Consider the following 144179-nt stretch of genomic DNA (forward strand, 5'->3'; position numbering starts at 1 on the left):
TACCCTTAAAGTTGAGGGTGGAATCACGATTTTAACATGTTAAATGCCACTGTCAAGCTCTGACAGCAGCATTTAACACGAGCACGTCATAAATCCCGCCAATCGGCGCCCCATCACATGATCGCAGTGCGACGATGGGTTGGCGTGACAACTTGGGGTCTGCAGAAGACCACCGTGCTTGTCACTACACATATCCAGGCCGAAGCCTTGCTCCGCGCAGCAGAAGGGATCGGATGATTACAGCTTCAAGTCTACTATGGTGACTGCTAGAGCAAAAAGGTAAAAATCACCCCCCTTTTGTGCCATTCAAAATAAAACAATATAAAAAAAAAAAACACGTTTGTTATAACTTATTGCCCGATCTATCAAAATATAAAATAAATTAACCAAATCTGAAAACGGTGTAATGAGAAAAAAAAAATCAAAACACCAGAATTATGGTACGTTTTGTTTTTTTCTTTTAAAACATTGTATCTACCTCAAAATGGTATCAATAAAAATGTCAGCTCAGCACACAAAATAATACCTCACCCAGCCCCAGATCCCCAAAAATGGAGACGCTTCAGGTCTTGGAAAAATGCGACTTTTTTTTTTATTTATTTTTTATTTATTTATTTTTACAAACTTTGTATTTTTTTTTTTCACCACATAAATAAAAAAAAAGAACCTAGACATGTTTGGAGTCTGTGACCTCGTAACAACCTGGAGAATCATAATGGCAGGTCAGTTTTCGTAATTAGTGAACATGGTAAAAAAAAATTTAAAAAAAATTACACTTTTTTTTTTGCAATTTCACCGCACTTGGAATTTTTTTCTCCGTTTTCTAGCACACGATACAGTAAAACAAATGATGTCTTTCAAAAGTGCAACTTGTCCCGCAAAAAAAAAAAGCCCTCACATGGCCATATTGTGGCAAAAATAAAAAAAAGTTATGGCTCTGTGAAGAAAGGGGGCAAAAATGGAAACCGCAAAAATGGAAAATACCAAGGTGTTGAAGGGGTTAACAAGCCTTGCCTCATAACTTAGGATGAAAGCCAACCCAGAATATCAATTTGCAGACACGTTTTGGGGGGCTGCCCCTCCTCAGAGCAAAGCATGAGATCTGATTCGGCTGTACGAGAGGCCTCCGACTGTGGTATAAGGATTAATGTCTCTCCTTATAGTGAGTGACATGCCAGTGTAAGGAGACTCATAGGCCATGCATTGCTCCTCAAAGAAATTAAATATGCAAATTGTCTCTTAGGCTTTTATCCCAAGTAATATGGCAAGGCTCGTTAAAGGGTCAATACTAACTTTTAGGATTGCTACTTCCAATAGGTGGCACTAGAGTGCTAGTCCTTTTCTTCCCTGAAGAGGCAATTTGCATGTGTGTTACTAAAAAAAAAAAAAATCAGTGTTTGTATGCAAATGAGGCTGAAGTGCTTTGGAAGTGTGGAAGCACTTGACAAGTTCCTGGCTTTCAAAGCCTGAAGCAGTTAAAAGAAGTTGAAAAAGACGTAACATAAGTAAAGAAAGCTGTTTTTACATTTCTGTTCATAATGTTTTTTTACAACATTCCAATGTACAATCCGCGTACTAGAGATGCCACGTGCACAACACTAAGGGTATGTGCACACAATGTCTTTATCATTATGCCTGGAACCCACCGCAAAAAAAATAAACATAATACAAAGTTACGGAAAAAACGACCATTGCTGTGCGCACACTCAGTCTTATCGCTTTACTTGAGGCTATGTGCACACGCTGCGGATTTTGCTGCAGTTTTCCATGAGTTTACAGCACCATGTAAACCTATGGAAAACAAAATCCGCAGTGCACATGCTGCGGAAGGAAACGCAGTGGTTTATATTCCGCAGCATGTCAATTCTTTTGTGCGGATGCCGCAGCGGTTTACACCTGCTCCTCAATAGGAGTCCGCAGGTGTAAATCCGCAGGTGGAATCCGCACAAAAACCGTGGTAAATCTGGGGTAGTTCCACAGTGCGGTTTTCATGCAGATTTACCAAAATCAGTGCGGAAAAATCTGCACACAATTCTGCAACGTGCGCACATAGCCTAAAGGGGCTTTCTGAAAGTTTATAAAATAGACTACCAGTGCACTTGTGGTTGGAGATGGGGGGGAATGGTCAGTACAGAGATTTTTACGTTATTTTATCCACTGACAGTCTTTTAAAATAAAATCTGAGCTCTCCCGATTCTGCTGCTGTTTTGCATTCTGCGCCGAGGCGCTCCATTGCAGAGATATTCACATTTGTTTATTTTGGAGCGCACTATGTGAAATCTCTGTTTGTACTCCAACTGGGCGTTTCTTCAGTCTTCACCTTTCCCTCCTAGACCCACCAATCACAGCTGATCTAGTATCAGACGCTGCCGAGCTGTGATTGCAATGTCTGAGAAAGAGGGGTGAAAGTGCGCACCCCCAGAGAAGAAATGCTCGTTTGGTCTGCAAGCAGAGATTTCACATAGTGAGAATAATTAAGGCAAATGGATGGGACAAATCCTTTAACCAGCCGTGTCCAGCCAGGAAAGGCTTCAAAATAAGTGTAAGTGCCGCGGCACGGGAGGGGCCACGCTGTAAGTGCCGCGGCACGGGAGGGGCCACGCTGTAAGTGCCGCGGCACGGGAGGGGCCACGCTGTAAGTGCTGCGGCACGGGAGGGGCCACGCTGTAAGTGCCGCGGCACGGGAGGGGCCACGCTGTGCATGTTTTGCCCGCTGTGCATGGCAGGAGGCACTCTATGGCGAACACTTTGGGGGCACTGCATGCACAGGCACTTGCTTTTAACACTTTGGCATGTAACCAGCAACGGATATAAGGCTCTTACTCGCCGCGTCATAAAGATGTGCTGCAGCAGCCGTGTCCCCGGGGGACGGCACATGAAGCGAGCCCAGCAGCCTACATACAGCACATACACAGCTGTATAGACGTCTGACTGTGGGAGGCGTGGCTTGTATGTTCATGGGCGTGGCTAACAGCAGTCACATCTCATTGGCCCCGCACTTCACCTTCTCTCAGGTGCCGGCAGCTGCTCAGGTCACATGTCTGCGCCACTATCACTGTGAGACCACCGTGACATCCCGCGGCCCCCTACCTTCTCCAGAGGCGTCACCGGCCGCCTCCTCCCACCAATCATTCCCCAGATCATCGGCCATCTCTCGCCCAGCTCCGCGCTCAAATCCGACAACTTGGATGTCACCAAACACTTCACGTTCCACTCAGATCCACGTGTGTAGCTGTGGGCGGGGCAAGCGTTCCAAGCCTCGATCTAGAGGCAAGCCACGCCCTTCCTCTGCTGATTTGTTACCAAGGAGTTTTTTTTTGTTTTTTTTTAAACAATTATCTTTATTAACTTGTCAAGAGAAGACACAGGAACGAAACACTAATAAATGGTAATGGCCACAGATGACAATCACAAGATCAGTAATATTATACACATACTGATGATGTCACAATTATATTAAATTAGTTATAAATAGATTACTTTATTAATCCCTTAAAGGGAATTTCTGCTTTCAGAAAAATCCCTGGCGCCAGTTTGTTTTATAAAAAAGCAAACAAACCGTACTTTACTTACCCTCCCCGGGTCCAGCAATGAGTCTTCAATAGTCTAATATATTTTTGCAGCGCTGGTGTCACATCAACAGCGCTGCAGCCGATCAGTGAGCTCAGCAGCTGCGCTCGATTTGACCGCTTGTTTCCAACTATCGTCAAGAATAAACTGGCAATCACGCTGCACATGAGCAACTGAGCATGCTGATATAATACATATATATATATATATATATATACTAGATGGTGGCCCGATTCTAACGCATCGGGTATTCTAGAATATGTAGGTATGTATATAGGAGCCACATAGTATATAGGAGCCATGTAGTATATAGCAGACACGGAGTATATAACACAGCCACGTAGTATATAACACAGCCCACGTAGTATATAGCACAGCCCACGTAGTATATAACACAGCCACGTAGTATATAACACAGGCCACGCACTATATAACACAGCCACATGTATAACACAGCCCAGCAATATATAACACAGCCCATGCAGTATATAACACAGCCCACGCAGTATATAACACAGCCCACGCAGTATATAACACAGCCCACGTAGTCTATAACACAGGCCACGTAGTATAGAACACAGCCACGTAGTATATAACACTGCCCACGCAGTATATAACACAGCCCACGTAGTATATAACACAGCCCACGCAGTATATAACACAGCCCACGTAGTCTATAACACAGGCCACGTAGTATATAACACAGCCACGTAGTATATAACACTGCCCACGCAGTATTTAGCACAGCCACGTATATAACACAGCCCACGTAATATATAACACAGCCCACATAATATATAACCCAGCCCATGCAGTATATAACACAGCCCACGCAGTATATAACACTGCCCTTAAAGTATATAACACTGTCCACGTAGTATATAGCAGCCACGCAGTATATAACACAGCCACGTAGTATATAACACAGCCCATGTAATATATAACAGCCCACGCAGTATATAACACAGCCCACGCAGTATATAACACTACCCATGCAGTATATAACACAGCCCACATAATATATAGCACAGCCCACATAATATATAACACAGCCCACGTAATATATAACACAGCCCACGTAGTATATAGCACAGCCCACGCAGTATATAACAGCCCATGCAGTATATAACAGCCCACGTAGTATATAGCAGTGTGGGCACCATATCCCTGTTAAAAAAAATAGTTAAAATAAAAAATAGTTACATACTCACCCGCTGGCATCCAGCGAAGCTGTCCCGATGCGCGCGCAGCTGCCACGCAGAATATAACATAGGCCATGCAGTATATAATACAGGCCACACAGTATATAACAGAGCCCACATAATATATAACACAGCCCACATAATATATAACACAGCCCACGAAATATATAACACAGCCCACGTAGTATATAGCACAGCCCATGCAGTATATAACATAGGCCACGCAGTATATAGCATAGCCCACGCAGTATATAACACAGCCCACGCAGTATATAACACTGCCCATGAAGTATATAACACTGTCCACGTAGTATATAGCAGCCACGCAGTATATAACAGCCCACGTAATATATAGCACAGCCCACGCAGTATATCACACAGCCCACATAGTATATAACAGAGCCCACGCAGTATATAACACTAGCCATGCAGTATATAACACAGGCCATGCAGTATATAGCAGCCACGCAGTATATAACACAGCCCACGTAGTATATAGCAGTGTGGGCACCATATCCCTGTTAAAAAAATAATTAAAATAAAAAATAGTTATATACTCACCCGCCAGCATCCAGCGAAGCTGTCCCGATGCGCGCGCCGCTGCCACCAGCTTCCGTTCCCAGCGATGTATTGCGAAATTACCCAGATGACTTATGCGGTCCGCGCATCGGCGGACGACGGAAGGTGAGAATAGCAGGTTTTTTGTTTTTTTATTATTTTTAACATTAGATCTTTTTACTATTGATGCTGAATAGGTCACATTTAGATTTATATTACACAGTACTCAGTACACAGTTGCCAGGGTTGGCCTTGGACTTGGGCAGGGCTGCCAATCGGAGATTCAGGGCCTCATAATGGCAAAATTTGGGGGCCCTCTTGAGACTCCGCCCCTCGAACCTTCCACAGTTCCATTCTTGGAAAAACTCTAATTCTGTTCCACGTCCTCACTAATCACACATTAACAGGTTCCATCACATACAGAGCCATCAGCTTTTTTAGACAAAAGATTTTTTAAGCCACCACCACGACAAGGTAGACTCTTTTGGCCGAGCCCAACTCTACTCTAACTTATTAAATATTTTTTAAATATCCAATACTCTTTTTAGGTATATTTTTATTTATAAGGGAATGAGTCACATACAGTTTTTCAAAATGATCAATAATACCACATACAAGGGATAAATACTGTCACATCATCACCAAACCACGTATTTCCAACACTGTACCATGACCGAATCACATATTACCACCACATAGTGGCCAAATAATAACACATACAAGGAACAAATACCGCCACATCATGGCCGAACCACATATTACCACCACATAGTGACCAAATAATACCACATACAAGGAACAAATACCGCCACCCCATGGCCGAACCATATAGTACCACCACATAGTGACCGAATAATATCACATACAAGGCACAAGTAAAGACACCATGACCAAACCAAATATTACCATCACATAGTAACCAAATAATACCACATTTAAAACCCCTTCACGGCATGCGCCGTACATGTACTGTGCATGTCATGTCTTCCCGCTTGATGTGGGCTCCGGCGCTGAGCCCACATCTTTCTAGGCACATGTCAGCTGTTTTGAACAGCTGACATGTGCTTCTAACAGCCACGGGTGGAATCGCGATCCACCCGCAGCTGATAACCTGTTAAATGCCGCTGTCAATCTCTTACCGCGGCATTTAACTCACGCTTACCACAAGTTTGCCGGAAATACCGCCCATCGGTGACCCCTGTCACGTGATTGCGGGTCACCGATGGGTTGGCATGACAACCAGAGGTCTCCAGCAGACCTCTATGGTTGTCAAAGCTGGATTGCTATGAGAGCCGCCCGGTGGTCGGCGCTCATAGCAAGTGAGCAATTTTGCTACATAGGGGCGATCTGATCATCACCTGTATGTAGAAGAGCCGATCAGAAAACTGCAGCTTCTAGTCCCCATGGAGACTATTGAAGCATGCCAAAAGTTAAAAAAAAAAAAAAAAAAAAAAATATATATATATATATATATATATATATATATATATAAAAATATACTGTATATATTTATAAAAGTCTAAATCACCCCCTTTTGCCCCATTCAAAATAAAATACAAAAAAATCAAGCCTACACATATTTGATATTGCCGAGTTCAGAATTGCCGGATCTATCAAGCTATAGAAATAATTATTCCGCTCGGTAAACGGTGTAGCGAAAAAAAACAAAACAGAATTAAGTTTTTTTGGTCGCCGCAACATTGCATTAAAATGCAATAACAAGTGATCAAAAGATTGTGAACACACCAAAACGGTATAATTAAAACATCAGCTCGGCACGCAAAAAAATAAGCCTTTACTCGGCCCCAGATCCTGAAAAACGGAGACACTATGGGTTTCGGAAAATGACGCAATTTTTTTGTTTTTACAAACTTTGGATTTTTTTTACCACTTAAATACAAAAGAACCTAGACATGTTTGGTGTCTATTAACTCGTAGCGACCTGGAGAATCATAATGACAGATCAAGTACTTGAAAAAAGAAAAAGTAGAGCTGCACAGCCATATATCTGTGCATCCATAATGCATACGTGGTGTGCTAGAGGAGCCCGTCTTCAGACCGGAGGTGCTCGCATGAAGAAAAGTGGTGAATCCATAACAATGAAATAGAAAATGCGGCAGCACTCACCGATCTTGTGTGATCCAAATCCTTTATTCAAGATAATTAAAACAGCAACAGTTTCTATTTCATTATAATGACAGATCAGTTTTAGCATTTGGTGAATATGGTAAAAAAAAAATCCAAAAACAATTGTAGAATTGCACTTTTTCCCGTTTTCGAGTACACTATATAGTAAAACCAATGGTGTCGTTCAAAAGTACAAATCGTCCCACAAAAAACAAGCCCTCACATGGCCATACTGACAGAAAAAAAAGGGGGGAAGAAGGTGAGCGAAAAACAGAAACGCAAAAACAAAAAAGGGCTCCATCGTGAAGGGAAGGCACAAATATCTCCACACCATGACCAGAGCACATATTACCACCACATAGTGACCGAATACTATGCTGATAAAAAAACATCACAATACTGATATTACCATAAGTGCCATTATACACAGGAGCTCTGTATATAGTGTCAGTCTACAGGTAATACAGGGATCTCCGGGGTCATTGTACACAGGAGCTCTGTATATAGTGTCAGTGTACAGGAAATACAGGGATCTTCGGGGTCATTGTACACAGGAGCTCTGTATATAGTGTCAGTGTACAGGTAATATAGGGATCTCCGGGGTCATTGTACCACAGGAGCTTTGTATATAGTGTACAGGTAATATAGTGATCACCAGTGACCTCCCTTCATGATTTGCAGTCCCCCTTCCCACCCACTTCATCATTTACTGTACCCCACCCTATCACTTCATCATTTGCAGCTCCACCTTCCCCCACACCCATTTAATTAATTTTATAAAGAAAAGTCCAGAGAAGGCAGAGGGAACTGGAGCTGCGCAGGTATCCTGGTTAGACAGAGGTGGAGCTCCAAAAAAGCTCCCAACACTGAGGTGTGCACCAGAGCGCACAGCACTTTAGTGCACGATGGGGCACAGTGAGCAGAAGCATAAGAGGCAGGGCCCTGGCCCCCTTTCTATACTGCTGCTCACCAGGTCCCATACAGCAGTAAGGGCAGTAATGCCCTGATGGCGGCCCTGAACTGGAGTAACCAACTCCAGGGCCCCATTTTCATCTACATGCACATCCTCAATGACAAATTTATATAACAATGAGTAAGATGCTGTCTTTGTCTGTACATAGTAAATCAAATATATTGTGCCAAGTACTGCTCATATAAGAGGGTGAGGGCCCACCTGTTGTGGATTCTGTTTTTGGGCTCCCTCTGGTGGTTACAGATGGTACTGGGTGACTTGTGTTCTCTGCGGTCTCTGGTGTCCACCTGTTCTATCAGGATATGGGAGTTTCCTATTTAACCTGGCTTTCTTGTCATTTCCTCGCCGGCTATCAATGTAATCAGTGTGTCTTGTTACCTCTGCTTCCCGCTTCTGTATTCTTCAGGACAAGCTAAGTTTTTGATTTTCCTGTTCCACGTTTTGCTTAATTTTTGTCTTAGTCCAGCTTGCAGATATGTGATTCCTTTTTGCTGGTTGCTCTAGTGGGCTGATATTACTCCTCATGTTCCATGAGTTGGAACATGAGTTCAAGTAATTTCAGGATGTTTTTTTGTAGGGTTTTTCGCTGACCGCGCAGTTCACTTTTGTATCCTCTGCTATCTAGCTTTAGCGGGCCTCATTTTGCTGAATCTGTTTTCATAACTACGTATGTGCTTTCCTCTCATTTCACCGTCATTACATGTGGGGGGCTGCTATTTCTGTGGGGTGTTTCTCTGGAGGCAAGAGAGGTCTGTGTTTCTTCTAATAGGGAAAGTTAGTTCTTCGGCTGGCGCGAGACGTCTAGAATCATCGTAGGCACGTTCCCTGGCTACAGCTAGTTGTGTGTTTAGGTTCAGGATCGCGGTCAGCTCAGTTTCCATCACCCTAGAGCTTGTTTTGTTTTTTGTGCTTGTCCTTTTGTGATCCCCTGCCATTGGGATCACGACAGTATAGCCGGCCAAAAAGTGGTAATCGTATTGGCTGAAGTAGGAGGAAAAGTAGTCTGAGGAAGTTTTTTTTTTTTTTTTCTCCCCTCAGAGTTTGCTGCATAGCCTTAATTGCAGCCTGGCTGCGTCTTACCTCCTCTTAATCCTTGAATGGCTCTGACCTCAGCTGTTTATCATGGACGTCCAGAGTTTGGCTTCCAGCCTGAATAATCTTGCTGCTAAGGTTCAAAATATACAAGATTTTGTTGTACATGCTCCTATGTCTGAACCTAGAATTCCTATCCCAGAGTTTTTTTCTGGAGATAGATCTAGTTTTCTGAATTTTAGGAACAATTGCAAGTTGTTTCTTTCTTTGAAATCTCGCTCTTCTGGAGACCCTGCTCAGCAAGTCAAGATTGTTATATCTTTCCTGCGGTGTGACCCTCAGAATTGGGCATTTGCATTGGCACCAGGGGATCCTGCGTTGCTCAATGTGGATGCGTTTTTTCTGGCATTGGGTTTGCTCTATGAGGAACCTAACCTAGAGATTCAGGCTGAAAAAGCTTTATTGGCTCTCTCTCAGGGGCAAGATGAAGCAGAAATATATTGTCAGAAATTTCGGAAATGGTCGGTGCTTACTCAGTGGAATGAGTGCACCCTGGCTGCAAGATTCAGAGATGGCCTTTCTGAGGCCATTAAAGATGTCATGGTGGGGTTCCCTGCGCCTACAGGTCTGAATGAGTCTATGACTATGGCTATTCAGATTGATCGGCGTTTACGGGAGCGCAAACCTGTGCACCATTTGGCGGTGTCTTCTGAACAGGCACCTGAGACAATGCAATGTGATAGAATTCAGTCCAGAAGAGAACGGCAAAACTATAGGCGGAAAAATGGGTTGTGTTTTTATTGTGGTGATTCAGCTCATGTTATATCAGCATGCTCTAAACGCACAAAAAAGGTTGATAAGTCTGTTGCCATTAGTACTTTACAGTCTAAGTTCATTCTGTCTGTGACTCTGATTTGTTCATTATCAGCCATTTCCGTCGATGCCTATGTGGATTCAGGCGCTGCCCTGAGTCTTATGGATTGGTCATTTGCCAACCGCTGTGGGTTTAGTCTGGAGCCTCTGGAAGTCCCTATTCCTTTGAAAGGAATTGACTCTACACCTTTGGCTATGAATAAACCTCAGTACTGGACACAAGTGACCATGCGTATGACTCCCGTTCATCAGGAGGTGATTCGCTTCCTGGTACTGTATAATTTACATGATGTCTTAGTGCTTGGTCTGCCATGGTTACAAACTCATAACCCAGTCTTGGACTGGAAAACGATGTCTGTGTTAAGCTGGGGATGTCAGGGGGTTCATGATGATGCACCTCCGATTTCTATCGCTTCATCTACTCCTTCTGAGGTTCCGGTATTTTTGTCTGATTATCGGGATGTTTTTGAGGAGCCTAAGCTCAATTTGCTTCCTCCTCACAGGGATTGCGATTGTGCTATAGATTTGATTCCTGGCAGTAAATTTCCTAAAGGTCGTTTGTTCAATCTGTCAGTGCCAGAGCATACTGCTATGCGGGGTTATGTTAAGGAGTCCTTGGAAAAGGGACATATCCGTCCATCTTCGTCCCCTTTGGGAGCAGGTTTTTTTTTGTGGCCAAAAAAGATGGTTCCTTGAGGCCTTGTATAGATTACCGTCTTTTGAATAAGATTACAGTTAAATATCAGTATCCTTTGCCATTGTTGACTGATTTGTTCGCTCGCATTAAGGGGGCTAAATGGTTCACTAAGATTGATCTTCGGGGTGCGTATAATCTTGTGCGGATAAAGCAGGGTGATGAGTGGAAAACCGCATTTAATACGCCTGAGGGCCATTTTGAGTATTTGGTGATGCCTTTTGGACTTTCTAATGCTCCTTCTGTCTTCCAGTCCTTTATGCACGATATTTTCCGTGAATATCTGGATAAATTTATGATTGTGTATTTGGATGACGTTTTGGTTTTTTCGGATGACTGGGAGTCCCATGTTCAGCAGGTCAGGAAGGTGTTTCAGGTCCTGCGGGCCAATTCTTTGTTTGTAAAAGGTTCAAAGTGTCTCTTTGGAGTCCAGAAGATTTCTTTTTTGGGGTATATTTTTTCCCCTTCTACTATTGAGATGGATCCCGTCAAGGTTCAGGCTATTTGTGACTGGACGCAGCCTACATCTCTACAGAAGTTCTTGGGCTTTGCTAATTTTTATCGTCGTTTCATAACTAATTTTTCTAGTGTTGTTAAGCCTTTGACGGATTTGACTAAGAAGGGTGCTGATGTTGCTGATTGGTCTCCTGCGGCTGTGGAGGCCTTTCAGGAACTTAAGCGCCGGTTTTCTTCTGCTCCTGTGTTGCGTCAGCCAGATGTTTCGCTTCCTTTTCAGGTTGAGGTTGATGCTTCCGAGATTGGAGCGGGGGCGGTTTTGTCACAGAGAAGCTCCGATTGCTCAGTGATGAAGCCATGTGCGTTCTTTTCTAGAAAGTTTTCGCCCACTGAGCGGAATTATGATGTTGGTAATCAGGAGCTTTTGGCCATGAAGTGGGCATTTGAGGAGTGGCGTCATTGGCTTGAGGGTGCTAGACATCGTGTGGTGGTCTTGACTGATCACAAAAATCTGATTTACCTTGAGTCTGCCAAGCGTCTGAATCCTAGACAGGCTCGTTGGTCACTGTTTTTCTCCCGTTTCGATTTTGTGGTTTCATACCTGCCAGGTTCAAAGAATGTGAAGGCGGATGCTCTTTCTAGGAGTTTTGTGCCTGACTCCCCTGGAAATTCTGAGCCCACTGGTATCCTTAGGGATGGGGTGATTTTGTCGGCTGTCTCCCCAGACTTGCGACGTGCTTTGCAGGAGTTTCAGGCGGATAAACCTGATTGTTGTCCGCCTGAAAGACTGTTTGTTCCGGATAATTGGACCAGTAGAGTCATCTCCGAGGTCCATTCTTCTGCGTTGGCAGGTCATCCTGGAATATTTGGTACTAGAGACTTGGTGGCCAGGTCTTTTTGGTGGCCTTCCTTGTCGAGGGATGTGCGTTCTTTTGTGCAGTCTTGTGAAGTTTGCGCTCGGGCTAAGCCTTGCTGTTCTCGGGCCAGTGGATTGTTGTCACCTTTGCCTATTCCGAAGAGGCCTTGGACGCACATTTCCATGGACTTTATTTCAGATCTCCCTGTCTCTCAAAAAATGTCCGTCATCTGGGTTGTGTGTGACCGCTTTTCTAAGATGGTTCATCTGGTACCCTTGCCTAAGTTGCCTTCCTCCTCTGAGTTGGTCCCTCTGTTTTTTCAGAACGTGGTTCGTTTGCATGGGATTCCGGAGAACATCGTTTCTGACAGGGGATCCCAGTTTGTGTCTAGATTTTGGCGGATGTTCTGTGCTAAGATGGGCATTGATTTGTCCTTTTCGTCTGCATTCCATCCTCAGACGATTGGCCAGACGGAACGAACTAATCAGACCTTGGAAACTTATTTAAGGTGTTTTGTTTCTGCTGATCAAGATGACTGGGTTACCTTTTTGCCGCTTGCCGAATTTGCCCTTAATAATCGGGCTAGTTCTGCTACCTTGGTTTCTCCTTTCTTTTGTAATTCGGGGTTTCATCCTCGTTTTTCCTCTGGTCAGGTGGAGCCTTCTGATTGTCCTGGAGTAGACATGGTGGTGGATAGGTTGCATCAGATTTGGAGTCATGTGGTGGACAATTTGAAGTTGTCCCAGGAGAGGGCTCAGCAGTTTGCTAATCGCCGTCGCCGCGTGGGTCCTCGACTTCGTGTTGGGGACTTGGTGTGGTTGTCTTCTCGTTTTGTTCCTATGAAGGTCTCTTCTCCTAAGTTCAAGCCTCGGTTCATCGGTCCCTATAGGATCTTGGAAATTCTTAACCCTGTGTCGTTTCGTTTGGATCTCCCGGCATCGTTTGCTATTCATAATGTGTTCCATCGGTCGTTGTTGCGGAAGTATGAGGTACCTGTTGTTCCTTCGCTTGAGCCTCCTGCTCCGGTGCTGGTGGAGGGAGAATTGGAGTATGTTGTGGAGAAGATCTTGGATTCTCGTGTTTCCAGACGGAAACTCCAATATTTGGTCAAGTGGAAGGGTTATGGTCAGGAGGATAATTCTTGGGTGGTTGCCTCTGATGTTCATGCTGCTGATTTGGTCCGTGCATTTCATAGGGCTCATCCTGGTCGCCCTGGTGGTTCTCGTGAGGGTTCGGTGACCCCTCCTCAAGGGGGGGGGTACTGTTGTGGATTCTGTGTTTGGGCTCCCTCTGGTGGTTACAGATGGTACTGGGTGACTTGTGTTCTCTGCGGTCTCTGGTGTCCACCTGTTCTATCAGGATATGGGAGTTTCCTATTTAACCTGGCTTTCTTGTAATTTCCTCGCCGGCTATCAATGTAATCAGTGTGTCTTGTTACCTCTGCTTCCCGCTTCTGTATTCTTCAGGACAAGCTAAGTTTTTGATTTTCCTGTTCCACGTTTTGCTTAATTTTTGTCTTAGTCCAGCTTGCAGATATGTGATTCCTTTTTGCTGGTTGCTCTAGTGGGCTGATATTACTCCTCATGTTCCATGAGTTGGAACATGAGTTCAAGTAATTTCAGGATGGTTTTTTGTAGGGTTTTTCGCTGACCGCGCAGTTCACTTTTGTATCCTCTGCTATCTAGCTTTAGCGGGCCTCATTTTGCTGAATCTGTTTTCATAACTACGTATGTGCTTTCCTCTTATTTCACCGTCATTACATGTGGGGGGCTGCTATTTCTGTGGGGTGTTTCTCTGGAGGCAAGAGAGGTCTGTGTTTCTTCTAATAGGGAAAGTTAGTTCTTCGGCTGGCGCGAGACGTCTAGAATCATCGTAGGCACGTTCCCTGGCTACAGCTAGTTGTGTGTTTAGGTTCAGGATCGCGGTCAGCTCAGTTTCCATCACCCTAGAGCTTGTTTTGTTTTTTGTGCTTGTCCTTTTGTGATCCCCTGCCATTGGGATCATGACACCCACCGTAGAATTCTCATGTTCTTCCGTGGGCCAGTCCAATTCTGATAGCTACAATCATTTACATGGATTCTGGTTAATCCTATATAAAGTTTTGCTGATCTAGTAGGATTTTCCTGGCATTTTCTTAGTTGCATTTTACAGCAAAAGCCACAGTCCGTAAACAGCTTACAACACAGCAAAGGGATCTCATTGTTGAAAGTTATTAGTCAGGAGAAGGGTACACAAAAACCGCATTAGATACACCATGGAGCACTTTGAAGACGGTCTTCAAGAAGTGGCTTCGATTTGACACAACAGTGACATTACCTAGACGTCTTTCAAAAATTTATAAAAAGACAAGAAGAAAATTGTTCCAGAAAGCTGCCAACATGCTTATATCAACACTAGATGGTGGCCCAATTCTAACGCATTGGGTATTCGAGAATATGCATGTCCACGTAGTATATAGCACAGCCACGTAGTATATTGCCCAGCCACGTAGTATATTGCCTAGCCACGTAGTATATTGCCAAGCCACGTAGTATATTGCCCAGTCACGTAGTATATTGCCCTGCCACGTAGTATATTTCCCAGTAACGTAGTATATTGCCCAGTGACGTAGTATATTGCCCAGCCATGTAGTATATTGCCCAGTCACGTAGTATATTGCCCAGTCACGTAGTATATTGCACAGCCCACGTAGTATATAGCACAGCCCATGTAGTATATTGCACAGCCCATGTAGTATATTGCCCAGCCACGTTGCACAGCCCACGTAGTATATTGCACAGCCCATGTAGTATATAACACAGCCCACGTAGTATATAGCAATGTGGGCATCATATCCCTGTTAAAAAAAATAATTAAAATAAAAAATAGTTATATACTCACCTTCCGGAGCCCCCGGATCCAAGCGAAGCGGTTACCGACGCTCCTCGCGCGCTCCGGTCTCAAGAGTACATTGCGGTCTCGCGAGATGATGACGTAGCGGTCTCGTGAGACCGCTACATCATCATCTCGCGAGATCGCAGCATGGAGCGGTCACTGGAGCGTCGCGAGCGGGAAAGGCCTGTTGTGGATCCGAGGGGCCAGCGGACGGTGAGTATATAACAATTTTTTTTATTATTATTATTTTTAACATTAGATCTTTTTACTATTGATGCCGCATAGGCAGCATCAATAGTAAAACGTTGGTCACACAGGGTTAATAGCAGCGTTAACCGAGTGCGTTACACCGCGGCATAGCGCGGTCGGCTAATGCTGCCATTAACCCTGTGTGAGCGCTGACTGGAGGGGATTATGGAGTGGGCACTGACTGCGGGGAGGAAGGAGCGGCCATGGTGCCGCCGGACTGAGCTCGTCGCTGATTGGTCGTGGCTGTTTTGCCACGACCAATCAGCGACTTGAATTTCCATGACAGACAGAGGCCGCGACCAATGAATATCCATGACAGACAGAAGGACAGACAGAAGTGACCCTTAGACAATTATATAGTAGATTACCAAACCGAAAAAAGATGATCAAGGGTCAGATTTCAAAAAGATCTATACAAATTTTATTAACAAAGTATTAATATTACATAACACCAAACTGGGGAAGAAGGTGAAATACAGCGACATATTCACATAGTGTAATACATAGTGAGTGACGCCGTCGCCTGGAAACACAGCTTACTTAGGTAATATAGACATAGGGTAATCCCCTTAATAGACCGCTACCAGCCGCAGCTCACATGCCATAATTGGCCATTTGTCACATAGTACAATATCATCCGGTCACTGCTAGCTGGTGCAGGGACAAGCACCATGCCCCTATAAATTTATCTCTCCGTACATTAAGTGGCACCACCACAGAACCCTCTGAATGGGAAAAAGACCGTGCCAGGCGTCCGCCCCAATTGGGCCAGTCCAATTCTGATAGCTACATGGATTCTGGTTAATCCTATGTAAAGTTTTGCTGATCTAGTAGGATTTTCCTGGCATTTTCTTAGTTGCATTTTACAGCAAAAGCCACAGTCCGTAAACAGCTTGCAACACAGCAAAGGGATCTCATTGTTGAAAGTTATCAGTCAGGAGAAGGGTACAAAAAAGCCGCATTAGATACACCATGGAGCACTTTGAAGATGGTCTTCAAGAAGTGGCTTCGATTTGACACAACAGTGACATTACCTAGACGTCTCTCAAAAATGTATAAAAAGACAAGAAGAAAATTATTACAGAAAGCTGCCAACATGCTTATATCAACGTTAATAGAGCTGCAGGCATTTCTGGCAAGTACTGGGTATGTACTGCATGTGATTTCAATCTCCGGCATTCTTCACATGTCTGGTGTGTGAGGCAGGGTGGCAAGACGGAAGCCTTTTCTTACAAAGAAAAACATCGAAACCCAACTATGTTTTATCAAACATTTCAAAATTCTGTATGAGCATTCTAATTGAATGGAAGGGGCTCCTTTCAGGACCCTCAACTGTTGGTCAAAGCAAAACCCAAGAACAAAACAAAATGAGCATATACGCTATAGTAAGAAAATAGTAATAGTACATGTAATAACATAAGGTACTTAGTTAACAATATTTTGATTAAAAAGCATAAAAGCCATCCCACCACGACAAGGTGTACCCATTGGGACGGTCCTTTCCTGCGTCTAAAACCTTGCCTTGTGTCAGCTGATCGCAGTGTGAATAAGGGCAGCGCAGGACAGAGGCCCAAATGTCCATCCACCTGTCCGTAAGAAGCTATATAAATGAGATACCTAGCTCTGAAGGATGGGGGGCACACTACAAAATCTAGCTAGGTATTTCATCTGCATAGCTTCCCATGGATGGGTGTCTGAACATTCGGGCCCGTGCCCTGCTCTGCCCTTACACTGATGTCATGTGACAAATGGTAAGGTTCTAATACTACAGACAGGTTAGGACCCTCCCGATGGGTCCCCTTGTCACCGTGGGATGGCTTTTACTCTTTTTGATCAAAACAGTGTTAACTACGAACCCTATGTTGTTTCCATGTACTATTACTATTTACTTGCTACAGGCAGGGCCGGCGTTTGGCACAGGCAGACCAGGCAGTCGCCTGGGGCCCCCACCTAGAAAGGGGGCCCCCTGCCTCTGCAGCCCCTGTATGAAGTGCCCAGAGGGTGTACAGCAGTGAAGCAGCAGTCCCAGAACGTGTCTCCCAAATTCCCCCTGAGACCCCCTCAGTGTTGTGATTTACTCATTTGGTCCTGGAGCTCTGTGCTGACTGCTGTAGGATCAGGTTTCACAGTCACATACAGCAGGGATCAGCATGGGGTCTGACCAGTCACTAAATCATTGTTTGTAATCTGATAGGGCGATGTCCTGTCACTACTGTCTGGATGACACAAGACAGGAATATTGTCTGCTGAATCAGGGCATTTATTATATAGAAATAAATGAATTCCCACGTGAAATAATAAGGATAAACCATACACATATATAGTACAGGTGTGCATAGGAATCAGCGTTTTTGGTGCATTTTTTTTTCCAGCCAAAGACTGCTCTCTTGGCAGTAAAAACACTGCTTTCAAAACACCCATTTTTTAGGGTATGTGCAGAGGATCCGGAGATGGCAGCCCTTTGGATGCAGCGGACATGTGCTGCGTCCAAAGTGCTGCCATCTTTTGAACACAAGTGATTCCGCGTGTGTTCATTGAACCGTGTGGAATCCCTGCGTACTATACATTGCAGGAGTGAGATTTCTCTTGCGGAGACTCGCGTCTGCGCAAGATAAATTGACATGCTGGGGTCTGGAGAGACGCAGTTGTGAAATGCAGTCAACGGAAAATAAAAGGGTGTGCAGGAGATTTCTGAAAATCGCAGTTTTTGCTTGTGTTGTAAACTGCTGTAAACTTATTATTTGCAGAAGAAAAAGCTGCAAAAATTCTGCCTATGAACATGGCCAAAAGCTGCTTTTCAAAGTGCCAGCAGTGACCCTGCATACAGCTAGTAGTGGCAGACCCATTGGCCGATATAAGGCCCCTAAATATGGGGGCCACAGTGCATTGTTATCATTTGGGGCCCCCACTTTAAATTTTTGCCTAGGGCCCCACTTTGTCTAAAACCGGCCCTGGCTACAGGTTCTTTTTTTTAATTGTTTTTTTCTGTGAAATGGCCACATTGTGAAGATGCTCATACACATTGCATGTACACCAGGGTATATTAAGGAAACAGAACATCTGTTCATTACAAGGACAGACGATAGCATGATTTGACCGGCAGAGGCGCTGCAAGGAAACTGATCACTTACTGTGGGACTCCCTTACAGATTACAGCTGATTGACAGGGATACCAACAGTCCGGCATCTTGCTATTAGCTTATCATGGGGGATCCTCCAGATAAATATGATTTGTGCTCTATATGTTATTCGTTATGGTCTTGTTACGACACCTTTCTTTAAAAAAGGTTTCGTCAGGGATAGAAAAAAAAATAAAGACATAAATTCTCATCATAAATGCATTCCTAAACACCCAATTGGCAAATCAAACTCTTTTTGAGTATGGAGGCAATCACTTTAGTACATTAAAATGGCCGCCTTCCTGTTATACTGACAGAAACCAGTCTAGAAAGTTAATAGGATGGGGGGCTGTGATCATGTGCACTAGGAAGCACCTCCAACCCCTTTATATGGATCCTACAAAAAAGCAAGCACCCAACCAAGAACTGATAAAGACGAATATATATGATTTAATTAACACATATGTGGACTTGTTAAAAAGCAGTAGAGGCACACAAGGGCAATGATGCCTCTTCATGGTATTGCCCATATGGTCCCCAGACCAATCTCTGTCTATCATTGCATCCAAGGCCAAAGCGGCACTCATTACTGAAGAGGACAGACCTTCATTCCAGCCTGCATTGCCATCTTGTTCTGCACCATAAGGGTATGTGTCCACGTTCAGGATTGCATCAGGATTTGGTCAGGATTTTATGTCAGTATTTGTAAGCCAAAACCAGGAGTGGGTGATAATTACAGAAGTGGTGACGTGTTTCTATTATACTTTTCCTCTAATTGTTCCACTCCTGGTTTTGGCTTACAAATACTGACATAAAATCCTGACCAAATCCTGATGCAATCCTGAACGTGGACACATACCCTAATAGTCGGTGGTGTGAGCTCAGTGAAGAGGCCATCATGAGGGAACATCACACCGGTCCTACTCCCAGGAATATAGTGTAAGGTGACATAATGTACCATAGCTGGGACACGATCAGCTTCTCATTACATTGCTTTGGTGGTGAAAACAACCATTTCTCCCAGGACACATTTTGCTAGAACTACTGTGAACAGCCTGTGTGACCTAAATGTGCTACCATGGCTGCAGCATCTCCGGACTCTTCTCAAATTGAGCACCTTTGAGACTTCATTGGTCGGCAATTGCAAAGAAAGCTGCCAGCAGCTCCAGTGCATTCAGCGTTACAGAGCATTGCTCAGGCAACCATATATAACCACAATGATAGTAGACAACGTGTGTAAGTGCAAGGATTCAATGTGTGGTGTTCATGCTCGATACGGAATAAATTGAGATGTTTTGAAAAAAGTGTCCCATCTTTTCACCATTTACAGATCAGTAACTTGTCTGTTGATCCTGTGATTTCCAGAACTCAATGATTTTTCCATCTTGGTGTTGCAATTTCAATCTTGAGGAGCAATTTTATATATATATATATATATGTATATATATATATATATATATATATATATATATATATATATAGTAGGCAACAGATGCAGCATAGGAATGAAAATGATATATATATATACAGTATATATATATATATATATACATATATATATCTATATATACACTTCTCAAAAAAATAAAGGCAACACAAAGGGAACCTGTCAGCAGGATTGTGCACAGCAACCTACACACAATGTCAGGTCAGTGCCGTTATACTGATTACAATGATACCTGATGATGAAATCCGTCTTGTGGTTCTTGTTTAATCTTTATTTGCAGTTTTGAGTTAATGATATGCTCGTGCTTCGGGGCGGCCTGTGGAGGGGTCTTCATGTGGTGCTCTGATTAGGTATTCATAATGCAGACTGCTGACAGGTCACTGATCCCTCACTGACCTACCCTCTATTTTACATAATTAATATTATATATATTGGGGGGAAAAATCACCTTCTGCAGGCAGGCGGTGGCCCTGCAGAGTGATTGCATGTATAATGTGTATTTAGTTAATTTATTTGATGATATACATAAATTCATTTAAAAAATAATCAGTATCAAAATGGGGCCGTATAGCCGATAGATGCTACTTCGCAGGAGTGGCCGGCGCCATCATTGATTGTGGATACTTCCCATTAGACCTTGGAAATCAAGGTCCCAGAGTCTGGAGGAAGAGTGGAGAGGCCACAATCCAAGCTGCTTGAGGTCTAGTGTGAAGTTTCCACAATCAGTGATGGTTTGGGGAGCCATGTCATCTGCTGGTGTAGATCCATTGTGTTTTATCAAGACCAAAGTCAGCGCAGCCGTCTACCAGGAACTTTTAGAGCACTTCATGCTTCCTTCTGCCAACAATCTTTTTGGAGATGGAAATTTCATTCTCCAGCAGGACTTGGCACCTGTCCACACTGCCAAAAGCGCCAATACCTGGTTTACAAACAACAGTATCACTGTACTTGATTGGCAGCAAACTCGCCTGACCTTAAACCCATAGAGAATCTATGTGGTATTGTCAAGAAGAAGATGAGAGACACCAGACCCAACAATGCAGACGAGCTGAAGGCTGCTATCAAAGCAACCTGGGCTTCCATAACCCCTCAGCAGTGCCACAGGCTGATCACCTCCATGCCACGCCGCATTGATGCAGTAATTGATGCAAAAGGAGCCCCGACCAAGAACTGAGTGCATTTACTGAACATACATTTCATTAGTCCAAGATTTCGGATTTTAAAATAATTTTTCAAGCTGGTGTTATAAAGTATTCTAATTTGCTGAGATAATAACTTTTGGGTTTTCATTGGCTGTAAGCCATAATCATCAACATTAACAGAAATAAACACCTGAAATAGATCACTCTGCTTGTAATGACTCTATATGAGTGTCACTTTTTGTATTGAAGAACTGAAATAAATTAACTTTTTGATGATATTGTAATTTTGTGAGACTCCCCTTTATATATAAACATACAGTACTGTGCAAAAGTGTTAGGCAGGTTTGGAAAAAGTGCTGTAAGGTAAGAATGCCTTAACTAATAGAAGTGAACCAATACGCAAAGAGAAAAGAATACGCTGATAGGGAGATCACCAAACAATTACAAAATATGGCTTTTATTAGAAAAGTGCACACAGAAAAACAGTACAATAAAACCACTTAAAAAACACATACATGAAAACAATGCCCTGTAGATAGTAAGAACTCCCCCTCCTCCCCCCATCCAAACTGAACACTCCCGCTGATCTGGCAAAAGTTACAACCCAGGAAGGTATACATGCAGGTGCTGAGTGCATAAACACTAAACAAAAGCTCCTATCCCCAATATGCAGTAATCTAACATGAAGCGGTCAAACACATACCACCTGAGAGTCCGACGGACTAGAGAAATGTAAATAACCCTATCTAACACTGATAGTGTAATGTCTGCTACCTGCACACATAAATAATGAACAGTGAGCACGACCAATGTCTAAATCAGAGCAAGTGGGAGACAAAATAAGAGATACAGAGGGTATATACGTTACACAGGTGCTGCAGAGCCGCAGGCAGCCAGGAGGTGTGACGGAGCTGAAGCCAGGGTGTCAGTCAGGAGAGAGGAGGGGGGCCGAAGCCCAACGCGTATCGCTACACACAGGTAGCTTCGTCAGGGGCAGAAAGAGTATACCTGAGGCACAATTCAAAGATCTATATATAGCCCCAATTATATACCGGAGTGAAGGGATTCAGAACAGCTGTGAGAGCTCCAGAGTTCCCCGAGGTCCAAATGCTAGGAGTATGTGCGCGCACCTTAATGCGCAGGTGCCAACCAGTGATACCGATGGATCAGGTGCGCCCTCCTTAATGAGAGAGCCAGAGAACAAATGCGCATACTCCCGATATAAACATGTTGCTATGGCCACCAGAAAAATTTGACGAAAGTATGGTGGAACATTAGAAGCCTGGAAGAATACAAAAAAATGGGTATTATACCACGGGGCCTGCGAGTTCAGATTTTCCCTTCTTGGGAAGCCACGGCCCATTTTCAGAGCACATGGGAAACAGGCCTAGCCAAGTGTTCCACCATACTAATCGATATGCTCATTGAGCATGACCAATCCCTTCTTATTCAGATCAAGGAGGAGATTAAGAGATGTGAGATTAGACTTGGTGACTTCAATAAAGACGCAGAGGTCACCCCTTTCCAGCTTCAGGTGAAAACGGTGATCGATAAGTTTGAAAAGGAAATTATTCAGAGGAAAAGAGATAAATTCCAGCGGGATAAGATGGACTATAATAAGGGGCGTGCCTATAAATGGATTCATTGAGGGAACAGACGTTATGTCCCTAGGGATATTCAACAGGCAACCATACCTTTGGTAGGGGACGATATCTCATCTAGTGATTTTTTATCCTCCGACCCCAGCGACGTGGAAGGCGCTGTCGGAGGGGGAGGAGGAAGAGGAGACACATACAACAGGAAGAGTCGTCCACGGAGAAATTGGTCACCCACATTCAAGAGGACAACCCGTTACAACAAGAGATGATAATTGATCCAGCAAACAGTTTTGACGGTGATTTACAGATCATTAACCTTTCAAATTATGAATTGTCTCACGTGGAGAGAAGAGTCCTTTCCAAAGGCTTATCCTTCTCACCTATGAACAAACTGAACAAATTTATTTTAATTAAGGATTTGTATTTGTTTTGCCGCCAACTAACATTCAAACTGCTGTACCATCAACCTTCTCTTTTAGATTCTTTTTCTGGTGGTGATAGACAAGTTTTCTCAGATCTGCTTGAATTACTACATGAAAATGAGGGTGTGGTCACGGGGCACCACTTCTCCAGGCGTCTGCCCTCACAGGCTACTCCATCGTTTTCCCTCTTCCCGGCTGTTCAAATATTTTTTGACAAGGTATGCTCTGATATTAAGAAATTGAATCCATTCAGACACAACAATTTCAGTAGAGAAGAAGGGCCCTTGAGAACTTAAAAAACAATAAAGACTTTGTAATACGTGAGGCCGACAAAGGCGGCAATGTCGTGCTGTGGCCTCATGATTTGTACACTGGCGAGGTATTACGTCAACTTCAGAGGTCTGATTGTTATGCTATGTTACCTTCTGACCCCACTGCTTTCTTTAAGGATAAAATCGATCAGCTCATCAACGGGGCTCGTCAGATGAACATCTTGACAAAAAAGGAGGCAGATTTTCTCATCACCCCTTCGCCTATCATCCCTACATTCTACGCTCTTCCTAAAGTGCACAAGTCGCTCACTGCACCACCAGGTAGGCCCATTGTCTCCGGAATTGGCAGTCTCTTTGAACGTCCCTGCATCTATGTGGACCACTATTTACAACCGTTGGTCCTGTCTCTGGACTCATACATTAGAGACTCGTCCCATCTTATACAGCTCCTTGAGATTGTTCACCTGCCACCTGGTACTTTTTTGGTGAGTCTGGATGTAGAATCACTCTATACCAGTATTACACATCAACTGGGCATGCAAGCTGTAAGGTACTTCCTGGCTAAGAACAGCAAGAGAGATATAAGTCATGATAGTTTTCTTTTGGAACTCTTATACTTTATCTTGGACAAAAACTATTTTGTCTTCGACAGGAAGTACTACAGACAAACCTCAGGTACAGCTATGGGGGCTAGATGTGCACCATCGTATGCGAATTTATTTCTTGGATGGTGGGAGGAGCAAACTGTCTTTAAACATACGGCCTTTCCCAAAACGACAATGTGGCGTCGCTATATTGACGATGTCATCTTTTTCTGGACGGGGTCACTTGAGGAGTGCAGGCAATTTATTGGAGACCTAAATTGTAACACCTTTAACATCAGACTTACATCTGTCATTTCAGAGACAATGCTTGACTTTTTGGATCTGAAATTAGCCATCAAGGATTCCCGTATTGTGTGTAGTCATTTCAGGAAGACAGCCGCCACTAATAGCCTTTTACACTACGACAGCTTCCATCCAGGTCATCTCAAAAATGGTATCCCGAGGGGCCAATTCCTTCGCCTCAGGAGAAATTGTAGCTCCAATTTGGATTTCGAATCACAGGCGACGGATTTGTCCAACCGTTTTAAAAATAGGAGCTACCCTCGGAGAATTATTTCCCAAGCCTACCAACGTGCCCGCGGCACGGAGAGACAAAGTCTGCTAACTAAGAAGGTACGTGAACCTCTCTCTTCGCTACCATTAATAACTACTTTTAACAACCAGTGGTCAGACATTCGGGATATTCTTTCTAACAATTGGGCTATCCTTGCAAATGACAAGAAGATTCTCCCTTTTATTTCTACATCTCCTAATATGGTAGCAAGAAGAGCTAGGAATTTAAGGGACAATTTGTGCCGCAGTCATTACCAACGACCCACTGTGAGTTTGAATCGGGGTACAAAGGTCTATGGTACATATCCATGTGGCCACTGCAGTGTGTGCCAATTCATGATTGCACAGGACGGCTATTCAATTTCGACCTTATCATTTCAGATTCGTCCAAGAGAATTTTTTACGTGCAGGTCACGGAATGTTGTCTATGCAATATTTTGCGGCTGCCCTAAAATCTATGTGGGTCAGACTACCCAAGAATTGCGGAAGAGAACGCAGAAGCACCTGTCTAATATTTCTACAGCATCCAGGGACCGAGAGAAGAACAAAATGCTCACTTCAGTGGCCTCGCACTTCTTGGACATCCATGGGGGGAAGACATCTACTTTCAAAGTTATGGGCCTACAGACTGTCCACATGAATATTAGGGGGGGGCAACGTTACACAGGCTCTTCTTCGATGCGAGTCCAAGTGGATTTTCGAACTTCAAAGCCAATCCCCCTGTGGGCTCAACGAGGACTTATTATTTACAGGCTTTTACAAACAGCTTTAAACTTCAATTTTTTTTTGTATTTTTTTTTGTATTCTGTATATTGTGCGTTTGCGCCTGCATTTATCTGTAATATGCCTTCTGTGTCCGGTGTAATTTTGTGGACATGACAACTAATTTCCTTTTGGAACATGTGCGGTTTGTGCCTGGTTTTTCACATTAATGAATTTCAACGTTGACGCCTGCGCGTTCCTTGGCTACTATTTTCATCGTTCAGGTTAATATCGTAGGATTGGTGGCTTGGAAAATGTTTTTTACGCATGGGGTGGTTTCGGTGTCACATCTTGTTTTGCTGGCCCACTGTGGGTGTTATGGCGATTCGTGTACGCCGATAATGGGTATAGCTGCATGAATGTACATTCTGTTAATATATATGCGTCTATAGCCGGCGGCATTGCTAATTAGCGCCCGCGCACTATGTGGCGCGTACATCTTAGTTTTACTGCGTGTTAGCGCTTGCACTGCTGTCTATATCTGCGATCTATAATTTTTTTTATTTATTTTTTATTTATTTATTTATTTTTTGCCGGCTCAGCTCTAAGGCCAGGGTTATTTGCCTTTATTCGCAGAATATGCTTGGCTTATATGTGTGCAACTGAACGTTCAGTCTTGCCTCTTGGCGCCGATGTACTGGCGTCTCGGGCAATATTATCATTGTTTATATTTATATTTCCATCCTGCGACTGGGCGCTCTACAGGCGCATGCGCATCTCTATGTTACTTTGTTTGGCCGGCCGGCCGGCTTTTTCTGGTGGCCATAGCAACATGTTTATATCGGGAGTATGCGCATTTGTTCTCTGGCTCTCTCATTAAGGAGGGCGCACCTGATCCATCGGCATCACTGGTTGGCACCTGCGCATTAAGGTGCGCGCACATACTCCTAGCATTTGGACCTCGGGGAACTCTGGAGCTCTCACAGCTGTTCTGAATCCCTTCACTCCGGTATATAATTGGGGCTATATATAGATCTTTGAATTGTGCCTCAGGTATACTCTTTCTGCCCCTGACGAAGCTACCTGTGTGTAGCGATACGCGTTGGGCTTCGGCCCCCCTCCTCTCTCCTGACTGACACCCTGGCTTCAGCTCCGTCACACCTCCTGGCTGCCTGCAGCTCTGCAGCACCTGTGTAACGTATATACCCTCTGTATCTCTTATTTTGTCTCCCACTTGCTCTGATTTAGACATTGGCCGTGCTGACTGTTCATTATTTATGTGTGCAGGTAGCAGACATTACACTATCAGTGTTAGATAGGGTTATTTACATTTCTCTAGTCCGTCGGACTCTCAGGTGGTATGTGTTTGACCGCTTCATGTTAGATTACTGCATATTGGGGATAGGAGCTTTAGGTTAGTGTTTATGCACTCAGCACCTGCATGTATACCTTCCTGGGTTGTAACTTTTGCCAGATCAGCGGGAGTGTTCAGTTTGGATGGGGGGAGGAGGGGGATTTCTTACTATCTACAGGGCATTGTTTTCATGTATGTGTTTTTTAAGTGGTTTTATTGTACTGTTTTTCTGTGTGCACTTTTCTAATAAAAGCCATATTTTGTAATTGTTTGGTGATCTCCCTATCAGCGTATTCTTTTCTCTTTGCGTATTGGTTTACTGTTTTTGTACGCTGTGGGATCGATCCCATTGTCTATATTTTTATATTTCTATGGTGCCCTCCATACTATTCATATATATTAACTAATAGAAGTGTTAATAGTTTAATTTTATCAATTAGCAAAATACATAGTGAATGAACAAAAGAGAAATCTAAACCGAATTAATATTTTCTTTCAAAACGGCATCGGTTCTTCTAGGTGCGCTTATACGCAGTGTTTGAAGGGTCCCGGCAGGGAGGTTGAGGGGTCCAGTTATCACTGGGGATTTTCTGCTGGTTTGGCACCGTGGGGCTCTGCCAATGCGACATTGCTCCCGCCATTTGTTTCACCCAAATTCGCCTCCTTTCCCCCTGGGCCCGGCCAAACAGCAGTTTTGACCACGTACTGGATATTGCCTTGTTCTGAAGAAGAATTAACATTTGTTCCATTCCCGCCGGTTACACCACGTGAAAATGAAAAATTGGGGTTTAAAGCAATAATTTAGTGGAAAAAATGACATTTTTCATTCCACTTTGCTGTAATTCCTGTGAAGCACCTGAAGGATGAAATAAGTTCCTGACCAGAATAATTTGGAGGGTGTACTTATTAAAATGGTGTCACTCTTGGGGGGTTTCTGACACACAGGCCCTCAAAGTCACGTCAAAACTTAATAGGTTCATAAAAACAAACGGAAAAATTTCTGCTAAATTTTCCACGTTTCTAGCACCCTAACACAATAACAGGCTGAAACATGTGATAAAACGTAGGGGAAATAGTGTTTATAACCCCAGAGGCGCTGGGGATGGGAAAACATGTCACCACATAAAGTCACATCGGTCAGCACTGACACAGTAGGCTAGAACACGAAAGGGTTAAATGAATGCAAAAGAAAAATGAGCAACCACAGGTAATGAGAGAGCTGCTGGCTCTGGTGCTATAGCGGGTCCTCCACTGCAGCGTTCTGTCACCCCAGAACTCAGCATGAACATGGACCCTGCGAGGACCCGTACAGCAGCCACGACTGCGCGCGTTCATGACAATATACGGCTCCTCTCCAGCCGGCATGTACCGTATTTCATATAATAGTTCCTCACTCCCATCTCTGGTCTTCTTCTTTTCGCTGCTTTACGGCTGAGTGACGTGGAACGTCAACACTGAAACATGGCTGAGCCCGGGGAGTCGTCTCCGTTGTCTTCTCCTTCCCCACCACTGTCCTCCCCAGGAGACGAGGAGGAGACGGACACCTGGTGAGCCTGCAGCTTCTGTGTGAATGCTTCCAGGGTCGGATACCGGGAGGAGGGTGCGGGGACTGCTGAGCGCCTGTCATGGGACCCGGACGTGAGAACTGGGAAATCCCGGAGTGTGAGACTGCGGGGACCGGGCAGGACGGAGACGTGTCAGCCAGACGCAGGGCGGGAGGTGATGGCAGAGCTGGCATTGCGTGTCCCCCCCCCCGAGCCTGGAGAGCTGGCATCGCGAGTCCCTCCTGAGCCTGGAGAGCTGGCATCACGTGTTCCTCCCCCCCCCCCCCGAGCCTGGGGAGCTGGTGTTGCGTGTCCCCCCCCGAGCCCGGAGAGCTGCATTGCGTGTCCCCCCCCGAGCCTGGAGAGCTGGTATCGCGCGTCCCCCCCCCCCCCCCGAGTCTGGATAGCTGGCATTGCGTGTCCCCCCCGGAGCCTGGAGAGCTGGCATTGCGTGTCCCCCTCGAGCCTGGAGAGTTGGCATTGCGTGTTCCCTCCGAGCCTGGAGAGCTGGCATTGCGTGTCCCCCCCCGAGCCTGGAGAGCTGGCATCACGTGTTCCTCCCCCCCCGAGCCTGGGGAGCTGGTGTTGCGTGTCCCCCCCCCGAGCCCGGAGAGCTGCATTGCGTGTCCCCCCCCGAGCCTGGAGAGCTGGTATCGCGCGTCCCCCCCCCCCCCCCCGAGTCTGGATAGCTGGCATTGCGTGTCCCCCCCGGAGCCTGGAGAGCTGGCATTGCGTGTCCCCCTCGAGCCTGGAGAGTTGGCATTGCGTGTTCCCTCCGAGCCTGGAGAGCTGGCATTGCGTGTCCCCCCCGAGCCTGGAGAGCTGGCGTCGCGAGTCCCTCCTGAGCCTGGAGAGCTGGCATCACGTGTTCCCCCCCCCCCCCCGAGCCTGGGGAGCTGTTGTCGCGTGTCCCCCCCGAGCCCGGAGAGCTGCATTGCGTGTCCCCCCCCCTTCCCGCCTGGAGAGCTGGCATTGCGTGTCCTCCCCGCCTGGATAGCTGGTATCGCGTTTCCCCCCCTCCCCCCCGAGCCTGGAGAGTTGGCGTCACGTGTCCCCCCTGAGCCTGGAGGGCTGGCGTCACGTGTCTCCCCCCCCCCCCCCTGAGCCTGGAGAGCTGGCGTCGCGTGTCCCCCCTGAGCCTGGAGAGCTGGCGTCACGTGTCCCCCCTGAGCCTGGAGGGCTGGCGTCACGTGTCCCCCCCCCCCGAGCCTGGAGAGCTGGCGTCACGTGTCACCCCCCCGAGCCTGGAGAGCTGGCGTCACGTGTCCCCCATACCCCCCCCCCCCCGAGCCTGGAGAGCTGGCGTCACGTGTCCCCCCTGAGCCTGGAGGGCTGGCGTCACGTGTCCCCCCCCCCCGAGCCTGGAGAGCTGGCGTCACGTGTCACCCCCCCGAGCCTGGAGAGCTGGCGTCACGTGTCCCCCATACCCCCCCCCCCCCCGAGCCTGGAGAGCTGGCGTCACATGTCCCCCCAAGCCTGGAGAGCTGGCATCGCATGTCCCCCCCCCCCCAGAGCCTGCAGAGCTGGCATCACGTGTCCCCAACCCCCCCGAGCCTGCGGACGTGGCGTCACGTGTCGTTTCCCCCCCCCCGAGCCTGGTGAGCTGACGTCGCGTCCCCCCCAAGCCTGGTGAGCTTGCGTCACGTGTCAACCCCCCCCCCTTCCCCCCCCCCCGAGCCTGGAGAGCTGGCGTCACGTGTGTCCCCCCGAGCCTGGAGAGCTGGCGTCGCGTCCTCCCCCGAACCTCCCCCCCCCCCCCCCCCAAGCCTGGTGAGCTGGCATCGCGTCCCCCCCCCCAAGCCTGGTGAGCTGGCATCGCGTCCCCCCCCCCAAGCCTGGTGAGCTGGCATCGCGTGTCCCCAACCCCTCCCCAAGCCTGGAGAGCTGGCGTCACATGTCCCCCCCTATGAGCCTGGTGAGCTGGAGTCGTGTACCCCCCCCCCCCCCGAGCCTGGAGAGCTGGCGTCACGTGTCCCCCCCCCCCCCGAGCCTGGAGAGCTGGCGTCGCGTCCCCCTCCCAAGCCTGGTGAGCTGGCGTCGTGTCCAAAGCCCCCCCCCCCCCCCCCAAGCCTGGTGAGCTGGCGTCACGTGTCCCCCCCCCCCCGAGCCTGGAGAGCTGGCGTCGTGTCCCCCCCCCCCCCAAGCCTGGAGAGCTGGCGTCACATCCCCCCCCCCACCGCCCCTGAGCCTGGTGAGCTGGTGTCGTGTCCCGCCCAACCCCCCCGCCCCCCGAGCCTGGTGAGGTGGCGTCGCGTGTCCACCCCTCCCCTATGAGCCTTGAGAGCTGGTGTCGCGTGTCCCCCTCCCCCCCCCCCCCCCCCCCCCAGGATCCTGTAGAGCTGGGGTTGCGTGTGTACCCCCAGATCCTATAGAGCTGGGGTTACATGCACTGGTCAGACGCGGCCCTGCTGTATACACGTGTGCTGTATATTATGTACTGGTGACATTTGGCTGCAGGTTGTATAAGTTTCAGCTGCTGACGTAACTGCTGACAGCTTCACCTTTGATCAGTGCTTGGTTCCGCCGCCGCTCATTAGTGATTGTGCTAATTGTTAATCATTATCTGAGCACAGATTTCCTGTGGTTATATTACAGGTAGTGGGGTAATACCGCCCTCATACTCTGCTATGGGCCTATACTGCGCCTCCACTCTCCATTTCTTTGAGATACAACATTGATGTAAGAGCCGATGTGAGAGGAGGTGGTGCCTACGTGGTGCCGCTCAGAGGCAGAACCATCTCATGGATGTAAGAGCTGATGTGAGAGGAGGTGGTGCCGGCGTGGTGCCGCTCAGAGGCAGAACCGTCTCATGGATGTAAGAGCTGATGTGAGAGGAGGTGGTGCCGGCGTGGTGCCGCTCAGAGGCAGAACCGTCTCATGGATGTAAGAGCTGATGTGAGAGGAGGTGGTGCCGCTCAGAGGCAGAACCGTCTCATGGATGTAAGAGCTGATGTGAGAGGAGGTGGTGCCGCTCAGAGGCAGAACCGTCTCATGGATGTAAGAGCTGATGTGAGAGGAGGTGGTGCCGCTCAGAGGCAGAACCGTCTCATGGATGTAAGAGCTGATGTGAGAGGAGGTGGTGCCGGCGTGGTGCCGCTCAGAGGCAGAACCGTCTCATGGATGTAAGAGCCGATGTGAGAGGAGGTGGTGCCGGCGTGGTGCCGCTCAGAGGCAGAACCGTCTCATGGATGTAAGAGCCGATGTGAGAGGAGGTGGTGCCGCTCAGAGGCAGAACCGTCTCATGGATGTAAGAGCCGATGTGAGAGGAGGTGGTGCCGGCGTGGTGCTGCTCAGAGGCAGAACCGTCTCATGGATGTAAGAGCCGATGTGAGAGGAGGTGGTGCCGGTGTGGTGCCGCTCAGAGGCAGAACCGTCTCATGGATGTAAGAGCCGATGTGAGAGGAGGTGGTGCCGGTGTGGTGCCGCTCAGAGGCAGAACCGTCTCATGGATGTAAGAGCTGATGTGAGAGGAGGTGGTGCCGGTGTGGTGCCGCTCAGAGGCAGAACCGTCTCATGGATGTAAGAGCTGATGTGAGAGGAGGTGGTGCCGGTGTGGTGCCGCTCAGAGGCAGAACCGTCTCATGGATGTAAGAGCTGATGTGAGAAGAGGTGGTGCCGGTGTGGTGCCGCTCAGAGGCAGAACCGTCTCATGGATGTAAGAGCTGATGTGAGAGGAGGTGGTGCCGGTGTGGTGCCGCTCAGAGGCAGAACCGTCTCATGGATGTAAGAGCTGATGTGAGAAGAGGTGGTGCCGGTGTGGTGCCGCTCAGAGGCAGAACCGTCTCATGGATGTAAGAGCCGATGTGAGAGGAGGTGGTGCCGGCGTGGTGCCGCTCAGAGGCAGAACCGTCTCATGGATGTAAGAGCCGATGTGAGAGGAGGTGGTGCCGCTCAGAGGCAGAACCGTCTCGTGGATGTAAGAGCCGATGTGAGAGGAGGTGGTGCCAGCATGGTGCTGCTCAGAGGCAGAACCGTCTCATGGATGTAAGAGCCGATGTGAGAGGAGGTGGTGCCGGTGTGGTGCCGCTCAGAGGCAGAACCGTCTCATGGATGTAAGAGCCGATGTGAGAGGAGGTGGTGCCGCTCAGAGGCAGAACCGTCTCATGGATGTAAGAGCCGATGTGAGAGGAGGTGGTGCCAGCATGGTGCTGCTCAGAGGCAGAACCGTCTCATGGATGTAAGAGCTGATGTGAGAGGAGGTGGTGCCGCTCAGAGGCAGAACCGTCTCATGGATGTAAGAGCCGATGTGAGAGGAGGTGGTGCCGCTCAGAGGCAGAACCGTCTCATGGATGTAAGAGCCGATGTGAGAGGAGGTGGTGCCAGCATGGTGCTGCTCAGAGGCAGAACCGTCTCATGGATGTAAGAGCTGATGTGAGAGGAGGTGGTGCCGCTCAGAGGCAGAACCGTCTCATGGATGTAAGAGCCGATGTGAGAGGAGGTGGTGCCGCTCAGAGGCAGAACCGTCTCATGGATGTAAGAGCCGATGTGAGAGGAGGTGGTGCCAGCATGGTGCTGCTCAGAGGCAGAACCGTCTCATGGATGTAAGAGCTGATGTGAGAGGAGGTGGTGCCGCTCACAGGCAGAACCGTCTCATCGATGTGAGAGGAGGTGGTGCCACCCAGAGGCAGAACCGTCTCATGGATGTGCCTTCTGCTAGAGTTCCTCCAATATGTTCGGAATCGGTCGCCGAGTCTGAATTTGCCATGTTGGTGCCGAATTTATGTTTGATGATCGGTTCCAAACATATTTGTTCATTTCTCCTCCCAATGATGTTCGGCGATTATTGGAACCGATTTTTGAAAAATTCGCTCCACTCTCCCTGCACCATGTGCTCCGGGCATCTCTGCTGTCTGGCTGTGACCTTTCTGTCTCTGGCGTGTACAGTGTGTATATGGAAGAGGCTTTCATTCTGAGGCTCACGATGTAAACAGAAGGGAGAGGTGTACACGGATATATACGTGGAGCTATAGAGGAGGCCGGTCATGGGTGATGCAGGCGTCCCCAGCCGGTCTGTGGCTGTAATACAGCGTATGGTCAGGGTGTGACTAGGGCTGGTCTGCGGTACCAGACACGGCGTCATCGGCTTGACTTGTCCAACGCTTCCCTGGTCTTCGTCGTCAGACTGCAGCGCACGTGACCTCCGCAGTCATCACTGGGCCCAGCAACGATGCCAAGGTAGTTTGCATAAGATCTCTAGGCGCAGACATTGTCACCGCTGCAGCCTGTCCCCATAGACCTAGGAATGGCGGAGGGCTGGCATTGAGCAGCGGTCCAAGGAAAAAAGGGTCACAGTCACCTGCCGCCGTTCCAGGAGTGGATCATGGATATGTGTCCTCACCAGACGGACGACCAGCAGAAAAAAACAGAAGGGAAATTCCAGCTCAAGTTAAAAGGTTTTCATTTATTCATATCAAAAAAGTTAGGTTAAAAAATAATTTTCCATCAGTAGCATCATGCGACAGAATCCATCACTCCATGATACAGGAGACGGGCTGTGCATCACATAGAGAACATAGAGCAACGCGTTTTGAACGCAACTCAGGCGTTCTATGGCCGCTCTGACAGATGGGGGCGTAGATCTGTTCGCTGTGAACTTCCGAAAGCCCCTGTCATAAGCTCAGTATCGGATCCCCATGGGATTGTCTAGGATTGGACTTATCCAATGGATATGTCCCCAAGAGATTGGTGGGGTCAAATACCCAGCACCCCCACCGATCAGCGGAAATTCACGCTGGCATTGGGTGGCTATATGTGATGTAGGGCAGAACACGCCGTCCCCGCACATCACCTAGTGGCCACTGCTGCGTACTGCAGGTAATCTCCCATTCATATGTGGATTTCTGCTGAGTGGTGGGCTGCCAGGTGTGGGACGGATAAGTCATCAATTTTCAACTCCAGGATGACCCCTTTAGGGCTCGCTCACGCCAGCGTATAAATTAGCGCAATCCGATAAAAAAGGTGTTGCCATTGGACTAATGAGGCAGTGCAGATCAGCGTATGTCACCCCGAAATCAAATGGGTGCATGAATAAAATCAGATGCCATGTGCAGCCACGTTATAGCATCGGAAATGTATTTAACGGATTGTAATTCTGTAAGATGGAAACTAAATGATTAATAACTGCTGAGTAACAAAAAGTATTGTACAAGGCTGACAAGTGCTAAATCCTGCCACCTTTCTGGGTGAATATCGGGGCGCTCGTGTGACCCCAGCATTGATGGGTGTCTGTACTCGGACTTTAGCTCTTGGCATTATTCCTTATAGTCATAAAGATGAAGGATTAGCAATATCTAGCGGCCACTAACGGTTTTTGGCCTGGAAGGTGCCCGAGGCTCGGGGGTTACTGCTTACGTTGCAGACCCTGTGGGTGTATGTCTGATTGTCGGAGACAATATAGGTGTTTAGGGAGAAGTCACGGTGTCTGACGACTAGTTGTTAGGAGACACTGGCTGATGCCTGCGAGCAGCAGCATGTGGCTGTATGACTGAGCTCCAGGCGCAGGTGTATGTGTGACCCAGAGTCCGGGCTATTGTGTGCAGTGTGGGGCATCCAGTGTACAGATGGAAACCGAGACATTGTGTTTTGAGGAAATGACGAGGAGACGTCATGGGATTTATTTTTCAGAAAGAGAAGCTCTTTAGTCATGTGCTGGGGGATTGTGAAGAAGGGACACCGCGACCCAGACGGGGGAGGAGATGTTAGAAGTCCGGCTCGGCCTATAAACTAGTCATGGCGAAATGGCCAGTACAGGGTTAATCTGCTGAGCCATCACCTGTCATTGCAGGAAGTGACAGGTGACACAAACACCTCCGATACCTGTATATCAAGGGTCACCACAAAGAAAGGAACGTGTCCTCTCCATCATGTTTACAAGCCGGTGTCAACGCCAGAAATAATCTATGGACTTGTGAATTCACTGGGAATGTCTGCTGTAGCCTAAAGCTGGATGTTGGCAACATATACAAATAAATATATATGTATGTACATTGCTATAATAACACCTGCAGGAAAAGTTTTGGAGATCTCAGGATGGAAACACATGTTACTGATCTGCAAATAATTGAAAATGGAAACAATGCTTTCAAAATATCTCAATTTATTCAGCATTGAGTATGAATGTGTAGAATTCCCAGGACTTATATCCTTGGCAGCTACCAGTGAAGTTATTAATGGTTGTCTGAGGCACAGAACGTACTTGGGCAAATCATCAAGATCCTCTGCTGGCAGCTCCCTAACTGATGACCAGTGACTTTCCAGATGACCTCGTTGGGGGCGACAAGTCCGGAGATGCTGCAGCTGTGGTAACACGTTTAGGCCACGCTGACTGCTCACAGTGGCACCAACAACATGAGGCCTGGCAGAATTGATGCCATCTTGAAGCAAAGGGCGGTCACACCAAACATTGATAGGATTTAGATTTCTCTTTTGTTCATTCACTTTGCATTTTTATTAATTGATAAGAATAAACTGACACTTATTTCTTAACCCCTTCCCGACCTGTGACACAGTGTATGCGTCATGAAAGTCGGTGCCAATCCGACCTGTGACGCATATGCTGTGTCACAGAATGATCGCGTCCCTGCAGGCCGGGTGAAAGGGTTAACTCCAATTTCACCCGGCCTGCAGGGACAGGGGGAGTGGTAGTTTAGCCCAGGGGGGGTGGCTTCACCCCCCCGTGGCTACGATCGCTCTGATTGGCAGTTTCACTTTCAACAGCCAATCAGAGCGATTTGTAATATTTCACCTATTAAAACTGGTGAAATATTACAATCCAGCCATGGCCGATGCTGCAATATCATCGGCCATGGCTGGAAACACTGGTCTGCCCCCCCCCCCCCCACCCCACCGATCTGTCCGGTACACAGCTCCGCTCCCCTCCTGTCCGCTCCCCCCGTACTCTTGTCCGCTCACCCCCGTGCTCCAACCACCCACCCCCGTGCTCCAACCACCCCCCCCCCTGCACTCCGATCCACCCCCCCTGCACTCCGATCCACCCCCCTGCGCTCCGATCCACCCCCCCGTGCTCCGATCCACCCCCCCATGCTCCGATCCATACCCCCCCCGTGCTCCCCCCTACCGCATCATACTTACCGAGCCTCCCGTGGTCCGTCCGTCTTCTTTCCTGGGCGCCGCCATCTTCCAAAATGGCGGGCGCATGCGCCGAATCAGATTCGTTTCAAGTGCACTTTGATCACTGTGACCTATCACAGTGATCAAAATAAATAAAATACTAAATGACCCCCCCCCCCCCTTTGTCACCCCCATAGGTAGGGACAATAATAAAATAAAGAAATTTTTTTTTTCTTCCACTAAGGTTGGGGTAAGAACTAGGGTTAGGTTTATAGTTAGGGTTTCGGTATGTGCACACGTATTCTGGTCCTCTGCGGATTTTTCCGCAGCGGATTTGATAAATCCGCAGTGCTAAACCGCTGCGGATTTACCGCGGTTTTTCTGCGCATTTCGCTGCGGTTTTACAACTGCAGTTTACTATTGGAGCAGTTGTAAAACCGCTGCTGAATCCGCAGACAGAAGTGACATGCTGCAGAATGTAAACCGCTGCGTTTCCGTGCAGTTTTTCTGCAGCATGTGTACAGCGATTTTTGTTTCCCATAGGTTTACATTGAACTGTAAACTCATGGGAAACTGCTGCGGATCCGCAGCGTTTTCCGTAGTGTGTGCACATACCTTTAGAATTAGGCCATGTGCACATGGTGCGGATTGGCCGCTGCGGATTCGCAGCAGTGTTCCATCAGGTGTACAGTACCATGTAAACATATGAAAAACCAAATCCGCTGTGCCCATGATGCGGAAAATACCGCGCGGAAACGCTGTGTTGTATTTTCCGCAGTATGTCAATTCTTTGTGCGGATTCCGCAGCGTTTTACACCTGTTCCTCAATAGGAATCCGCAGGTGAAATCCGCACAAAAAACACTGGAAATCCGCGGTAAATCCGCAGGTAAAATGCAGTGCCTTTTACCTGCAGATTTTTAAAAAATGGTGCTGAAAAATCTCACACGAATCCGCAACATGGGCACATAGCCTTAGGGTTAGGGTTGTGGTTAGGGTTAGGGGTGTGTTGGGGTTAGGGTTGTGGTTAGGGGTGTGATTAGGGTTATGGCTACAGTTGGGATTAGGGTTAGGGGTGTGTTGGGGTTAGTGTTGGAGGTAGAATTGAGGGGTTACCACTGTTTAGGCACATCAGGGGTCTCCAAACGCAACATGGCGCCACCATTGATTCCAGCCAATCTTGTATTCAAAAAGTCAAATGGTGCTCCCTCACTTCCGAGCCCCGACGTGCGCCCAAACAGTGGTTTACCCCCACATATGGGGTACCAGCATACTCAGGACAAACTGCACAACAATTATTGGGGTCCAATTTCTCCTGTTACCTTTGTGAAAATAAAAAATTGCTTGCTAAAACATCATTTTTGAGGAAAGAAAAATGATTTTTTATTTTCACGGCTCTGCGTTGTAAACGTCTGTGAAGCACTTGGGAGTTCAAAGTGCTCACCACATATCTAGATAAGTTCCTTGGGGGGTCTAGTTTCCAAAATGGGGTCACTTGTGGGGGGTTTCTACTGTTTAGCTACATAAGGGTCTCTGCAAACGCAACGTGACGCCCACAGAGCATTCCATCAAAGTCTGCATTTCAAAACGTCACTACTTCACTTCCGAGCCCCGGCATGTGCCCAAACAGTGTTTTACCCCCACATATGGGGTATCACCGTACTCGGGAGAAACTGGACAACAACTATTGGGGCCAAATTTCTCCTGTTACCCTTGGGAAAATTTAAAAATTCTGGGCTAAAAAATTATTTTTGAGGAAAGAAAATGTATTTATTATTTTCACTGCTCTGCGTTATAAACTTCTGTGAAGCTCTTGGGGGTTCAAAGTGCTCAACACACATCTAGATTAGTTCCTTTGGGGGTCTAGTTTCCAAAATGGGGTCATTTGTGGGGATCTGCAATGTTTAGGCACACAGGGGCTCTCCAAACGCGACATGGTGTCCGCTAATGATTGGAGCTAATTTTCCATTTAAAAAGCCAAATGGCGCGCCTTCCCTTCCGAGCCCTGCCATGCGCCCAAACAGTGGTTTACCCCCACATATGGTGTATCAGCGTACTCAGGACAAACTGGACAACAAAATTTGGGTTCCAATTTCTCCTATTACCCTTGGCAAAATAGGAAATTCCAGGCTAAGAAATAATTTTTGAGGAAAGAAAAATTATTTTTTATTTTCATGGCTCTGCGTTATAAACTTCTGTGAAGCACCTGGGGGTTTAAAGTGCTCAATATGCATCTAGATAAGTTCCTTGGGGGGTCTAGTTTCTAAAAATGGAGTCATTTGTGGGGGAGCTCCAATGTTTAGGCACACAGGGGCTCTCCAAACGTGACATGGTGTCCGCTAACAATTGGAGCTAATTTTCCATTCAAAAAGTCAAATGGCGCGCCTTCCCTTCCGAGCCCTGCCGTGTGCCCAAACAGTGGTTTACCCCCACATATGAGGTATCGGCGTACTCGGGAGAAATTGCCCAACAAATTTTAGGATCCATTTTATCCTATTGCCCATGTGAAAATGAAAAAATTGAGGGGAAAATAATTTTTTTGTGAAAAAAAAGTACTTTTTCATTTTTACGGATCAATTTGTGAAGCACCTGAGGGTTTAAAGTGCTCACTAGGCATCTAGATAAGTTCCTTGGGGGGTCCAGTTTCCAAAATGGGGTCACTTGTGGGGGAGCTCCAATGTTTAGGCACACGGGGGCTCTCCAAACGTGACATGGTGTCCGCTAAAGAGTGGAGCCAATTTTTCATTCAAAAAGTCAAATGGCGCTCCTTCCCTTCCAAGCCCTGCCGTGTGCCCAAACAGTGGTTTACCCCCACATATGAGGTATCAGCGTACTCAGGACAAATTGGACAACAACTTTCGTGGTTCAGTTTCTCCTTTTACCATTGAGAAAATAAAAACATTTTGCTAAAAGATCATTTTTGTGACTAAAAAGTTAAATGTTCATTTTTTTCCTTCCATGTTGCTTCTGCTGATGTGAAGCACCTGAAGGGTTAATAAACTTCTTGAATGTGGTTTTGTGCAGGGGTGCAGTTTTTAGAATGGTGTCACTTTTGGATATTTTCAGCCATATAGACCCCTCAAACTGACCTCAAATGAGATGTGGTCCCTAAAAAAAATGGTGGTGTAAAAACGAGAAATTGCTGGTCAAATTTTAACCCTTATAACTTCCTAGAAAAACATATTTTTGTTTCCAAAATTGTGCTGATGTAAAGTAGACATGTGGGAAATGTTATTTATTAACTATTTTGTGTCACATAACTCTCTGGTTTAACAGAATAAAAATTAAAAATGTGAAAATTGCGAAATTTTAAAAATTTTCGCCAAATTTCCATTTTTATCACAAATAAACGCAGAATTTATTGACCTAAATTTACCACTAACATGAAGCCCAATATGTCATGAAAAAACAATCTCAGAACCGCTAGGATCCGTTGAAGCGTTCCTGAGTTATTACCTCATAGAGGGACATTGGTCAGAATTGCAACAAACGGCCAGGTCATTAAGGTCAAAATAGGCTGGGTCATGAAGGGGTTAAAAGCATTTGAAGATTTTATACGGGCTGTGTTTTGCAGGAGGATCTGTGCTACTGTGATACTGTCAGTCTGGACTGACAGATGGAGCCCCGAGACTGATCGTTACATGACAGGGACTGGTTTTATCACCTAAAAATGAAGGTTCCCTTTGATAAGTCTAGTCCTGTATATTGCTGGTGGTGGCCTCCATGGATCAGGCCTTCTGTTCCAGCTCTGCCCACGGATGATCGATCAGACTGAGATTATCGCCTTGAACGCTCTGCCATGGTCCTCAGACTGTTCCTGAAGTGTTTGTGGTGGGACCATTATCCTGCTCAAGGAGGATGCTGCCATTAGTGAATACTGGGCTGACGTTGGGGTGTTTTTGGTCTAAGTAATGTCCAAATGGACCCCCAAGGTCTCCCAGCAACACATTGCCCAGTGCATCACAATATCTCTGCCAACTTTTTCTTTTCACCATGGTGCACCCTGGTGCCAATTCCGGACATATCAATGGCCGTCCATATATAAGAAAAGCTCGTTCCTTAGATCAGACATCTTCCATTGCTGCCTGGTCCAGTTCTGATGCTTATGTGCCCATTGCAGGTGCTTTTGACAGTAGCCTGGTTCACGGGCACTCTGCCCAGGCTATGCAGTCCCATATGGAGCAAGCCATGATCCGCGACGGGAGCTCACACTTCTATCACCACCAGCATATTTTTTTCAGCAATTTATAGTGTAGTTGCTCTTAAGCCTTCCTCTCCAAGAAACATCAGAAAGCCTTGGACAATAATGACCCTATCTTCAGTCTACCCATCTTCCTCCACTGGACCACTCCTGATGGGACCACCCACTCCGTACCGGGGACACCTCACAGGATCTGCTGGGGTGACATTATTTCCTCCCACTGGTAATGGGGTAATAACCTCACGTGTGGGCAATGAAGCTTGATGTTTGGGTGGAAGCCAAGAACATTCCTTAAGCTTTCCATGGAACGGTCACCCCGATGGAGACCCATCATCAGATCACAGGCACTCTGCCGCAGAGAAAAGGCATGTGCCGTCAAGTTATTTCTGTCTGTGGGACTTGTCATGGCGGCTCGCGTCTTCCTCTCATCTCGGCGGAGAATCTTCTTATGGGATTAGGATCCGGATTAGTGATGCGCTGAGAAGACATTTGCACTTTGATGATCTCGTTATAACTGAGCTGCCAGAAAAGTCCAGAAATCCTCCTCCTGACTGACCTGTCTGGTGAATTCCATTATTACCATTTTACTCATCCAGTGCACCGAAAAAGTCATCTGTGAAAATATTGATCACGAGCGTTTAGTTCTGCCGTCTCCCATTGTGTTACATTGGGGTTAATCCTCATTCCTGTCTGTGTAAAATCAACGTCCAAGGCAGAAATGTGATGGCTGGCCGTGTTATTTGTGCCATGGAATCTTCTATAAAATACACGTCTGTAATGGTCTCTGAACTGAGTAGTAGCGTGGATCAGGCGTAAATAGGAAGAACAAGACGTGGTGGGGTCTGACTGCCCAATGCAGTTCTCTACACAGCGCCATTGTGATGTTACTGTAAGGTTTTGGAACTCCTAGAGTGAACCCGCAGATCCGCGACAACGAACCTCCCAAGGGTGAGGTAGCCAGGTAGACCACCCCCAATACAGGGAGCGTCAGGGGCAGGCCCAAGGGAGACTATTGCCGCAGAAGCTGGCACCTGGGGACAGGAAATAGGAGGTTCAAAAGAGAGAGGGAGAGCGTAGGTCTGACCGTGCGAGAAAAGGCGTTGGATGGACTGGAAAGAAATGAGGCAAGAAGATAACTGAAAATGACGCAGACACAGGGATGGCTGGGCCAGACAGACAGAACGTGGACAGGACACGGAGGAGACACAGGACCGACCGGACTAGAACGGGGAAACAAGGAAGACTTGAAAATGACTGAGACACTAGGCGAACCGGACTGAGCAGAGACACAGGACAGAGACCAGAGAGGACCTGGGTCATAGGAAGCACAAATGAGAATCAGGCAAGGAGGCAAAGGAAGGGTTACCTTAAATACGTGGGACGCAGAAGGACTTCCGGTTCAGGGTCCTCCAGGGTCAAAGAGAGGAGAAGCGGCGCACCTGAAAATCAAAAGAGGAAGTGCATGTGCACAGAGGGAGCTGGAGTACGAGGTGCGCACGCGCAGCCGGCGGAATCCCAGAAGCTGCGGTGAGTCATGAGGTGGAGAAGGAAGAACTCGCGCCGAAGCAGGTAAGCATGCTGGCGAGCGGAGAAGGGAATGAGAGGCAGAGCGGCAGGCAGGGCAGCAGGAGCGGCGGCGCCGTGACAACCATCAATGTATTCGTGGCTGTGTTTGGTACTGCAGTTCAGTTAATTTAAGGTGACAGCACATTTCTCACGTATAATTGCCCTCTCTGGTGCCCTGAGTTTGCTGCTTCTACTCTGATCGGCGTTGCTTTCCCCGTGATTCATGATGGCCACCATGGCGGTCTGTGGAGCAAAGTGGAAAGTCTCAAGCACACCTCACCTATTCTGTAGCATAGTGAAGGTATGGCTTAGACTTACTGCGCTGGCCATCATGGAAGCAGGAGGAAAGGGACGCTGATCTGAAAGAGCGTGCAGCGAGCGGTAATCTGAGGGCGCCAGATCGGGTCACAAAACATGAAAAATGTAAATCACTTTTCAGTGACTGGGTGAATAGTCACTTTAAAGGGAATCTGTAATCTTAGAGCAGCGTAATGTAGGGAAAGAAATCTCATTTCCAGCGATGTATCACTTATTGGGCTGTTTACTGTAGTTTTGATGAAATCACCATTTTCTCTGCTGCAGATTAGCAGTTCTCTAAATGCTGAGCTCTGTATGACCCCGCCCACACCACTGATTGGAAGCTTTCTGTGTACACTGCATAGGCAGAAAGCTGCCATTCAGTGAAGGAATAGGGTTATACAGCAAGACTACATGGCACCTAGTCCTGTAGTGATAATCTCCTGCTGATAAAACACTGGTTTTATTGATACAGCAAACAGCCCAGTAAGTGACACATCACTGTGATCAGGGTCTTTATTCCTACCTCATGCTGCTCTCAGATTAAATATCAAATGTGTGCTGACAGTTTTCATTGAAGTGGTATAGTTGACCTGTAAATGGGGCTCGGCTGGCATCGTATTGTTCACTATATATTGGGATTATATGGACCATTAATGAGAATCTGTCAGGAGGATTTTTACAACCGTTGTATGACTGTAGATCCTAATACAACAATAAAATGATACCTGTCATGTGGTAATCCTGTGTGTCAGTGCTGAGAAATCCAGCTATGAAGTCACAGGCAAATTAGTGTGGACGTGCGTTGGGGGCGTGATCCTACCCTGAATACAACCTCCCCTGATGCACTTCCAGCCTAATTTACATGTGGCTTCATAGCTGGATTCCTCAGCACTGAGGCATGGGATTACTACAGGATGGGTGTCATATTATTGTCCTACTAGGACCTATATAGTCATAGAACATTCATAGCAGCAATGTCCTCCTGGAAGAATCCCTTTGACACATGCAGCCATAGAATCATTTTATGCAATTGATATTTTCTTTTTTTCTTTTTTTTTGGGAAATGTCAGCCTGGGCATTGATCATGGAGATCACAGTTATGGTTGACAAAGGGCACATTGCACCCAGTATAACCACTTACAGTGGCATCTTAAAGTTTGTGCACCCCTGGTCAAAATTACTGTTATTGTGAATAGTTACACAAGTTGAAGATGAAATGATCTCTAACTGCTCAAGTTAAAGATGACACATTTCCTTTGTATTTTAAGGCAAAAAATATGTATTTTCATCTTTTACATTTTAAAAATCACAAAAAGGAAAATGGGCTGATGTAAAAGTTTGGGCACCCTGCATGGTTAGTACCTACTATCGCCCCTTTTTCAAGGTATCGCAGCTTGTAAACGCTTGTTGTAGCCAGTCAAGAATCATTCAATTCTGGTTTGAGAGATTTTCATCCATTCTTCCTTGGAGAATTCTTACATTTCTGTGAGATTCCCGGGTCGTCTTGCATCCTCTGCTATTCTGAGGTCTAGCTACAGATTTTCAATGATGTTCAGATCAGGAGACTGTTAGGGCCATTGTAAATCCTTCAGCTTGAGCTTTTTGAGGTAGTCTATTGTGGATTTTGATGTGTTTAGGATCATTATCCATTCCTAGAAGCCATCCTCTTATGAACTTCAGCTTTTTTACAGATGGTGATATGTTTGCATCAAGAATTAGTTGAAACTTCATTGAATCCATTCTTCCCTCTTCCCATGAAATGTTCCCAGTGCCACTGGCTGCAACAGAACCCCGAAGCATGATTGATCCTCCCCCATGCTTATTGGTTGGCAGGGTGTTCTTTTTCTGAAACTGTGCAGTTTTTTTCTCCACTATATCTTTGATCATTGTGGCTAAATAGTTCTATTTAACCTCATCAGTCCTCATGACTTGTTTCAAAAATGCATCAGGCTTATTTAGATGTTCTTGTTGCATACTTCTGACTCTAAATTTTATGGTGAGGACACAGTAGAGGTTTTCTTCTGATACGTTAACTCTTACATGAAGGCCACATTTGTGCAGGTGTCTCTGAACAGTAGAACAATATAACACAACTCCAGAGTCTGCTAAATCTTTGTGAAGGTCTTTTGCAGTAAAGCAGAGTTCTGATTTGCCTCTCTAGCAGTCCTAGGAGCAGCTCACTGAAATTTTGCTTGGTCTTCCAGACCTTATCTTGACCTCCATTGTTCCTGTTATCTGCCATTGCTTAATTACATGTCAAAATGAGGAAAGGGCAACTTGAAAACATTTTCCTATGTTCTTTTAGCCTTCTCCTGCTTTGTGGGCCTCCACCATTTTCAGAGTGCTAGCCCGCTGCTTAGACAACCATGGCTGCTGTTTTTTGCCACAAGGTTAGAGGAGGCTGGGATTTTATAAAGTTGGGAAATTTGCAGCACCTGGCCTTTCCTAACGATGATGGTGAACAAACCATAACCCTAACAGGCTTCAACTTGCTTAACCTTAAACTGTTCACAATAACAGTAATTTTGATTAGGGGTGCCCAAACTTTTGCATGCTACTGTATATGCCTGGGAAAATACTGTAGGTTTGCACTGGCGTCCAGCCCTACTAGTGTTACCAGTACTAGTACGATGTATAGGAGGATCTGACAGGTGGTAGATCTGCGCGGTATCATTGGGGGGCCGGCTCCGTCCTAATCTGCCGTCTCTGCACTTTCACCTGCATTAGGAGATGGCAGCCAGGACGCCATAATTCATGTGCTCACATCAGGGATGAAACCTGAAGCTGCTATCGATTTCCTCCATCTCCACATCCCCAGATGACTGTAAAAACTGCAGCTCCGGAGCGCGATCTGTTCTGATCCTTGTGAACGTTTGGTCTTTTCCTATCTTATTACACATTATTTATGTATCGCCGACATATTCCAGGGCGTTGTACACACAATATGACCTTCACTCATATCTGCACCAATCCTTGGTTTGGACAATCTGACCTCACTAATAGGGGGATTGATCACTATACATTTGTGTCATAGACCTTTCTGGCACATCCACCGCCATGACACGTGTCCTCTGGGGTCTTGTGGGGCTTAGCTCTGCCACCCCTAGGTTTTCTGTGTGATGACCTCAGTAGGCGGCACAGGAGCCGTGGAGATTGGGAGGTGTATTCTCGATATTGTCGGAGGTTCCAGCCATGATTGTTGCAGAAATGTATATGATGGTAATAGCCCTTCAGGATCTACCCTTGAGAATCCCCCAAAATTTCCATAAATGCTGCATTTGAGGCATATTAGTATGTATTCTACCCCCCTTTTGAGACTAATTGAAGATGGCCAATAGGCAATGGGCGCCAGGTTGGATTTTGGGGTTATTTGTCCGTGCAGTTTCTTTAACCCCTTCATGACCCAGCCTATTTTGATCTTAATGACCTGGCCGTTTTTTGCAATTCTGACCAGTGTCCCTTTATGAGGTAATAACTCAGGAACGCTTCAACGGATCCTAGCGGTTCTGAGATTGTTTTTTCATGACATATTGGGCTTCATGTTAGTGGTAAATTTAGGTCAATAAATTCTGCGTTTATTTGTGATAAAAACGGAAATTTGGCGAAAATTTTGAAAATTTCGCAATTTTCACATTTTGAATTTTTATTCTGTTAAACCAGAGAGTTATGTGACACAAAATAGTTAATAAATAACATTTCCCACATGTCTACTTTACACCAGCACAATTTTGGAAACAAAATTTTTTTTTGCTAGGAAGTTATAAGAGTTAAAATTTGACCAGCGATTTCTCATTTTTACAACGAAATTTACAAAACCATTTTTTTTAGGGACCACCTCACATTTGAAGTCAGTTTGAGGGGTCTATATGGCTGAAAATACCCAAAAGTGACACCATTCTAAAAAAATGCACCCCTCAAGGTACTCAAAACCACATTCAAGAAGTTTTTTAACCCTTCAGGTGCTTCACAGCAGCAGAAGCAACATGGAAGGAAAAAATGAACATTTAACTTTTTAGTCACAAAAATTATCTTTTAGCAACATTTTTTTTTATTTTCCCAATGGTACAAGGAGAAACTGAACCACGAAAGTTGTTGTCCAATTTGTCCTGAGTACGCTGATACCTCATATGTGGGGGTAAACCACTGTTTGGGCGCACGGCAGGGCTTGGAAGGGAAGGAGCGCCATTTGACTTTTTGAATGAAAAATTGGCTCCACTCTTTAGCGGACACCATGTCACGTTTGGAGAGCCCCCGTGTGCCTAAAAATTGGAGCTCCCCCACACGTGACCCCATTTTGGAAACTAGACGCCCCAAGGAACTTATCTAGATGCATAGTGAGAACTTTGAACCCCCGGGGGCTTCACAAATTGATCCGTAAAAATGAAAAAGTACTTTTTTTTCACAAAAAAATTCTTTTAGCCTCAATTTTTTTCATTTTCACATGGGCAACAGGATAAAATGGATCCTAAAATTTGTTGGGCAATTTCTCATGAGTACACCGATACCTCACATGTGGGGGTAAACCACTGTTTGGGCACATGGTAAGGTTCGGAAGGGAAGGAGCGCCATTTGACTTTTTGAATGAAAAATTATCTCCATCGTTAGCGGACACCATGTCGTGTTTGGAGAGCCCCCGTGTGCCTAAACATTGGAGCTCCCCCACAAATGACCCCATTTTGGAAACTAGACCCCCCAAGGAACTTATCTAGATGCATATTGAGCACTTTAAACCCTCAGGTGCTTCACAAATTGATCTGTAAAAATGAAAAAGTACTTTTTTTTTTCACAAAAAAATTATTTTCGCCTCAGTTTTTCATTTTCACATGGGCAATAGGATAAAATGAATCCTAAAATTTGTTGGGCAATTTCTCCCGAGTACGCCGATACCTCATATGTGGGGGTAAACCACTGTTTGGGCACACGGCAGGGCTCGGAAGGGAAGGCGCGCCATTTGACTTTTTGAATGGAAAATTAGCTCCAATTGTTAGCGGACACCATGTCGCGTTTAGAGAGCCCCTGTGTGCCTATGCATTGGAGCTCCCCCACAAGTGACCCCATTTTGGAAACTAGACCCCCCAAGGAACTTATCTAGATGCATATTGAGCACTTTAAACCCCCAGGTGCTTCACAGAAGTTTATAATGCAGAGCCATGAAAATAAAAAATAATTTTTCTTTCCTCAAAAATGATTTTTAGCCTGGAATTTCCTATTTTGCCAAGGGTAATAGGAGAAATTGGACCGCAAATGTTGTTGTCCAGTTTGTCCTGAGTACGCTGATACCCCATATGTGGGGGTAAACCACTGTTTGGGCACATGTCGGGGCTCGGAAGTCAAGTAGTGACGTTTTGAAATGCAGACTTTGATGGAATGGTCTGCGGGCGTCACGTTGCGTTTGCAGAGCCCCTGGTGTGCCTAAACAGTAGAAACCCCCCACAAGTGACCCCATTTTGGAAACTAGACCCCCCAAGGAACTTATCTAGATATGTGGTGAGCACTTTGAACCCCCAAGTGCTTCACAGACGTTTACAACGCAGAGCCGTGAAAATAAAAAATCATTTTTCTTTCCTCAAAAATGATGTTTTAGCAAGCAATTTTTTATTTTCTCAAGGGTAACAGGAGAAATTGGACCCCAGTAATTGTTGCCCAGTTTGTCCTGAGTACACTGATACCCCATATGTGGGGGTAAACCACTGTTTGGGCACACGTCGGGGCTCGGAAGGGAAGGAGCACCATTTGACTTTTTGAATAAAAGATTGGCTGGAATCAATGGTGGCGCCATGTTGCGTTTGGAGACCCCCTGATGTGCCTAAACAGTGGAAACCCCTCAATTCTAACGCCAACACACCCCTAACCCTTATCCCAACTGTAGCCGTAACCCTAACCACAACCCTAACCCCAACACACCCCTAACCCTAACCACAACCCTAATTCCAACCCAACCCTAACCCTAAGGCTATGTACCCACGTTGCGGATTCGTGTGAGATTTTTCCGCACCATTTTTGAAAAATCCGCGGGTAAAAGGCACTGCGTTTTACCTGCGGATTTACTGCGGATTTCACCTGCGGATTCCTATTGAGGAATAGGTGTAAAACGCTGCGGAATCCGCACAAAGAATTGACATGCTGCGGAAAATACAACGCAGCGTTTCCGTGCGGTATTTTCCGCACCATGGGCACAGCGGATTTGGTTTTCCATAGGTTTACATGGTACTGTAAACCTGATGGAACACTGCTGCGGATCCGCAGCGGCCAATCCGCTGCGGATCCGCAGCCAAATCCGCACCGTGTGCACATAGCCTAATTCTAAAGGTATGTGCACACGCTTCGGAAAACGCTGCGGATCCGCAGCAGTTTCCCATGAGTTTACAGTTCAATGTAAACCTATGGGAAACAAAAATCGCTGTACACATGCTGCGGAAAAACTGCACGGAAACGCAGCGGTTTACATTCCGCAGCACGTCACTTCTTTCTGCGGATTCCACAGCGGTTTTACAACTGCTCCAATAGAAAATCGCAGTTGTAAAACCGCAGTGAAATGCGCAGAAAAACCGCGGTAAATCTGCCATAAATCCGCAGCGGTTTAGCACTGCGGATTTATCAAATCCGCTGCGGAAAAATCCGCAGAGGACCAGAATACGTGTGCACATGCCCTAACCCTAGCCCTAACCCTACCCCTAGCCCTAACCCTACCCCTAACCCTACCCCTAACCCTACCCCTAACCCTACCCCTAACCCTAACCCTAGTTCTAACTCCAACCTTAGTGAAAAAAAAAAAAAAATCTTTATTTTATTATTGTCCCTATCTATGGGGGACAAATGGGGGGGGTCATTTACTGTTTTTTTATTTTGACCACTGTGATAGATTATATCACAGTGATCAAAATTCACATTGGAACGAATCTGCCAGCCGGCAGATTCGGCGGGCGCACTGCGCATGCGCCCGCCATTTTGGAACATGGCGGCGCCCGGGGAAGAAGACGGACGGACCCCGCCAGGATCGGTAAGTATAAGGGGGGGAGATCAGGGCACGGGGGGGCGTCGGAGCACGGGGGGGAGGGATCGGAGCATGGGGGAGAGTGATCGGTGTGCGGGCGGGTGGATCGGTGTGCAGGGGGGGTGGATCGGTGTGCAGGGGGGTGGATCGGAGCACGGGGGGGGATCGGAGTGCGGGGGGGTTTGATTGGAGCACGGGGGGGGGTGTGATTGGAGCATGGGGGAAGCGGACAGGAGGACGGGGGAGCGGAGCACAGGACGGAGGGGAGCGGGCCACAGATCGGAGGGCTGGGGGGGCGATCGGTGGGGTGGGGTGGGGGCACATTAGTATTTCCAGCCATGGCCGATGATATTGCAGCATCGGCCATGGCTGGATTGTAATATTTCACCATTTTTTTAGGTGAAATATTACAAATCGATCTGATTGGCAGTTTCACTTTCAACAGCCAATCAGAGCGATCGTAGCCACGAGGGGGTGAAGCCACCCCCCCTGGGCTAAACTACCACTCCCCCTGTCCCTGCAGATCGGGTGAAATTGGAGTTAACCCTTTCACCCGATCTGCAGGGACGCGATCTTTCTGTGACACAGCATATGCGTCACAGGTCGGATTGGCACCGACTTTCATGACGCATACGCTGTGTCACAGGTCGGGAAGGGGTTAAAGTTCTTAATTACCAGAAGACGGCGATCGATTCCCTCTGCGATCATTCTGATTCCTGACAGTATTTTGTCTATTCCTGTCATTCCTTTTGCACTGTTCAATGTCTAATTCTTTTGTTCTTCATTCACAGGGAGACGGATCTGGCCGAGGCTCTGGAGGCAGGAGGTTGTGACCTGGAGACAGTAAGAAATATCATACAAGGACGGCCGGTCCCTTCACACCTTAGGGCCAAAGTATGGAAGGTAAATCTAAGTATTCACCAGAAATGAGTGATGCAATAATAATAAAAAAAAAAAAAAATATATATATATATATATATATATATATATATATATATATATATATATATATATATATATATATATATATATATATATAATATATATATATATAATTTGCCCCAACAGCCGACTGAAAGTTTGATTAAGGGGCAGAAATTGACAATGTTTTGTTCCACCACAGACTGGATTGTGGGGAGAGGCTCCTGCTGCAGCCAGGTGTTTTACAATCGCACACAGGGCAGTTAGGAGACTTTATAGCATTCTGGATGGGTTTTTTTATTTTTTAATTGTGGGTATCCTCTTAAACAATATTTATTGGTACTATATGGGCAAGTGTGGAAAAATGTTGTGCTCACACATAATGCAGGGATAAAACGGACTAGTCACAGCACAAGATGCCTACAAGGGAGGCACAGGGGCCAGTGATGTCGGGTAAGTTAGACGCTGCACAGTCACGATTGCTTTTTCTTTTGCCTTCTTGTAGATCGCATTGAATGTGGCAGGAAAAGGAGACAGTTTGGCAGCATGGGACGGTGCTTTGGATCTCGCAGAGCAGTCTGTCATCCACCAAGATTGTCAAAATCTTATAGGTAAGACTTGTATGAAAGGGCTTTATTTATCAGACTGGTCGGATGCCGTGAAAGGTGCCGCGAGATGAAAAGATTGCCTGTGGCGATGGCCGTAACCGCGGGACTTGGCAGCACTTCACGCGTCTCGGCTTCTTTTTTTGTTTATACAGGATTCTATGGTTGTTGACTTTAATCTTTAGCATTTTCCCTCCTCCATGTTTGTTCAGAGCAGCTCGCAGTGCCCGACGAGAGGAAACCCATCATTGTCCAGGATGTTGAGTCTGTAGTTACTTTTTATTGTAAATCCCGTAATGTCAAGTACCATGAAAATGTCAGCTGGCTTCACCTCCTGAAACCCCTGGTGGACCTAAACCTGTCCCGGAGCGACTTCTACAATTGCTTCTATGCAATTATGAATAAGTATATTCCAAGGTAATATAAGTCATCTGTTTATATACAGTGGCGTGTAAAAGTGTGGGCTCCCCTGGTCAAAATTACTATTATTGTGAACAGATAAGCAAGTTGAAATGATCTCTAAAAGGGCTAAAGTTACAGATGACACATGTCCTTAGCATTTTAAGCAACAAAAAAAAATGTTGTTTTTTTTTTTTTCATTTTTAAAATTACAAAAAAGAAATGGGGCTGAAGCAAAAGTTTGGGCACCCTTGGAGATTTGTGTACTCTGATAGCTTTCACCAAGGCTTCAGACCTTAATTAGCATGTTGGGGTTATGGCTTGGTCAGTATCAGCGTTAGGAAAGGCCAGGTGATGCAAGTTTCTCAGCTGTATAAAGACCCAGCCTCCTCTAACCTTGTGCCAAAATCAGCAGCCATGGGTTCTAAGCAGCTGCCTAGCACTCTGAGAATGAAAATGATGGAGTCCCTCAAAGCTGGAGAAGGCTATAAGAAGATAGCAAAGTGTTTTCAAGTTTCCCTTTACTTAGTTTGAAATGTAATTAAGAAATGGCAGAAAACAGGAACAGTGGAGGTCAAGATAAGGTCTGGAAGACCAAGCAAAATTTTAGTTAGGCAAATCTGAACCACCACTTCATTGCAAAAGACATTCAGAAAGATTTAGCAGACTCTGGAGGTGTGGTACTTTGTTCTACTATTAAGAGACACCTGCACAAATATAGCTTTAATAGAAGTCACCAGAAGAAAACCACTCCTGCGTCCTGATGTTGCATTTTATTTTGAGAAATATGCAAAAGAACATTTACCTCAAAAGACGCAAGGTGAAGGTTTTACAATGGCACAGTCTCCTCATCTGAACTTCATTGAAAATCTGCGACTAGACCTCAGAATAGCAGTGCATGGAAGACGACCCAGGAATCTCACAGAACTGGAAACATTTTCCAAGGAACAATGGATGAAAATCCCTCAAACAAGAATTGCAACACTCTTGTCTGGCTACAAAAAAAGCATTTACTAGCTGTGATACTTGCAAAATAGGACGCTACTAGTTGCTAACCATGCAGGGTGCTCAAACTTTTGCATCAGCCGATTTTTCCTTTTTGTAATTTTGAAAAATGTCAAAGATGGAATTAAATGTCATCTTTAACTTTAGCGCTTTTAGAGATTCTATCTATCTTTATTTTTTTTTTTTTCCCCATCCTGCCAAATGTGGTGGTCCCAACAGTTGTGCCCCACTGATTGAGCCTTTATCAGCGACCCAGTGTGTAAGGGAAGGGATGGCTCCTTGAATTGGAGAAGCTTCAGTGTTTCTTAGCATAGCGGCCCGTTCTCTTATCATGCTGAACCCCAACCCATCAGTCATGTCCAGGACAAACCAAAACCTGATCAACTTTCTTCAAAGTTTGCTACCTGTAGATTGACGAGGCTGTCCTCTAATCAGACAACTCCTTCTAAACTATTGTATTCCTCATTGTAAAATAGAAGTAACAGGTCCTCGCCTCCTGCGCAGCGTTCCAGGGCAATAGACCGATTGAGAAGAGGTTGTCCGAGTAGTGGACAAGCCCTTGAAGGCATGACTGTACTGCAGCACGACAATCTTATATTGACATTTTATTTTTTTTAGGGATTGTTACAAGAAAGGAAAACCATTCCATTTATTCCGGCTTCTTCTGCAGTATCATGAGCCCGAGCTCTGCTCTTTCCTAGATACTAAGAAGATCACTCCAGATCATTATGCACTTCATTGGGTAACTATTGGGCTTTACAATCGTGTTTAAGGTGACTTGCCATGATTTTGTTGAATGTAGTCTGTTATTTAAGCCTACATACTGGTGCTGAAAAGTTTGTGAACCCTTCTGAATTTTTCATATTTCTGCCTAAATTTGTCAGATTTTCAGACAAGTTCTAAAAGTAGATAAAGAGCGAAATCAGACGAATGAGTGAAGACTATTAGAGCTTAGTCTTTTTTTTTTTTAATTAAGATGATCCAATATCACATGTCTGTGAGTGACTAAAGTCTAAAGTATGTGACCCCTTTGCTCTGTGTGATCCCCTTGTGGAGCAATAACTGGTCCGGCCCATCGGCTTGTAGGACTTGTGGCCCATTCCTCCCTACAGAACCGCTTCACCTCTTATATTGGTCGTTTCTCCCTGAACTGTTCTCTTTAGATCCATCCACAACATTTCTGTACAATTAAGGCCACCAGGACTTTGACTTTGCCATTCCAAAACCTTATCTTGGTTCCTCTTTACCCATTTTGTAGAATGACTTTGGTGTTTCTAGACTCAGTGTTGCTGCATGAGCCGCGTTGTCTTTAGATTCGGCTCATGGACAGATGTCCTGACATTTGCTTTTCGATTTTGCTGATAAAATTCAATAGTCATTGTTCTATGATTGATGACCGCCGTCCTGGCCCAAATGCAGCAAAACCGGCCCAGATAGTATGGGGTTTCTATGCTGTAATTAGTGTTTTTCTTTCTCCAAACCTAAAACTTCTCATTTAAACACACAAATCTCTGTTGTGCTTTCATCCGTCCGTAGCCCTCTGGCTACCAGGTGACACTTAGCAAACTGCAGATAGCAGCAATGTTTTTTTTCCTTTGGAGAGCGGTGGCTTTCTCCCTGCAGTCCTGCCATGCACACCATTGTTGTTCAGTGTCACATTGATGGGGAACACATGGACATTGACTTTTCAAACCAAGCACAGGCGCTTAGTGCACCCTTGGTGTAGCCAAACAGTTCACTGCTCCTTCCCACCTACCTGTTTGTTTCATCTATCTCCACACTTTCTGGCTTCATAAAGCCAATCAAAATCAGCAGCATTCATTCCCCCCTGCTAGCTGAGATGTAGCAGAGGCAATTGAGTGTCGCCAGTGTTTGCTTAGCTTAATTAACTCTTTACGTGCTGCGATCAAAAGGACCTCAGCAAGTATATAGTGAAAAAGTAGTAGTTCCTCCCTCTTATCTCCCCATTGGCTCACCGCAGTGTCATCGTAGAGAGCTATGCTACAGCTATGGCTACTGGACACCTGAGTATGACCTTTAGGTCTGCCACAGACCAAAGCCTAAAAAGTGCAATGCTGAGAGACTGGGTAATGCCTATGTAGTACAAAATATTACCACTGCGATCAGGAGATCTTGTGTTCAAGTTCCCATGTCAGACCAAAAAAAAAAGTGTATAGTTTTAAAGGAGCATCGAAATCCAAAATGTCCGGAGGCACCAGAAACTTCTCATAGAGATAAAATATAACTTTTATTCTGTCCTTTAAAGAATATAGCAGTGGTTACAAGTGGGGTACGTGGAAAAAAACGTCGTTTTGGCCATAATGGGCCTTTTTCAAGCCAAAATTACAAGTTTAACCCCCCCCCCCCCCCTCCAGTAATTCCAGGGGTCGTTCCGAGCCTGCGCAGTGTGGTGCGTGAGAAACGGCCGCTGGACTCTCTAAAGTTTTAAAGGGGTTGTCCTCTACTCGGAAACACCTTTTCAATCTGAGTGCTTACCCAATTTAAAATAAAAATCTTATGCTAACTTCTCGTGCCGGTGCAGTTTTAGCGTCGTCGGGGCTCTTTCTTGGGGCTGACGTGAGGTTGTTACGTCATATAAACCCTGCCCCCGATCTATGCCGGCTTCACCGTTCCCACCTTCAGACGGTTTTCATCTATTTCATAAATGCAGGGCGTATGTTTAGAAATGAGTGTCCGGTCCCGGCACACTTGCTCTGCGGCACACTTGCCCTGCGGCACACTTGCCCTGCGGCACACTTGCCCTGCGGCACACTCGCTCTGCGGCACACTCGCCCTGCGGCACACTTGCCCTGCGGCACACTTGCCCTGCGGCACACTTGCCCTGCGGCATACTCGCTCTGCGGCACACTTGCCCTGCGGCACACTTGCCCTGCGGCACACTTGCCCTGCGGCATACTCGCTCTGCGGCACACTCGCTCTGCGGCACCCTCGCCCTGCGGCACACTTCCCCTTCGGCACACTTGCTCTGCGGCACACTCGCTCTGCGGCACACTCGCTCTGCGGCACACTCGCCCTGCGGCACACTCGCTCTGCGGCACACTCGCTCTGCGGCACACTTGCCCTGCGGCACACTTGCCCTGCGGCACACTCGCTCTGCGGCACACTCGCTCTGCGGCACACTCGCCCTGCGGCACACTCGCTCTGCGGCACACTTGCCCTGCGGCACACTTGCCCTGCGGCACACTTGCCCTGCGGCATACTCGCTCTGCGGCACACTCGCTCTGCGGCACCCTCGCCCTGCGGCACACTTCCCCTTCGGCACACTTGCTCTGCGGCACACTCGCTCTGCGGCACACTCGCTCTGCGGCACACTCGCCCTGCGGCACACTCGCTCTGCGGCACACTCGCTCTGCGGCACACTTGCCCTGCGGCACACTCGCCCTGCGGCACACTCGCTCTGCGGCACACTCGCTCTGCGGCACACTTGCCCTGCGGCACACTCGCCCTGCGGCACACTCGCCCTGCGGCACACTCGCCCTGCGGCACACTTGCCCTGCGGCTGACGGTCTCCCCATTTGTGCTTTTTCAGTTTGGAAGCCTCTTCGCGTGCCACTGCTCGGTGGAAGTCACCCAGGCGATTTGGGATAGTTACTTACAGCAGGCAGATCCATTCTTCATGTACTTCTTGATGCTGATCATGCTTGTCAATGTAAAGTGAGTACATGGGGGAGGGGAATCCCAGCGGCTCCACATCATTATTGATCTTACACTAATGGCTTTTCTCTCTATTTTCAGAGAGGTTGTGCTGTCAGAAGAAATGGAGTCTAAAGAAGAACTTATAAGTAAGACACTGAGCGTGTTGGAAAGGATCATATTATTTGGTTAATTCAGTGATCAAAACCCAGAGGCTAATACAGTCAGAAAATGTAACAGAAATAAGACACTATAGATGCCAGGATGGTTGAGAAGCTGAGAGGGATTTTTTGGTAGGCCATATAATTTGATTAATGGGAGACGGATTCTCGGCGACCAGTACCTCGTCCACACCAGCTTCAGACGTCACGTAGTGGCTGCGCCTGGTGCTGCAGAGCATTATAGCTACGGCCTATTCATGTACATCGGAAACCAGCTGTCATATCATTAAGTGCAGACTCTAAAGCCGGCCATACACATTAGATGGCTGCCGAACAACCATCTGAACCGACTCTTCCCATACACCTGATTGTTTGGCCTACTCTTCCTTTGTTCTCTATGGGAAAACTGCCCTTAATATGTAGATTTGTATTAATATTTTACACACACAGAAGATTTTTGCAAAGTTTTCCCACTTACAAAGAATGGAGAAGTCTGTAATATTTGTCGTAGGTTCACTTCAACTGTGAGAGACAGAATCTAAAAATAAAGACCAGAAAATCAAATTGTATGATTTTTAAATAATTAAATAGCATTTTATTGCATGACATAAGTATTTGATCACCTACCAACCAGCAAGAATTCTGGCTCTCACGGACCTGTTAGTTTTACTTTTAAGAAGCCCTCCTACCCTACACTCATTACCTGTATTACTTGCATCTGTTTGAACTTGTTACCTGTATAAAAGACACCGGTCCACACACTCGGTCACACTCCAACCTCTCCACCATGGCCAAGACCAAAGAGCTGTCTAAGGACACAGGGGACAAAATTTTAGACCTGCTCAAGGCTGGGATGGACTGTTATGTAATATATCCCATTGTTTGATGTATGGTGTAACACATTTCAAGGGATGGCTTTAGATCCTGAGCGGTATCAGGATATATTCTGAGCTGATATCTATTCATATCAATAATCTTTACACTTTTACTGTATGATTCTCTAATTATTGAGCTATATGTATTTAATGTATCCATTCCTGTATCATTACAGATACATGTACAGGTTTCTCTTGAAAAAGGCTCACAAGCCGAAACGTTGCAATAATTACCTGTGAAGTTACTACTTGGAGAGTATTATTGTCTCTTTTTTCCACTACGTATGCGGTTTAAATTTATAGTCTTTGGATGAAGAACATTATTGAAATTTCTAATAAATTCACGTTTGAATTGAATTGACTTTTACTGTGTGCCGGAGTTACTTTTTTGATGTAATAACTAGAAGTTTCCTTTTAAATCCGTGTTTATTTGTTGTAGAGTTTCTGGAAAGTCCCCCCACAAATCTTGATGTAGCGGACATTGAAGATCTGTTCAGCTTAGCCCATCATTACTATAGCAAGACTCCAGCTTCTTTCCGCAAGGTAAGTTCTTACTTTGTATTTCTTCCCATAGCCTACCTAATAATCAGAAGTGCCAGTCTGTAATCATGCTGGTGATTTACTCTATGTATCGCAGGACAACCAGAACTTGTTCGGCAGCAGCTTGATTGCTCTTAAGGACGACTCTGATCTCAGTCAGGCGCTTTGTTTGGCAATTTCTGTATCAGAAATTCTGCAAGCAAATCAGCAGGAGGTGAGTAAGTGCCATTGATTCCTGTCTGTAGGATGCACATCTGCAGTGCGGGCCTGAAGCTGAAAAAAAGTCATCTCGGCCACCTCTGGCAGAAGAGGCCTGTCTGGTGGCCAAGCCTCCAGCTCCAGAAAGACGTATCTATAACGCATAGATAGAAGAATACTATGCATAGTAGATAACTTACAGAGCGCCGGGGCCCCCAGTGATATTAAGAACGTGGCTCTTCAGACCTAGGGACCGAACTTTGAAAGTTCTCATATTGAGCGGACAGGAGGTGCGCCTGCTCGACCTCTTCTCCATTCGTTGTGCTTGGGAATGCGGCAGAGAAACGAGCACAGCCCTCCACTATTTGCTGCAGTCCCATAGTCAATGACTGGCGCTCAGATGGAGCATGTATACTTTTATACTTCTGCTCCATACGTTGTGCATGGGAATGCCGCAGTGAGACGAGCACAGGAACTCTACTATTTGCTGCAGTCCCATAGTCAATGACTGGTGCTCAGATGGAGCATGTATTCTTCTGCTCCATACGTTGTGCATGGGACTGCCGCAGGGAGACGGGCACAGAAACTCCACTATTTGCTGCAGTCCCATAGTCAATGACTGGCGCTCAGATGGAGCATGTATACTTCTGCTCCATACGTTGTGCATGGGAATGCCGCAGAGAGACGAGCACAGAAACTCCACTATTTGCTGCAGTTCCATAGTCAATGACTGGTGCTCAGATGGAGCATGTATACTTCTGCTCCATACGCTGTGCTTGGGAATGCCGCAGAGAGACGAGCACAGCGCTCCACTATTTGCTGCAGTCCCATAGTCAATGACTGGTGCTCAGATGGAGCATGTATACTTCTGCTCCATACGCTGTGCTTGGGAATGCCGCAGAGAAACGAGCACAGCCCTCCACTATTTGCTGCAGTCCCATAGTCAATGACTGGCGCTCAGATGGAGCATGTATACTTTTATACTTCTGCTCCATACGTTGTGCATGGGAATGCCGCAGTGAGACGAGCACAGGAACTCTACTATTTGCTGCAGTCCCATAGTCAATGACTGGTGCTCAGATGGAGCATGTATTCTTCTGCTCCATACGTTGTGCATGGGAATGCCGCAGAGAGACGAGCACAGAAACTCCACTATTTGCTGCAGTTCCATAGTCAATGACTGGTGCTCAGATGGAGCATGTATACTTCTGCTCCATACGCTGTGCTTGGGAATGCCGCAGAGAGACGAGCACAGCGCTCCACTATTTGCTGCAGTCCCATAGTCAATGACTGGTGCTCAGATGGAGCATGTATACTTCTGCTCCATACGTTGTGCTTGGGAATGCCGCAGAGAGACGAGTACAGTGCTCCACTATTTGCTGCAGTCCCATAGTCAATGACTGGTGCTCAGATGGAGCATGTATACCTCTACTCCATACAATACAGGGCTGCAGAACTGGTTTTAGAGCGCCTATATCGTGGTGTTGGACGGCCCCAGCAGCGAGACTCCCAGTGACCCATAAGTTATTCCACATCTTTACAATAACACTGTTAGATGACGATGTAATTCTGACATAATGAAGGCTTCTTTGTGGCTTTTATTTTTTAATTGCTTGTCTATTTTGCTGAACCATAGAGCAACCTTTAGTAAGGGTACCGAAGGTATATGCAAGCATATTTTTTTTATTCTGTATTAATAAACATATTATTGAAGTGACGTGGGCATCGATAATAAATTAAACTTATTTAAGGGAATCCCCAGTGAAGCATTTTGTTAATAATTGGTGAATGTGCGCTAACCCCCTGTTGTCGGCACTTTTGCCTTCTCTTGCCCGTGTAGGATGGCGTGCGGTTCTTTGTGGTAGACTGCCGGCCTGCGGAGCAGTACAATTCTGGGCATCTCTCCACAGCGTTTCATCTAGACTCTGACTTGGTATGTATAAGGACGGATGACGAGTCTCTGCTGTTAGTGCAGTCATATCTGTAGTATGGAGTCATAGACCTTTGTGTGACAGATGCTGCAGAATCCCGGAGAGTTTGCGCTGTCCGTGAAGTCTCTTTTGGAAGCGCAGAAGCAGTCCATCGAGTCCGGCTCCGTGGCCGGAGGAGAACACTTGTGCTTCATGGGCAGTGGCAGGGAAGAAGAAGACATGTACATGAATATGGTTCTTGCCCATTTCTTACAGGTTTGATCTCTTTACTTTTTATGATGTAAGCAACCTTGGTTGAACCTTTCTGCTTCTTCTTTTTTTTGTTCTTTTTTTTTTCTTCAGCAATTTATGGGGGGCCTCAGCACCTAGACCCCACAAATTAAAACTTCTGATTTGTTTTTTATGACATATCAAGTCTTCTTAAAGTACACATACTCTTATCTGTGTAATATGATTATCGTGACTTTGCATAAATCAATAGTGCAGTCCAATATAAGAAACGTTGGAACGGAAAAAGCTAATTATTTCTCCACTTATGAGCCCCTTCCTCACTTCCCTCTTCCATTTTGAATTCACCATACACTCTGAAAAACAGTAGAAATCCAACATGGTTAAATAATATGGACTTCCAGCACAGTAAGGTATCAGATTACAGCTGCTTATTGAAGTTTATAGAAGGGGAAGGAGGAGAGAGTAGTGATAGACACAGACGCCATCAAACCCATTCTGCTACTTTTTAGTAAGTTTTTATCTCACTTTACAGTTTGATGCACAGTTACACTGCTCAGTACTGCTGCATAATTTCCTGCATCCTGTTGTTGCTCCATCTGATCAAGCACTACAGAGACAGGAGAGTGGGATTTCCTATATATGTGTGTGAATTGTCTGTAGGAGACATCATAGCAGCTAGTGTCCACCCGAAAGAATGGAGAGAAGCGCGCTAGTGTCCACCCAATAGAATAAAGTGAGCGCTAGTGTCCACCCAATAGAATAGAGCGCTAGTGTCCACCCAATAGAATAGAGAGAGCGCTAGTGTCCAGCCAATAGAATAGAGAGAGCGCTAGTGTAAACCCGAAAGAATGGAGAGCGCTGGTGTCCACCCAATAGAATAGAAAGCGCTGGTGTCCACCCAATAGAATAGAGAGCGCTAGTGTCCACCCAATAGAATAGAGAGCGTTGGTGTCCACCCAATAAAATAGAGCGCTAGTGTCCACCCAATAAAATAGAGAGTGCTAGTGTCCACCCAATAGAATAGAGAGAGCGCTAGTGTCCACCTGATAGAATAGAAAGTGCTAGTGTCCACCCAATAGAATAGAGAGCGGTAGTGTCAACCCAATAGAATAGAGAGCGCTGGTGTCCACCCAATAAAATAGAGAGCGCTAGTGCCCACCCGATAGAATAGAGAGAGCGCTAGTGTCCACCCGATAGAATTGAGAGAGCGCTAGTGTCCACCCGATAGAATAGAAAGTGCTGGTCTCCAGCCGATAGAATATAGAGAGCGCTAGTGCCCACCAGATAGAATAGAGAGAGCGCTAGTATCTACCCGATAGAATAGAGAGAGCGCTAGTGTCCATCCGATAGAATAGAGAGCGCTAGTGTCCACCCGATAGAATAGAGAGAGCGCTAGTGTCCACCCGATAGAATAGAGCGCTAGTGTCCACCCGATAGAATAGAGAGCGCTAGTGTCCACCCGATAGAATAGAGCGCTAGTGTCCACCCGATAGAATAGAGAGCGCTAGTGTCCACCCGATAGAATAGAGAGAGCGCTAGTGTCCACCCAATAGAATAGAAAGCGCTGGTGTCCACCCAATAGAATAGAGAGCGCTAGTGTCCACCCAATAGAATAGAGAGCGTTGGTGTCCACCCAATAAAATAGAGCGCTAGTGTCCACCCAATAAAATAGAGAGTGCTAGTGTCCACCCAATAGAATAGAGAGAGCGCTAGTGTCCACCTGATAGAATAGAAAGTGCTAGTGTCCACCCAATAGAATAGAGAGCGGTAGTGTCAACCCAATAGAATAGAGAGCGCTGGTGTCCACCCAATAAAATAGAGAGCGCTAGTGCCCACCCGATAGAATAGAGAGAGCGCTAGTGTCCACCCGATAGAATTGAGAGAGCGCTAGTGTCCACCCGATAGAATAGAAAGTGCTGGTCTCCAGCCGATAGAATATAGAGAGCGCTAGTGCCCACCAGATAGAATAGAGAGAGCGCTAGTATCTACCCGATAGAATAGAGAGAGCGCTAGTGTCCATCCGATAGAATAGAGAGCGCTAGTGTCCACCCGATAGAATAGAGAGAGCGCTAGTGTCCACCCGATAGAATAGAGCGTCAGTGTCCACCCGATAGAATAGAGAGCGCTAGTGTCCACCCGATAGAATAGAGAGCGCTAGTGTCCACCCGATAGAATAGAGAGCGCTAGTGTCCACCCGATAGAATAGAGAGAGCGCTAGTGTCCACCCGATAGAATAGAGCGCTAGTGTCCACCCGATAGAATAGAGCGCTAGTGTCCACCCGATAGAATAGAGAGAGCGCTAGTGTCCACCCGATAGAATAGAGAGCGCTAGTGTCCACCCGATAGAATAGAGAGAGCGCTAGTGTCCACCCGATAGAATAGAGAGAGCGCTAGTGTCCACCCGATAGAATAGAGAGAGCGCTAGTGTCCACCCGATAGAATAGAGAGAGCGCTAGTGTCCACCCGATAGAATAGAGAGAGCGCTAGTGTCCACCCGATAGAATAGAGAGAGCGCTAGTGTCCACCCGATAGAATAGAGCGTCAGTGTCCACCCAATAGAATAGAGAGCGCTAGTGTCCACCCGATAGAATAGAGAGAGCGCTAGTGTCCACCCGATAGAATAGAGAGAGCGCTAGTGTCCACCCGATAGAATAGAGAGAGCGCTAGTGTCCACCCGATAGAATAGAGAGAGCGCTAGTGTCCACCCGATAGAATAGAGAGAGCGCTAGTGTCCACCCGATAGAATAGAGAGAGCGCTAGTGTCCACCCGATAGAATAGAGAGCGCTAGTGTCCACCCGATAGAATAGAGAGAGCGCTAGTGTCCACCCGATAGAATAGAGAGAGCGCTAGTGTCCACCCGATAGAATAGAGAGAGCGCTAGTGTCCACCCGATAGAATAGAGAGAGCGCTAGTGTCCACCCGATAGAATAGAGTGCTAGTCTCCAGCCGATAGAATAGAGAGCGCTAGTGTCCACCCAATAGAATAGAGAGAGCGCTAGTGCCCACCCGATAGAATAGAGTGCTAGTCTCCACCCGACAGAATATAGAGAGTGCTAGTGCCCACCCAATAGAATAGAGAGCGCTAGTGTCCACCCGATAGAATAGAGAGCTCTAGTGTCCACCCGATAGAATAGAGAGCGCTAGTCTCCAGCCAATAGAATAGAGAGCGCTAGTGTCCACCCAATAGAATAGAGAGAGCGCTAGTGTCCACCCGATAGAATAGAAAGTGCTAGTCTCCACCCGATAGAATATAGAGAGTGCTAGTGCCCACCCAATAGAATAGAGAGAGCGCTAGTGTCCACCCAATAGAATAGAGAGAGCGCTAGTGCCCACCCGATAGAATAGAGTGCTAGTCTCCACCCGATAGAATATAGAGAGTGCTAGTGCCCACCCAATAGAATAGAGAGCGTCTGCAGACGGGGAAGCTGGCGACGTGTACAGTCCTGTAATGGCCGGTATGGAGTTGTTGTTTTAGCTCTCACCTGAAGTGACAAGTGCAGTTTAAATTGCTTGAAAATAGAATTAGAATGAAAGATGTATAAAATTGATTTGTTGTTTTTTTTTTCTTGCTCAATAGAAAAACAAGGAATATATCAGTATTGCCAAAGGAGGGTTTATGGGTGAGTAAGGTTCTGCGGTGGGGTTCCGTTGTGCGGCGTTGGATGTTGGGGGTCACTCTGTGCTTCGCTCTTTAGTTCTGCAGCAGCACCTGGCCGACATTAATGCGGAAGGACCGGACTCCGGCTACGGACACTGGATTGTTAGCACATCGGGGTCTCGGGGCAGTGTGAGCTCCATCACAGATGTAAGTACCCCCCATAGCCTGATAGCCCCTCTGTCTCCCATAGGAAGCTATTCATGGAGTATTCCTCCGTTACAAGCTCGTTGTGAAGAGCTGATGGCTGAATGTTTTCCGTATAATCGGGTTTTGCCTCTGATTTTGCAGGGCGATGCTTCCAATGGCTATGGTGATGGAAAAGGGGTGAAGTCTTTAGTTAATAAAATGACTGTGGCACTAAAAACCAAGTCTGTGAACGTGAAGGAGAAGGTTATCAGCTTCATTGAGAATACCTCCACCCCAGTAGATCGGTGAGTTACAATGTATCCGCGGACTGATCCTTGTTTTATTACACTTGGGTCCTACATTGTTTCTTGGTGTTACGTATCAGATATTATTCGCTTCTCATCTATCGAAGCCTCTTTATATATGATATTATATTACTTACTCATAGAGTAATAACTAGTTAATTAGAGGGGGGCTCTGCGATCATCTGATGGCTGAGGGTCCGGCTTCTCCAACACCTTGTAATGCATTTATAGACTTGGGTTTGGTGTTATACAGCTGCAGTCTGCGGGGGATTGAGAACAGGTGACCCCCATCTTTTCTAGCACCTCTTCTTTCATGGGATATGGTACCCTTCTCAGTTTAAACATCCTGTCTGTTAGACAATTGGGCATCATTCACAATAGTATTGATGCCCGCAAAGAGGAGATGGGAAGCCCATCACAAGACTGGGGCTGTATCTCAGCAATGGAGGGGCTCAGAGACCAAAGAAAAACGGCAGCAGATTGAGAACAGTGGCATATATATATCAGATGAAAAATACATATTTTTGGCAATAACAGACAATCTTTTTTTGACTATGCGGGGATGAGTATTACAATGCCACTTAAAGGGGGTTTCCGGGACAATGTGTTTTTTTTTTTTTTTACTTTGGACCTAAGAACTAACCGGTAACTACCTGCCGTTTCTCTCTGGTGGCTGCTGAGAACAATCACTGACCGCTCCTGCCGGCGATTCTGCTGCTACACGTCAGCAGAGTGGCTTTTTCTCTTATGGGCTGCTCTGTTGAAGGGGGGGGGGACTTGCCGGCAACATGCTGATTGACAGCCGACTCCATGCAGTTAGGCAGTGGGTAACCGACTGTCAATCAGCATGCCATCAGCAGTCACACCTCTTCAACAGAGCAGAGCAGAAGAGAAAGGGCTACTCTGTCGACTTGATGCCATCAGAATCTCTGGAAGGAGCCGTCTATGACCGGAGTCGGCAGACATCAGTGGCACTGAGCAGAACAGGCAGGTAGTTAGTAGCTGCCTGCCTGTTAGTTCTTAGGCTCATACTAAAAACTTAAATTGGTCCCGGATAACCCTTGTAAGGATGCATTCACACATTTGTGAGTTTTTGGAAAATTCAATCTGATTTATTTTTCTTTCTTGTCGGACAGCAGTCTGACACATACTCCGAGCATGTCCTATTGTGATCTGATGTAGAGGACTAGGTCGTGCTCGGGGGCTCTGCGTGCACACCAACATCAGCACGGGTGTGTGAATGCGTCTGCCGGAGATGTGCCGGGGTCCCAGCGATCTATTCCCTACCTCTATAGCCCTCATGATCCTAGGAATGAAGGGACTGCTGCGGCCCCCAGCGATCACCAAGTGATGGCTTCTCCTAGCTCTATGCCTTCACTTGCTGTGATGGAAATCTAGCTTTGTGATGTCCCGGAGTACAACCTGCATGTATGGTGGTCGTACACGGTGTGCTTGTCCCATTGTGGCCTTAGTTGGGGTTGATCATCGGCCATGTTGTAGGGTCTGGTAACGTGTCCCATGACTGTTATTGATGTAACCCTTTTCGGTTTGTGTCCTGTGCCTCAATTTACTGTAGAATGACTTTCAATCTTCCCTGGCCAGAGCGGGCGAGTTTGGAGCGGTAAGCCATAGTGAGCTGCGATTCCACCACCTCTTCTGTACTTCTAACACCGCGCCTCACTCTGTAAGCATCAGTCACGCTGACCCGTGCCACAAGCCACGTCTCCCCAGCCCGCCACCTTCTATGCCCACAGTCTATGACCTAGAACTATAGGCAGATGAAGCCATTAGTGTCTTGTTCTCTGAGCCTCGTCCTTATTGTGCTGCCCCCTTGTGGCCGGTCAGTGTCACTGATGCTTCTCACTCCATTACTGATGCGTAGAGGGACGCACTCGCCACTTTTCTCCTAACCGCACAAAAGCACTAATGTCCTCTTCCATCTGCAGCCGATCTGCTCTCTGTCCATAACATTTCACTGTAGAACAGTAGCTTGTTATTGCTAACCATTTCCTCTGACATTTCTCCAGTAGGCGTCCCCATTAGAGACACATTACTGTTTTTTTTCCCATTAGTGCCCATTAAATGCTGCAAAATATTTGACAATCGCTGTGTGCATAAATATTTTGTAAGCTTTCCGCCTGCTGCAGTTTCTTCGTTTTTTGATAAATCTGTCATCCGGTAGCCATGTCGTTTGCTGGTCTCCATGCCGTCCTCATAAGAAGCTCATTTACTCCAGACTTCTTTTTTTTTTCTTTCAGAGCATTGTTTGCCGTTTTACTGTCATCAAGTTGCTCAAGGACTTGTATAGAAGTAGAGGAAGGGTCTGCTAGCCGATGACTGGTCTGGTAGTTCATCCCCATTGATATGAATAGGACGGAGCCGTAAGATTAGACCCAACCCCAGGATAAGACGGGTCCCAATCCTAGATGACTCCTACAACCATTTTATGGTTTGTGAAAAAGTGATTGGTAGGAAACCTATCTGCAGGGACACCAACCAGCTCCCGGAACGATGATGTTCCCAACCCCATCACCTCTGGAGAGGTCCCTGTTCTTTGGAGGACCCAGAGGTTGTCAGTCCATCACTCCCTGACATGGGTGAGGTTGTCAGACACCTTATAGTTGGAATATCCTGACCTTCCAGTGGGTGCTGGTGGATGTGTATTGTATGGACTATGTACGTTCTATGGACAAAATTGATGGGCGTCTTGTGATACCTTTGTCCATATAGTGCAGTTCTTCTCTTCAGTGCAGCTGCTTGGCCACCAGTGATCGATATGTTCCTTCGTCCTTGGGGAACTTCACACTGCAGGAATTCGATTTTTTTCTTTCTTACATTTTGACATAATGTTTTGTGTATAGAAGAGACAGAAGATACAGCGACTGCTTGTCAGGATGTTGGCGGTAGCGTTACCATCACTAACTGACAATTTGAGATGTTTTGCTGGTAGCAGTCAGGCATCTGCGCTTGCACGGACCTTTACTAGTGACGTTTCCTGCAGTGCTTTCTGCCTAACAGAAGTCTTCTCTGCGGCGCCTCGCTCCTCACACAGAGCTCGTATCTCCTGCATAATGAAATCCTCTTTTCTTGTCTGAATCCTGCAGACACGTGAGCAGCAGCGACCGAGTGGGGAAGCCATACCGGGGGGTGAAACCAGTGTTTAGTATTGGGGATGAAGAAGAATACGACACAGGTAAAAAATATTTACAGCTTTTTTTTCCTAAATGTATGTTTGTGTTGTCCGTCATGTGTAGCTTTTTAAAGGGGAAATCAGAGTTCGTGTCATTACAAAAATGTAATAATTTTATTTATATAGCACCAACATATCCCGCAGCGCTGCAAACAGAAAAAATAAACTATATCCTGCGTTTCCATCTGTTCTCCCGTTCTATGATCCTGATCCATCAAAGCTTTTGCACTAGAATTCTGGGGTAAAAGCTTTGGAAAGTTTTAGAATTTTGTCACTTGTACACCAGTATTTTTGGTATGGGGACGTGGCGAGGGTGGGACACCATAGCTTATCGAATTCATGAAGTGCTTCGGCATTCCCTATGCCAGAAATCTCACTCCATCTTCTGCCTGGAGGGATTTTTTTTTTTTTCTCGTCAGACGCTTCAGATTCACGAAGAGTAGAGTAGAGCGAACATGAATGTAAAGTTCGGGGTACGTACCAGACAGTTGGTGTACGGTGCTAAACTCCAAACACGGACTTCTCCCGAGATAGAGCGGTCTTGATGAATTGGGACATGAATTGGGACCAGCGTTTACAAGCGATCATGATGGCAGTAGTATGTCGGCCATTGGCAGCCAATGATTGACTGCAGTGGTCAATTGCTGTCTGCTCGTAAAGAAAAACCACCGTCGAGTCAGCGCAGGACCACCTACGAAAGATGATGGGAATGGTTCTTTTTTTCTTTTATTTGCAGTTGATTTTCAGTAAGTGACATATCGCTGGAATCAGGGTTTCTGTCTTCACATGACGCTGCTCTCAGATTAGGTGGCAAAAACCTGGCGTCAGATTCCCTTTCAGTAGTGAAAACCTGTCAATATCACTGAACTCGCCACATCCTGGGATGGATGAACATTCTCAGCGCTGATTACTTTTAAATCCTATAAATTATTCAAAAATGGAAATAATTTATCCTTTCAGATGAGATTGACAGCGCCTCCATATCTGACGACGACCGCAAGGAAATCGTTAACATTCAGACCTGGATAAACAAGCCTGACATCAAACATCATTTCCCCTGTCACGAAGTTAAAGAAAATGGGCATATGTTCCTCAGGTCCGTCACTGAGCCTCGGTAAGTTAATCCCCTGTTTCGGCAACGTAATGACTTTTCTTTCTTTCTTTTTTTTCCCATGTTTCTTTTTATAGCCACCTTTTGATAACTGCAACCCATATGTATTGTTTGCGGGAAATCCAGTCTAGAAAGGGATTTGCTTACATACAGTCACGACAGGCGCTCAGCTCCGTCGTCAAGATCACGTCGAAAAAGAAGCACCCCGAGCTGATCACGTTTAAGTATGGAAATAGCAGTGCCTCGGGCGTGGAAATATTAGCAGTGGAGAGGTAAGTGTCACATCATCTCCTGAAGGCCAGGGTGGATCCTCTCCGCCGTATCTGGCAACCTTCTATGTGTAGACTCAGCTTTTACCTGCGTTACTGACATTATTGGGTGAATGCGTAAAAGGGATCTCCACCCTATAAAGTGCCTCCTTCCATTTCCTGTGGCATTTCAGCTTCTTCTCATCGCATTAAAGCTATGTTCACACATTGTTTTTTTTTTTAATGCAGATTTTCAGCTGCGTTTTACAGTACCAGCAAAGTCTGAGATTTCAGAAATCTCATGCACTCAGCTTGTTTTTGTTGTCTTCAGTATTTTGTGCAATACCTAGTCTTTTTTTCAAAATGCAGCATGTCACTTCTTTCAGCGTTTTTCAACCATAGAAAGCAATGGATGGTGCAAAAACGCAGGAATCTGTTTTTGCTGTGTTTTCGGTGCCAAAGCTTGATGAAGAGACAAATGTACCCTGACAAAAAACGCAGGGAAAAAAAATGCAGCAAAAACTAAGCAAAACTTGATTTATTTTTTTTAAGCAAGTTTCCTACTGCCAAGAGAGCAAGGTTTTGCCTGCGGGAAAAAAACGCATCGTGTGAACATATCCTAAAGGCGCTGTTCAGCCTAAATTTTAATGTTCTGGGGGCATAGATGTGGTGAAAATAACAAAATCTGCCAAATTAACCTGTAGTCACCTGCGTGGATCCAGCACAAGCCTCTCCAATGGTCAGGGTTCTCTGGCTGCAGCATTCGGGGGACTAGAACGGTGCTTCATTGCGGATGGTCATTCCCAGTCCCCCTCCTATAACAAGGATATGTGATTCCCCCAGAGTTTACATGTCCTCCTCTGAGAGGGAGGAATGAGCTACTGCCCAGACGAGCACCCTGAGGCCGATAATAAGGGATTATCCAGTAGTGGACGACCCTTTTTTAGGGATCATGCACATGCCAAAATCTTGCATGAGGATCTTGTCCACTCCATAGTCTGTACAGGCTCCATTGCCGTACATCTAGAGCAGAGGTCCCCAACTCCAGTCCTCAAGGCCCACCAACAGGTCATGTTTTCAGGATTTCCTTTGCATTGCACAGGTGATGCAATTATTACCTGGGCAAGACTAAGGAAATCCTGAAAACATGACCTGTTGGTGGGCCTTGAGGACTGGAGTTGGGGACCTCTGATCTAGAGGACGATGCCTCCATACCTGCGGCACACCAAGCAAAACGTCAGCATGAAATTGGGGGTCTGCAGAGATATGGTCCACCTCGATGGCAGCCAGGTTATGACTCAATTACAGCCCTCGTATTCTTGTCTCACTCACCCTTTATGCATTTTTCCCACCCAGGTATTTAATTCCAAACGCAGGAGATGCAACCAAAGCCATTAAGCAACAGATCATTAAAGTCCTGGATGCTCTGGAGAGCTAACACCTCCCTGACATCACACGGGCCCCATGTCTGGGCAAGAAAAGACGTTTTCTATTTGTTGGCAAGATAATAAAATACTTTATTTAATTTTCTCCGGATTCTCTTTCATAGCACTCCCTTTTTGCATTCATTTTGTTTTTTTTGTATACGATTACTGAACATTATTGGAAGCGAGCGCAGAGGAGGCGATATACGGACGATGTCGGCCATCGCTCCACTGTCGGGAGTGACGATAAATGACCCTCGGAGGAATTGCTAGAAGACGTGTTGCTCTCCGCGATCAGACGTTGGCAATAAGGTCAGCGCTCCTGACCCTGATGCATCAGTATTTAGCGCTGACGGTGTAGAGAGAGGACTGCGTTACACACCGGAAGCCGATTCTCACCTATACCAAATCCCTAATGACCGCAGTGCACTAATAATGTTAGACCGAGCTGTGAGCGCCATTTTCTACATAAAACAAACTGTTTCTAACTTAGACAGGGCAAGCATTGTATACCGAGCTAACGATGTTCACTTAATTAGAGTTGGCATATTTGCAAGTTGTACATGGGGATCTTGTGCAATGTGTCTTTGAAGCAAACAGAACGAAAATGGACATTTAAAGGGATTTTCTAGAAGAAAAAAAAAAAGGAATGAAAGGGGAATGTCATAAGTAAATTCCCTTAATTGACAAATAACAATTGACCTAGTACACTAAAATGGCCATCATTCTGTTACAATGACTGACACCTGTCCTAGAATATTAATAGGCCAGGTGTCTGTGAGCATGTGCAGTACGAAGCTCCGCGGCCGGGATCCGGACATGACCTACGCTCTGAAGCTGTCGGGGTCACCGCAGCGGAGCGTCCTACCTCACATACCGACAGACATCTGTTCTATTCCTTTTCTTACCATTTCTGGAGCAATCCTTTTTAAGAAAAGTTTTCTGGAACTTTTCCAAATCTGTTTTGTATCTTTTGTTGCTCCAGCCGTCCTGCCTTCGCACATGCCACCTCCTGAGGTTGGTGATCGGCTGCAGCAGTCAAGTGACTGATGATTGGGACGTCATCACTTTTTAGCACAGATTTTGGAAAATCCTTGAAAATCTCATTAATGGTTATCTTCCACCATACTGTTAGGAGGCAGTAGGTAGAAGCTGCGAGTGTATGGTGATGCACACAGAAGGCTCCTACTTCTTTCCTGGATGGCTGGTTAAAGAAAAAAAATCACATGATTCTGAATGATTGGCGACATCAGGACCAATGTGACTTCTACAAGTGATGAGACATTAAATGATGGAAAATCGTGTCTGTACATTCTGCTTTTAAGATGATTATAGGTAAATGAATAATAAAACATCTTAAAGAAAAAGATTATTTTTTTATTGGCGTCATTCACTTAAACGGACGACTTATGATTCTGGTAATCCACCTTTCTGGATCCTGTGAGGTCTGTGGCACAGAATTGCACCATCCATTAGTTTCCTTTCTAAAAGTTGAAGATCTGCAGTGAGCAGGAAAGTAGTTCAGATCTATCTATCCTGTCTTCGTAGGGGCCAATTACATTTTTATTGTCTAAACACTTTTATTTGAGGATTATACAATATAACAAGGTCACAGCATAGAACAAATGGCATTTCCCATCACTCCTGTCTGGCAAGGTTAACCTTGAGAAAAATATACCAGAAGGAAGCCGCCTTACCAACACCAGTCAGGTCACAAATGCCCAGGCAGGATGCAGCAGACCCCCATTATAAAGGCAGGGGGGCAGCACAGGTGCAAACTACTGATGAAAGCAGCCACTCACAAACCTACCAAATTATGGGGGGCTGCTACCTTGTAGAAAACATGCACACAAATGAGGCTTGAGTAGGATGCCTGTTATACACGTACGTGTGATGCACAGAGTCCGGCTTACAGACTATTGATCATGCCCATAATATTATTTCAAAGTTAGCCTTGCCCTTAAAATATCATGGGTCTAATATCATAAAAAGTATAAGCCACCCATGTCAGGCACCACATATCACCTACTTTATCGGGAGAGAATACTTCTCATCGCCTGGGGCCTGCTGTGAGTCAAAGGGGACTCAAACCAGAACTTCCATCCCAAATTTAAGGACCGTGTCTATTCTTATACACCAACTCTCATAGGAAGCTGCACTATTTACCATATTGACCCAGTGTGAAATTCGCAGGGGTCTTCTATCCATTCCGATAGCTGCTACTGCGCATGCGCCATCTTACTGGAGAAGAAAAAAAATTCCTCCTCCAAGATGGCGCTGCCTGCGCAGTAGAAGCTCGGAGATGGCTGAGAGCTGCTACTGCTCCTCCTTCAGTAAGATGGAGCCGCCGGCGCATGCACAGTAGCAGCTATTGGATCACAGCTATAGACACTGAGAGCTGCTACTGTGCAGGCGCCATTTTCAAATTGATTTTTTTTTTTCTCCAAGCTGAATAAAATGTATTCTTGGCACACTAAACATGCGATTATGCTGCAGAGCAGAGTCACAAAGGTTTTTTTTTTTTTTTGCAGTATCTACAGATATTCATTATGCAAACTAGAGGCCGGGTCAGTGAGGGATCAGTGACCTGTCAGCAGTCTGCATTATGAATTTGTAATCAGAGCACCACATGAAGACCCCGTCCAGCCCCACCTTAGGGCACGGGCATATCATTAGCACAAAGCTGAAAATAAAAATTAACCAACCATAAAATGGATTTAATCACCCAATGTATCATTTTAATCAGTATTAATGCGCCGACCTGACACTGTGTAGGTTACTGTGCACAATTCTGCTGAAAGGCTCCCTTTAAGACGTTATAAGGGTTAAAAGTTGACCAGCGATTTCTCATTTTTCTAACAGAATTTACAAAAACATTTTTTTTAGGGACCACCTCACATTTGAAGTGAGTTTTAGGGGTCAACATGACAGAAAATACCCAAAAGTGACACCATTCTAAAAACTGCACCCCTCAAGGTGCACAAAACCACATTTATGAAATTTATTAAGGCCTTGTGCCCACGTTTCAGAAATGCTGCAAAAGTGTCCGCAGGATTTCCGCAACTCCCTGCTGCTGGTAAAACGCATCCGGAATTCGCATGTGGTTTCCCGCAAAACACAAGCGTTTTTATCTTGCAGAATACTTGCGTTTTCCAAGCGATTTGAAGCATCACTTGGAAAAGTGATTGATAGGTGTGACCAACTTTTTACTATTGATGCTGCCTATGCAGCGTCAGTAGTAAAAGAATGTTAAAAAAATATGGTTATTCTCACCTTCCGAAGGCCTACGATCTCAGTGGCAATGCCGGTACGTTCCGCTCCCAGGGATGCTTTGCGCGAAGGACCTTTGTGACGTCGCGTTACTGCGATGTCATCTCGGGTGATTCGCACAATGCGTCCTTGGGAACGGAAGCCGTCCCGTGCACTGCTGAGAGGCGGGAGGACTCCGGGGCCATCAGATGGTAAGTATATCCCTATTTTTTATTTAAATTTTGTTTGTTTTTTTACAGAAATATGGATCCCAGAACCCTGGAGGAGAGTCTCCTCTCCTCCAGACCCGGGTACCATCCGTACATGAAGCGCTCACTTTACGCATGTGGCTGTGCCCACCATGTGTAAAGTGAGCGTTTCAATGCAATCCTATGGCGGCGGAATCGCCGCGATTCTGCAGAAATAATGAACATGCTGCGGAGTTTATCGCTATGAAAACTTGCAGCATGGGCACAGCAACTGTGGCATCCCATAGGATTGCATGGGAATGTAGTTTTTAAGCATTTTTATGTGTTTCCGCTGCGGCAAAAAACACGGTAGAAATGGATAAAAAACGCAACGTGGGCACACAGTCTAACCCTTCAGGTGCTTCAATTAACTGGGACGATATCCTGAGACACAAAAATACACAAAGAAAATGGGAGACGTTTATTAGCATCCTGGATAGGACCTGTGCACAGTATATACCGTATGGGAATAAACATACTAGAAATAGGAGGAAACCAATATGGCTAAATAGAGCTGTAAGGGGCGCAATAAGTGACAAAAAGAAAGCATTTAGAGAATTAAAGGAAGTAGGTAGTGAGGAGGCATTAAATAAATACAGAAAATTAAATAAATTCTGTAAAAAGCAAATCAAGGCAGCAAAGATTGAGACAGAGAGACTCCTTGCCAGAGAGAGTAAAAATAATCCTAAAATATTCTTTAACTACATAAATAGTAAGAAACTAAATAATGATAGTGTTGGCCCCCTTAAAAATAGTCTGGGTGAGATGGTGGATGAGGAAAAAGCCAATATGCTAAATGACTTTTTTTCATCAGTATTTACACAAGAAAATCCCATGGCAGACAAAATGTCTAGTGATAAAAATTCTCAATTAAATGTCACCTGCTTAACCCAGCAGGAAGTGCGGCGGCGTCTAAAAATCACTAAAATTGACAAATCTCCGGGCCCGGATGGGATACACCCCCGAGTACTGCAGGAATTAAGTACAGTCATTGATAGACCATTATTTTTAATCTTTAAAGACTCCATAATAACAGGGTCTGTGCCACAGGACTGGCGTATAGCAAATGTGGTGCCAATCTTCAAAAAGGGGACAAAAACTGAACTCGGTAATTATAGGCCAGTAAGCTTAACCTCTACTGTGGGTAAAATCCTGGAGGGCATTCTAAGGGACGCTATACTGGAGTATCTGAAGAGGAATAACCTCATGACCCAGTATCAGCACGGGTTTACTAGGGACCGTTCATGTCAGACTAATTTGATCAGTTTCTATGAAGAGGTAAGTTCCGGACTGGACCAAGGGAACCCAGTGGACGTAGTGTATATGGACTTTTCAAAAGCTTTTGATACTGTGCCACACAAAAGGTTGATACATAAAATGAGAATAATGGGGATAGGGGAAAATATGTGCAAGTGGGTTGAGAGCTGGCTCAGGGATAGGAAACAAAGGGTGGTTATTAATGGAGCACACTCGGACTGGGTAGCGGTTAGCAGTGGGGTACCACAGGGGTCAGTATTGGGCCCTCTACTTTTTAACATATTTATTAATGACCTTGTAGGGGGCATTCAGAGTAGAATTTCAATATTTGCAGATGACACTAAACTCTGCAGGGTAATCAATACAGAGGAGGACAATTTTATATTACAGGATGATTTATGTAAACTAGAAGCTTGGGCTGATAAATGGCAAATGAGCTTTAATGGGGATAAATGTAAGGTCATGCACTTGGGTAGAAGTAATAAGATGTATAATTATGTGCTTAATTCTAAAACTCTGGGCAAAACCGTCAATGAAAAAGACCTGGGTGTATGGGTGGATGACAAACTTAAATTCAGTGGCCAGTGTCAGGCAGCTGCTACAAAGGCAAATAAAATAATGGGATGCATTAAAAGAGGCGTAGATGCTCATGAGGAGAACATAATTTTACCTCTATACAAGTCACTAGTTCGACCATACTTAGAATACTGTGCACAGTTCTGGTCTCCGGTGAGTAAGAAAGACATAGCTGAACTGGAGCGGGTGCAGAGAAGAGCGACCAAGGTTATTAGAGGACTGGGGGGTCTGCAATACCAAGATAGGTTATTACACCTGGGGCTATTTAGTTTGGAAAAACGAAGACTAAGGGGTGATCTTATTTTAATGTATAAATATATGAGGGGACAGTACAAAGACCTTTCTGATGATCTTTTTAATCATAGACCTGAAACAGGGACAAGGGGGCATCCTCTGCGGTTGGAGGAAAAAAGGTTTAAGCATAATAACAGACGCGGATTCTTTACTGTAAGAGCAGTGAGACTATGGAACTCTCTGCCGTATGATGTTGTAATGAGTGATTCATTACTTAAATTTAAGAGGGGACTGGATACCTTTCTGGAAAAGTATAATGTTACAGGGTATATACACTAGATTCCTTGATAGGGCGTTGATCCAGGGAACTAGTCTGATTGCCGTATGTGGAGTCGGGAAGGAATTTTTTTCCCCAATGTGGAGCTTACTCTTTGCCACATGGGTTTTTTTTGCCTTCCTCTGGATCAACATGTTAGGGCATGTTAGGTTAGGCTATGGGTTGAACTAGATGGACATATAGTCTTCCTTCAACCTTAATAACTATGTAACTATGTAACTAAAGCAATGTGGAAGGAAAAAAAATTAACACCTAACTTTTTTCACAAAAAATTTACTTTAGACACAAACTTTTATTTTCACAAGGGTATCAGGAGAAACAGGACCACAAAATGTCTTGTGCAATTTCTCCTGAGTACGCCGATACTCCATATGTGGGGGAAAGCCACTGTTGGGAGGCATGGCAGGGCTCAGAAGGGAGGGAGCATCGTTTGACTTTTCAAACACAAAATTGGCTGGAATCAATGGCAGGTGCCATGTTGCGTTTGGAGACCCCCAATTCTAACTCCAACCCTAACTCTGCCCTAACCCCAACATCACAACCATAACCTCAACACATCCCTACTAGTGATGAGCGAGAGTACTCCTTGCTCGGGTGACCTCTGAGTATTTTTTAGTGCTCGGAGATTTAGTTTTAATCACTGCAGCTCAATGATTTACAGCTACTAGCCAGCTTGATTACATGTGGGGATTCCTTAGCCACCAGGCAACCCCCACATGTACTCAGCCTGGCTACTAGCTGTAAATCATTCAGCTGCCTGCCGTGATGAAAACTAAATCTCCGAACACTGACAAATACTCGGAGGTCACCCGAGCGTGCTCAAGGAAAACCCGAGCAACGAGTATACTCGCTCATCACTAATCCCTAGCTCTAAACCAACCCTAACGGCAAAGAATGGAAAAAAAATATATTTTTACCTAACTAAGGGGGTGACAAAGGGGGGATTTGATTTACTATTATTTTTTTTTTAATTTTGATCACTGTGATAGGGTCTATCACAGTGAACAAAATGAACCAATATGAAAATCTATTGTGGCCGGGTACTGGCCAGCAGATCTCAGATCTCAGCGAGGATCCGCGGATGGCGGAGGTACCGGGGGGGGGGGAGCATGGGGGACCCCATTTCTCCTCTGGTATACTAGATCATATCAGAGGAGAGAGAAATGAATTAATGAATTGACAATCTGACTTTTTTTTTTTTTGTAATTGCCAATATTCGGTGAATAACAGCGATCACAAGACTGGGGATGGTAAAAAAAAAGCGACCTGAATCCTTTTCTCCGGGGTCTGGCCAGCTCAATTCCCAGAAACATGGCCCCAGCACCCTGTAACATAAGTCTACGCTGGAAGTAACGGCCCACAGGCATGGTCCTCTGCTGCAGCTGAATCATCTCCCGAGCCTGGTTGGGATCTGGTAACTGTCTTCTCCTGGCGCTGCTTACAGTCTTCTACTGATGCGAGTGACCGTATTCCTCACAGGTCAGGACTTCACCGGCATTTAACCGCTCTTAGACCCTTCTATGGTGATGGTGGCTGTAAGCCCACTTTGCGACCACATGACCTGCCTGGTACAGGTTCTGGTGCCAACTCGCCCCTTCTCAGCCTTGCCTTTTATAATTTGTAACTGTGACAGGTGTCACCACCAGACCAGGCGTCATCTTCAAACTCTTCCCTGCGAAAATGCACTTCCACTCTTTGGATTCCTACTACTGTAATTCCTCCTTTAATTTCAGCTTTGACCAGCAGATGGCGGTGTTCACTTGCAGTTACTCAGGCATCATCTGTACTCGTCTTCTGTCTTGGCTGCCTCCTTACACACACGCACCCCTGCAGTTCCCGATCAGGACCTGTATGGAGGTTGCAGCAGAGCATTTGCAGGGTCTTCCACTTGATTAACTTAAAGGGAACCTGTCAGCAGATTTTGCCAGTATAAGATATGGCCACTGCTTTTCAGGGCTTATCTACAGCATAATATAAGCCCCCGATCTGACCTGCAATTGAAAAGATAAGTTTTATTATACTCACCTGGGAGGGGGGCGGTCTGGTCCGCTGGGTGTCGCAGGTTCGGCGCCTCCCATCTTCTTGCGATGCCGCCCTCCTGTTGCTTCATCGCCCCCCGGCATCGCGCTCCTGCACAGGTGTACTGATTTGCCCTGTTGAGGGCAGAGTAAAGTACTGCAGTGCGCAGGTGCCAGGAAAGGTCAGAGAGGCCCAGCGCCTGCGCACTGCAGTACCGTACACAGGACAAATCAGTACACCCGCGCAGGAGCCGCACTAGAAGTATGAAGATGGAGGCGCCGGACCCGGACCCCCCAGGTGAGTATAATCTAACCTCTTTTTCTCATCTTTCAGGATACAGCGGGGGCTTATCTGCAGCGTTACAGAATGCATTGCAGAATGCTGGAGATAAGCCCCTGATGCCGGTGGCCGCAGTTTATAGCGGCAAAATGAGGTGACGGATTCCCTTTACTGGCGCTCTTACACACAGCCCTGCTTGTGGTCTCTATTCCTGCTCCTCGCCTTGAGAACAATTTAGAGTAAAAATGACAAACAGTAACATGGCGTCGTGGTCAGCAATGTGGCGGCATTCGGTGCCAGCACTGCTAGACTCCGCCAGTGTGAGGAGCAGCCATCCAGCTGTACTCGACGTGTAGCATTGGCCAGAACTACATCTCCCACAATCCTCCGGGGCAGACAGAACGCGTTTCCACGCCCACTTCCGGGTTTGGTGAATGATTGACAGGTGTGTTGCTGCTGCGGGTCGCAGTATGCAGACAGTTCGAGCTATGGCGAGTGAGTACCGATGTGAGTGCGGAGTGACGGTCTAGGAGCGCCCTCTCCTCCGCTGCCTGGCACTGCCAGGGGGAGATTCAGGGGCACACGGAGGCGGTGCTGCACCAGACGGCGGACAGTGAGATAATAGTCAGGACAGGAGACGTACGACATTACACGTGAACAGCAGGGGCTGCAGCTGGTGGGAGTACTGCTACCCCCAATAGTCAGGACATGCTGGGAGTTGTGATCCTCTAGCAGATCTGTCAGTGATGGGAAATACGTGTATTCAGCAGAATATGAGGATTACAGAACATTTCCAAGAGGAATAACAGAGGGACGCTACCTGGCAGAAGTAAAAGCCCCTCCAACATTCCACCCCTCTTCCCAAACGACAGTGTTTGTGACCGCTGCAGCTAATCACAGACTGTCACCATCTGTCAGACCAGGGTGCTGAGGGCTCGCTGTCTGCAGTGACAGGTTCCCCTAATGGACCCCCATGTGCCCAGGAGGCTGTGATCTGGGGTCAGGAGGTCCATGTGTGGACTGTGCCCTCACTCTGACTGACCCTTGTAGTGCCAGGGCCTGGGGGGCACCAGCAGCACGATGAGGTGGACTGTGCCAAGCACGGCTCATGTAGGGGGTGTGGGGACCACTCCTGCCCAGGGGCCCGTTCTCATGTAGTTTTATTCCTTATAAAAGGTAAATCGGCAGAATGTGCCCATGTGGGTGAGGATTTCTGGCAGCGGATTTCCCTGCAGCTTTGCTTTTCTGCATGTGATGATTTATCCTTAGTCGGCTTGGGTTTCCCCTTTTGGATAATAGAGGGGGTTTTCTCCTAATCATCTATTTATCTAACAGGGCACATAAGTTTGGGGTCACATGAAGACTTTAGTCACGACACAGGTCACACGGCCAAATATTGCTCAATGCCGCGGCTACATCGCAGCGTAATGGGGTCACACTGTGACCTGAATGTCACAAAAAGTCCGAACATGTAAGATTTCTGGCAGCTTGTTTATCGCTGTACCTCATCTGTGCTAGTGTGACCCCTGATCTGACCTGTGTCGTGGCCAAAGTCACAATGTAGCCACAGGCTTAAAGGGGAGGTCTGAAGCCAAACTCATTTTTATTCTAAATCCCCGTGTATTTAGTGCCGCAATCTAAGCTATTTTCTAATATACTTCTATTAAAAATTCCCTATCTGCATTATCTATCTTCTGTTCTATTTTTTTCCTATTTCCTGTCTGATGATGCTTTGAGAATCCCAGTACATGACGCTCTGTCGGGTCAGATGAGTACTAATCAGCCGGGAACAGAGCGGTGTCAGTGGCCACGGCCTCTCGGGGGTCGGTGGCCGCAGCCTCTCAGGGGTCGGTGGCCGCAGCCTCTCGGGGTCGGTGGCCGCAGCCTCTCGGGGGTCGGTGGCCGCAGCCTCTCGGGGGTCGGTGGCCGCAGCCTCTCGGGGGTCGGTGGCCGCAGCCTCTCGGGGGTCGGTGGCCGCAGCCTCTCGGGGGTCGGTGGCCGCAGCCTCTCGGGGGTCGGTGGCCGCAGCCTCTCGGGGGTCGGTGGCCGCAGCCTCCGGTGACGGTGGCCTCAGCCTCTCGGAGGTCGGTGGCCGCAGCCTCTCGGGGGTCGGTGGCCGCAGCCTCTCGGGGGTCGGTGGCCGCAGCCTCTCGGGGGTCGGTGGCCGCAGCCTCTCGGGGGTCGGTGGCCGCAGCCTCTCGGGGGTCGGTGGCCGCAGCCTCCGGGGACGGTGCACGCAGCCTCTCGGGGGTCGGTGGCCGCAGCCTCTCGGAGGTCGGTGGCCGCAGCCTCTCGGGGGTCGGTGGCCGCAGCCTCTCGGGGGTCGGTGGCCGCAGCCTCTCGGGGGTCGGTGGCCGCAGCCTCTCGGGGGTCGGTGGCCGCAGCCTCTCGGGGGTCGGTGGCCGCAGCCTCCGGTGACGGTGGCCGCAGCCTCTCGGGGGACGGTGGACGCAGCCTCTGCTCCCTGTTCTGATAATGCTTTATTGCATGCACTGGAGATTCTCAAATGAAGGAAATAGGAAAACTAGAATAGCAGTTAGATAGTGTAGTTAGGGGACGATAGGGAATCTTTTATACAAGTATATTACAAAATAGCTTAGATAACGGCACAAAATAGATAGGGTATTAGAATATTTAGTTTGACTTCTGGCCACCCCTTTAAGGAAACAATTAAATGTGACCTCAAAGGGGTTGTCCTGTCCAAATTCATAATTCTGCAGCTACTCTGCACGCTGGGGGGATTCAGAAGTCTGTAGTAACACGGAGAGACAGCAGACTTATTGATTTGGACTGCACAACCCCTTTAACAGACCATTGCTACATTCATGGCCGAACCAAAGGAAATCTGATCCGTCAATTGGACACTTATCTGTAACAAATTTCTCGGTGTTGTGAATGTTCGGGCTCATTCACAGGTCAGTGTTTTTCACGGATAGAACTCATACTTATGGTTTTTGGGGCTGCTCACGTGTCCGTGTATTCTTGTGCACAAAACCATGAATGCCATCCGTGTGCCGTCCATTCTACGAGGAAAACTGATACTGACCAAACACTGATGAAAATCTGATCCAAAACACTGATGGACACAAGTCAAGTTTTTATTTTTTTAACAGAAGAATCACTGACGTATGAATGACACATTAAACACAACAATCGTCACATCTACTTTACAAGGAAAGCGCAAATATTACCAATAAAGAAGCAAAGTCACGGGTCAGAATCTTGTCTTTGGGCGGCTCGAAGTGCTTGTTCCTGCTGGACGTCCTTTTAGTAGGAGGAAGGAACATATTGCACAATTTTGCCATAAACCCTACAACCCTGGGGACCCTGTTATAGTAATTTGCACCAGGATCTGCTATCACCGCTATAAACGGACGCTATAACACTAGTGTGAACAGAGCCGTGTAGCTCGTTGCCTGCGGCTGTGTCGGTAACACTCCCCTGTGCTCTACACGGTGATGCTTTCTGCAGATGATGGTCATAATTTGACCTTCTCTTGGTTTTTTTCATAAATGTCTGAATTTGTCACATTTCCTATTTCTTTAATTCACTTCCATTGTAGTATCATGTATTAAAGCCACCTGGTGTGGAATCCAAATTAAATCCGGATACTAAATCCTCCGTGTCAGAACGTGCTGCGCTTATACAAGATCCTTGTGACGGTGAAGAACTTTCTAGACTGCAGTGAAATGTCGGCAATCTTTGACCGTCAGTAGTTAATAGATGATTGAGGTCGGATAAAGATTAACGCTGCCCTGCACTGTAGGGATAGTGTATATGTTATTAAATTGCACAGTTACTTTATTATTATTTTTTTATTATTTATTATAGCGCCATTTATTCCATGGCGCTTTACATGTGAGGAGGGGTATACATAATAAAAACAAGTACAATAAACTTGAACAATACAAGTCACAACTGGTACAGTCGGAGAGAGGACCCTGCCCGCGAGGGCTCACAATCTACAAGGGATGGGTGAGGATACAGTAGGCGAGGGTAGAGCTGGTCGTGCAGCGGTTTGGTCGATCGGTGGTTACTGCAGGTTGTAGGCTTGTCGGAAGAGGTGGGTCTTCAGGCTCTTTTTGAAGGTTTCGATGGTAGGTGAGAGTCTGATATGTTGTGGTAGAGAGTTCCAGAGTAGGGGTGATACGCGAGAGAAATCTTGTATACGATTGTGGGAAGAGGAGATAAGAGGGGAGTAGAGAAGGAGATCTTGTGAGGATCGGAGGGTGCATGCAGGAAAGTATCGGGAGACGAGGTCACAGATGTATGGAGGAGACAGGTTGTGGATGGCTTTGTACGTCATGGTTAGGGTTTTGTACTGGAGTCTCTGGGCAAGGGGGAGCCAGTGAAGGGATTGACAGAGGGGAGAGGCCGGGAAATAGCGGGGGCACAGGTGGATTAGTCGGGCAGCAGAGTTTAGAATAGATTGGAGGGGTGTGAGAGTGTTCAAGGGGAGGCCACAGAGCAGGAGGTTACAGTAGTTGAGGCGGGAGATGATGAGGGCATGGACTAGGGTTTTTGCAGATTCTTGGTTTAGGAATGTACGGATCCGTGAAATATTCTTGAGTTGAAGGCGGCAGGAAGTGGAAAGGGCTTGGATATGTAGTTTGAAGGAGAGATCAGTGTCAAGGATTACCCCGAGGCAGCGAGCTTGTGGGACTGGGGAGAGTGGGAAGCCATCTACTGTAAAGAATAGGTTCGTTGGGGGGTCGCGTGAGATGGGGGAAAGACAATGAATTCTGTTTTGTCCATGTTAAGTTTAAGAAATCTAGCGGAGAAGAAGGATGAAATAGTGGACAGACATTGAGGGATTCTGGTTAGTAGTGAGGTGATATCTGGTCCAGAGATGTAGATCTGTGTGTCATCAGCATAGAGATGATACTGAAAGCCATGAGATTCTATGAGCTGTCCCAGGCCAAAGGTGTAAATGGAGAAGTGCAGGGGCCCTAGAACTGAACCTTGTGGGACTCCGACAGATAGGTGTCGAGGTGAGGATGTGGTGTGTGAGTGGGAGACGCTGAATGTTCGGTCAGTTAGGTATGATGAGATCCAGGATAGGGCCAAGTCTGTGATGCCAAGGGATGAGAGGGTCTGTAATAATAGGGAATGGTCCACTGTGTCAAAGGCAGAGGACAGGTCCAGGAGGAGGAGGATAGAGTAGTGTCGCTTGCTCTTGGCGGTTAATAGGTCATTGGTGACCTTAGGGCAGTTTCAGTGGAGTGGTGTGGAAGCGGTCGAAAAAGGGAGCAGGAAGAGAGATGGGAGGACAGTTCAATATGGACGTGTTGTTTCAGTAGTTTTGAGGCATAGGGGAGAAGTGATATAGGGCGATAGCTAGATACAGAGGATGGGTCAAGAGGGCTTTTTGAAGATAGGTGTGATGGAGGCATGTTTAAAGCTTGAGGGGAAAACACCAGTTGTTAGTGATAGGTTGAAGAGATGGGTAAGACTATATTCACACTTTGCGGATTTCACTGCGGATCCGCAGCGGATTTGACCGCTGCAGATCTGCAGCAGTTTCCCATGAGTTTACAGTACAATGTAAACCTATGGGAAACAAAAAACGCTATGGGTTTTCACTGCGGATTTGGGAATTCTGCTGCGGAAAAATCCGCAGTGGAATCTGCAAAGTGTGAACATAGCCTTAGAGTTGGGATGAAGACTGTGGCGAGGTTTGGGATGAAGTGGGAAGGGATCGGGTCAAGTGCAGAGGTGGTGAGATGCAATCTTGAGAATGCCCATTTACATGTAAAAAAATTCTTAATTATTACCCGGTTATTCAAGTGCTGCTCCGATGCCCAGTGGGTGACCAGAATCCCTCCTCACCCCGACGCACGTTTCGCTTCCGCTTCTTCCGGGGGTGCCCCCGGGCATTTATCCCTTCAGCATCGGCAGGGACTGTTTAGAACGTATTTAGGTCACGTGACTATGATATTATCGATATGTAAATACCCTTGCCTGGTTCTGAATAGGTATACTTATGGATTAGATATTGTGCTTAGCGGTTTCTAAGTGTTATTATGCTCTCTATTAATCCATACACTAGCATTTGGATGTACTTATAATCAGTCTTCAAATCCCTCCTAGTTGGGGTACCTGTATATATTTTAGATATGTTTGTCTAATTTTACAATACCTTAATAAAAATTATTTTAATTCTTAATGTAATCTGGATCTCTTATTGCGGCTTCCAAGGGTGTCAGTCCGCATTTTGGCTATATAATATTTGGGAAGTGCCAGTTTAAAAAAAAAAAAAAAAAAAAAAATCTTTTTGGACTAAACTTAGGTATTTAAAGGTCCAATATTAGTCTATGGGTCCGGGAAAAGCTTTGTAATTATATTTCTTTCTTTATCCATCCATGAAAAACATTAATGGTAAAAAACGAATACACTGATGACACCAGTGCCATTTTTTCATCTACGTGTTTAGAGGGCACAACATTGGCTCCTTTTTGTATAGAGTAAGGCCTCTTTCTTTCAGGGTTTTTTGGGTAAAAAATACAATGGACGGCATTTCATCAGTATGCTGGATCCGATTGTCTTCCATTTTTGGTCTATGTGTTGGTGTTTTCCATCAGAGTGGCATCTGTATTTTTCTCGTTTGCAAAAAAACCCACAAAATTCTAAGTTTCTCCTATCCATTAAACAGCAAAAACATCAGTTGGAGGACACATGGATGGCGTCTGAGTGCCTTCAGTGTTTTTTTTTGTTTGTTTTTTTTGAGCCCATTCAGTTGATTGTGTGCGATTGATTTGGAAATTGGATCAAACACTGTTCAAAAAAAAAAGAAGAGAAAAATCAAGCATGCTCTAGAAATTGACTCGCGGATTGGATTTTTAGTTGCAGCATGCTGATTTAGGGTATGTGCACACGTTGCGGATTCTCTGCGGATCCGCAGCGTTTTTTGAGGTGCAGAAATGCTGCAGAGCCGCAATTGATTTACAGTACAATGTAAATCAATGAGAAAAAAAAATGCTGTGCACACTTTGCGGAAAATCTGCTGCGGAAACGCTGCAGTTTAAAAGAAGTAGCATGTCACTTCTTTTTTGTGAATCTGCAGCGTTTTTGTACCCATTCCATTATAGAAAACCGCAGGGGTAAAAAACGCAGCAAATCCGCAAGAAAACCGCAGCAAAAACGCACAAAAAACGCTGCGGAACCGCACAAAAAATGCGATAAATCCGCAGGTGCGTTTTCTGCCAGGAGAGGCAGAATCTGCACCAGAAATTCCTAAGCCTAATCCGCAACGTGTGCACATAGCCTTATATTGTGGATTTATTGCAGATTTTTCCCATTGGAGAATTCAGCTCTGCATTAAACCCGAATGTTGTGCATTTTGCTACAGATTACCTAGGAATCAGAAGCAAAATCTTCAAGTCCTGATAAGTTTATAATAAAAAGAAAACTTTGTTCAAAGTATAAACAAATGCTTTACCCTTGTGTGGCAAACCTCTGTCCCCCCTCCGGTCTCTGTCCTCCCGGCCTCCGGTGATGAGGTCACACGTGATAACGTCATTGAGCGTACAGAGACTGGAGGGCGACCAAGGAGGCATCAGCACCAGAAAACCAAATAGTGCGTATAATGTTAGATTAGGTAATCGGCAGCAACATCTAGATCAAGAACCGCTACACCTTGATGCAGATTTGCTCTGCTGATCTCACCGTGGCTTTTTCCAGATTTACTGCTGAAAGCTCAATATGCGGGAACGTACCCCTAGTATAGTCAGCAGACCCAGTAAAGCATTGGCGCATAATATTGATCCTCTACTCTCCACTTCTTTCCCTAGAATTTAAGCTGGCTTTGGTGCAGCTCCTGGTGTCTCCGGTGAAATCTGACAACTTGAAAAAAGCCTTTGAGCTGATCAAAAAGGCAGCAAAGCAAGGAGCACAAATCGTGGCTCTGCCCGTAAGTATGTTTGTGGACTCCATGGAATCTGTCTGTTTCTGGTTTCTCTTGTTCTGTCTCATTGGGATGAGTCCTATATGAAAAACAGTAAATCAGAGTCCAAACCAATAAGCTCCATCAGTTAAAACAAACTCCATGCCATTCCTCCTCCTTCCCCCCCCGAAATGTATATGTTATTAAATACTGGCATTCAGCATAAAATAGCAGCTCTGAAACTTTTTCTTTAAAAGTTCTGTTCACATGTCTAGTAATCATCCATTAGAACAGATCCAGCAGCAATCCATTGATAAAACAGTTGTGCAGACGATTGAAGTCTATGGAATATGGATCTGTTAAGTAGCCATCCGTTTTCTCCTATTTGAAAATGATCCTTGTTTTGCTTACTGGATCAGTTTCCAATGAATGATTACTTGAGAGTTCACATGTCCACTTGTATCTGTTAAATATTTATTCTTCCACCTCAAGTAAGGGTAAAAAACAGATAAGTTTCAAATGGAAGAAAAACAGATGGTAGTTAATGGATCCGTTTTCCTAGACTTATATGTTAAAAAAAAAAAAAAAGTGATCCAGATTTTTCAGGCGGCCAAAAAAAGTTGTCTGCACAACTTTATCAACGGATTGCTGCTGGATCAGTTCTAATGGATGGTTATTGGGCATGTGAACAGAGCCTAACTCTGTATTGTGCTGATCCATCTGTTTATTCCTCCCTGGAAATGAAAATGAATCTTATCGTATGAATCAATGGACAAAAGGGTGTTATCATTCCTTTTGGGAAAAGGAGGCGTGTCTCTACACAATTTTGCTCTGGCATCACTGATTGGATAGTCTATATACAGTGAATAGACACGCCCCCCAACTGGTAAAGCCCAGTTGTCAATTCCTAAATTCTAGGAGGACTACTAGATGAGTGGCACAGTCAGCCACGTTACAGAGGCAGCCCCAGATACCTCCCCAATGGTGACGCATGGGATAATAGTCCAGCATTGTGTCTATTCCCAGGAATGCTTCAATTCTCCTTACGGTACCACATTCTTCCCTGAGTATGCGGAGAAGATTCCTGGCCAGTCCACACAGATGCTGTCAGACGTCGCTAAGGAGTGCGGGATCTATCTTATTGGAGGTTAGACTCAATGCAAAACCCAGATTTGGGGATGTTATTTGTGGGGAGAATCTGTCATCGGCCCATCACTAATTAAACAGCAAACAAAACAGTTAAAAACGGAAAAATCAGTATTTTGGCAAGATTGTACCCGCTCTCCCAAACTGCACAACTCCAGGACCACATTGGCTGAAGTGGAATGGGTTTGCGTGGCATGCTGCACTAGTGGCTGTGATCACTCCTTGTTAGATAGCTAATTACATAGAGTAGCTTGTCCTATGCACCACTATCTAGCTGATATGATGTAGTCGGGCTAACGTGTCAGCAGGAATCGTGCTGTTGAGAAACAGTGGGACATATGCTGTCGGTAGTGGCTGCTGCTCAGAGAGGTTCTTCATATATACACTCTTTGGAATCTCCAAGTGGAGGTAGAATAACGGAAACGCCTGAGATTTTGAGGGCCTTTGCGGACTTCTATGCAGATTTATATTCCTCTCGGTTTGGTGAATCGGTCGAGGATACATTGACTTTCTTGGAGGGTCTGGATCTGCCGAGACTGAATGAGGCAGATAGGGAGAGCCTTGAGGCCCCTATCACTGAGGAGGAATTGAGTCGGGCATTGATGTCTATGGCTAATGGGAAGGCGCCTGGGGTTGATGGGCTACCCGCTGAGATCTATAAAGGATTGGCAGAAGTGCTGATTCCTAGATTAAAAATGGTATTGGAGGAAGCTAGGTCCCGGGGGTGCTTGCCAGCCTCTATGAGAGAGGCCATAATAGTGGTTATTCCAAAGGAGGATAAGGATTTGGGGAAACCGGAGTCGTACCGCCCAATTTCCTTACTAACTATTGATGTCAAGCTTCTGGCCAAGGTGCTGGCTCTCCGTCTCTCTAGTGTTATTGCGAGTCTGGTGCATTCGGACCAATCTGGCTTTATGCCTGATAGGTCAACGGCGATTAATTTGCTGAGGTTATATGTAAATTTGCAGGTGGAGTCTGATAACTACGGTCGAAGAGTGATTGTGTCACTAGATGCCCATAAGGCGTTTGACAGTGTTGAGTGGGGATACCTCTGGCAGGTGTTGGAATGTATGGGGTTTGGTCTGCAGTTTGTGGCCTGGATACAGCTGTTGTATTCATTACCGTCGGCTAGAATTAGAGTGAACGGGGAGCTGTCTCGGCCTATAGAGCTGGCTAGGAGTACTAGGCAGGGATGCCCGCTCTCACCCCTCCTGTTTGCTTTAGCTGTAGAACCTCTTGCTGCTAAGATTCGGCAGTCTGATAGAGTCCCTGGGTTTAGGTATGGGAAAATTGAGGAAAAAATAGCGCTATATGAGGATGACGTTTTGTTGTTCCTGGCTGATCCGGATGATTCACTGAGAGGGCCATTGAAATTGCTGAGAGATTTGGTACCGTGTCGGGACTAACAATTAATTGGGGTAAATCGGTTCTTTTTAGGGTGGATGATGTAGGAGAGAATGTGAGTGAGGATGTTGGGGATGAGAGGCTAAAGGTGGTTTCCCAATTTAAGTACCTTGTAATATGGATTTCGGTGCCAATTGCGGAGTTCCTACAAAGGAATTTGACTCCTGTTATGGGGGTACACAAGGCGAAGGTAGATGCCTGGAATAAATTACATCTATCGGTGGTCGGAAGGGTAAACCTTATAAAAATGGTCCTGATGCCTAAAATTCTATATGTTTTACACGACGCACCAATTTGGATTCCTCGGGGGAAGTTCAGGCAGATTAATGCCCTCTTTAGAAGTTTGATATGGGGGAGACAATATCCACGTATTAGCCTGGAGACGCTTCAGCGACCCAAGGAAGATGGTGGTTTGGCTTTGCCCAACCCGGAAATATATTTTCTTGCAGCCCAGAGTCAGCATTTGAAGGGCTGGGCGCGAGAGGCGTCATCCAGTGCAGTACAACATCTGATGGAAGAGGTGACAGGCCGACGGCCGGTGGTTCAGTGTTTGGAAGATGGCTCCTTGGGCGCTTTAGGGAAATTATATCCAACCCTGTTCCTGATTCGTAAATTATGGAACAGACTAAGGCAGATTCGTGGGGTTACAGGGATGACTAAATTCACACCGATATGGTCTAACAACAATTTAAAGGAATTTGAGGCTCTGGGAGGACTGATGGAATGGCAGAATAAGGGAATTTGCTTTGTTCACCAGATAATCCAGCAGCAAGCATTGAAACCCTTTTCCCAATTGCAGGTAGAGTTTGGTCTGAGATCAACAGGGGAATATCAGTATGCGCAGATGAGACATGCCTTTAAGAGCTCAGAATAAGAAAGCTGATATCAGGATTCAAGATGATATAGTTTTGGAGTATGTGTGTGGTGACGGGACCACAAGGGTAGTTATTTCCACCCTGTATAAGGACCTTATGTACACGTTTTTGCTAGATTTCCCTATAAAGGCGAGAGCTAAGTGGGAGAGAGAAGTGGGGCCGATGGAGAATGAAACCTGGGAATCGGTGATGGAGTGGGTTCCGCGACTATCCTTGAGTGAACCATATAGACTCTCGCAGCTATATATTCTGCACAGAGTATATAAATCTCCGGAAGTGCTACACAAAGCGGGGTTGCGTGCCAACTCTGAGTGCCCGAGGTGTGCGAGTGAGAATGCAGGAATATATCACATGATGTGGACGTGTCCTAGGCTGGCTGCTTTTTGGGTGGTGGTTTTGAGCCGGGTTGAAGTAGCTTACAAGTGTAGAGTTCTTAGAGATCCGATAGTATGCTTGCTGGGATATGTGGAAGAAATTGGAGTTGACAATACCTGGAAGATTGCAATCGCTAGGCTACTATACATGGCTAGGAAAGTGATAGCACGAAATTGGATAAACGCTGAACCACAAGCGAGGAGGGAATTTCTCCAATATGTACAACATGGTCTAAAATTGGAAAAGGGGGTGTACAAAAAAAGGGGGAGAATAGAAATGTTTAATAGAATGTGGTCTCCTTGGCTTGAACTGGATTGAGGAGTATAGAAGTCGGGTTTCTTAAGATCTGGATAAGGGTAAATTACTCGAGGCAGAGAAGGCCTCAGAGGAGTGCAGATTGGGAATGAGCTGTCTTATGGGGGGAGGGGGGCTGTTGGGATAATGTCGGGGTTTTTCAAAATAAGAAAATGTGTATGTGACATATTGTAATGTAAATGGCATTCTGATGTTCTTCTTTATATTGTTAATAAAAATCTATTTAAATAAAAAAAAAAGGAATCGTGCTGTTCTCTGCCAGTCGGGCTAACCTCTCAGCAGGAATCGTGCTGTTCTCTGCCAGTCGGGCTAACCTCTCAGCAGGAATCATGCTGTTCTCTGCCAGTCGGGCTAACCTCTCAGCAGGAATCGTGCTGTTTCTGCCTGTCGGGCTAACCTCTCAGCAGGAATCGTGCTGTTTCTGCCTGTCGGGCTAACCTCTCAGCAGGAATCGTGCTGTTCTCTGCCAGTCGGGCTAACCTCTCAGCAGGAATCGTGCTGTTTCTGCCAGTCGGGCTAACCTCTCAGCAGGAATCGTGCTGTTCTCTGCCAGTTGGGCTAACCTCTCAGCAGGAATCGTGCTGTTTCTGCCAGTTGGGCTAACCTCTCAGCAGGAATCGTGCTGTTCTCTGCCAGTTGGGCTAACCTCTCAGCAGGAATCGTGCTGTTCTCTGCCAGTCGGGCTAACCTCTCAGCAGGAATCGTGCTGTTCTCTGCCAGTCGGGCTAACCTCTCAGCAGGAATCGTGCTGTTTTCTGCCAGTTGGGCTAATGTGTCAGCAGGAATCGTGCTGTTTCTGCCAGTCGGGCTAACCTCTCAGCAGGAATCGTGCTGTTTTCTGCCTGTCGGGCTAACCTCTTGGCAGGTGTGTGGGGTCGTGACGCCATTGGCAGTGGTCCCTTCAGATGAGGAAGTGAGCAGCTCTGGGTCTAAACTAATACCCCTTTAATCAAGAAATGATATGGATTTGGCTCTAGGCTCATGGAAAGGATGAGAATGGGGTAACATGGTACAGTGCTGTGCAAATTAATTGGGACAAAGCATTTTTTAAGTAAAATCATAAGTTGGTTACCAGTCAGTGATTCAAACCAGTTTTAATATATAATAAATCTTGGTCAACTAGCCAGTGGAAAAAGGTAATTTTCAGAATTAGTATGTAACAGTGCATTATAACATTTTATTTTTTTGCTTTGTCCCAATTAATTTACACAGCACTGTAGATAAGGGGTGGGACTGAGATGTGGACGCTTACTGTGTTGGTTGTGCTTTTTCCTGACATAATATATTTATTAGGACATGGGATGTTGCAGCGTCCACATCTCATCTGTTACCTACCCTACTGGTCACTGTACTGTATGTGTCATTAATAAGATTATGTCTAATTATGTATTTCTTCTGTAGGCTCAATTCCAGAAGAGGACTGTGGGAGATTGTACAACACTTGCACAGTTTTTGGCCCCGATGGTACATTGCTGATCAAGCACAGAAAGGTAATGGAGTGTCACCATGGTACATATAGCAGCGGCCTCATTGGCTGTGCACTATAAATGATTCACAGAATCTACTTCGTTTCCCTTTTTTAGAAGCTTAATTAATATAATCAACACAGAATCTGACACTTTATAGTGGTTGCATCTTTGCTCTTGTGAATTCACCGCCACATTAGTCTGGGTTTTTACGGGAACTTTGGTCACAACACCGGTCACGCAGCTGAAGATCGCTCTATGCTGATGCTAGATCTCCGCGTAGTCCAGGTGAGTGAGGTCTCCTTGCAGCACCCAGGGTACAGCGACAAGCCAGTCATTAAGTCACACAGTTGGGTTTTTGTGACCTGCTTCTCGCGGTACCCTAGGGGTTGCAGTGCGACCTCATTCACCTGCATTGCGCTGCGATCTAGCGTAAGCACGTAGCGATCTTCTTCCGCGCTGCCTGGGTCACCGCCAGATTCTCCATAGAGGCCCAGCCTTGGGGTAGTTCAGAGCTCCCTGACTTACTAAATTCAGTGGGATCTGTCTATATGCAATGTGCTTCCCCCAGGCAGCTGCATTCAGCAGGGTTTTGATCATTTATAGTCACCCATCACCAAATATTTTAATAAAATAAAAATATTAAACTCGCTTACTGTAAGGCATTAAAAAGCAATAAAAATTGCATATTGTATGTGGCATTCATTCTTTGTGGATATGGTCCAGGGGACTCAGGAACTTCTCAAAATGTCCAGTTGGGCCACATCACACATCCACACACACACGCCTGTCACTACATGATGAGCAGGACTCACCACGTGAATTAACGATGCAGCTGCCGGATGATGTGCACTTTCCAGGCCTCTCCAGTGTCCCAATTTCTGCACTGTACACCCTGCGACCTGCAGTGCAGAGCCACAACGCTTCACATGGTGACTGGTCTGCACGTACGCACGAACTGCAGGTGAAGCTTGAAGCAGATGATAAAAATGCAGTGGAGCCATCTGTTATATGGCAGCCCGTATGTGTGAAAGCCTACTGAGTGCCTTTATAGTTCATGTGCAGCTCCGAGTATTACGCTTGCAGCCAAAGTAACAAATCTGATTTCTTCTTTTTATTTTTTCTGTTTGCAGTTCGACTTCATGAAATCTTACTTTCTACTGCATTTCTTTTTCTTTGGCCTCCACAGATCCACTTATTTGACATTGACGTACCTGGGAAAATCCGTTTTCAAGAATCAGAAACACTAAGTCCTGGAGAAAGTCTTTCTGTATTTGACACACGTACGTGAGCACAGAGGAGTAATGCAATGTAGAATTAGCTCTCATCTCTAGATTCCAGGTGCCAAACATTTTTGCATCATAAGACCTCATTTTTGCTGTGTAGCTAAGGTACTTGGGTGCATGGTGCTGCAGGGTTCTGTATTGTCCACCTCAGTATCCAGATATATAGTAGATGGTGATTCTATGGTAAGCCTTGTAGGAGCAAAATAGAAATCTCTTAAATCCTATTGCTCAAAAAATTGTCTGGCAGAGACTTTCCAGTGACTTCATTCTTTCCTATGGTCAGACTGTTGAGCAGAGCAATGAAATATAATTCTACTCCAGCTAGACCCCAACATTGGATTGTCAGAGGGCAAAACGAAGAAAAGTGATGGCATTACTGGAGGATGCCATGGGGAAAAGGCCTGTTTCTGTAGCTTCACCCTCCATACAGTGGGTGGGACAGGACTGTCATCCTGCAAGGAGAACCAGTGACCCCATCATTCTGTGCATTGTGGGTCACCGCAGTTGGACCCTGATCATTCAAGAAATGATGGCAACTCCTAATAGGCTGCTATCCTCTCTACACTTGTTTTACACAGCTGGTAACCTTATGTCGATCTGTGAAACACTTCCCCCATTGTCCTTGATGTATAGTTATAATTTATCCACTGCAAACCTTCTCTACAAACACTTGTTGTTCAAAGTTATGTAGTTGGATGTCAGCAATATGAGAGGGCTTTAACCTTCGTCCGGCTGAGTAGGTACAATTCTAACTATTCCGTTTTAAAATTGCAATAACTTTTTTTTTTCGAAAAGCCGTAGAGGGCTGAAATTTCGTGACATCTCTGCAGTTTTGGTCCAGAATATATTGGCCAAATTTCAATAAAATATATATGACGGTACAATTGTACCTCTGCAGCCTGTTAACATTGTAAAATTATGCAGCCTGACGAAGGTTAAAGCTTCCCAAACTTATGGGCTACTCAAATTTTGTTTTAATCTCTACAGTACTATTCAAAAGTTTGGATACCCCTGTTTATGCACTGGTTTTCCTTGTTCTTATTGGAAGGTGCACATTGTAAATTCAGACTGATGGCAGCAAAAGCGAACACATATGGAGACAAGTATTGTAGAAAACATGTGAACCAGAACATTTGTTATACCGTACATTCCTCACTGGTCTCTCCTATTACTCAGATGATGGCTTTACAGCACCTTGCAATCTCTGAAGCATCTTCATCAGGTCATTACCTGGAATGGCTTTCAACAGTCTTTAGGCGATCCCAGAGGTGTTGAGCACTTGTTGGCTGCTTTGCCTTTAGTCAAGCTGACAAACAGACACAATTGTGTCAAAAAGGAGAATAAACATGTTTACAAAAATTTTTTGAAACCATTCCCCCCCCTTACCTACCCCCTCCCTTAAAGCCTCTATAAACAAGAATAGGACAATAGCATACATTGCTTACATAATAAAGCCACATTCCCTTAGAATCAGTTCCTCTCTATCAACTGTTTCCAAAGTGTTTCAAAAGTTTTCACACTTTCCCTTTTTTCATAAAAACCCTTTTCCATATTCAGGCTCGGACTGGCCTACCGGGAAACCGGTGGATCCTCCGGTGGGCCCTGGCACTGACACCTGCTGGCAGGGCCTCCCCCCGCTCCAGGGCCCCCCCCACCACCGCCGTTATACAGTATGGAGCATCATGTGTGGCCAATGGACATTATACAGTGTGGAGCATCATGTGTGGCCGTTATACAGTATGGAGCATCATTTGTGGTCACTATACAGTATTGAGCATTATGTGGGATCATTATACAGTATGGAGAACTGTGTGGCCGTTATACACTATGGAGCACTATGTGTTGGTGGTCATTATACAGTATGGAGCACTGTCTGGCCATTATACAGTATGGAGCAATGTGTGGCCATTATACAGTATGGAGCACTGTCTGGCCATTATACAGTATGGAGCAATGTGTGGCCATTATACACTATGGAGCATCATGTGTGGCCATTATACAGTATGAAGAACTGTGTGTGGCCATTATACAGTATGCAGCATCATGTGTGGCCGTTATACAGTATGGAGCATCATGTGTGGCCATTATACAGTATGGAGCATCATGTGTGGCCATTATACAGTATGCAGCATCATGTGTGGCCGTTATACAGTATGGAGCATCATGTGTGGCCATTATACAGTATGGAGCACTGTGTGGCCATATTTTTGTTTGCTTATAATTATTGTATATAAAACAGTGTGATCAGCAGTGCTAAATGGCTGCAGTTGGGACGTGGATATGGGTGTGACTAGTTGTGAAATGGGTCTGGTCAGAGGCGTGGACTAAAATTTGCCGCGGCGCACTACACGCGCCGCAAACTTTATACCTCCTTCCCTTCAAAAGTTGGGAGGTATGGTACCACATTTGCCAGATCACGGCAAGTGCCGCAAATCCCATAGGGAATGAATGAGGCCGAAGGCAGTGTTGCTGTAAGTGATCTGTTACGCGGCAGATGCAGAAAAACTGCCCGATCTGCTGCAAAAGGCAACTTTCACATCAGCGATTCTTGCCAAAGTCACTGCCGATAGTGTCATACTCACCAAAGGGGGAGGCAGCACTAAAAGTGCCTAGGGCAGCAGAAACTCTAAATACGGCCCTGGGGGGCTACATTATATTCTGTGAGGGGGCTACCCCAACCCTTGCTACATTATTAAGACGTGAACTACCTTATATTATACCCTGATATTAGGGCTTTTTACCGCACAATTGGTGGTCTTGTATCTATTTCTATGTAGCTACATAGTGGGCCCCAAGAATGATTTTCTCTGGTGGGCCCAAGGTGCTCCAGTCCGACGCTGTCCATATTACTAACCATATCAGACTGTCTATAAAATTCCTGCAGAGTCGGCGGTACCTCACTCAATAATCTAGCTATGGCCACTTTATGATGATTTCTTCCACATCCAACTCATTCCTAACCATCTCAAATGAGTTGGGATCAAATGATTGTGGAGGACAAGTCTCCAAGGACAAGATGCATGACCATTCTCCAGGACAAGATGCAGCCTCCATCCCTCTTCTTCTTGGTCACATAGCCCTTTTATAACATGGAAATCTGTTTTGGGTCATTGACCTGTTCCACCACAACTGATGGTCCCTAAGTGCAGACCAGAAGGGATGGCATGTAGGTGCAGAACGCTGTGGTAGACATGCTGGGTGAGTATGCTTTGAATTTGGAATAAATAAATGGTTTCCAGAGCACCCACACATCACACTTCCCCCTTCATGCTTCACAGTGGGTACCACACATATATAAACCATTTGCTCGCCTTTACTGCAGCGCACAAACACATGGTGATTAGTACCAAAAATCTCAAAGTACAAATTTTCACTGATCTAATGTCTAATCTTTGTGTTGATTGACCCAAACAAGTCTCTTCTTCTTGTTCAGCAGTGGCTTCTTTGCAGCAATGAGACCATAAACCCCTGCTTCTCACAGTCTTCTCTGGACAGTTATCCATGATTTATTCAAGCCCTTAAAGGGACTCTGTCACCTGAATTTGGAGGGAACAATTTTCAGCCATAGAGGCGGGGTTTTCGGGTGTTTGATTCACCCTTTCCTTACCCGCTGGCTGCATGCTGGCTGCAATATTGGATTGAAGTTCATTCTCTGTCCTCCGTAGTACACGCCTGCACAAGGCAATCAACCCAGGAGTTTATTAAAGCAAAGAAGTGGAATATTCTTGAATGGCCAAAAAATGGAAGTTATTAAAAATTATTTTTTGTATATAAAAAAGACAAATTTTGCATGTAGCGGAAAGGTATAATTAGCAAGATATAATATACAGTTAGGTCCATATATATTTGGACAGAGACAACATTTTTCTAATTTTGGTTATAGACATTACCACAATGAATTTTAAACAAAACAATTCAGATGCAGTTGAAGTTCAGACTTTCAGCTTTCATTTGAGGGTATCCACATTAAAATTGGATGAAGGGTTTAGGAGTTTCAGCTCCTTAACATGTGCCACCCTGTTTTTAAAGGGACCAAAAGTAATTGGACAATTGACTCCAAGGCTATTTCATGGACAGGTGTGGGCAATCCTTTCGTTATGTCATTCTCAATTAAGCAAATAAAAGGCCTGGAGTTGATTTGAGGTGTGGTGCTTGCATTTGGAAGGTTTTGCTGTGAAGTAAACATGTGGTCAAATGAGCTCTCCATGCAAGTGAAACAAGCCATCCTTAAGCTGCGAAAACAGAAAAAACCCATCCGAGGAATTGCTACAATATTAGGAGTGGCAAAATCTACAGTTTTACATCCTGAGAAAGAAAGAAAGCACTGGTGAACTCATCAATGCAAAAAGACCTGGGCGCCCACGGAAGACAACAGTGGTGGATGATCGAAGAATAATCTCCATGGTGAAGAGAAACCCCTTCACAACAGCCAACCAAGTGAACAACACTCTCCAGGAGGTCGGCGTATCAATATCCAAATCTACCATAAAGAGAAGACTGCATGAAAGTAAATACAGAGGGTTCACTGCACGGTGCAAGCCACTCATAAGCATCAAGAATAAAAAGGCTAGACTGGACTATGCTAAAAAATATCTAAAAAAGCCAGCACAGTTCTGGAAGAACATTCTTTGGACAGATGAAACCAAGATCAACCTCTACCAGAATGATGGAAAGAGAAAAGTATGGCGAAGGCGTGGTACAGCTCATGATCCAAAGCATACCACATCATCTGTAAAACACGGCGGAGGCAGTGTGATGGCTTGGGCATGCATGGCTGCCAGTGGCACTGGGTCACTACTGTTTATTGATGATGTGACACAGGACAGAAGCAGCCAAATGAATTTTGAGGTATTCAGAGCCGCCATACTGTGTGCTCAGATCCAGCCAAATGCAGCAAAACTGATTGGTCGTCGTTTCACACTACAGATGGACAATGACCCAAAACACAAAGCCAAAGCAACCCAGGAGATTATTAAAGCAAATAAGTGGAATATTCTTGAATGGCCAAGTCAGTCACCTGATCTCAACCCGATTGAGCATGCATTATACTTGTTAAAGACTAAACTTCAGACAGAAAGGCCCACAAACAAACAGCAACTGAAAATCACCGCAGTGAAGGCCTGGAAGAGCATCAAAAAGGAGGAAACACAGCGTCTGGTGATGTCCATGAGTTCAAGACTTCAGGCAGTCATCGCCAACAAAGGGTTTTCAACCAAGTACTAAAAATGAACATTTTATTTAAAATTATTGAATAATCTGTCCAATTACTTTTGGTCCCTTTAAAAACAGGGTGGCACATGTTAAGGAGCTGAAACTCCTAAACCCTTCATCCAATTTTAATGTGGATACCCTCAAATGAAAGCTGAAAGTCTGAACTTCAACTGCATCTGAATTGTTTTGTTTAAAATTCATTGTGGTAATGTCTATAACCAAAATTAGAAAAATGTTGTCTCTGTCCAAATATATATGGAGCTAACTGTATGTGCTTGAAGAGAACCAGGAAAACCATTGCATTAACTGGTGCGTCCGAACTTTTGACTTTTACTGTACATTCAGCTTATGTACCAGGAAATCTCCTGGTGCAAGCATTAAATGTATTCATCGGACCCCATATACCCAGCATAATCCAAGAAGTTTTTATGCACCGAGGGATATACTAGAAATGTGTACCCCACTTGTATACGTGTTTTATGATCACCGTCAGTAGCCAGTGGCTGTACCGTGGGATAGATTAATGGTTTCCTGATGTGTACCTCCAATCGAAATAAAAAGTGAGATGTGAACAGTGCCATTACAGGATCTGTCATATCGCGGTGCTGTGTAGCTTTAGTGAAGTTGTACCCATTGGTGAGTTTCAGCGGTGCCGGCATGGATCTCTGGTAAAACTGGGCTGTGCTTCCTCAGTGGTGAATTAACATTAATCTTTAATATTTTTAACAGCATTTTGCAAAATTGGAGTTGGCATCTGCTATGACATGCGATTTGCAGAACTAGCCCAAATATATACCAAGAAAGGTGAGACTAGAATTCACAATATTTTGCTTTTGTTTGAAGATTATTTTAGGTTATTTATCCTTTTTATGTATGTCATTTACTATAACAAATGTTTATAGTGGTTGTGTCACAACTGATCACTTATCCACAGATTAGGTGATATGTTTCTGATCACTGTGGGTCCCACCTAACAGGACCTCCAGTATTCATGAGAATTTGGGGTTCTGATTGTCTGAACGAAGCGGTGGTCGAACATTCACATTACAACTATTTGTTTTCTATCAGACTGACCCAGATCATTGAGCAGATCACTCTCCATAAGTCCCATAAACTTTGAAGGGACCGGCAGAGTGCGTGTTCGACCACTGAGTCTTCAAACAGGAGACTCTGGGCACCATTACTTGTGAACATTGGTAGTGCCAGTGGTGGGACACACAGCGATCAGAAACTTATCACCTATCAGGTGGATTTGTAATAAGTTGTCATTGTTACACAACCCTTTCAGGGCCTTGTCCTATGTTTTCAAACACCGGCTATTTGGTCTCTTGGTGCATATGGACATTATAAAGACTGGTCAGCCCCTTGTGCCCAAATAGAGAGCAGCTCTGTGGGTATAAATCTGATATCCATGCATGTAATTCTACATTGCCCCATAGCAGAAATATTTGCCTAGATGTGGTGAGAGAAGACTGATCTGCAGCGATCACCTTAAATAGGATGTTATGTTGGAGAATGTAATGTTTAGCTCCATCTTCTCTTATTATCCCTGTAACAGATAATGACTTCTACCAAAAGTGCTCTGTTTTGTAACGGCACTGGTAGTATAATCCTACTGGAACAAGGGGATGGTTTGGTCGTAACATAGTTACTTGTTTTTAAATATTTTACTTTTAATTGTGATTATATTTAATGGTGAGCGCACACGATGCGGCGGACCATGCGGCCAAAACTCTGCTCACCCATCTTGGCCAGAGGCCACATGATTTTGATTGATGATTGTGCATCCATTAGGCCATGGCAGGTGAGCACAGTTTTAACCTCACAATGTGGTCTCTTCTTAAAATTTCAGGGCACCTAAGTTAACTAGATCACCCCGTTGTTTTTGTGAGACTGTGATGTTTAGCTTGACAACCTATTGTTTTGTTTAGGGTGTCAGTTGTTGGTGTACCCGGGGGCATTTAATATGACGACTGGTCCGGCACATTGGGAATTACTACAAAGAGCTCGGTAAGTATGAAGGAAGTGGATGTAGACTAGTGTTAGATCTATATATATCTATACTGTAGGCAGAGTGTAATTTCCCACAGAGAAAAAGGGGGTGGTTGGAGCTTACCACGCTTGTAAGATTAGAGTCCATGGGAGGCAAAACTGGTGGGTGCCATGTCTCCAGCACAGCAACAACAGAAGGAAAAAAAGAGGGAGAGCAGGACGTCCAGCGGCTCAATAAAACAAGTATTTTATTTAACAAGTCCTAAAAAAAGACAAAAGGATAAAAAACTGACGAGTTTCTGACGTCCAGGACGCCCTTAATCATAGTCAATTAATGGCGTCCTGGATGTCTGAAACACGTTAGTTGTTTGAACTCTGTTTCCTTTTTCCTTCTATAATTTCCCATAGTAAACCTACAGGTGCATCTCACTAAATTAGAATATAATCAAAAAGTGAATTTATTTCAGTTCTTCAATACAAATAGTGAAACTCTATATAATATATGAGTCATTACAAACAGAGTGATCTATTTCAAGTGTTTATTTCTGTTAATGTTGATGATTATGGCTTATAGCTAATGAAAACCCAAACGTCATTATCGCAACATTAACAGAAATAAACACGTGAAATACATCACTCTGTCTGTAATGACTCTATATAATACATGAGTTTCACTTTTTGTATTGAAGAACTGAAATAAATGGACTTTTTGATGATATTCTAGTTTTGTGAGAAGCACTTGTATATGTACATCTGGCATGTAGGGGCAGCTCATGATTTGTTCCCTGTGACCGCTAAGTATATACAGAGTTTCCTGAAGTTTATATCCAAAGTGATTGTTTCAGGTCCTTAGTTCGTTGGACGGTTAGCCCCCCCCCCCCCCCCCATGCTTTCTGATCTTACACCCTGTTTACAGTCTAATTGCATTGCAAAACTACAGCAATGTTGCTGATCTTGGGATACCAGGACTAAAGATATGGGCCCCATAGGATTCTGAAATGTTGAGTTGAGCCGCTTTATTCAGATGTATCCCTAGTGGATGAATTGTGGGCATTTCTATTAATGAATGAATTGTTCTGTCCTTTTAGGGCTTTAGATAATCAAGTCTATGTAGCCACAGCGTCGCCGGCTCGAGATGATAAAGCCTCATACGTAGCCTGGGGACACAGCACGGTGGTCAGCCCATGGCAAGTACTACTTTGAATTATGTCACACATCATTATTTTTTAAGGACAATGGACAATTATTTCACAATAATGACATATAAGTGTTAATCTATGGTAAGTAATGCTTTATTTCTCGTGTGGCGGCATTGTAGGAGAATTGAGCACCCTAATATAATTGTCATGTATGCTCACGTGCACATTACACTGCTGCAAGTGTCCAAAATTACAGCGTTGTGGATGACAAAAATGCACTGAGCCCATCACTGCGATCTACCTGTATGACAAAGCTTTTAGGTAAACCATGGCGTGTTTTCTCATCTTCTACCATTTGGTAGGGGTGGCCCATTTGGCGGGCAGTCTGAATGGCTTGGGTGATGGAGGAAGGGAAGCCCCTCAGATCAAGTGTAATTTGCAGAATACACGCAATGCAGGGAAAGGTAAAAATCATGGAGAGCAGCCCACTGAAGTCAGCCTGTGCCCATCACATTCATTGATTTCAGCTTTCTGCACTTCACTGTTGGCAGCAGCCACGCTGTATACAGCACTCCATTTTAGATGATACACTGAGCCCTAAATACAGGACACTCTTCCATTAATGCAGTATACCGTATCAAAGCAGAAAAACAGTGCAGGATATTATAAAGATTACTGGTGGGGCTCATGATTATTTTTTGGGGGTTTATGAGAAATCGCTCCTGTCAAACCAATCTAATCAGTTTTTATGAAGAGGTAAGCTATAGGCTGGACCACGGTGAGTCATTGGACGTGGTATATCTCGATTTTTTTTCCAAAGCGTTTGATACCGTGCCGCACAAGAGGTTGGTACACAAAATGAGAATGCTTGGTCTGGGGGAAAATGTGTGTAAATGGGTTAGTAACTGGCTTAGTGATAGAAAGCAGAGGGTGGTTATAAATGGTATAGTCTCTAACTGGGTCGCTGTGACCAGTGGGGTACCGCAGGTGTCGGTATTGGGACCTTTTCTCTTCAACATATTCATTAATGATCTGGTAGAAGGTTTACACAGTAAAATATCGATATTTGCAGATGATACAAAACTATGTAAAGCAGTTAATACAAGAGAAGATAGTATTCTGCTACAGATGGTTCTGGATAAGTTGGAAACTTGGGCTGAAAGGTGGCAGATGAGGTTTAACAATGATAAATGTAAGGTTATACACATGGGAAGAAGGAATCAATATCACCATTACACACTGAATGGGAAACCACTGGGTAAATCTGACAGGGAGAAGGACTTGGGGATCCTAGTTGATGATAAACTTACCTGGAGCAGCCAGTGCCAGGCAGCAGCTGCCAAGGCAAACAGGATCATGGGGTGCATTAAAAGAGGTCTGGATACACATGATGAGAGCATTATACTGCCTCTGTACAAATCCCTAGTTAGACCGCACATGGAGTACTGTGTCCAGTTTTGGGCACCGGTGCTCAGGAAGGATATAATGGAACTAGAGAGCGTACAAAGGAGGGCAACAAAATTAATAAAGGGGATGGGAGAACTACAATACCCAGATAGATTAGCGAAATTAGGATTATTTAGTCTAGAAAAAAGATGACCGAGGGGTGATCTAATAACCATGTATAAGTATATAAGGGGACAATACAAATATCTCGCTGAGGATCTGTTTATACCAAGGAAGGTGACGGGCACAAGGGGGCATTCTTTGCGTCTGGAGGAGAGAAGGTTTTTCCACCAACATAGAAGAGGATTCTTTACTGTTAGGGCAGTGAGAATCTGGAATTGCTTGCCTGAGGAGGTGGTGATGGCGAACTCAGTCGAGGGGTTCAAGAGAGGCCTGGATGTCTTCCTGGAGCAGAACAATATTGTATCATACAATTATTAGGTTCTGTAGAAGGACGTAGATCTGGGGATTTATTATGATGGAATATAGGCTGAACTGGATGGACAAATGTCTTTTTTTGGCCTTACTAACTATGTTACTATGTTTCTTGCAGGGGAGAAGTCCTTGTAAAGGCCGGAGCAGAGGAGGCCGTCATTTCTGCAGATATCGGTAAATAAAATGTTTTTTTAGTGGCTCTCTGTAGTATTCTTCACATACTATTTTTGTGATGTTTTTCATTTCTGTTGTAAAGATTTTCAGCTGTTTTATTTGGATTTTTCCACTTCTCTTATGGAGTCAAAAAGAATACAAAAATGACGCACACAGACCTTGCTGCATGGTGAAAAAAGTCACAAATGTAAAAAAAAGAGGGATTTTTGGTACTTACCGTAAAATCTCTTTCTTGGAGCCTTCATTGGGGGACACAGACAACCGTGGGTGTATGCTGCTGCTGCTAGGAGGCTGACACTATGCAAAAAGGGAAAAAAAGTAGCTCCTCCCTGACAGTATACACCCACCGACAGGCACCAAGCACCTCAGTTGGTGTAAAAAGCAGTAGGAGAAGCGACATAACTCAGAAAGTATAAGTACCAACTCAACTGGGGCACCAGGCCCCAAACACGGTAACAGAACAAACAAACTGAGGCACCTTGTGGTTCATCCGAGATGCCATAAGGTCGACGTCCGGAGTGCCCCAGCAAACACAAATTTGATTGAAGACTGCGGGATGGAGAGACCACTCGCCCACTGCCAGACCTTGTCAGCTGAGGAAATCGGCTGCCCAATTTTCGACCCCCTGGAATGTGAACGGCTGATATGGCCGCAACGTGACGTTCCGCCCACCGAAGAATCTTTGCTGATTCCGCAATTACTTGACTGCTGTGAGTCCCGATCTGGTGGTTCAAGTACGCCACGGCCTTGGCATTGTCCGATTGAACGCGGACAGGTAGGCCCGTGAGGAGAGACTGCCAGTGGAGTAAAGCAAGGAAGATTGCTCTGATCTCCAGGAGGTTGATGGGAAGAAGAGCCGCCTGGGTGGACCAGCGACCCTGCGCTGTGTGATGTTGGAAGACTGCTCCCCATCCGAGCAGACTGGCATCAGTGGTGATGACCTGCCACTGAAGGGGAAGAAAGGATCTTCCTCTCAGGACTGAGGACAGAGTCCACCAGGTTAGGGACTGACGAACTTGGAGAGGAAGGCGAATGGGACGGTCCAGGGCATTCGTGGACCTGTTCCAGGTGGATAGAAGAAACAGCTGGAGAGGGCGCGTGTGGAATTGGGTGAAGGGTACAGCCTCCATGGAGGCAACCATCTTTCCCAGGACTCCCATGCAGAACCGAAGTGAGCGGGGAGCTGGGTGCTTGGTGTCGGTCGGTGGGTGTATACTGTCAGGGAGGAGCTACTCTTTTTCCTTTTTGCATAGTGTCAGCCTCCTAGCAGCAGCAGCAGCATACACCCACGGTTGTCTGTGTCACCCAATGAAGCGATAAAGAAAAATAAAATAGAAACCCAAAGTTTATTTTAAAAAATATGTAACACTGAAAACCAAATGGTTCATTTTTTTTTTACAGCATTTTTTTTTTTCTAAAGCTTTTTCACCTTTTTCCTTTGGGACAAAAACACTGTGGCCAAATGTGTTCTGTGAGTCATGAGGAAAATGTGAAAAAACAGTTGTATTTTTATTGTTCCACGAGCGTTCTTTTCATATGTTGTTCCACGTGTGGCATTTTTTTTCTTGTATTTTCCCTAAGGTTGAATTCACATATCCATGTTTGACGCTCTGAGCACAGAGCGGATGCGGGTTTCTTGACCCAAACTCAACAGCCTGAGGCTAAGTTTACATGATCTTTTTTTTCTGAGTGACAGCACAGATGAGCATTTTTTTCCCACTGGCCCAATCTTCACATGGAAAAAAAAAATCACAAAATTCACTAGTGTTTTCTGTGTGTTGGATGTGACTCGCCTATTCAAGTCTTTGGCTTGTTTTTTTTAAAAATCATATCTCATATAGACTTGGCTCGGAATGTAAAACACGGATATCTGAAACCAACTTTGATAAACTTTCTAGAAATAACGTGTGTGTTTACATGTGAATTTGTAAAAAAAATAAATAAATCATAAATTAAAAATTCTGCAGAGACAGAAAAATATGTAATTGCCTGTTGTCCCCTTGATAATATGAAAATTATCAAATCTATGGAGGGCTCCTTATATCTGCAAGTGATTGGAATTGGGTACGGAAAGTATTCAGACCCCTTTAAATTGTTCACTCTTTGTTTCATTGAAAAATTTGCACAAATTTCTACATTTCTGTCTTTTTTTCAGTCAAGATGGGGTGCAGAGTGTACATTAATTAGAAAAAAATGAGCTTTTTTGAATTTACCAAAGCCCCAAAGAGACAAACCATTTACCGCATTCGTGACAAATTCGGTGCCACTGACCCAATCCTTAATGCTCCAAAACTGGTCAGCCCAAAACAGCCTGTACAGAAAATAATAAACAACTTGTTGCTGAAACATTTGTTCAGAGTCCAAAAAAGTCCACCAGAAGAGTCTCTTTAGAGCTTCCATCATGCGAATCCTGAAATCTATTGGGTGGAAAGCTTATCGTCCACGTCTATTTCACGGTTTATTGGAGGATGATCCAGACAGACAGCTGCAATTTAGTGAGGTTATGCTTAACGAAATTGAAGAAAATCCAGTAATTTTAGATAACATTATGTGGATTAATGATCTGGCCATATTATCAGACATAATTGTATTTACTGGTATGATGAGAACATGTATTTAACATTGGAGCAACAACTAAATGAGCCTGGCGTCAATGTTTGGGGTGGTATTTCAAGTTTTGGTGTTTTTGGACAATTTTTTTTGATGGAACAGTCACAGGAGAGAAGTATCTCAAAATTCTAATGAATCAAGTTGTTCTCCAGTTACAGCAACAGCCTAATTCAAATGACCTTTATTTCCAACAAAATGGGGCCCCTCCACATTATTCACGAGTAGTCCGCGAGTATCTTGATGAAACATTTCCTAATAAATAGATTGGCAGAAGAAGTCCAGTTGATTGGCCGGCACGTTCACCAGACTTGACCCCAATGGATTTTTTTCTTTTGGGGAAGTACTCAAGGACAAAGTTTATAGTCGAAAACCAAAAATTAAAATTCAAAACAACCAGAGGCGCTGCACATTCCTCGGTCACCCTCCTGCAGCAAATACACAGACACCACTACAAAAGTGTCAAATGCCAGGTGTGCGAACACAAGGACTATATATATGTATGTGATCGCGCTGGAGGTGCCGATACAACAAGAAAAGCTTTCTTTTTAGAAAAACATTCACACTATGCTTAATTACCTACTTAGCATTTGGCGTCTGTTTCCCACATATAAGCAGTTGCCAGGTTTTCCTGTTAATTCTAGAGGTCTTCCCAGATATGAACGGTTACCGTATTTTCCTATTGATTCTGATGATCTTCACGGATAAATATAAAGTGCTGTGCTTAAAAATATATATGCGAGGGAGTGGGTATAAAACTGTCCCGGCCGGTGACAGTTACCCGTTACCTCACATGCGGTGTGTTCCAGACCTTCAGCGGTGAAGTCGCGCTTAGAAAATGGAATTGCCGGCGAGGTGCAGGACCTCGCGTGACGTCACATGCACGTGGTACTCCACGTGATCAGCTAACGGAATGCACCTAGGACCAAAAAGTCTCTCCAACGCGTTTCGAAGTCGGCAGACTTCTTCCTCAGGGATGGTCCGGTGCAGAATAAAGGTGCTTTTATATCTGGCCATGAGTGGAAGCGCTGAGTCTATTGGTTGAAGGCAAAAAGCTCAATCTCGCTATTTAACCCATTCGGCATTAGTGTGTTCAATTCAAAAATCCACCTGCTTTCTTCCCTCGACATCTGGTGGATAAAATTGCCTCTTCGCCAGTTCTTTTTTACTATTTTTATCCCGGTGACCACTACATCTTCAACTAAACCCGCATGAAATTTCTCAAAATGTTGAGATAGGGGGTGACCCACAAATTTTTTATTAATATTACGCAAATGTTCCCCAATGCGTATGCTCATAGGTCGTATAGTGCGGCCTATATATAATTTCCCGCACGGGCATTTAATGCCATAAATTATTCCTCGGGTGGAACAGGTAATAAAATCTTTGATTTCTACTTCATTGTCTTTATAGGTAATACTCAGTTGTTTTTTCGTGTTCAGTTTTTTGCATGGTAGACATCTTCCACATGGAAAAAAGCCCGATCGAGTCTTTAATGTAAGTGGCATCATAGGAGGTACAGGTTTCCGCACAGTTGGGGCTATAATATTACCCAAGTTATTCGCCCTCCTAAAAACGAACCTGGGATATTCGGCTATTGTGTCCCCAATCACTTTATCCTCTTTTAATATATTCCAATATTTCTTGACAATTCTCCTCAAGAGATAACTATTAGAATTATACGAGGTTATGATTGGTATCATTTCCTTCTCCATGTTGTTCGTTTTTTTAGATTTAGGTTTTAGAAGTTTTTTTCTAGATTGTTTACCTACTTGTTCCTTCACCTGTATCAGAGTTTCTTTGTCATATCCTTTTTGACTAAACCTTTCTATGAGGATATCTGTCTCTTTCCTGAAGTCCTCTAATTTGGAGCAATTTCTATGAGCTCTAATGAATTGGCCTTTGGGGACATTTAAAAGCCAACTTGGTAAGTGGCAACTATTTAATGCAATATAATTATTCGAGTCGGTGGGTTTGTGGTACAAGCTAGTCTGAATCTCATTGTCCTCCACAAACCTGGCAACTGCTTATATGTGGGAAACAGACGCCAAATGCTAAGTAGGTAATTAAGCATAGTGTGAATGTTTTTCTAAAAAGAAAGCTTTTCTTGTTGTATCGGCACCTCCAGCGCGATCACATACATATATATAGTCCTTGTGTTCGCACACCTGGCATTTGACACTTTTGTAGTGGTGTCTGTGTATTTGCTGCAGGAGGGTGACCGAGGAATGTGCAGCGCCTCTGGTTGTTTTGAATTTTGACTCTTATATTTTATATATTTGTATAAAATAGCAATAACTACTATTACCAAGCGGCTGCAGCACGTATAGATTTTTCAACATGAGTGAACTTTGGGATGATAGGAGAGAAAGGATCTATAAGATCCAGAAGTTTTTTCAAACCGATCTCCAGGAAATATATATGGATTCAAGTAAGCAAGATTTGAGTAAAACCATTGAATCATTAAGGACTTTAGAACAACTTTTAATTAAAGAGATGAGAGATCTTTGGGAAATAGCTACGTTGGAAAGGTATCTGTCTTTGAACTGTATACCTAAGGGCTTGGTGGTATACAAAACCCTATCTGGTGATATTGGGGATTTGGACACTATGGCTGAATGGGACGCGATGTTTAATGATTTCTCTAGAAATGTGGTACTATTTATTATTAAGAAAAGGAAAGAGGAGCTAATTAAGATCCGTAATGAGATCTCCAATCTATTTGAGGAGATTAAACCATTTGAATCTTCCAAGGAGATCATACACCTATCTAAGAGTATAAGGAGGAGAATAAAAATAAAAGAAAGGGAAATTATGGAAAAAAAACAGAGAAAATTTGGTAGGGATTTAAGATTGGAAAATAGAGGTACCCTTCAGTTAAACGAAATAAATCAAAGGGGTGAACATCAACCAACAAAGGGAAACACTCTAAATTATGAGGATGATTATTCCATGAGAGGAAATTGCCCATTAGTGACATTAGATGAAATACAGGGTGGTGAGGGTTCCACCCTCTCTATAAGTGAAAGATTCTCCATTCATGTTACTTCAGATGTGGAGAATCTTTCCAACGAGATTATTGACAGCAATTTAAATTCGGATATAAATATGGAGGATAATATTCAAAATATTGTACCCGATATTTCCACTCCTATAGTCACAACTCAAAATAGGTTCTCTCCACTTGAGAATACGGTGAACTCTTCTAACCAAAAGGAATATAATTCGCGACTACCAACAACTAGCAAAACATCAATCCGAGCCCTAGAACAGAGAAAAACAAAACAGCAGAAAACTAAACAGAGTCATCTTCCTTTTTTTCAGGTGGTCCGAAAAAATCACGAAAAAGGGGGTGTAGGGCCGGGAAATTTACCAAAAAAAAGAACAACCACCAGCAACAACAATTACAACAAAAGAGTGAACCGATAACACTAGAACAAAAGATATTTAATCTGAGTGACTATAAATTAGACAAGAGTGAGGTAACGTTACTAGATAAGGGTTTAAAATACGCCCCAAGCACAAAATTTAATAAATTTGAGGCCTTTGTAGGTATCAAATTGTTTATGAGGAAACTGGCCATCAAAAAATATTATGTAAAGAAAAAACTTACTAATCACGAAGCAGATGGCACTATAGCGATATTCGATCCGTATCAGCACACCTCCCTAAAGAATAAATCTAACTTCCACCCTATCCAGGAATATTCCGAGGCCTTTAATGCATTTCAGAGGAACGTCATTAATGATATTAGGAATATATCAAATAAAAACTGCTCTAAATATAAGTATAATTTGTCTTACCGTGAACGGACAGCAATTAGACAACTCCAAGACAATAAAAACATCACGATAAGGCCAGCAGACAAAGGGGGGGGAATAGTTATTTTAAACACTGCGGACTACAATAAAGAATCCTTACGCTTATTGGGAGATGAGTGTACATATAAAATACTCAAGGCAGATCCAACTGATAGTTATATCCTCGAAATGCAAAACTTAATTAAAATAGGATTACAAAAAGGTTTTTTAAACAAAGGGGAATATGATTTTATTAATATAATACATCCCAGAGTCCCATGTTTTTACTATTTACCCAAGATCCATAAAGATCTGTCACGTCCGCCGGGTAGGCCTATTATTTCAGCTATAGGAGGCCTCACTACCAATATGTCAAGATATGTCGATTGCCATCTTCAGAAACTTTGTCATTCACTTCCTTCCTACCTGAAGGATAGTGCTCATATATTACGTATATTACAGACCGTTCGGTCGGAGGACCACTATATAATAGGCACACTCGATATTACTTCCTTATATACAGTGATCCAGCATCAGAAAGGCTGTGAGGCCGCTCAATATTTTTTATCTAAGGATGGAAATTTGCCTAGTGACCAAATTTCTTTTATTATTGATTGTATAAATTTTATTCTTACCCACAATTATTTTTGCTTTGGGAGGGACTACTACTCCCAGCAGTGGGGCACTGCCATGGGTACCAGGTTCGCCCCCAGCTATGCCAACCTGTATGTTGGCAGGTGGGAGGAGGACCATATCTATGCGAATGGACTCCTGAGGGCGAACCTGGTCCTATGGCAGCGTTTTATAGACGATATAGTTTTTATTTGGTCAGGGGGACCGGTTTTATTATTAGATTTTATCAATGAACTGAATAAAAATGATTATTTTTTAAATTTTACAGTAAACACAAGCAATAAAGCAATTAATTTTTTAGATTTGAAGATTTTTGTGGAGGACAATGAGATTCAGACTAGCTTGTACCACAAACCCACCGACTCGAATAATTATATTGCATTAAATAGTTGCCACTTACCAAGTTGGCTTTTAAATGTCCCCAAAGGCCAATTCATTAGAGCTCATAGAAATTGCTCCAAATTAGAGGACTTCAGGAAAGAGACAGATATCCTCATAGAAAGGTTTAGTCAAAAAGGATATGACAAAGAAACTCTGATACAGGTGAAGGAACAAGTAGGTAAACAATCTAGAAAAAAACTTCTAAAACCTAAATCTAAAAAAACGAACATGGAGAAGGAAATGATACCAATCATAACCTCGTATAATTCTAATAGTTATCTCTTGAGGAGAATTGTCAAGAAATATTGGAATATATTAAAAGAGGATAAAGTGATTGGGGACACAATAGCCGAATATCCCAGGTTCGTTTTTAGGAGGGCGAATAACTTGGGTAATATTATAGCCCCAACTGTGCGGAAACCTGTACCTCCTATGATGCCACTTACATTAAAGACTCGATCGGGCTTTTTTCCATGTGGAAGATGTCTACCATGCAAAAAACTGAACACGAAAAAACAACTGAGTATTACCTATAAAGACAATGAAGTAGAAATCAAAGATTTTATTACCTGTTCCACCCGAGGAATAATTTATGGCATTAAATGCCCGTGCGGGAAATTATATATAGGCCGCACTATACGACCTATGAGCATACGCATTGGGGAACATTTGCGTAATATTAATAAAAAATTTGTGGGTCACCCCCTATCTCAACATTTTGAGAAATTTCATGCGGGTTTAGTTGAAGATGTAGTGGTCACCGGGATAAAAATAGTAAAAAAGAACTGGCGAAGAGGCAATTTTATCCACCAGATGTCGAGGGAAGAAAGCAGGTGGATTTTTGAATTGAACACACTAATGCCGAATGGGTTAAATAGCGAGATTGAGCTTTTTGCCTTCAACCAATAGACTCAGCGCTTCCACTCATGGCCAGATATAAAAGCACCTTTATTCTGCACCGGACCATCCCTGAGGAAGAAGTCTGCCGACTTCGAAACGCGTTGGAGAGACTTTTTGGTCCTAGGTGCATTCCGTTAGCTGATCACGTGGAGTACCACGTGCATGTGACGTCACGCGAGGTCCTGCACCTCGCCGGCAATTCCATTTTCTAAGCGCGACTTCACCGCTGAAGGTCTGGAACACACCGCATGTGAGGTAACGGGTAACTGTCACCGGCCGGGACAGTTTTATACCCACTCCCTCGCATATATATTTTTAAGCACAGCACTTTATATTTATCCGTGAAGATCATCAGAATCAATAGGAAAATACGGTAACCGTTCATATCTGGGAAGACCTCTAGAATTAACAGGAAAACCTGGCAACTGCTTATATGTGGGAAACAGACGCCAAATGCTAAGTAGGTAATTAAGCATAGTGTGAATGTTTTTCTAAAAAGAAAGCTTTTCTTGTTGTATCGGCACCTCCAGCGCGATCACATACATATATGAAAACCAAAAATTGTCAGTGATTTGAAAAATTACATAAGAGATGCATTTCAAGAAGTTAATACCCAAAGAGACGTGTGCAAAAATGTTTGTCGAAGCGTGAGAGGCAGACTTCAAAGCTGTGCAAATTGTGATGGAAAACAGTTTGAGCACCTGTGTTGATAACATTTAAGGGCTTTTGTATTATTGTTCAGAATAAAATGTAATTGTCAATGTTATGCTTGTGTTAGTAAATATAATTTTATATATAAATCAAAATGTTATTTTCTGTCCACCTACTTTTGAACCACCCTGTATATACTGTACACATACGTCTATGTGGTTCTGAGCAGCTGATATTATTAGTGTATATTTCTGACATGCCTCATTATGTGTCATGGTAATAAACATGTTTGTTTTTTTTGTTTGTTTGTTTTTTTTTAGATTTGCAGTACCTGTCAGAGATTCGTCAGCAAATACCTATTCACACGCAACGTCGCCATGATCTCTACAGCGTGGAGGAGAAGAAGTGAGCAGTGTATCCACCATGATGGAAGTTCTCATCATTATAACAAGAGTCACAGGGAAGATCTAATAAATTGCTTCTGATGAAAAAGACAATTGTCCTGAAATGAAGGGCACCTTCACATGATTGCATTTTTCTTCTATGTTATTGTCTTGCATTTCTTGTGGACGGGGTACAATATGAGGGTAATCGGGATCTGTGGCGGTTGTTTGGGGCACACATCCGGATATCCAGTGGAGTTCTACATATGGCTGTGTTTCCTTATGAGGCACACATATGGCAGAGCATTGGGGGCTAAAGTGCCTTTGGGAAGGGACTAGATCAATATATGATGAGTGATCTAGACATTAACGTGTCGAAATCTGGTTCTCAAATTATTTTCTCCGAATCTTCTTGCAAGGACATCTCCACCTCCTGTAGCGCTGAGGAAGAATCTGGGATGGTGTAATCCTTGCAGTCTCTACACCTGCCTGTTACATTATCTTATGGAAATCAAACACAGAATTATTTTTAATAAATAAATCCTATAAACCTTTAGCTGTAATCTGTCATTATATTATGAGGTATTACTGTTTGTGTGACGGGCAGATATCTTACAGCTGCTTCACATGAGGTTTCTATGTATTTAATATAATTCATCCTCTCCATGTCGACAGTCTTGCCAAACATGGAAAAACTATAATTGGTAGAAGAGCAGACGTATTTCTTATGATCCCTGAACAGTTATTTTTGGTGCTAGGAATAAAGTTAGGGTACTTAGACTGTCGCCATTACATGTAGTGAAGCTCCAACATAAATCTGTGTGTGGTTCACATGGACATTAGCAGCAGTACACTAACTCGGACCCTGAATACAAAAAGAAAAAAATTATTTTTAAAGAAAACTTAATTTTAATTTATAAGTTTAGAAAGTTCATACTGCTAGAGGTGATGTCAGTGAGGTGAACTGAGTTTATTCACGTCACCGCGAGACACTGATGCTGTGCTAATACCAAGGAAGGTGACGGGCACAAGGGGGCATTCTTTGCGTCTGGAGGAGAGAAGGTTTTTCCACCAACATAGAAGAGGATTCTTTACTGTTAGGGCAGTGAGAATCTGGAATTGCTTGCCTGAGGAGGTGGTGATGGCGAACTCAGTCGAGGGGTTCAAGAGAGGCCTGGATGTCTTCCTGGAGCAGAACAATATTGTATCATACAATTAGGTTCTGTAGAAGGACGTAGATCTGGGGATTTATTATGATGGAATATAGGCTGAACTGGATGGACAAATGTCTTTTTTCGGCCTTACTAACTATGTTACTATGTTACTAATATGTGCAGCTCAATGTCTCTGCTGGATGCCAGGCTGAACGCTTGCATCTAACCTGGACCTAATTTTTACCAACACCAAAAATAAAGTTGAGGAAGTAAAGGTGGCTTGGAATTTAGGAGGTAGCGATTATACTATCCTTGAATTTTGGATTACAAGAGGAGGAAGATCAGCGAGGGATCTAAAGTGGGCAGGAAAGATCCATTGGCTGGATATTGTAAAAGACAGAAATGACCAAGAAGGATGGCAGATTTTGCTAAATGAAATTCTCACTGCACAATTGGTAACAATCCCCAAAAGAAGGAAGAATTGGAAGCATTGAAAGAGACCAGGATGGATGACTGGGTGGATCAGGGAAATGTGATATAGTATATGTTGACTTCAGCAAATCATTTGATAAAGTATCTCATACTATCCTTGGTGACTAAATGACCAAGTATGGGATTGACAAGGCTACGGTTAGGTGGATTCATAACTGGCTCAGTGATCATACTCAGAGTGGTGAAAAATGGTTGCACCTCCATTTGTAAGAGTGTTTCAAGTGGAGTACCACAAGGCTCAGTCCTGGCCCCAGTGTTGTTGAACATTTTTATAAATTATCTAGATAAGGGAACTGAAGGTAAACTAATCAAACTTGCAGACAATGCAAAGCTACGAGTGACAGCTAAAGGTACCGTCACACTGAACGATATCGCTAGCGATCCGTGACGTTGCAGCGTCCTGGCTAGCGATATCGTTGAGTTTGACAGGCAGCAGTGATCAGGATCCTGCTGTGCCATCGTTGTGAAAGTCCAGAACTTTATTTCGTCGCTGGACTCCCTGCAGACATCGCTGAATCGGCATGTGTGACGCCAATTCAGCGATGTCTTCACTGGTAACCAGAGTAAACATCGGGTTACTAAGCGCAGGGCGGCGCTTAGTAACCCGATGTTTACCCTGGTTACCAGCGTAAACGTAAAAAAAAACAAACACTACATACTTACATTCCGGTGTCTGTCCCCCGGTTCTGTGCTTCTCTGCACTGTGAGCGCCGGCCGGCCGGAAAGCACAGCGGTGACGTCGGGGGACAGACACTGGAATGTAAGTATGTAGTGTTTGGTTTTTTTTTTACGTTTACGCTGGTAACCAGGGTAAACATCGGGTTACTAAGCGTGGCCCTGCGCTTAGTAACCCGATGTTTACCGTGGTTACCAGGGGACTTCGCATAGTTGGTCGCTGGAGAGCTGTCTGTGTGACAGCTCTCCAGCGACCACACAGCGTCGCTAAATGTGACGGTACCTTAACACTAGAGAAGACCGAGAATTCAGTAGGATGTAGATAAGCTTGAACAATGGGCAGCAACTAATGTAATGGTATTTAACAGGGAGAAATCCAAGATTCTACATCTGGAAAAGAAAAACAAAAATTACATCTACAGAATGGGAGGAATAGTACTAATCAACAGCACGTGTGATAAAGACTTGGGTATACCAATAGATCACAGTCTGCACGAGTCAACAGTGTGATGCAGCAGTAAAAAAGGCAAACACAGTTCTAGGATGTATAAGAGACACATAAGAGTCTAGATAACGTGAAGTAATTATCCCCCACTACTCTCCCTTGGACATGCATCATCTGGAATACTGTGTCCAGTTCTGGGCACCGAATTTTAAAAAAGACACCGAAAAACTGGAGCAAGTTCAGAGAAGAGCTCAGTGACACTTTATTCCTTCTCTGACTATGATCATTAAATATCAAATATTTCATGGTAAAACACTTCTTTAATAATATTCTAATTATAATAATTATTGTACAGCAAATTGTACGGTTGCTGGAGACCTAAATGCTGCATTTTGGTGTTAATGCATTTCACCTCCATACTCTCTTAAACCCAAAGACTAAATTTACACCTATACACCAGGATTAAAGACAAGTATGCGTCTGGAAACATCTGAGATAACCCACTGATTTCTTTCTCCTACACTTTCTATGTGGATAACGGTTTCTGATATTTAAAATGGTGCTAAAATAAAACAGTAATAGACACCAATATGGGGGATCTTCTCTTGAGGCCCTCCAGTCATGTATCTGTTACCCATGAAAGAATACATGAAGCCCACTATAGAAATATAGAAAGAATACATGAAGCAATAAATGATAATTTGATTTTTATTAATATTTTGTTAATAAAATTAATATTTGATATTATTAAAATAATACCAGGGGAGTAAAAATTGCGGTCTCAGGGTGTGTGACTGGGCTTGACGGTGAGGGGGGGATGGTTGAGGTCAACGATATTTTCAACTGGAGGGGCCTATCGGCCTGTGATTGCACCACTCTGTTAGTAATAATGGTAATATTTAATGACATAATATCATGAAGTTACTTTAATGGCATAACGGGAAACTCGCCACCATCAGGAAGAGTGAAGTGATGACATCAGATGAAGGACACGATGACCAGTTTTTCCGTCATTAAAACGGATATTTAATAGTAGAAATAAGTCTCGCTGTTGATGTTATTTTCCTCCAGTGGCTAATATGTACGAAGATCACGTTCATCACGTTTGTTTCATTTCCATCTCTGATATTCTTTGTCTACTTGTTCTTCTTGTGGTATCAAATTAGATAATTATCAAAAAGATTATTTTTATTGATTTATTGTATGTTTTAATAAATGTCTCTCTTGTAAACTAATAATTTTCCTATAAAAAGACAGGTTATCACTAACTTTAACTAGAAGGACATTTTTATATTCACCAAAATGGCAAGAGCAGTTCAACTCCAGAGCCAATCTTCAAATGGAGAGAGCTCGACTTTATACTATAGAGTCCTAATAGCTAAATTACACCCCAGAGAGCAGAGTGCTGGGTTGTTAAAGGGTCATACACTTGTTATCCCAGGAACGGAAAGAACAATATAAGGGCCCTTTGTAGTCCAACACTTCATAATGCACCGGCTTTGGAAGTGGTAGTGGCCCCTGCACCTCTTGGGACCCTATGTGTTTGCACAGGTTTCATCAATGATATGTTCGGCCATGGATTACCCCATAGAAAATTCATTTATCGACAAACAGAAGATTTACTCTCTTCTTCCTGTACCAATCACAGAGATCAGCGGCAAAAAGAGAAAGCCTCATGTGTCTGACTATATCGGAGGGATAAAGTGAAGCTTCATGTCAGCTTAGAAGTAGTGCAGAATGTGGCATATGTACCGGATTGTATAAGTTCCTTCTTGTAATTATAGGCACTCCTAATGGTATAGGCATATTACATAGTAACATAGTTAGTAAGGCCGAAAAAAGACATTTGTCCATCCAGTTCAGCCTATATTCCATCATAATAAATCCCCAGATCTACGTCCTTCTACAGAACCTAATAATTGTATGATACAATATTGTTCTGCTCCAGGAAGACATCCAGGCCTCTCTTGAACCCCTCGACTGAGTTCGCCATCACCACCTCCTCAGGCAAGCAATTCCAGATTCTCACTGCCCTAACAGTAAAGAATCCTCTTCTATGTTGGTGGAAAAACCTTCTCTCCTCCAGACGCAAAGAATGCCCCCTTGTGCCCGTCACCTTCCTTGGTATAAACAGATCCTCAGCGAGATATTTGTATTGTCCCCTTATATACTTATACATGGTTATTAGATCGCCCCTCAGTCGTCTTTTTTCTAGACTAAATAATCCTAATTTCGCTAATCTATCTGGGTATTGTAGTTCTCCCATCCCCTTTATTAATTTTGTTGCCCTCCTTTGTACTCTCTCTAGTTCCATTATATCCTTCCTGAGCACCGGTGCCCAAAACTGGACACAGTACTCCATGTGCGGTCTAACTAGGGATTTGTACAGAGGCAGTATAATGCTCTCATCATGTGTATCCAGACCTCTTTTAATGCACCCCATGATCCTGTTTGCCTTGGCAGCTGCTGCCTGGCACTGGCTGCTCCAGGTAAGTTTATCATTAACTAGGATCCCCAAGTCCTTCTCCCTGTCAGATTTACCCAGTGGTTTCCCGTTCAGTGTGTAATGGTGATATTGATTCCCTCTTCCCATGTGTATAACCTTACATTTATCATTGTTAAACCTCATCTGCCACCTTTCAGCCCAAGTTTCCAACTTATCCAGATCCATCTGTAGCAGAATACTATCTTCTCTTGTATTAACTGCTTTACATAGTTTTGTATCATCTGCAAATATCGATATTTTACTGTGTAAACCTTCTACCAGATCATTAATGAATATGTTGAAGAGAACAGGTCCCAATACTGACCCCTGCGGTACCCCACTGGTCACAGCGACCCAGTTAGAGACTATACCATTTATAACCACCCTCTGCTTTCTATCACTAAGCCAGTTACTAACCCATTTACACACATTTTCCCCCAGACCAAGCATTCTCATTTTGTGTACCAACCTCTTGTGCGGCACGGTATCAAACGCTTTGGAAAAATCGAGATATACCACGTCCAATGACTCACCGTGGTCCAGTCTATAGCTTACCTCTTCATAAAAACTGATTAGATTGGTTTGACAGGAGCGATTTCTCATAAACCCATGCTGATATGGAGTTAAACAGTTATTCTCATTGAGATAATCCAGAATAACATCCCTCAGAAACCCTTCAAATATTTTACCAACAATAGAGGTTAGACTTACTGGCCTATAATTTCCAGGTTCACTTTTAGAGCCCTTTTTGAATATTGGCACCACATTTGCTATGCGCCAATCCTGCGGAACAGACCCTGTCGCTATAGAGTCACTAAAAATAAGAAATAATGGTTTATCTATTACATTACTTAGTTCTCTTAGTACTCGTGGGTGTATGCCATCCGGACCCGGAGATTTATCTATTTTAATCTTATTTAGCCGGTTTCGCACCTCTTCTTGGGTTAGATTGGTGACCCTTAATATAGGGTTTTCATTGTTTCTTGGGATTTCACCTAGCATTTCATTTTCCACCGTGAATACCGTGGAGAAGAAGGTGTTTAATATGTTAGCTTTTTCCTCGTCATCTACAACCATTCTTTCCTCACTATTTTTTAAGGGGCCTACATTTTCAGTTTTTATTCTTTTACTATTGATATAGTTGAAGAACAGTTTGGGATTAGTTTTACTCTCCTTAGCAATGTGCTTCTCTGTTTCCTTTTTGGCAGCTTTAATTAGTTTTTTAGATAAAGTATTTTTCTCCCTATAGTTTTTTAGAGCTTCAATGGTGCCATCCTGCTTTAGTAGTGCAAATGCTTTCTTTTTACTGTTAATTGCCTGCCTTACTTCTTTGTTTAGCCACATTGGGTTTTTCCTATTTCTAGTCCTTTTATTCCCACAAGGTATAAACCGCTTACACTGCCTATTTAGGATGTTCTTAAACATTTCCCATTTATTATCTGTATTCTCATTTCTGAGGATATTGTCCCAGTCTACCAGATTAAGGGCATCTCTAAGCTGTTCAAACTTTGCCTTCCTAAAGTTCAATGTTTTTGTGACTCCCTGACAAGTCCCCCTAGTGAAAGACAGGTGAAATTGCACAATATTGTGGTCGCTATTTCCTAAATGCCCAACCACCTGCAGATTTGTTATTCTGTCAGGTCTATTAGATAGTATTAGGTCTAAAAGTGCTGCTCCTCTGGTTGGATTCTGCACCAATTGTGAAAGATAATTTTTCTTGGTTAATAGCAGAAACCTGTTGCCTTTATGGGTTTCACAGGTTTCTGTTTCCCAGTTAATATCCGGGTAGTTAAAGTCCCCCATAACCAGGACCTCATTATGGGTTGCAGCTTCATCTATCTGCTTTAGAAGTAGACTTTCCATGCTTTCTGTTATATTTGGGGGTTTGTAACAGACCCCAATGAGAATTTTGTTACCATTTTTCCCTCCATGAATTTCAACCCATATGGACTCGACATCCTCATTCCCTTCGCTAATATCCTCCCTTAAAGTGGACTTTAGACAAGACTTTACATAGAGACAAACCCCTCCTCCTCTCCGATTTTTACGATCCTTTCTAAACAGACTGTAACCCTGTAAGTTAACTGCCCAGTCATAGCTTTCATCTAACCATGTCTCGGTTATTCCCACTATGTCAAAGTTACCTGTAGATATTTCTGCTTCTAGTTCTTCCATCTTGTTTGTCAGGCTTCTGGCGTTTGCGAGCATGCAGTTTAGAGGATTTTGTTTTGTTCCAATCTCCTCACTGTGGATTGTTTTAGAAATGTTCTTACCTCCCTTCTGAGTATGTTTTCCTGGGTCGTCTTTGTTCGAGTCTAATGTTTTTCTTCCCGTCCCCCCTTCTTCTAGTTTAACGCCCTCCTGATGAGTGTAGCGAGTCTTCTGGCGAATGTGTGTTTCCCAGGTTTGTTGAGGTGTAGTCCGTCTCTGGCGAGGAGTCCATCATACCAGTAATTCACACCGTGGTCCAGGAATCCAAATCCTTGTTGTCTGCACCATCGTCTTAGCCAGTTGTTTGCATCAAGGATCCTGTTCCATCTCCTGGTGCCATGCCCATCTACTGGAAGGATAGAAGAAAAAACTACCTGTGCATCCAGTTCTTTTACTTTCTTCCCCAACTCTTCAAAGTCCTTGCAGATTGTCGGTAGGTCCTTCCTTGCCGTGTCATTGGTGCCAACATGTATCAGAAGAAATGGGTGGACGTCCTTGGAGCTGAAGAGCTTTGGTATCCTATCGGTCACATCCTTGATCATCGCACCTGGAAGGCAGCATACTTCTCTTGCAGTTATGTCCGGTCTGCAGATGGCTGCTTCTGTGCCTCTCAGTAGTGAGTCTCCCACCACCACCACTCTTCGTTGCTTCTTGGCTGTACTTTTTGCTGTCACTTGTTGCTGTGTGCCCTTTTCTTTTTTGCTTGCTGGTATTGCTTCATTCTTAGGTGTGCCATCTTCATCCTCTACAAAGATTTGATATCGGTTCTTCAGTTGTGTGGTTGGTGATTTCTCCATGGTCTTCTTGCTTCTTTTGGTCACATGCTTCCACTCATCTGCTTTTGGAGGTTCTCTGACACTTTTTGCACCTTCTGTGACCAGTAGAGATGCTTCTGTTCTGTCTAGAAAGTCTTCATTCTCTTTGATGAGTTTCAAAGTTGCTATTCTTTCTTCCAGACCCCGCACCTTTTCTTCTAAAAGGGCCACTAGTCTACACTTCTGACAGGTGAAATTGGATTCTTCTTCTGGTCGATCTGTGAACATGTAGCACATGCTGCAGCTCACCATGTAGGTTGTCACATCTGCCATGTTGCTCCTAGATCCTGCTGACTTGCTGTGTGTTTTCCTTCTTGTGTAATCTACTCAGCCAAGCTCTCTTGCGCGCGGTTTGGTGATGCTTTCGAAGCAGCTGGTCCCGGCTGTACCCAACGATCTTCTAGCTTAGGGAGACTTCGCTTCTCCCAGAAGGCACCTGGAATATGCAAATTAGCCTCCTGAAGCTTGAATCCCTGGTTTGGTGATGCTTTCGAAGCAGCTGGTCCCGGCTGTACCCAACGATCTTCTAGCTTAGGGAGACTTCGCTTCTCCCAGAAGGCACCTGGAATATGCAAATTAGCCTCCTGAAGCTTGAATCCCTGGTTTGGTGATGCTTTCGAAGCAGCTGGTCCCGGCTGTACCCAACGATCTTCTAGCTTAGGGAGACTTCGCTTCTCCCAGAAGGCACCTGGAATATGCAAATTAGCCTCCTGAAGCTTGAATCCCTGGTTTGGTGATGCTTTCGAAGCAGCTGGTCCCGGCTGTACCCAACGATCTTCTAGCTTAGGGAGACTTCGCTTCTCCCAGAAGGCACCTGGAATATGCAAATTAGCCTCCTGAAGCTTGAATCCCTGGTTTGGTGATGCTTTCGAAGCAGCTGGTCCCGGCTGTACCCAACGATCTTCTAGCTTAGGGAGACTTCGCTTCTCCCAGAAGGCACCTGGAATATGCAAATTAGCCTCCTGAAGCTTGAATCCCTGGTTTAGGGATATTGTCTTCGTAAATAAGGTGGATGACTATTTCTTACTATGGGAAGGGCACCTCTTCTGCCTCAAGGATGCTTCCTCCTCAAGATTTAATATTTTCCACTGAGTTAAAGGGACACTCACCTGAATTTGGAGGGAACAATCTTCAGCCATGGAGGCGGGGTTTTGGGGTTTTTGATTCACCCTTTCCTTACCCACTGGCTGCAATATTGGATTGAAGTTCATTCTCTGTCCTCCGTAGTACATGCCTGCACAAGGCAATCTTGCCTTGCGCAGGCGTGTACTATGAAGGACAGAGAATGAACTTCAATCCAATATTGCATCCAGCATGCAGCCAGCGGGTAAGGAAAGGGTGAATCAAAAACCCCAAAACCCCGCCTCCATGGCTGAAGATTGTTCCCTCCAAATTCAGGTGACAGTGTCCCTTTAAGGTGAATGATAACATGTCTAGACTGTGTAAGGTTCCACTGTTTCAAGATGGCTGTGGCTTCTCCCCTCTAAACATAAGATGGTGACTGCTCCTTAGGTGGTTATGGTGCCTCCTTTGCCTTCAGATGATTGGGTGCACTTTCAGAAAGTGAGTGTGCTTCCTCTGATTCTTGATGGTAAAGGTGCCTCCTTATCCAGACTCAATGTTATGGGAGTCTGTTCTTCCAATTCCTAGCGGTTAAGGGGGCCTCCTCCTTCCCATGTGAGACAAATGACTCCTCCAGATGATAATGGCACCTAATTTGTCTAAAGATTTTCTGGCGTCACCTGCAGACTCCATATGTTATGGAAGACTTTGCCACCGCTGATGGTGCTGTAAGACCTAAATAGAAGGTAAACTATTACAATGACAACTTTTTAGAATTGTGAGTAAATCCTAATTTACAAGCTCCATATCAAAATAGGAAAACTGTGATCCCCAGCATCCCTTCATTACTATCACAGAATATACAGGTCTTGCTTGTTGTTCAAGTGCTCCTTATTTAGAGTTTGAAAATGGTTTATCACTTGGATAGACCAACACTAACACGAGACAGAGGTTTTTCATTCACCCTCACCTTGTGTTCTGAGAAGGATTCTGGGTACTTACTTGTAAGTGATGGTTTATGTTCATTCTGATTCTAGTTCCAATCTTGCAGCATTTATTCCCAGCGCTGATCTGTCCTGCAGTAGCAGAGTGTTCACTGTGTCACCAGCAGGAATGACCATAAACAAATGTTATAAATGTAATTTATAACATTTATGCCAAATAGAAGTTGAGACAAAAACTCTATAGCCCTGATTGATGGTGTTTTATTATTCCTTAATATGGCAAGGGCAGTTTTGCTTCAGAGCCTTAAAATGGAGAGAGAACCGACCTTATATTGTAGAGTCCTAAAAACTGACATATATTCTGTTCCCACTATATGTTTAACAGTTGGAAAAGAGAGAATGTGACCCAACAGACCAGAGTACTGTGTTGTAAGGCCGGGATCACACATACGCGAGATACGGCCGAGTCTCGCAGGTGAAAACCAAGCTCTGGTGCCGGCACTCCGGAGTGGAGCGTGCAGCCGCACAGCAACACATGGAGCTGCACTCTTTGCTCCGGAGTACCGGCACCAGAGCTGGGTTTTCACCTGCGAGACTCAGCCGTATCTCGCGTATGTGTGATACCGGCCTTAAGGATGTGTTTTCAAGTTCTTAAATTGCTTTAATTACTTAGACAACATGTAAATAAGCAAGTTTGCAATTGACTTGCTTTATCTAACAGCTGTCATTCTCCTGTTGTGAGAGCTGTTATGTTTTATAATGTACAGTTTGTTTCCACAAATCTTGGCCTCTAGTGCCTGGCTGGGAGTGCACAGCCGATACATTCCATAAAAGGAGTTAACTCTTATCATTCCAGTCAGCTCTCTCCATTTCATTGATTTGTATACAGCAATTACCAGCTCACCTCCCTCCTCTGCCTCTCATCTTCTGAAGATATACAGTTATAAATCACTGGCCCAGCACATATTAGAGCAAGTCTGCTAATCTTGGCTCTCTGCTCTTGTCTGGATCTGTGTGCTTATTCAAATTGCCATATTATCTCTCAGTGTAATTATAGTGATAACAGTGTAGCTGAATGTGTAATGGCAGAACTTGTGCTGGGTTTATAGCTCTACTAATAGTGAGCTCTGTTCACTAGAGCCATCACTCAAGGAGGTGAACCTGCCCTTCTAGAAACCAGGAAGTAAGGAAATTGTAAGGAGACTGCATTGCTCGGAACTGCTCAAGAGACAACTTAAGAATACACCTTAAAGGGAATCTGTCACCCCATTTTTTGCCTATAAGCTAAGGTCTCCGCCATCAGGGGCTTATCTACAGCATTCTGTAATGCTGTAGATCAGTGGTCCCCAACTCCAGGCCTCGAGGGCCGCCAACAGTGCAGGTTTTCAGGATTTCCTTAGTATTGCACAGGGGTTGGAATCATCACCTGTGCAGATGATCACATTACCACCGATGCAATACTAAAGAAATCCAGAAAACCTGCACTGTTGGCGGCCCTCGAGGCCTGGAGTTGGGGACCACTGCTGTAGATAATCCCCTGATGTAACCTGAAAGATAAGAAAAACAAGTTAGATTATACTCACCAAGGGGCGGTCCCGGTGTGGTGCGGTCCGGTCTGATGGGCGTCGTGGTCCGGGTCCAGCGCCTCCCATCTTCGTACGATGTTGTCCTCTTCTTTGCTTCCTGTCGTGGCTCTGGCGCAGGCGTACTTATTTGCCCTGTTGAGGGCAGAGCAAAGTACTGCAGTGCGCAGGCGCCGGGCCTCTCTGACCTTTCCCGCTGCGTTCACACTGCAGTATTTTGCTCTGCCCTCAACAGGGCAGACAAAGTACACCTGCGCAGAATCCACAACAGGAAGCACAGGATACGTCATCATATGAAGATGGGAGGCACCGGACCGCAGCGCCCATCGGACTTGAGCATGGAACAAACATAAATCCTCTTCACAGGGATCAGTGGCAGAAAATGTAAGCTTCATGTGTCCGCCTATTAGAGGTTTGATTTGTTGTCTATCTGTATTTTTGAATGGAGTAAAAAAAAATTGTTTATTTCTTGGATAGATCGACACTAACAGTGGAGTAAGACCTTCCATAAATCCTGAGGAAAAGAACGGCCTGTTGTGTTCTTCAAGAATTTTAGGTACTCACATTTTAGTGATGGTTTCTGCCCCAGCAGCTGATGAACAGAAATCTTAGTCTAAAAAACAAAACAAAAGAAAACAAACAGCATGGGTGCGATTCATCAAAACTTTTACACCTGTATTCCAGGGCAACTGGCGGCTCAGCTAAAATGATGCGACTGACGTTCTAATGTAATTACTGTGCCTGCATTTACCTGGATAGGAAGCTGGTGTTCCTGAAGAAAAAAGAATAAATAAATGATTACATAACATAGAAAGAAAACATACTGTATTCCTGTAGTCAGATCATCATCGACCTGCAGTTACATTTTATTTTATGATCATTCTGATTTTACTTACAGTGAGGGAAATAAGTATTTGATCCCTTGCTGATTTTGCAAGTTTGCCCGCTGACAAAGACATGGACAGTTTATAATTTTAAGGGTGGGTTAATCTTAACATTGAGAGATAGAATATCAAAAAATCCAGAAAATCACATTATATAAATTGTATAAATTTATTTGCATTTTACAGTGAGAAATAAGTATTTGATCCCCTACCAACCATTAAGAGCTCTGGCTCCTAAAGACCAGTTAGACGTTCCTAATCAACTCGTTACCTGCATTAAAGACAGCTGTCTTACATAGTCACCTTTATAAAAGACTCCTGTCCGCAGACTCAATTAATCAGTCAGACTCTAACCTCTACAACATGGGCAAGACCAAAGAGCCAAAATTTGAGCAGATACGAGTTGATCAAAAAATTTTAAACTGGCAAGACCTGCTGGATGAATCAGGAGATACGGGACCACATATTTCTGGTAATATAACAATGTATTACCCAGTCAGTGTTTTTCATATTTTTCGGTAGGACATCGTAATAGTAAGATAAGAGATGATGTACAATGAGGTAAAGGTGTTGACCCTGATATATCATAAGTTTGAACTGGAGAACCTCTGTAGACTAAATTTTTGTGTTAAAATATATTTTTAATATCTTATTACTAAGATGGGGTGCAAAAACATCAAGAACATTTTTTAACTATTGTGTCTCCTGTCCCATCCTCTCACTATTCTTCTCCATGCAAGATGCATTCACAAACTTGACGGTTTTGACTTCTCACCTGGGGATCACCACGGGTTCTTCCTCATCCTCCTCTATAGCGACCTCCCTGTATAAGAAAATAATACAACTCGTAAGAATATGTACTTATTGTAGCAGCCAGGGAAATATACAGAGAAAGGGGAACTGTAGAGCCAAACACACAGCAGGCCACAGTGGTCATATATATATATATATATATATATATATATATATATATACTGTATGGATATATAATACATATCTATCTATCTATATCTCAACCATAGACGCCTGCAAAGAAGTGCAGCTCAGCTTCTTCTTCTTCATACTTACAACATGGTCTTCAATTTTGGCCGCCATTCATAAGGTGGAAATTTAAAAGGTCTATAATAAAAAAAAACATCACAGTTACATAGTAACATAGTAACATAGTTAGTAAGGCCGAAAAAAGACATTTGTCCATCCAGTTTAGCCTATATTCCATCATAATAAATACCCAGATCTACGTCCTCTACAGAACCTAATTGTATGATACAATATTGTTCTGCTCCAGGAAGACATCCAGGCCTCTCTTGAACCCCTCGACTGAGTTTGCCATCACCACCTCCTCAGGCAAGCAATTCCAGATTCTCACTGCCCTAACAGTAAAGAATCCTCTTCTATGTTGGTGGAAAAACCTTCTCTCCTCCAGACGCAAAGAATGCCCCCTTGTGCCCGTCACCTTCCTTGGGATAAACAGATCCTCAGCGAGATATTTGTATTGTCCCCTTATATACTTATACATGGTTATTAGATCGCCCCTCAGTCGTCTTTTTTCTAGACTAAATAATCCTAATTTCGCTAGTCTATCTGGGTATTGTAGTTCTCCCATCCCCTTTATTAATTTTGTTGCCCTCCTTTGTACTCTCTCTAGTTCCATTATATCCTTCCTGAGCACCGGTGCCCAAAACTGGACACAGTACTCCATGTGCGGTCTAACTAGGGATTTGTACAGAGGCAGTATAATGCTCTCATCATGTGTATCCAGACCTCTTTTAATGCACCCCATGATCCTGTTTACCTTGGCAGATGCTGCCTGGCACTGGCTGCTCCAGGTAAGTTTATCATTAACTAGGATCCCCAAGTCCTTCTCCCTGTCAGATTTACTCAGTGGTTTCCCATTCAGTGTGTAATGGTGATATTGATTCCAGTTAAGGATTTTTGACACTTTGTCCTGCCTGAAACTCATAGAAAATCTTCTTGATATTGATGTCTTTATAAAAATCATAAAGTAAAACACGACTATTGCTCTACTCTTCCCCATGGATCATAATGGCACAGATCGCACATCTCAGACTAATCCTATAGCCTTGTGCCAAGAAGGCATCTGCATTGTGAGATAATTACCTGAACGCCCGTGGAGCTGCCATCACCTTCTTTCTCCATCTAAGGCCGGTTTCACACGTCAGTGGCTCCGGTACGTGAGGTGACAGTTTCCTCACGTACCGGAGCCACTCACACACGTAGACACAGTGAAATCAATGCATCTGTGCAGATGTCATTGATTTTTTGCGGACCGTGTCTCCGTGTGCCAAACACGGAGACATGTCAGTGTTCGTGGGAGCGCACGGATTACACGGACCCATTAAAGTCAATGGGTCCGTGTAAAACACATACCGCACACGGACGTTGTCCGTGTGCAGTCCGTGTGCCGTGCAGGAGACAGCGCTACAATAAGCGCTGTCCCCCCCACTGGTGCTACAGCGTTTGCTGTAGAGAAGATATGAATAATCGTGTTTAAAATAAAGATCCATGAACCCCCCTCCCACCCCCTGTGCAACCCCCCCCCCCCCCCCCGCTCTTATTAAAATACTCACCCGGCTCCCTCGCTGGCGCTGCTTCCTGTCCTGGCCGCATCTTCTACTGTATGAGAGGTCACGTGGGGCCGCCCATTACAATCATGAATATGCGGCTCCACCTCCAATAGGGGTGAAGCCACATATTCATTACTGTAAATGAGCGGCACCACGTGACCGCTCATACAGTAGAAGGTGCGGCCAGGACAGGACGCAGCGCCAGCCAGCGAGGGAGCTGGGTGAGTATTTTAAGAACAGAGGGAGCTGGGTGAGTATTTTAAGAACAGCGGGGGGGAGCGGGGGTGGGGGGTGGGAGGGGGGGTCATGGATCTTTATTTTAAACACGATTATTCATATCTTCTCTACAGCAAACGCTGCTGCAGGGAAGATATGAATCGCGGCTTCAGCACCAGATGCAGGGGACAGCGCTAAACTTTAGCGCTGTCTCCTGCACAGTGCGTGTGGTACCCAGTGGGCACAAGGGCGGCACACATGTGCCACACTGATGTGCCACAGAAACGCACCGGCACACGGACACGGATAATTCCGGTACCGATTTTTCCGGTACCGGAATTATCTGGACATGTGAGACTGCCCTAAGGCCGCCGTCACACATGCGAGTTTTACGGACGTAAGAGCGCAGAATCTACGTCCGTAAAACTCGCAAAAAATACGGCACAATTATTGTCTATGCCCCTGCTCCTATCTGCCGTATTTTACTGATCAGTATTATACGGCTTTCTACGGCCGTACAAAATCGCAGCATGCTGCGTTTGTCACCGTACTGCGCAAGAAATACGCCAATGAAAGTCTATGGAAGCGTGAAAAATACGGATTACACACGGACAAGCAGTGTGACTTGCGAGAAATACGCAGCGCTGTTAGAGAGAAAAGCCGGTAATTCAGTGCGGTGTACAGTAAAATCACACTGACAGCTTACAGTAGAATAGGTAGAATAAATGTGTACACATAGAATAGGTGTATATATATATATATGTCAGTGAGACACATATATGTATATATATTAATATTTATTCCAGCGCTAGACAGCTTGAAAGCCGCTAATTCAATTACCGGCTTTTTCTTTCTCCTTCCTAAAAGCCGACATGATTTGAGACATGGTTTACATACAGTAAACCATGTCTTCTCTCCATTTTTTTTGCAGATTCCACACTACTAATGTCAGTAGTGTGTATCTGCAAAATTTGGCCGTTCTAGCTCTTAAAATAAAGGGTTAAATGGCGGAAAAAATTGGCGTGGGCTCCCGCGCAATTTTCTCCGCCAGAGTAGTAAAGCCAGTGACTGAGGGCAGATATTAATAGCCTGGAGAGGGTCCACGGTTATTGGCCCCCCCCTGGCTAAAAATATCTGCCCCCAGCCACCCCAGAAAAGGCACATCTGGAAGATGCGCCTATTCTGGCACTTGGCCACTCTCTTCCCATTCCCGTGTAGCGGTGGGATATGGGGTAATGAAGGGTTAATGCCACCTTGCTATTGTAAGGTGACATTAAGCCTAATTAATAATGGAGAGGCGTCAATTATGACACCTATCCATTATTAATCCAATACTAGTAAAGGGTTCAATAAAACACAAACACATTTTTTAAAATTATTTTAATGAAATAAAAACAATGGTTGTTGCAGTATTTTATTCAACGCCCAATCCAGTCACTGAAGACCCTCGTTCTGTGAGTAAAAAAACATAATAAACCAACAATATACTTACCCTCCGCAGATCTGTAACGTCCAACGATGTAAATCCTTCTGAAGGGGTTAAAACATTTTGCAGCAAGGAGCTGTGCTAATGCAGGCTGCTCCTCGCTGCAAAACCCCAGGGAATGAGGCTAAAAATAGATCAATGATCTATATTTAGCTTCATTTGCGGTGAGGCGCCCTCTGCTGGCTGTTCATAGATCGTGGGAAATTACCTAGAAAGCTCCCAGGCTTTCTAGGCAAGTTCCCACGATCTATAAACATCCAGCAGAGGGCGCCTCACCGCAAATGAAGCTAAATATAGATCATTGATCTATTTTTAGCCTCATTCCCTGGGGTTTTGCAGCGAGGAGCAGCCTGCATTAGCACAGCTCCTTGCTGCAAAATGTTTTAACCCCTTCAGAAGGATTTACATCGTTGGACGTTACAGATCTGCGGAGGGTAAGTATATTGTTGGTTTATTATGTTTTTTTACTCACAGAACGAGGGTCTTCAGTGACTGGATTGGGCGTTGAATAAAATACTGCAACAACCATTGTTTTTATTTCATTAAAATAATTTTAAAAAATGTGTTTGTGTTTTATTTAACCCTTTACTAGTATTGGATTAATAATGGATAGGTGTCATAATTGACGCCTCTCCATTATTAATTAGGCTTAATGTCACCTTACAATAGCAAGGTGGCATTAACCCTTCATTACCCCATATCCCACCGCTACACGGGAATGGGAAGAGAGTGGCCAAGTGCCAGAATAGGCGCATCTTCCAGATGTGCCTTTTCTGGGGTGGCTGGGGGCAGATATTTTTAGCCAGGGGGGGGCCAATAACCGTGGACCCTCTCCAGGCTATTAATATCTGCCCTCAGTCACTGGCTTTACTACTCTGGCGGAGAAAATTGCGCGGGAGCCCACGCCAATTTTTTCCGCCATTTAACCCTTTATTTTAAGAGCTAGAACGGCCAAATTTTGCAGATACACACTACTGACATTAGTAGTGTGGAATCTGCAAAAAAAATGGAGAGAAGACATGGTTTACTGTATGTAAACCATGTCTCAAATCATGTCGGGTTTTAGGAAGGAGAAGGAAAAAGCCGGTAATTGAATTACCGGCTTTCAAGCTGTCTAGCGCTGGAATAAATATTAATATATATACATATATGTGTCTCACTGACATATATATATATATACCTATTCTATGTGTACACATTTATTCTACCTATTCTACTGTAAGCTGTCAGTGTGATTTTACTGTACACCGCACTGAATTACCGGCTTTTCTCTCTAATATATGTGTCTACTGACATATATATATATATATATATATATGACAGTATATATATATTTTCTTTTCTTTTTGGGACACATGGATCACTTCTATAGCGGTATGTTGGTTTTGCTAGCCTGCGAGAAAACCACGCAGTATGGATGCCATACGGATTACATACGGAGGATGCCATGCGCAAAAAACGCTGACACACCCTGCCTACGGAGGAGCTACGGACCACTTTTTTCGGGACTTTTCAGCGTATTACGGCCGTAATATACGGACCGTATTGTTTTACGCTGTGTGTGACGCCGGCCTAAGACAGAGCCATAATATGGTCACAAGATATATCTGATCAATCAGGCTCCTAATTCTGAATAATCAATACTCAGACGTGTTTATCATATTAATTTATCATCAATGGAATAATAGATGTCAGTAGGTCATTATATGTCGCCGGGAAAAATACACTATACCACTTCTGCATTTATCACGTCTCCTGGTTTTGGCTTACAAATACTGATGTATAATACTGACCAAATACTGAACATGGCCTATAAGTGACAAACTTCTCATATAGTCTCGTTCTGTAAATAAGGAAAATTGATTTAAAGGGAACCATCTCTTACATCTGGAAGTATTGGTAAGGATATGTGGGCACTTGTCCCACAATAAATATGATATTGGATCTCTAAGAAAAAAAAATGCCAGAACTACATCCACAGATCTGAGGTTAGTTCTCCAAGATGTTTGGTTGGAACAACCTCCCTGCCACATTCCTACACACCTAGAAGAATTGATGCTACTTTTAAAGACAAATGGCGGTGTCAGCAGATATTAGACTTAGATTTCTCTTTGTTCACTCATTTTGCATTTTGTTGATTGATAAAAATTAAGGTTTAACTCTTCTATTTTTGAAAGCTTTCTTACTTTACAGCATTTTATTTACATCTGCCTAAGACGTTTGCACAGTACTGTGGAGATGTATATATGCACAAATTCTGTGTAAGTGAGCAATATCTTGCATTAATATACTTACATCAGGTCTTCATCATCATAAGTCCTGTTAGTCACAGAATAGAGAAGGCAATGAGAAGCCGACACACAGTAGACATTCATTCCTACTATTGGGATGTACTGGATTGTTGTGTAAATCCACCAAGGAAAATCCCATTTATTTATTCACCTCTTTCCAGCAATTATACAGTCAGTCATCATTTGTGACTGAGGCTACGTCCACACCACGTTCAGGGTTTATGTCTGCCGGGGTAATCTAATATGGTCATAGGATCTCAATGGATCCTGACCAAGTATATGCCAAAAGTGCAGTGTTTTGGAATATGTTTGCCATTATAGGGCTATGGGCATGACGGCACATTCACCGACAATGGTGGTTATCCAGCCTCAGACAGAGTTCACATTTACAATAAAGATTTACTCACCTGATTTCTGGTCCTTCATCTGAAAATAGAAATATTTTATGTTAAAATGAGATTTATAATATTAATTATATAAATAAAAGTCCATTCTTATGTTGGATGACATAATGTAACCTAACACAATATCATGCCCAGTGATCACTGAGCTCCGTACCATATGATTATAATGTGGCTCCATATCACCATTGATATTATAGAGATTGGACCATCGGACTCCACATTACACTCGTATTCTGTCCTAGATACATTAGTTAGTGTCACTTCTCAATATGGCGCCATTTAGATCCAGGAGTAGCGGGTGCTCATGAGTCTCCATACAGGTTCTATATAGGTAACGCCATCGGCAGGAGGCCTATGGGCTTGTGATCTTGGAAAATGATGAATATTCTTGCATGAGAAAAAGCCATCCTAATCTAGGGATTTGATCACCACAACTATAATGGGGAATGTTTTTAACTTTAATATGTATATTCCACTTTGAAAAAAAAATGCAGGTGATGAAGCAAATATACAGTATGACAAGGGAAATATGTCAGTAGAAGATGTGAATCTTGGAAATAATGGAGATCAGATATTATATAATGGCAGAACTCACCCTGTACGCCGGTCAATGCCACCTATAATAGTAACAGTGAGTCAGCAGAGAATATAATGTATCTCGTGGCGTAATATTATAGAAAAGTCCGATTACCTTCATGTTACATGGCTTCTGCAGCTCCTTTATGTACTTGGATCAAAAACTTATCCAGTCGGCTGCCATTTTGCTGGATTTTTTGAAGCTTGGGTAGGTGATAAGATAAACAATGCTCACTTTTCTACCTCTGTTCTTATGCCGTCTCTGCTGCCACCTCAGATCCCCAGTCCTCCATGGCCGTCATCTATTCTTCCAGGGCAGAGAACAGAGGCAGCGGAAGAAGCTGAAGAACAGGTGATGAAAAGTGAGAATAAAGATTTTTTGTTGTTTTCTTTCCTTCTCTCAGGGATACCGGTGTTGAATTTTCTCTAATTTGGCTGATAACTTCGTATCGGTCCGGATGTACGCCACCTGAATTTGAGCGAATCTGTCCAAACTGAATTTTGGAAAGTTTGCTCATCTCCAGTATTGCTTAAATTATAAATTGCTTGTGTGAATTCAGCTTTATGGTGTGGTCTCTACATTGTGGCTTGGGTCTATTATCTCCATGGTACACCTGCGTTACCAGCAATTGGTGCTTCCACTGATAATGTATTTATTTTATTTTATTCATTTATATAGTTCCATTAATTCCACGGCCCTTTACACGCGTCATCATCACTGTCCCCATTGGGGCTCACAATTTAGATTCCCTATCAGTCTGTCTTTGGGGTGTGGGAGGAAACCGGAGATTGGAGAACACGGAGGAAACCCACGCAAGCACAGGGAGAACATACAAACTCCTGGCAGATATTGTCCTTGGTGGGATTTGAACCCAGGACCCCATTGCTGCAAAGAACCCAATAATAATGTATACACTGTAATAAATAATGTATATGTTAGATTTTTAACATTAGAAGTGATATACTCTGAACCAGTTATGCAATTCTGCGTAAGATGAGAAAGGTCTGGAGTCAGGACCAGGTTCAAGTATAAAGTCAGGACCAGGTCCATGCTTTGTGTGTGCAGTGTGTTTTGCCTTTATATCTCCCCCCCCCCATAGAGCACATATCAGCCGCAGTGTGTGAGTCCGGCCGTAGAGCGCCCACTGACCGCACATCATTGGTCAGGTGCACCGCCATGCTTCATCTAAGCCCCGCCCACTTAATGGAAGATGTGAAAATGACAACTGACGTAAAATGTCCTTATAGATCCCGTCCTACAGATTTCATCCCTCCGCCTGTGATCCCTTGTACTGTGCTCTGTACCAGTAAGGAATTACCTGGGTTATATTCTGTGGAGTACATGACGGTTTATTACATTATCCTGTTACCCCCGCCTCCTTATTCTCCCTAATTCTATATTTAAAGGTAAATGCTGACATACCCAATTCAGAAAAAAAGTGGATAGTCCATGTCCAAATTTTGGACCGTCCGTATCCACTTGTCGCTCTCCACTTCTCAAACACTGGTACAAATCAAATATCACAGAAAAAAAACACCTAGAAATAAGAGGAGAGGAACCATTTCATGGAAGAAAGATATCAAGTAGATGGGAAGTAACAAAATATAATGGGGCGATGACGGGGCACTTACAATCCGACTCCAACTGAAACCCTTAAAGCAGTGTCTGGTTGGCGGCTGCTTATATAGCCTTCCATCATTAGGTCATAAGGGGATGTGACATATTCAGCAGCCGCATAGCTAATGTTTAAAGCAATAGCGTCCATATAGTTTAATATCACTGAAATAAACTATTTTTTTTTACTTATTTGGGTTCCTACATGTTGGTCATTGTTAATGCCGTCTGTTATGGCTGGCAATCAGGCAACACAGCGTGCAGTAATCAGCGCACATACAGAGATCTGGCAATAACCCAAAACAATAGGACGAGCTCTGAGACGTGGAATCTCTGTAGACTGCAGTACCTGATCTATCCTCACACAACTGGAAGCAGCAGTGGATTGCGCCTATCAACTACCTATGCAACTCGGCACTGCCTGAGGAGCTGACTAGCCTGAAGATAGAAATACAAGCCTGACTTACCTCAGAGAAATACCCCAAAGGAATAGGCAGCCCCCACATATAATGACTGTTAGCAAGATGAAAAGACAAACGTAGGAATGAAATAGATTCAGCAAAGTGAGGCCCGATATTCTAGACAGAGCGAGGATAGCAAAGAGAACTATGCAGTCTACAAAAAACCCTAAAACGAAAACCACGCAAAGGGGCAAAAAGACCCACCGTGCCGAACTAACAGCACGGCGGTGCACCCCTTTGCTTCTCAGAGCTTCCAGCAAAAGATAACAACAAGCTGGACAGAAAAAACAGAAAACAAACTAGAAGCACTTATCTAGCAGAGCAGCAGGCCCAAGGAAAGATGCAGTAGCTCAGATCCAACACTGGAACATTGACAAGGAGCAAGGAAGACAGACTCAGGTGGAGCTAAATAGCAAGGCAGCCAACGAGCTCACCAAAACACCTGAGGGAGGAAGCCCAGAGACTGCAATACCACTTGTGACCACAGAAGTGAACTCAGCCACAGAATTCACAACAGTACCCCCCCCTTGAGGAGGGGTCACCGAACCCTCACCAGAACCCCCAGGCCGACCAGGATGAGCCACATGAAAGGCACGAACAAGATCTGGGGCATGGACATCAGAGGCAAAAACCCAGGAATTATCTTCCTGAGCATAACCCTTCCATTTGACCAGATACTGGAGTTTCCGTCTAGAGACACGAGAATCCAAAATCTTCTCCACAATATACTCCAATTCCCCCTCCACCAAAACAGGGGCAGGAGGCTCCACAGATGGAACCATAGGTGCCACGTATCTCCTCAACAACGACCTATGGAATACATTATGTATGGAAAAGGAGTCTGGAAGGGTCAGACGAAAAGACACCGGATTGAGAATCTCAGAAATCCTATACGGACCAATAAAACGAGGTTTAAATTTAGGAGAGGAAACCTTCATAGGTATATGACGAGAAGATAACCAAACCAGATCCCCAACACGAAGTCGGGGTCCCACACGGCGTCTGCGATTAGCGAAAAGCTGAGCCTTCTCCTGGGACAAGGTCAAATTGTCCACTACCTGAGTCCAGATCTGCTGCAACCTGTCCACCACATAATCCACACCAGGACAGTCCGAAGACTCAACCTGTCCTGAAGAGAAACGAGGATGGAACCCAGAATTGCAGAAAAATGGAGAGACCAAGGTAGCCGAGCTGGCCCGATTATTAAGGGCGAACTCAGCCAACGGCAAAAATGACACCCAATCATCCTGGTCAGCGGAAACAAAACATCTCAGATATGTTTCCAAGGTCTGATTGGTTCGTTCGGTCTGGCCATTAGTCTGAGGATGGAAGGCCGAGGAAAAAGACAGGTCAATGCCCATCCTACCACAAAAGGCTCGCCAGAACCTCGAGACAAACTGGGAACCTCTGTCAGAAACAATATTCTCAGGAATGCCATGTAAACGAACCACATGCTGGAAGAACAAAGGCACCAAATCAGAGGAGGAAGGCAATTTAACCAAGGGCACCAGATGGACCATTTTAGAAAAGCGATCACAGACCACCCAAATGACAGACATCTTTTGAGAAACGGGAAGGTCAGAAATGAAATCCATCGAAATATGTGTCCAAGGCCTCTTCGGGACCGGCAAGGGCAAAAGCAACCCACTGGCACGTGAACAGCAGGGCTTAGCCCTAGCACAAATTCCACAGGACTGCACAAAAGCACGCACATCCCGTGACAGAGATGGCCACCAGAAGGATCTAGCAACCAACTCCCTGGTACCAAAGATTCCTGGATGACCGGCCAGCACCGAACAATGAAGTTCAGAGATAACTTTACTAGTCCACCTATCAGGGACGAACAGTTTCTCGGCCGGACAACGATCAGGTTTATTAGCCTGAAATTTCTGCAACACTCTCCGCAAATCAGGGGAGATGGCAGACACAATGACTCCTTCCTTGAGGATACTCGCCGGCTCAGATAACCCCGGAGAGTCGGGCACAAAACTCCTAGACAGAGCATCCGCCTTCACATTTTTAGAGCCCGGAAGGTATGAAATCACAAAATCAAAACGAGCAAAAAATAACGACCAACGGGCCTGTCTAGGATTCAAGCGCTTGGCAGACTCAAGATAAGTAAGGTTCTTATGATCAGTCAAAACCACCACGCGATGCTTAGCACCCTCAAGCCAATGACGCCACTCCTCGAATGCCCACTTCATGGCCAGCAACTCTCGGTTGCCCACATCATAATTACGCTCAGCAGCAGAAAATTTCCTGGAAAAGAAAGCACATGGTTTGAACACTGAGCAACCAGAACCTCTCTGTGACAAAACCGCCCCTGCACCAATCTCAGAAGCATCAACCTCGACCTGGAACGGAAGAGAAACATCAGGTTGACACAACACAGGGGCACAGCAAAAACGACGCTTCAACTCCTGAAAAGCTTCCACGGCAGCAGAAGACCAATTAACCAAATCAGCACCCTTCTTGGTCAAATCGGTCAATGGTCTGGCAATGCTAGAAAAATTACAGATGAAGCGACGATAAAAATTAGCAAAGCCCAGGAATTTCTGCAAACTTTTTAGAGATGTCGGCTGAGTCCAATCCTGGATGGCCTGAACCTTAACCGGATCCATCTCGATAGTAGAAGGGGAAAAGATGAACCCCAAAAATGAAACTTTCTGCACACCGAAGAGACACTTTGATCCCTTCACGAACAAGGAATTAGCACGCAGTACCTGGAAAACCATTCTGACTTGCTTCACATGAGACTCCCAATCATCTGAGAAGATCAAAATGTCATCCAAGTAAACAATCAAGAATTTATCCAGATACTCACGGAAAATGTCATGCATAAAAGACTGAAAAACAGATGGAGCATTGGCAAGTCCGAACGGCATCACCAGATACTCAAAATGACCCTCGGGCGTATTAAATGCCGTTTTCCATTCATCTCCCTGCCTGATTCTCACCAGATTATACGCACCACGAAGATCAATCTTAGTAAACCAACTAGCCCCCTTAATCCGAGCAAACAAGTCAGAAATCAATGGCAAGGGATACTGAAACTTAACAGTGATCTTATTAAGAAGGCGGTAATCAATACACGGTCTTAGCGAACCATCCTTCTTGGCTACAAAAAAGAACCCTGCTCCCAATGGTGACGACGATGGGCGAATATGTCCCTTCTCCAGGGACTCCTTCACATAACTGCGCATAGCGGTGTGTTCAGGTACGGACAAATTAAATAAACGACCCTTAGGGAATTTACTACCAGGAATCAAATCGATAGCACAATCACAATTCCTATGCGGAGGAAGGGCATCAGACTTGGACTCTTCAAATACATCCTGAAAGTCCGACAAGAACTCTGGGATGTCAGAAGGAATGGATGACGAAATAGACAAAAATGGAACATCACCATGTACTCCCTGACAACCCCAGCTGGTTACCGACATAGAGTTCCAATCCAATACTGGATTATGGGTTTGTAGCCATGGCAACCCCAACACGACCACATCATGCAAATTATGCAGTACCAAAAAGCGAATAACTTCCTGATGTGCAGGAGCCATGCACATGGTCAGCTGGGCCCAGTACTGAGGCTTATTCTTGGCCAGAGGTGTAGCATCAATTCCTCTCAACGGAATAGGACACCGCAAAGGCTCCAAGAAAAATCCACAACGTTTAGCATAATCCAAATCCATCAGATTCAGGGCAGCGCCTGAATCCACAAACGCCATGACAGAATATGATGACAAAGAGCACATTAAGGTAATGGACAAAAGGAATTTGGACTGTACAGTACCAATAACGGCAGAGCTATCGAACCGCCTAGTGCGTTTAGGACAATTAGAAATAGCATGAGTAGAATCACCACAATAGAAACACAGTCTGTTCAGACGTCTGTGTTCGTGCCGTTCTACTTTAGTCATAGTCCTGTCGCACTGCATAGGCTCAGGCTTACTCTCAGACAATACCGCCAGATGGTGCACAGATTTACGCTCGCGCAAGCGGCGACCGATCTGAATGGCCAAGGACATAGACTCATTCAAACCAGCAGGCATAGGAAATCCCACCATTACATCCTTAAGAGCTTCAGAGAGACCCTTTCTGAACAAAGCCGCTAGTGCAGATTCATTCCACAGAGTGAGTACTGACCATTTTCTAAATTTCTGACAATATACTTCTACATCATCCTGACCCTGGCATAAAGCCAGCAGATTTTTCTCAGCTTGATCCACTGAATTAGGCTCATCGTAAAGCAATCCCAGCGCCTGGAAAAATGCATCAACATTACTCAATGCAGAATCTCCTGGTGCAAGAGAAAACGCCCAGTCCTGTGGGTCGCCGCGCAAAAAAGAAATAATAATCAAAACCTGTTGAATAGGATTACCAGAAGAATGAGGTTTCAAGGCCAAAAATAGCTTACAATTATTTCTGAAGCTCAGGAACTTAGTTCTGTCACCAAAAAACAAATCAGGAATCGGAATTCTTGGTTCTAGCATCGATTTCTGATCAATAGTATCTTGAATCTTTTGTACATTTACAACGAGATTATCCATTGAGGAGCACAGAGCCTGAATATCCATGTCCACAGCTGTGTCCTGAAGCACTCTAATGTCTAGGGGAAAAAAAAGACTGAAGACAGAGCTAAGAAAAAAAAATGATGTCAGGATTTCTTTTTTCCCTCTATTGGAAATCATTGAAAGGCTCCTTGTACTGTTATGGCTGGCAATCAGGCAACACAGCGTGCAGTAATCAGCGCACATACAGAGATCTGGCAATAACCCAAAACAATAGGACGAGCTCTGAGACGTGGAATCTCTGTAGACTGCAGTACCTGATCTATCCTCACACAACTGGAAGCAGCAGTGGATTGCGCCTATCAACTACCTATGCAACTCGGCACTGCCTGAGGAGCTGACTAGCCTGAAGATAGAAATACAAGCCTGACTTACCTCAGAGAAATACCCCAAAGGAATAGGCAGCCCCCCACATATAATGACTGTTAGCAAGATGAAAAGACAAACGTAGGAATGAAATAGATTCAGCAAAGTGAGGCCCGATATTCTAGACAGAGCGAGGATAGCAAAGAGAACTATGCAGTCTACAAAAAACCCTAAAACGAAAACCACGCAAAGGGGCAAAAAGACCCACCGTGCCGAACTAACAGCACGGCGGTGCACCCCTTTGCTTCTCAGAGCTTCCAGCAAAAGATAATAACAAGCTGGACAGAAAAAACAGAAAACAAACTAGAAGCACTTATCTAGCAGAGCAGCAGGCCCAAGGAAAGATGCAGTAGCTCAGATCCAACACTGGAACATTGACAAGGAGCAAGGAAGACAGACTCAGGTGGAGCTAAATAGCAAGGCAGCCAACGAGCTCACCAAAACACCTGAGGGAGGAAGCCCAGAGACTGCAATACCACTTGTGACCACAGAAGTGAACTCAGCCACAGAATTCACAACAGCCGTCCTGTATATATGGCAGGGTGGGTGATTGTAGTAATGTAGCACGGAGAGGCGTAATAAATAGTATAAAGATATATGGTAATTGAATAAGTTGCACAACACACACCATAATGACACATTTAAGTATTTTATTTTATTGTTATCAATGTGAATAAAATGTGTTTTAAATGTAGAAGTTTATGTGTAAAATTATATCTAGAAACAAAGTCTTAGGCTAGGGTCACATTGCGTTAGTGCAATCCGTTTAGCGCTAGCGCTAGCGGATTGCGCTAACGCAATGTTTTCTATGGGGCTGCGGTCGGGGTCGCGGTAACGTCCCCGCTCTCGCAGATCCCCGATCTGCGAGAGCAGGGAACGGACCGCGGGCGCGCCTCGGACGCTGCAAGCAGCGTCCGCGGCGCGCCAGGAATCACCGGCGCGTCGCTAGCGCGTGCCGAACATGGCCGAACATGGCACGCGCTAGTGAAGCGCGTTCCCATTAGCGTGAATGGGCGCATTAACGGCCGCGTTGCACGTTTAACGCGGTCCCATAACGCAATGGGAACCCAGCCTTAGGCCTAAGATGGAATAAAACAATTCACATGAATTGTGCAGCTTCTGTATTTTTGTTTTCTAGTAGTATTAGATATAATAATAATAATAATAATAATTTTATTTATATAGCGCCAACATATTCCGCAGCGCTTTACAAATTATAGAGGGGACTTGTACAGACAATAAACATTACATCATAACAGAAATACAGTTCAAAACAGATACCAGGAGGAGTGAGGGCCCTGCTCGCAAGCTTACAAACTATGGGGAAAAGGGGAGACACGAGAGGTGGATGGTAACAATTGCTTTAGTTATTCGGACCAGCTATAGTGTAAGGCTCAGGTGTTCATGTAAAGCTGCATGAACCAGTTACCTGCCTAAGTATGTAGCAGTACAGACACAGAGGGCTAATACTGCATAAAGTGTATGAGAACATGATGCGAGGAACCTTTTTTTTTTTTTTTTTTATAAATAGGCCACACAGGGATCGTTAGGTTAATGCATTGAGGCGGTAGGCCAGTCTGAACAAATGAGTTTTTAGGGCACGCTTAAAACTGTGGGGATTGGGGATTAATCGTATTAACCTAGGTAGTGCATTCCAAAGAATCGGCGCAGCACGTGTAAAGTCTTGGAGACGGGAGTGGGAGGTTCTGATTATTGAGGATGCTAACCTGAGGTCATTAGCGGAGCGGAGGGCACGGGTAGGGTGGTAGACTGATACCAGGGAGGAGATGTAGGGTGGTGCTGAGCCATGGAGTGCTTTGTGGATGAGGGTAGTAGTTTTGTACTGGATTCTGGAGTGGATGGGTAGCCAGTGTAATGACTGGCACAGGGTAGAGGCATCGGTGTAACGGTTGGTGAGGAATATGATCCTGGCTGCAGCATTCAGGACAGATTGGAGCGGGGAGAGTTTTGCAAGAGGGAGACCGATTAGTAGAGAGTTACAATAGTCCAGACGAGAATGAATAAGTGAAACAGTCAGAGTTTTTGCAGAGTCGAAATTAAGAAAAGGGCGAATTCTAGAAATGTTTTTGAGATGCAGGTAAGAAGAGCGAGCCAGTGATCGGATGTAGGGGGTGAATGAAAGGTCAGAATCAAGGATGACCCCAAGGCAGCGGGCATGTTGCTTTGGAGTAATGGTGGAACCGCACACGGAGATGGCAATGTCAGGCAAAGGTAGGTTAGTAGAGGGAGAGAACACGAGGAGTTCAGTTTTTGACAGGTTTAGTTTCAGATAGAGGGAGGACATGATGTTAGAGACAGCGGTAAGACAATCACTGGTGTTTTCTAAAAAGGTCGGTGTGATATCGGGAGCAGAAGTGTATAATTGGGTGTCGTCAGCATAGAGATGGTACTGGAAACCAAATCTACTGATTGTTTGTCCAATAGGGGCAGTATACAACGAGAAGAGTAGGGGGCCTAGGACTGATCCTTGAGGAACCCCAACAGTAAGGGGAAGGTGAGAGGAGGAGGAACCAGCAAAACATACAGTGAAGGATCGGTCAGAGAGATAGGAGGAGAACCAGGAGAGAACGGTGTCCTTGAGGCCGATGGAGCGGAGCATAGTGAGGAGGAGCTGATGATCCACAGTGTCAAATGCTGCAGAGAGATCCAAGAGAATTAGCATGGAGTAGTGACCATTAGATTTAGCTGTTAGTAGGTCATTAGAGACTTTAATGAGGGCAGTTTCAGTAGAGTGTAAAGAGCGGAAGCCAGATTGAAGAGGGTCGAGAAGAGAGTTATCTGAGAGATAGCGGGTAAGACGGGAGTGGACCAGGCGTTCGAGGAGTTTAGAGATGAAGGGAAGATTAGAGACAGGTCTATAATTAGCGGCACAGTTTTGATCGAGGGATGGTTTTTTAAGTAATGGATGTATGATGGCATGCTTAAATGAGGAGGGAAAAATACCGGAAGTGAGGGAAAGGTTGAATATTTTTGTTAGGTGAGAGGTGATAGCCGGGGAAAGGGACTGGAGGAGATGTGACGGAATGGGGTCACTGGTGCAAGTGGTCGGGCGCGAAGATGCAAGGAGCCTGCTTACTTCTTCTTCTGTAACTGCTTCAAAGTCAGAGAGTGAACTAGATGCAGTGGGGGAGGGAGGACAGTGCATGGTATGAAGAGATTGGGAGATGATTTCCTGTCGAATGTGGTCAATTTTTTCTTTGAAGTAATTGGCCAGATCGTCAGCACGGAGATCCGTGGTTGGGGCCTGCTCTCTTGGGTTGAGTAGGGACTGGAACGTGTCAAAGAGACGTTTAGGGTTATTGGACAGGGAGGTGATGAGGGTGTTGAAGTAGGTTTGTTTGGAGAGGTGAAGGGCAGAATTGTATGTCTTTAGCATGAACTTATAATGGATGAAATCTTCGGGTTGATTAGATTTTCTCCACAGACGTTCTGCGCACCTGGAGCACCGCTGCAGGAAACGTGTTTGCAGCGTGTGCCACGGTTGTTGCCGTCTGTGCCGAGTTGTTTTATGTATAGGAGGAGCAGCTTCATCCAGAGCACTTTGCAGGGTTTCATTGTAATGCTTCAATGCAGAATCAGGACATGAGATGGAGGAAATAGGGGCCAATGAGGACTGCAAGTTCATCATAAGTTTCTGGGTGTTAATGGCCTGTATGTTTCTATAGGTGTGGAAAGTGGGGGTGACCTGAGCGGGATGGCAGTTCTTGATAGAGAATGAAAGAAGGTTGTGGTCAGAGAGCGGGAGAGGGGAGTTTGTGAAGTCATCCACTGAGCAAAGTCGGGAGAAGACCAAGTCAAGGGAGTTTCCATCTTCATGTGTTGGAGAGTTAGTATGCTGCGAGAGGCCAAAAGAGGAGGATAGAGATAAAAGGTGAGAAGCAGATGGGGAGAGGGGAGAGGCAATGGGGATGTTGAAATCACCCATGATAAGGGTGGGGGTGTCACAGGAGAGAAAGTGTGGAAGCCAGGTGGCAAAGTGATCCAGGAACTGATGAGAGGGGCCGGGAGGACGATACACCACCGCCACTCGCATGGAGAAGGGGACGTAGAGTCTGACCACATGGACCTCAAAGGAAGGGAAGACAAGTGAGGGTACTTGGGGGATAACTTGGAAAGTACATTTGGGTGAAAGGAGCAGACCAACGCCTCCACCTGTTCTGTTGTCTGATCTTGGGGTATGAGAAAAGTGTAGTCCACCAT

General features: G+C 44.9%; 3 protein-coding genes across 6 annotated transcripts in view; 2 read left to right on the top strand and 1 right to left on the bottom strand.

Annotated features, from left to right (window-relative positions):
• The window catches only part of CMSS1 (cms1 ribosomal small subunit homolog), a 400717-nt gene extending 397457 nt beyond the window's left edge, over positions 1–3260 (bottom strand). For both annotated transcript variants that reach the window (XM_069761026.1, XM_069761023.1), the window contains exon 1: positions 3091–3260. In XM_069761026.1, the coding sequence (XP_069617127.1) occupies positions 3091–3151 (61 nt within the window). In that variant the 5' untranslated portion in view covers positions 3152–3260. The remainder of the gene's footprint in view (positions 1–3090) is intronic.
• Positions 3261–28069: 24809 nt separating this feature from the next.
• On the top strand, positions 28070–71303 carry TBC1D23 (TBC1 domain family member 23). Of its 2 annotated transcripts, XM_069761027.1 has the most exons (19): positions 28070–28225; positions 50143–50254; positions 50778–50883; positions 51090–51294; positions 52900–53023; positions 55832–55956; positions 56038–56084; positions 57411–57514; positions 57609–57725; positions 59550–59642; positions 59725–59895; positions 63450–63492; positions 63568–63677; positions 63819–63961; positions 65538–65582; positions 67066–67154; positions 68112–68247; positions 68340–68534; positions 69867–71303. In XM_069761027.1, exons 1-19 carry the CDS (start codon positions 28140–28142, stop codon positions 69946–69948), a joined length of 2133 nt encoding a protein of 710 aa, XP_069617128.1. In that variant the 5' UTR covers positions 28070–28139; the 3' UTR covers positions 69949–71303. The 2 variants fall into 2 exon arrangements, with proteins under 2 accessions (XP_069617128.1, XP_069617129.1); XM_069761028.1 differs by lacking the exon at positions 65538–65582.
• A 6784-nt stretch (positions 71304–78087) lies between these two features.
• On the top strand, positions 78088–113190 carry NIT2 (nitrilase family member 2). Of its 2 annotated transcripts, none has more exons than XM_069761031.1 (10): positions 78088–78151; positions 85924–86042; positions 87042–87162; positions 91532–91620; positions 92786–92879; positions 98823–98897; positions 100025–100103; positions 101174–101272; positions 103224–103279; positions 112572–113190. In XM_069761031.1, the coding sequence occupies exons 1-10, from the start codon at positions 78118–78120 to the stop codon at positions 112658–112660; spliced, it is 855 nt and encodes a 284-aa protein (XP_069617132.1). In that variant the 5' UTR covers positions 78088–78117; the 3' UTR covers positions 112661–113190. The 2 variants fall into 2 exon arrangements, with proteins under 2 accessions (XP_069617132.1, XP_069617130.1); XM_069761029.1 differs by lacking the exon at positions 78088–78151 and adding an exon at positions 78541–78628.
• Positions 113191–144179: the final 30989 nt, after the last annotated feature.

Source organism: Ranitomeya imitator, chromosome 3 (assembly GCF_032444005.1).
Source record: "Ranitomeya imitator isolate aRanImi1 chromosome 3, aRanImi1.pri, whole genome shotgun sequence".
NCBI lineage: Eukaryota > Metazoa > Chordata > Amphibia > Anura > Dendrobatidae > Ranitomeya > Ranitomeya imitator.

Coding starts and splice junctions, on each gene's coding strand:
- TBC1D23 (XM_069761027.1), top strand. CDS start 28,140: ATGGCTGAGCCCGGGGAGTCGTCTCCGTTGTCTTCTCCTTCCCCACCA. Junction 28,226..50,142: donor GAGGAGGAGACGGACACCTG/GTGAGCCTGCAG, acceptor CTTCATTCACAG/GGAGACGGATCTGGCCGAGG. Junction 57,726..59,549: donor TGCAAGCAAATCAGCAGGAG/GTGAGTAAGTGC, acceptor TTGCCCGTGTAG/GATGGCGTGCGGTTCTTTGT.
- NIT2 (XM_069761029.1), top strand. CDS start 78,568: ATGATTGACAGGTGTGTTGCTGCTGCGGGTCGCAGTATGCAGACAGTT. Junction 87,163..91,531: donor CGGGATCTATCTTATTGGAG/GTTAGACTCAAT, acceptor TTTCTTCTGTAG/GCTCAATTCCAGAAGAGGAC. Junction 98,898..100,024: donor CCAAATATATACCAAGAAAG/GTGAGACTAGAA, acceptor TGTTTTGTTTAG/GGTGTCAGTTGTTGGTGTAC.